Source organism: Emys orbicularis, chromosome 1, assembly GCF_028017835.1.
Source record: "Emys orbicularis isolate rEmyOrb1 chromosome 1, rEmyOrb1.hap1, whole genome shotgun sequence".
NCBI classification, from domain to species: Eukaryota; Metazoa; Chordata; order Testudines; family Emydidae; genus Emys; species Emys orbicularis.
Genome location: NC_088683.1, coordinates 70943556 through 71080030, shown reverse-complemented (window position 1 = coordinate 71080030; position 136475 = coordinate 70943556). Strand labels below are relative to the sequence as shown.

The 136475-nt window shown below is 44.7% G+C and overlaps 1 protein-coding gene across 2 annotated transcripts; it reads right to left on the bottom strand.

Annotated features, from left to right (window-relative positions):
* Positions 1 to 22989: 22989 nt before the first annotated feature.
* On the bottom strand, positions 22990 to 122184 carry TBC1D15 (TBC1 domain family member 15). 2 transcript variants are annotated; one of them, XM_065397586.1, is made up of 18 exons: positions 122098 to 122184; positions 106813 to 106911; positions 106471 to 106545; positions 96370 to 96508; positions 86621 to 86831; positions 79628 to 79730; positions 78896 to 78946; positions 78395 to 78592; positions 76422 to 76550; positions 64987 to 65090; positions 64628 to 64722; positions 62832 to 62948; positions 62251 to 62351; positions 54902 to 55001; positions 54343 to 54440; positions 25894 to 26010; positions 25160 to 25246; positions 22990 to 24357 (listed from the first exon to the last, which is right to left on the bottom strand). In XM_065397586.1, the coding sequence occupies exons 1-18, from the start codon at positions 122119 to 122121 to the stop codon at positions 24139 to 24141; spliced, it is 2067 nt and encodes a 688-aa protein (XP_065253658.1). In that variant the 5' UTR covers positions 122122 to 122184; the 3' UTR covers positions 22990 to 24138. The 2 variants fall into 2 exon arrangements, with proteins under 2 accessions (XP_065253658.1, XP_065253659.1); XM_065397587.1 differs by lacking the exon at positions 78896 to 78946.
* Positions 122185 to 136475: the final 14291 nt, after the last annotated feature.

Sequence of the window (136475 nt, the reverse complement as noted above, 5' to 3'; positions counted from 1 at the left end):
AGACAAACACTTGTCAGGGATGGTCTAGATCGGGGTAGGCAACCTCTGGCACGCGTGCCGAAGGCGGCACGCGAGCTGATTTTCAGTGGCACTCACATTGCCCAGGTCCTGGCCATCGGTCCGGGGGGCTCTGCATTTTAATTTAATTTTAAATGAAGCTTCTTAAACATTTTAAAAACCTTATTTACTTTACATACAACAAGAGTTTAGTTATATATTATAGATTTATAGAAAGAGACCTTCTAAAAACGTTAAAATGTATTACCAGCACGCAAAACTTTAAATCAGAGTGAATAAATGAAGACTCGGCACACCACTTCTGAAAGGTTGACGACCCCTGGTCTAGATAATACTTAGTCCTGCCATGAGTACAGGGGACTGGACTAGATGACCTCTCGAGGTCCCTTCCAGTCCTATGATTCTAATAAGTACCTACATTGAGAGACTATATCTGATTGTAGAAGGCTCATTAATTTAGTGGACAAAAGCATAAGATTCAGTGGACTGGAAGTTGAAACTAGACAAATTCAGACTAGAAATTAATCATTGGAACAACATACCAAGGGTTGCTGTGGATTCAAAACCTTTAAATCAAGATTGGATATCTTTCTGAAAGATATGCTCTAACTCAAACACAAATTAGTTTGATACTGTAATTACTGACTGGGTGTAAGTGTGTGGCCTGTGTTATGGAAAAGGTCAGACTAGATAATCATGATGATCCCATCTAACCTTAAAAATCTATATATCAATCTTTTTCTATGAAGATAACTCTTCTATAAAGACCTCAGAGGTTTTTTTCTGCTTATACATACCATGACTTCATTTCTTGGTTATACACATCCATTTGAAGGGGTGAAACATAAAAGCTTTTAAGCATCCCAAGACGACATAAGTACTAGTACTGAGGATTATTGTAACTTAGACAAATAAAACATGGATAATTTAAGTAAGTAGAATTTAATTACTCAAATTGTAATTTAGTCAGAACACCATGGTTGAATGTCTATGGTTTGGAGGACTACTATTGGAATTGTTTCAGGATTTGTTTTTAATCAACAAAATTAACAATTTTAGACCAAATCAAATATCCCATTTCACATGGCAGTCTTCTCTTGCTTTCTCTTCTTATTCTTGCTCTCTTCTTTCCTTCTTCCCTTTTCTGAAGCTTAGCCATAAAAACACTTCGAATAAAGAAGTTATTTTATATAATGTAAAAGAAACTGAGCTATCAATGCAGTGGGATTTTTAAGTGTCAGAATCTCTGTTTTAAGTCTCATTCAAACATACAATTTCCAGCTTTATAGTGTTCTCTAATGCCATACTGGGGCATTGGTTACTACCATGTCAAATGAAAGAGTGCCCTCTACTGAACCACCAACAGCTTTCTGCAGAAGTCTCCCATCCAGCTACTGACTAGGCCTAACATGGCCGAGAAGGACGTTAACAAGATCAAAGCCTAAAATGGTATAACTATAAAATACATACAAATTGCAAGTGGGCGTCAGTAACTATGGTACTGACTTATTAGTCCAGCTCTATACTAGAAAAGTTTTATGGGAACAGCTATAGTGGCAACCCTCTCTACCATAGATGCAGCTTATACCAGAAAAAAAATGGTATTGCAGTACCAGCAAAACTCACTTTTAGCTGGTGTAATTGTGGTTAGGGCTTATGCCGCTATAGAAATGTTGCAATACATAAATCCCCTAACCAACATTGCTATACTGTCAAAAGTTTCTAGTGTAGGCGTGGCCTTTGTCAATCAAGCCACTTCTCCCCAGAGAGGAAGAATGGTCTTGTGGTTGAGGATCAGGACTGTGAATTCAAGTATCATAGTTTCAATTCCCAGCTCTGCCATAGACTTCTTGTGTGACCGTGGACAAGTCATTTAATCTCTGTGCCTCAATTCCCTATCTGTAAAGTAGAGTAATACTTCCTTTCTCCCACCCTTTGCTTGTCTATTTAGATTAACTCATGAGAGCAGGGACTGTTGCTTGCTATGTATATGTAGATGGTCTAGTTCAATCTCAGTTAGGTCCTGTAGTTGCTACTGTAAAACAACAACAAAAATGGTAACTCACCTTCTCGTTATTAAGTCCGGGAGGAGCGGCAGGGTGATTGAGTTTCCACTGACATTTCCCGGAGTGATGTGTATCAGTGTTGGTGGGACCAGGCTGGAGCTATCAATATGCCTGAAGCCTCTACCCTCCATATTTTGAGGAGCACCTTGTGAACGACAGGGATTTGGCGGGAACGTGTAGAGAAGATGGCCTCCCCATGGGAGGAGAAACACATCCATGATGGAGCCCAGGCTGTGGTTCAGGAAGGAACAATAGTGTTGGCACTTCCTGTTGTGTCGCGTGGCGAACAGGTCCATCTGAGGAAAGCCCCACTGTTGGAAGATGGAGGTCACGACGTTCGGGCGTATGGACCACTCGTGGCCGTGAAAGCACCTGCTGAGACGGTCTGCCAACTTGTTCTGTACTCCCGGGAGGTATGATGCTTGCAAGTGTATCGAATGAGCTACACAAAACTCCCACAGCATGAGGGCTTCCTGGCACAGGGGAGAGGAGCATGCACCCCCCTGTTTGTTGATATAGAACAGCACCGTGGTGTTGTCTGTCATGACTGATACACATCTCCCTATCAAGTGGGCTCGGAAAGTCTGGCATGCCAGGCGCACTGCTCTAAGCTCTCTGACATTGATGTGGGGAGTGAGTTCTGCCTGAGACCAGAGGCCTTGTGTCTTGAGGTCTCCCAGATGTGTTCCCCAGCCCAAGTCAGATGCATCTGTCACTAGTGAGAAGGATGGCTGAGGACTGATGAAGGGGACCCCTGCACAAACTACGTATGGGTCGAGCCACCACTGGAGGGAGTCGAGGACCGGGCAAGGCAGAGTCATGACCCTATCCAAACTGTTCTGAGCTGTCCAATACACCAAGGCTAACCACGATTGGAGAGGCCGGAGTCTGAGCCTGGCGTGTCACAACATAGGTACAAGAGGCCATGTGTCCTAGAAGCTTCAGGCAAATCCTTGCTGTGGTGGTGGGAAACTGCCTGAAACTTCGAATGATGTCACCCAGGGCTTGAAACCTCACTTCCGGGAGGTATGCCCTGGCGTGTGTCAAGTCCAGCACCACCCCTATGAACTCTATCCGCTGAACAGGGCACAGTCTCGATTTCCCCACGTTCAGGATAACGCGCAGTTCATCGAACGTTGTTCTTATGAAGTTGACTTGTGCCTCCACTTGAGCCCTAGAGCGGCCTTTGATCAGCCAGTCATTGAGGTAGGGGAACACCTGTACCTGGCATCTGCGTAGAAATGTGGCCACGACTGCCATGCACTTGGTAAACACATGCATAGGCTTGCGCACGGGGTGTGCCGGGTGTGCCCAGGCACACCCTAATGCAGGGGTGAGCAAATGGCCCCCCTCTCCCGGTGCGGCAAACCGCGGGGTCTGCGCTCCCAGGCCGGAGCGCCCAGCCGAGCGCTGCAAGCCACCGGCCCCTCTCCCGCCTTCCCCCCTACCCTGGAGCCATGCTGCCGCACGCGCAGCACTCTGGGGGCCGGGGCAGCGTTTGGCTCCGCGGTGAGGCAGACATGCTCCCCCCTCCCCTGGAGCCATGCCGCTGCGCGCAGTGCTCTGGGGGCCGGGCCTCCGTGGGGAGGCAGACACGCTCCCCCCACCCCATGCCGCCGGGTGCAGTGCTCTGGGGGCCGGGGCTCCGCGGGGAGGCAGACACGCTCCCCACCACCCTGGAGCCATGCCTCCGCGCGCGCAGTGCTCTGGGGGCCGGGGTTGTGCGCTCCCGCGGGGCAGTGTTTGGCTCTGTGGGGAGGCTAGGAGACTCATCTCATGGTAAGAGGTCCGGGGGGTTGGATAAGGGGTGGAGGCAGTCAGGGGACAAGGAGCAGGGTGGGTTGGATAGGGGGTGGGATTCCAGGGGGGTGGTTAGGGGTGGGGGGGTCTCTGGAGGGGGCAGTCAGGGAGCACGGGTGTTGGATGGGGCATGGGAGTCCCGGGGTCTGTCAGGGGGTGGGGGGTGGATGGGGTCACGGCAGTCAGGGGACAGGGAGCAAGGAGGGTCCTGGGGGGCAGTTGGGGGGGGTCTCTGGAGGGGGTGGTCGGGACAAGGAGCTCGGGGGGTTGGATGAGTCAGGAGTTCTGGGGGGGGGCTGTCAGGAGGCAGGGGTGTGGAGAGGGGTTGGGGGAGGCAGGGAGCAAGGGGGGTTGTATGGGTCGGGAGTTCTGGGGGTCCTGTCAGGGGGCGGGGAGCGGTTGGATAGGCGTGGGAGTCCTGGGGGTCTGTCTGGGGACAGGGGTGTGCACAAGGGTCGGGGCAGTCAGGGGACAGGGAGCAGGGAGGCTTAGATAGGGGGTGGGGTCCTGGGGGGGCAGTTAGGGGCAGGGGTCCCAGGAGGGGGAGTCAGGGGCAGGGGTCCCAGGAGGGGGGAGTCAGGGGACAAGGAGCAGGGGGGGTTGGGGGTTCTGAGGGGGGAAGTCAGGGGGCGGGAAGTAGAAGGGAGTGGATGGGGGCAGAGTGGTGGCGGGGCTAGGGCAGGGCAGGGGCTCCCTGGGTGCACACCCTAATGAAATGGGCTGTGCACGCCTATGAACACATGAGGTGCCGCTGACAGGCTAAACGGGAGGACTGTGAACTGGTACTGCTTGTTGCTCACCACAAACCTGAGGCACCATCTGTGGGATGGTGTAATTGCTATATGAAAGTATGCATCCTTCAAGTCAAGGGCGGCATACCAGTTCCCTGGATCCAAGGAAGGGATGATGGAGGCCAAAGAAACCATGCGGAAATTCAGTTTTCTCAGGAACTTGTTGAGCTCTCGCAGGTCTAGGATGGGCCTGAGCCCGCCTTTGGCTTTTGGTATTAGGAAATACCGGGAATAGAAACCCTTGCCCTTCTGCTCCTGAGGAACCTCTTCCACTGCTCCTAGCGATAGGAGTGCACCTCCTGTATGAGGAGTTGCTCGTGAGAAGGGTCCCTGAAAAGCGACGGGGAAGGGGGCTGGAAAGATGGGAGGGCAGAGAATTGGAAGGAGTATCCCTTCTCTACCGTGTGGAGCACCTAGCGGTCTGATGTGATACGGGCCCACACAGGGTAGAAAGGGGATAGTTGAGACGAGAAGATAAGGCGGGTTGGGATCCAGTCCAAGTTCTGGTGCACCATCCTCATTCGCACCTTCAAAAGGCCTGCTTCTGGCCGGATGAAGGTTGGGACGGGCCAGAGCCCTGGCCTGAGGACAGGTGCAGCCTCTTCCTGCCACTCCTGTTTCTCCTCCATGAGCCGTCCTGCAGTTCTGTGGTTGGTAGATCTGCGAAGGAGATTTTAATGTGGCTCTCGAGTCTTTTAGGCTATGTAGCCTTTTATCCATCTTATTGGAAAACAGGGTCCCACCCTCAAAGGGGAGATCCTGAATGGTCTGCTGGACCTCGTATGGCAGATCTGATATGGGGAGCCAGGAGCCCGTTCTCATGGCAATTCCGGTAGACATCACCCGAGTAGCCACATCAGCCCTGTCCAGAGCGGCCTGCAATGAAGCTCGGGAAATGAGCTGGCCCTCCTCCACCAGGGCCGAGAATTCAGCATGGGAGTCCTGCGGCAGCAGCTCTGCAAACTTTACCATTGCCCCGCATGTATTGTAGCAGTACCTGCTGACAATGGCCTGCTGATTAGAAATGCAGAGCTGCACGTTGCCAGTGGAGTAGACTTCTCTACCAAAAAGGTAGAGTCGTTTCGCCTCCCAATTCTTTGGAGAGGGGCCGTGGTAGCCCTGGCGCTTGCGTTGGTTAGCAACATCCATGACCAAGGAATCTGGTGGAGGATGGGTATACAAGTGCTTGTAGCCCCTGGATGACACAAAATAGCATCTTTCATTGCACTTTGCTGTACAGGGCAATGAAACCGGGGTCTGCCACAATGTTTTTGTGGTGTCAGCAATGGTCTTTATGAGGAGTAGGGCAATACATGTCAGTCCGGAGGGAGCAAGGATATCCACCATTGGATCTGCGTCCTCCGCTACCTCCTCCGCCTGAATGCCGAGGCCCGGGTAACTCTCCTCAGCAATTGCTGTAGGACCCTGTTGTCCTCTAGGGCTGGGGCTACTGAAGTGCCCGCCAGCGCTTCATCTGGAGAGGAGGGAGAAGAGACCCCGCAAGGGGTGGTTGCTCTCTTCCCTCCACGCCCAAGGGGTACCGTGGCGCTTGGGGATCCTGGGCGCAAATGGTGCCGTGGCCCTCAGTGCCTAAGCTGTATATGTCGGTACCGAGGCCGCTGGTGCCAAAGCCGGAACCGATGGTGTTGGGGCTGTCAGTGCCAAGGACGTCAGTGCTGATACCGCTGGGGCTGGCGTAGCCAATGCCGGTGCCACAGGGGTTGGGATGGTGGCGATAGGGAGCGATGGAGCTACCACCAATCCTGCTGATGCTGACGGTGCTGGAGGCAGCATGAAAATGGCCAAGGCCACCCATGGCACCCTGGAATGCGACCCTTTGCTTTGCCCTTGGCCTTGGTGAAAGGCCCAGGGAGTCCAAAAGGGCCTCTGTGCCGGGGCCTGCCACTGCGCAGGCCACAGTGCCGGGTAAGGGTGCCGGTCTTGTGATGACCTGGACCGTCTATTTCTGCTCCTATGAGATCAATAGGCCATCAAAAGACATTAAGAACTGACCCTGGTGAAGAAACAAAAAAATTATACACTGGCAGGAAGAAACTTGTGGGACCCGTTTGGGAATGTGGTATCGATTGGATTTTGGGGTTTATTCTACAGGCTGCGCCCTGTGTTTTTGGATAAGTACATTCAGCATGTATTGCCCTCCCTAACTGGATTTTAAATGACAAATACCAAAGACACCTTGTTGCCCTGCCCCTGCCATCTCCTCCATTACACTATTACCCCTGTAACACATCCAAATACAGACAAAATGCCATATATCTGATAAAACCCAATGGCCAAGGTCTTCACACTTTAGTGATTTATTTAAATATTGTTTGAAAAATTTATTTTTAAGGTTCAGGATATCCCGTATAAGCGAACAATTGAGTGGAAAAAGACTGGTCAGAGGAGATAAAAGTATATGACATCACTACAAATGAGCTTCAAGAATTTGAAATTAAGGTTTTATAATGGGGTTGATATAATGGCCATTCCAGGGGTCTGTAGTATATCAGGGGTCCTTATTGTTTTGGTTACCCAATTAGTAAATAATCAGACTCATAGTCAGAGAATGTGTTCTGCTACTGGACATTTTATTTGTACTGAAATGATCCCAGTACCTAATAATTTAACCTGTACCATATTACAATATACCCCTTCCTATGCTATTAATGTTAAGGCCTCTCGAAAGTACCTGAGAATATTTAAACAATAGATGTGGTATAATGCTATCCCTGAGAGAGATGTACTAGGATATCGAATAACAATAATTAATGCCACATTAGGGATTGTGAAATTCACCCTGCCCTATCCAGTTTTCAAATCACTTCCATGTATCCAAATTGCTCCAAGGGAGCTGCTATTTGGCTAGCACAGCAAAGGGCACAGGTCTCCTCTAGGAAGAAAAGAGGCTTAGCTGGATACTTAGGGGATGGTGCAAATAGTGCAGCAGCAATTTGGAATATTCTTAAGGGCCAACAACATGATGAGACATTAGGGCAACTAGAAAAGGCCACTGGTCTTATTACTGGAGCACAGCTGACCCAGGTGCAAGCTGGAGTTGGTGAATTACATGTTATTTCTGCCCTTAGTTCAGGTTGCCACGCACGCACCTGATTGGAATGGACAAGCACTCGAAGAAAAAACTTTATTGTTGTGGGTAACCGACATTAAGTTAGTTTTTGCTATTGTTTTTATTGTATTATGCCTATTTTCTCATTCAGGGCAAGAGAGAGAGAGAGTGTGTGTATGTGTCTCTCTCTCATATCAGAGGAGTAGCCGTGTTAGTCTGTATCCACAAAAACAACAACGAGTCCGGTGGCACCTTAAAGTGGTTTTTTACCCACGAAAGCTTATGCCCAAATAAATCTGTTAGTCTTTAAGGTGTCACCGGAGAGAGAGAGAGAGAGTGTGTGTGTGTGTGTGTGTGTACACACATACAGTCTACTTATTCCATGGCCTTGCATCTGGATTACATAAAATATATTCCTTCATGTTTATTCAGTATTGTTCAGGGAAAGAAATGTGTGTCATCTTCTCCAGGCCCTGATATACCACAAAGATATATCTGAGGCATCTTGACAAATTTCCTAAGGTTGCCTGACTTACGTGGGCAAGATTGCCTGTCACTATCTGAAATGCTCCACTGACTACAACAAGCACTGCTGTGCAGGTTTTTCTTTTATTGGAATGACAGAGCAGGGCCACCTGTTGTTAGAATCTAATTTTCCAACTAGGACATCACACAAAACTAAGATGACCCTGTTACCCAGACCCAGTAACATTGCTCATCTATCACAGCTGAGTTTGGTAACAAGCGTGTAGTAAAGGTATTCTCTCTTTTTCATTCTTTTAATTCTCTTTAGCACGACTGATGAAGACAAAGTGAATGAAGATGCACTATGACAGTACAAGCTATAGAGCATTCAGGGATGATCAATTAATCAGATTACTCAACTGTTTTAACAATCCTACCCCTGCAATTCATTTCATAAAGACTTTTGGTTCTTTGGTGTGTTCCATTTTAACAGTTGGAGTCTGGCATATTAAGGCTATTGTGAGGGACAAACATTTACTGAAATAAAAGTTTATTTCATATCTCACTACTTTATTACAGTGTACAGATTTCTCTGGGAGTACCCCTGTTTATGCTACAGAAGTCATTCAGAGTTCATTAAACAGAACTACTTACCTTCAGTTCATAGTACTACAGGCAAAAAAGTAGAACACCTGAGTAAATACTCAATACAAATTCACAAACCAAAGACTACATTAAGATGCAGTTAAAACAGAGTGTAAGAAACAAACCATGAAATAAACATATAATTATGATTAACGAGTATTTTAGTGTTTGCGGTCCCAGATTTTGAGAGAGATTTTTCCCAATTTTAGCATCATTATACGGCACAGTGAAATTGTTTGGGTGCCTTAACTGTACATCTCTTAGTCTTACGGTTATCCTAAAACATTTGGATTTCCCTTAACTCTGAATTTCCTGGATTTATAATGGTTGGTTTTGAGATAATTGCAACATCTCTGTAATTTATTTTTACCCTTAATTTATTGATACGAACTCTCAACCTTAATTCCATTTTAACTTTAGTGTTTTTTTCTGGAAGTTCAATGGAAACTCAAAAAATGCTACCATGTGATATTTCTACTGATTTGAAGACATGTAGTATCAACCTTAAATCTTTATTTTATTTTAACATTCAAGGACACATTTCACTGATATACCACAGCAATGTACCCAGAGCACAGCCAGCCCGTCAAAATGCGTTTACAACTGCTTTGCATTGCCAGGTCACCACAAAGCAGATGAAGCATATTGGTGAGTGTCATAACTATAAAGGGAAGGGAAACAGCTCTCCTGTGTACAGTACTAAAATCCCTCCTGGCCAGAGACTCCAAAATCCTTTTACCTGTAAAGGGTTAAGAAGCTCGGGTAACCTGGCTGACACCTGACCCGAAGGACCAATAAGGGGACAAGATACTTTCAAATCTTGGCGGGGGAGGGGGGGAAAGGCTTTTGTGTGTGCTCTTTGTTTTAAGGGGTTGTTCGCTCTTGGGACTGGGAGGGACCAGACATCAATCCAGGTTCTCCCCATCTTTCTAAACAAGTCTCTCATATTTCAAACTTGTAAGTAAAAAAGCCAGGCAAGGCGTCTTAGTTTTACTTTGTTTTCTCAACTTGTAAATGTACCTTTTACTAGAGTGTTTATCTTTGTTTGCTGTACTTTGAACCTAAGACAGAGGGGGGTCCTCTGAGCTCTTTAAGTTTGATTACCCTGTAAAGTTATTTTCCATACTGATTTTACAGAGATGATTTTTACCTTTTTCTTTCAGCTCCATCTCTCTCTTGTGGGCCCCCTCTTTGGCTCTTTCTTCTTTGGTAGTCATTTTCCTGTTTTCTTGTGCTGGGTCACACCCCTCTGCAGTTGACTGAAACTGGGATGTACTCAGCTCTGGCTGCTGCTGAGTTAACAGAGACTTTCTAACTAGCTATTCACGAGGATGTAAAAAGAAAAAAAAAACAATTCAGCTTGTAAATTGCCTTTACCAAAGTTTGCTCGCTTTGAACCCTTCTCTTAACAAAGGACCTTGTTAAAAAAAACTTAACACCTCTGCCTTCAGGCAAGGAGAGATAAGATATGCATCTATCTACCTTCAGCTCTGCTTTCCAAGCAGCTAGAAGGAAAAAAAAAAATCTTACTGGCTTTTGGGTTTAAAACGATCTCCACCGCTGTGCCACCATGTCAAGGCTGTATCCCCACTTTGAACTTTAGGGTACAAATGTAGGGGCCTGCATGAGGACTTCTAAGCTTAACTACCAGCTTAGTTCTGGTCCGCTGCCACCATTCCCTACCCTGGGAAGCTTTTAGAAACCTCTCACCAATTCCCTGGTGAATACAGATCCAAACCCCCTTGGATCTTAAAACAAGGAAAATTTGACCCTTCCCCCCTCCTTCCTTTCACCAACTCCTGGTGAATACAGATCCAAACCCCCTTGGATCTTAAAACAAGGAGAAATCAATCAGGTTCTTAAAAAGAAGGCTTTTAATTAAAGAAAAAGGTAAAAATCATCTCTGTAAAATCAGTATGGAAAATAACTTTACAGGGTAATCAAACTTAAAGAGCTCAGAGGACCCCCCTCTGTCTTAGGTTCAAAGTACAGCAAACAAAGATAAACACTCTAGTAAAAGGTACATTTACAAGTTGAGAAAACAAAGTAAAACTAAGACGCCTTGCCTGGCTTTTTTACTTACAAGTTTGAAATATGAGAGACTTGTTTAGAAAGATGGGGAGAACCTGGATTGATGTCTGGTCCCTCCCAGTCCCAAGAGCGAACAACCCCTTAAAACAAAGAGCACACACAAAAGCCTTTCCCCCCCTCCCCCGCCAAGATTTGAAAGTATCTTGTCCCCTTATTGGTCCTTCGGGTCAGGTGTCAGCCAGGTTACCCGAGCTTCTTAACCCTTTACAGGTAAAAGGATTTTGGAGTCTCTGGCCAGGAGGGATTTTAGTACTGTACACAGGAGAGCTGTTACCCTTCCCTTTATAGTTATGACAGTGAGTTTGACTCTTAATCTGAAATTGACATACTGGCTTAGAGGGGCGCATTACTGAGACTGGAGATGTATGAAGTGGGAGCAAGGAGAGCCTCGTCGTTACGGGTGCTCCTGCACTTCTGCCTCAGGTTTCCCCAACAGTGCTGCTTCAGCGTGCAGTGGACCCAAGGCACCAATGCCATGTGGAATCCTTTAAGCACTGATGCATGCAGACATGAAATCTATAAAAAAAAAATCAGTGACAGTTGGGCCAAGTAATCAATGAGAATGTTTGACATCTCCCTCAAACCACTAACAGAACTCTTGCATGCAAATTACCTGTAGTGGAAAGGTGATGATTAAGTTACTTTTGATGTCTCGGTGAACCTCCTTTCAGCTTTGTCTTGAGAAAAAAGGTGCATTCTTAACTCAAGTTAAAATCCCGTGAAGATGGTAGTTCATATTTTTTACAGAAGTTAGTAGTGGAGGAAAGTTGAGGAAAAAACTAGTCCAACTCAACTTGCTAACATCTGTGAAATCTGTGAAAACTATGAACTGCTTTGTCTTTGCTAGGATTTTACCTCGGGTTAGGAAAGAAAGGTGTCTTCTTAACTAATGAAAACATAGCCTCAGAGTTACCTTAGCTGTTGACCCAAGGCTGTTTAACCTAAACAATCATAGCAATTAGATACATTTGTTAATAACTTAGTTTAATTATAAATTGGTTTCTTCACATGTAGTCTATGCAGAGAAGGTCAATTAATTTAACTACATGGACAGTTTGGAAAGTCTGTTTTATTCCATTGTGAAGATCGCTGTTGAAAAAGAAAACAGACTGACAAGTACTAAATTTCTTAAAAGACCCAATTTTAAATAAAACTCAAACGATAACAAAATTTCCTGTAAATTCTCAGAAAATTCATTCTGTTCCACAGATTAAGTGGTATCTTTTTTGGGAGCAAACACTATTTTTCATACCAAATAAAGAGGTTAAATCCCTGCTTTAATTGCAAAATGGAACTCAAACTTAAGTCTGGAGTTGGGACCAGTGCCTCCACAATACAGCATATCTTAGGGCACTAATCACATTACTACTAAATTCAATAACACAAAACATTGTGAATTATAATTCCTTTTCTTTCTTCAACCCCTGAGTAAAAATTCCTGATGTCTTCATTGAAGGAACAAATGTTTGCACACTCAAGTGCAATGGTTGCACATGTAAATGTCTATTTAAATACTCAGCTGGACATCTGTGCCTGCTCAGTTTGCATGTGCAATCACAGCAATAATTTATCCAAATCCAGGTGCATTGGACAAAGCTTCAGTCTCCTCTTAAAAATGTGTCTTTCAAGGGCCAAGCAGGATTGCCCATTTTAAAATAAAGATGATCTTGTGGATCATCTCCCCCCATGGTTGTATAGCCCAATTTCATCCTATTTTTAACTGCATAGAGAATCTTCCCTCCCATCCATGATCACGTAACACCAATGTGGCAAATAAAGCAATTTTTTTTACACAAGACAATAATGTTATGAAAGCATTTAATGTCTTCTAGCTATTTTAATGTGTATTAGCATCCAGAGCCATGTGAACATCCAGCTCTCCATGAACCACAGAGGACCACATCAGGGGACATTCACTGTTAGAGCTTGTCTATAGAGCCCTGCAAATCTGTGGATATCCGACCATTTTTGTGGATAACGGATCGGATGCAGATACAACCATGCAGGGCTATACTCATCGGTAGTGCCTGGTCCGCAGCATCCAGCTCAGGCAACCCAAGAGGCGCAGCGCACTCTGGGACAGTGGCCAGCAGCCAGTGGCTGGGACTGGGTGGCAGGCCGGAGTTGGGGCTGTCCAGCACTCGCTCACCATGCCGCTTCCTGTCCAGCAGCTTGGGCCCTCAGGCAGTGCCAGCATATCTGGCCTGGCCCAGCAGCACTGGCCACGCTCCCAGTCCTGGGCCCGGCCACAGGCACTGGAGCAGGCAAGGGCCTGGCGCCTCATCCGTCCACCCCACTGTGATGCAACATGCAGTGCTGCTGCCATGTGCCGTCGCTTGCGAGCCCCCGGGAGCAGCATGCAATGCGAAACCCCCTCAGTCCCCCTCCCCACGCTGCCCCTTCTTCTCGAGACCCCCCGCACTGCCCCTTACTTCCAGTCCCCATCCTTGCGCTGCCTCTTCCCTGCAAGAGGCCCCCACTCCCCTTGCTCCTGAGTCACTAGCCGGGTGCAGATATGGATATAGGTAAAAGACGGCTAGCGGATTGTGGATCGGATCATGGGTTGATTCTGGTGGATGCGGATTGTATGCGGATCCACATTTTTGTATCCATGCAGGGCTCTATTGGTCTACATGGGGAAATTGACCAGAATAACTATTGTGGAATAAGACATTCAGCTATAACTATTCAAGGATAGCTCCCCTGTGGATGTTATTCTGAATAAAACTCATGTTATTTGGAAATAACGAGTGCCCTTCTAAGTAGAGTAAGTATTCCAGTATAAAATCATTTTTGTTCTGGAATTGTGTCCATGAGGGGAGCTATTCCAGTCACTATCCCCAGGCAAACAAACCATCAGATAGAATATGACAGTGGTTCTCAACAAGGAGACGGGGCCCCCTGGGGGACCGCAAGCAGGTTTCAGGGGGGTCTGCTAAAATAAACCAGAGAGCAGGGCCAGCATTAGACTCATTGGGGCCCAGAGCAGAAAGCCGAAGCCCGAACTCTGCCACCTGAGGCTGAAGCTGAAGCCAGAGCAACTTAACTTCACGGGGCCCTGAGCAATTGCCCTGTTTGCTACCACCTAACACCGGCCCTGGCTTTTAATCTACTAGATATGCAGAAAAACAGTTGTTGTGGCATAGGTGGGCTGTGGAGTTTTTATAGCATGTTGCAGGGGCAAGGGGGGGTTAAAAAAAAGGTTGAGAACGCCTGCAATATGAGTCTGTAACAAACCACATCATCACTCTCCTTTTTAAAAAAGTGGAATTTAAAAAGCAGGCTGAAAAGGAGAAGGTGGGGGGGGGGGGGAGGAGAAGAGAGAAACTCTCTTTCTTGTAAGTGATATTTCTCTGATCGGCAATGTCAATCTTCAACTAGATAGGGATTCACTTGCATCACACTTGAACAGCCATGAGCAGCCAGTGAAACTGCAGCATTTTAAAATCTGGCTGTCTCAAAGCTCCTGTTAACGTCTCTAGCAGTGAATGCCATAGCACTTAGAATAAAATGTGCTTCCAAGCTGGGGTGCAAGTTATGAAATGGGAAATTAATGTGTACTAGAGACCTTCTAGTGCTCACCAGCAAGGTCCATACTGGCCAGTTGGTGCATGACACACTAATTTACACCCCTTTGGTGCGGACTAAAGCACCACATAGACAAGTCCTAAGAATGTAAAGAGCAATCACTATACAAATACAATTAGACCAGAATAATCAACAATGCAACATTAAGTCACTAATTTGTCCTTGGGGGGGAGGGGGGGGGAACATATGAAAATTAAAAAAAAATTCTCCAAGTGGACAAAATCAGTAACAAGATGGGATCTATTAACATTCTTTCAATGCTCAACTTCACTCTAATTAACTTACAGTTCAATGCAAAAAAGTTGCTAACTACAATAGAAATCAGGGAATTCAAAATTATAGTCCTTAAAGCAACCACAACTCTTGTAGCCCCTATGCTGTTCAGAGGTATCATTTATGCCAAACCAATACATATTCTCTACCATTGAAGAGTGTTTGAGATGCATTCGCTAGCCCCCCTAATGGTGCAAACACAACTGTTTAAAAGCCATGTTTGACACACAAACCATCTTCACATTTATTTCAGTTGAATTGAACTAGATTTCAAATTTCAGATGTGTACAGAAAAGTAACGCTCTTCCTCCCACTAATTCATCCTTTCTTTCTGGCAACATCAAAGGCTACTATAAATCAAACACTTGAGTAGGTTTAAAATGTCAAGGAACCGCTGATGTTTCTGTTTCCCTATAGCTCTCCTCTTGCCCAAAACAAAAAGCGAACAAAAACCCAAGAAAAGGCATTTTCAAAACTAGAATAATTTTTTGTATGAGCAGGCCAATAAGGGCAAATCACCTATTGTGGACAGTCAGATAAGCATAGCTATATATATTTTTATAATGGACATAAAAAATGGAGTTAAGGCTGAGAATATTAGTACTTTAACAGTTTAAAAAAAAACATAGGGATGTTGTAATTATCTCCAAACCAAGCATTACAAAACCCAACATTCAAAGTCAAGTTTACACTTAAAATAAATCCAAGATCATACCACCACCAAATGATTAAGGCAGTCTGTGGTCTCAGATTAGAGTAATGCATCCTTAAAAAATCGGTGGTAGGTTTTGCCCCTTCATTTGTTTTCCTCTACAGCTGCATCACTGAACTGAACTGTCTATAGAAGAAGAGTCTACTACTGAGTGATCTTGCAATGGAGCCATCATTGTCATCAAAACATATCCAACCCGCTCCAAGCCTTCCAGCAGCTCTTTAGCATCAGCTTAATTCAAGTGCAGACCCTTTTTATCTTCAACACACCAAAAGTGGCAAAGATCTATCCGTCAATGATTAGGTCATTACAGCAACTGAAAGGCAGAGTTTAACCGAAGAAAGTTGCAACCTTCTTTTAATGTTAATAACATCTTCTGTGTAATAAAAATAAGCAATTTAAAGAAATGATTGAAACAATTCAATCTGAATATATTCTTCCTAAACTTCTAATATACTTACATTCACCATACTATTCAAATCTTGCTGAGAAAGGAGTAACACCTAGCACAGTTCTAAACCACATTGCAGAAGTTCAACATTTCTTCTGCAACCACCAGCTTCGTCATTGGCGGCTAAAAAAGGAGGACTGATACCCTAGCTTTCCAATGGCATTTAGTGGAACTCTCAAAGATTGCCTTTCTGTATTTTCCATAAATGTGTTGAAATATCCATGGATCACAGGACAGTCTTTGATTTAAAGATAGGATTTGTTTTACACAACAAGGACGGAGACTCAATTTACAAAAGCAATTTGAAGGTGGCTTTTCGCAATTCAAGGGGCTTGACAAATTACAGGCTGAAGATATTGTTGTTGCAATTTCAATATGGCTTGATTTAATTAACAAAACACTGGAACCACACAGACACTTCAAATATATGATTCTGAGCCAGCAGGGCTGAATTAAAAAATAACTGTCAGAGCATGAGCCCATATGAAGATACCTGGCATGAGGAAGAATAAGCTTAATCCTAGCTCATGAAACAAACACGAGTTCCTTCTTTTCTACCATTTAACGTCGAAGATCCAGATTTGTATCCCAAATATATATTTGCAAAGGAGGTTTTTCAACAGTTCATTATATCAAAGTGTTGACAATAAGTTCACAGAAGCCAGGATATGTTGAATTCAGAATTGTATACAATTCTGAACACCTTTGCATTCCTTCTAGCCAGCTCAGCATCAATGGAACATGTTTTAGCACACTCAGATTGTTTTTAAATTTTGTAATAAGGATAGGTATTACAAAAGCTAGTAAGTTGGTAAAAGATACTGGTATCTAAGGGCAGGGTGAAGATTGGTAGGCCTACCTAATTATCAGACTGAGAAACTGTATTCTTACATTTTAATGAACAGAAAGGCAACTATTATAATTTGGAAAACGTGTGCCTCTTTAGGTTTGAGAAATACATACGCATACAAGATGAACCACACAATATGCCTTTTAAAAAAAATAAAATCTTTGTGCATTTGGGAGGGATGGGAACCTGTTGCATTGTGCTTTTTCAGTGGCTTTTTCATGAAAGAAAAAAGTCACAAAAACCCTGCATATTACACTTTGGGGACTTTTTTGGGGGGAGGGGTGTCTCATGATACAGAATACATGAGACAATGGCGAAGAACTGAGCAAAGCTTGCCGTGACAGTCTTCCTACTAAAACTTCACAGCTTGTGTGTGGTTTAGCCATATTCCCTATATAACATTACTTTCACAGGGTTATTCATGCAAATATTATAGAAATATATTGTGCAAGGTTCTCAGTATTTTGCTCTAGAACATACTAAAGCAGAACTCAGTTAAGTAATTTGATACTTTTAACTCATGTAATATACTAGAACAAATAAAGCATTAGATTTTCTATTATGTAAAAATAATTACCCAAAAGGCCAATGCTCAAAAGGGAACAAAGGTATCATGATGCTTCCAAGCAATTTCCTGTAAAACAGGAAATTAAAGACTGTGGAGATGCTGAGTTCTGAATTCTTGACTTTTGTTGAATGAGTTTTTTAGTTATTAACTGATGAGAGATAACACACTGATGATATTAAAAACAAAATCTGTACTGATTCAACTAACCCTTTGCCATGTTTGCTCACAACAGGTGTGAGAAGTTTAAACAGGTCTCAAGTCATTGCAATGATTTGCTTTATCTACTGAAGCCTTTTTATGTCAATTTAAGTATTTGCTTTGGACACAGTACCAGCATCATTTATAATAGTAAGATGCTCCAAAGTAGGAGGGGGAAATACTTCCTTTGCCTACTCACTATCAACAATGGCTTTGAGATGAACAATATGTTCTACTCTGGAGAAATCTGATTTCTCCATTGCCCTTCATTACCCATTCAAAACAAAGGGTATGTCTACACTACAGGATTAATTCGAATTTATATAATTCGAATTTAGGAAACCGATTTTATAAATTCGAATGTATTCGGCCACACTAGGCACCATTAATTCGGTGGTGTGCGTCCAAGCTACCATAGTAGCATCGATTTCCAGAGCGTTGCATTGTGGGTAGCTTTTACATAGCTATCCCATAGTTCCCGCAGTCTCCACCCCCCTTGGAATTCTGGGTTGAGACCCCAGTGCATGATGGGGCAAAAAACATTGTCGCAGGTAGTTCTGGGTACAGCCTCCCCCTCCCTCCCTGAAAGCAACGGCAGACAACCATTTCGCGCCTTTTTTCCTGAGTGAACTCTGCAGACTCCATTCTGCATCAAGCATGGATCCCGTTGTGCTCCAGAACGCAGTCTTGAACATTATAAACACCTCGCGCTTTCTCGTGGAGTTTATGCTTACACAGGACCAGAAAAAAGAGGCGAGGAGGAGGAGGAGGCGGCGATTGCAGCGCAGCGACCAGCGTGATGAGGACATGGACACGGACACAGAATTCTCTGAGACCGCGGGCCCCGGTGCTTTGGAGATTATGATGTTAATGGGCCAGGTTATAGGCTTTGAACGCCGATTCTGGGCCCGGGAAACAAGCACAGACTGGTGGGACCGCATAGTGTTGCAGGTGTGGGACGATTCCCAGTGGCTGAGAAACTTTCGCATGCGTAAGGGCACTTTCATGGAACTTTGTGACTTGCTTTCCCCTGCCCTGAAGCGCCAGAATACCAAGATGAGAGCAGCCCTCACAGTTGAGAAGCGAGTGGCGATAGCCCTGTGGAAGCTTGCAACGCCAGACAGCTACCGGTCAGTCGGTAATCAATTTGGAGTGGGCAAATCTACTGTGGGGGCTGCTGTGATGCAAGTAGCCAAAGCAATCACGGAGGTGCTGCTACGAAAGGTAGTGACTCTGGGAAATGTGCAGGTCATAGTGGATGGCTTTGCTGCAATGGGATTCCCTAACTGTGGTGGGGCAATAGATGGAACCCATATTCCTATCTTGGCACCGGAGCACCAGGGTACCCAGTACATAAACCGCAAGGGGTACTTCTCAATGGTGCTGCAAGCACTTGTGGATCACAAGGGACGTTTCACCAACATCCATGTGGGCTGGCCGGGAAGGGTTCATGACGCTCGCGTCTTCAGGAACACCAATCTGTTTAAACGGCTGCAGCAAGGGACTTACTTTCCGGACCAGAAAATAACCGTGGGGGATGTTGAAATGCCAATTGTTATTCTTGGGGACCCAGCCTACCCCTTAATGCCATGGCTCATGAAGCCATACACAGGCAGCCTGGACAGGAGTCAGGAGTTGTTCAACTACAGGCTGAGCAAGTGCAGAATGGTGGTAGAATGTGCATTTGGCCGTTTAAAAGGTCGCTGGCGATCCTTATTGACTCGCTCAGACCTCAGCCAAACCAATATCCCCATTGTTATTACTGCTTGCTGTGTGCTTCACAATCTCTGTGAGAGCAAGGGGGAGACCTTTATGGCAGGGTGGGAGGCTGAGGCAAATCGCCTGGCTGCTGATTACTCGCAGCCAGACACCAGGGCGATTAGAAGAGCACACGATGAAGCGCTGCGCATTAGGGAAGCTTTGAAAACCAGTTTCATGACTGGCCAGGCTACAGTGTGAAATTTATGTTTGTTTATCCTTCCTGAAAACCCGCCCCCTTTATTGACTCATTCTCTGTAAGGAACCCACCCTCCCCCTTCCCCCAGCTTGCTTTCAAAGGAAATAAAGTCACCATTGTTTAAAAATCATTTATTCTTTATGAATTGATTATAAAAAGAGGGAGAGAACCTGAGTGGGGTTTGGGAGGAGGATCAGCGGGAAGGAAAAGCCCAGTAAAAAAAGGTTAAGAAAATGGCAGCCTTTTGCTTGGGCTGTCCACTGGGGTGGAATGGGAGGGTGTACGGAGCCTCCCCCCCCGTGTTCTTACACATCTGGGTGGGGAGGCTATGGAAAATGGTGAGGAGGTAGGGGGGTTATACAGGGGCTGTAGCGGCACAGAACCTGAGTGGGGTTTGGGAGGAGGATCAGCGGGAAGGAAAAGCCCAGTAAAAAAAGGTTAAAAAAATGGCAGCCTTTTGCTTGGGCTGTCCACTGGGGTGGAATGGGTGGGTGTATGGAGCCTCCCCCCCCGTGTTCTTACACGTCTGGGTGTGGAGGCTATGGAACATGGTGAGGAGGTAGGGGGGTTATACAGGGGCTGTAGCGGCACTCGGTTCTCCAGCAGCCGTTCCTGAAGCTCCACCAGACGCCGGAGCATGTCTGTTTGCTCACGCAGCAGCCCCAGCGTTGCTTCCCGACTCCTCTGATCTTCCTGCCGCCACCTCTCATCTCGAGCGTCTCTCCTCTCCTCACGTTGGTCCCTCATGTCCTCACGTTGGTCCCTCCTGTCCTCACGGTCACTGGCTTCTTTCCTATACTTGCAAACCGTCTCCTTCCACTCATTCAGATGAGCTCTTTCATTCCTGGTGGATTGCATGATTTCGGAAAACATCTCTTCTCTCGTTTTTTTTTTACGACGCCTTATCTGGGATAGCCTTCGGGAAGGAGGAGGGAGGCTTGAAACATTTGCACCTGCTGGAGGGAGTGAAAAAAGGAGAGAATTTTTTTAAAAGATACATTTTTCAGAACAATGCTTATACTCTTTCACGGTGTATACTATTCACATTACATAGCACATGTGATTTCTGTGCAAGGTCGCATTTTGCCTCTTAATATTGAGTGCCTGTGGCTTTGCTGCTAGAGATCACAGACGCAGGTCGGGGCAACAGAATTCACCTTGCATGCTGCCATGGTAAGCCACTGTCTTTAGGCTTCTGCGCCCTGCTTTCCCACATACCAAGCAAAGCCCGTTGTGCTGCAGTTTTCCTGTTAGCTTGTTTTCTGCTGCTGAAGGTTAACACCCCCCCCCCCCCCATCCAATTCTCTGGGATGAGTGCTTTATCCCTCCCCCCACCGCCTGGCTGGTATCAGGGAAGATCCCAGCAGGAACCAAACTAACACCCCCCCCCCATCCAATTCTCTGGGATGAGTGCTTTATCCCTCCCCCCACCGCCTGGCTGGTATCAGGGAAGATCCCAGCAGGAACCAAACTAACACCCCCCCCCCACCCGCCATGAATTCTCTGGGATGAGTGCTTTATCCCTCCCCCCACCGCGTGGCTGGTATCAGGGAAGATCCCTGCAGGAACCAAACTAACACCCCCCCCCCACCCGCCATGAATTCTCTGGGATGAGTGCTTTATCCCTCCCCCCACCGCGTGGCTGGTATCAGGGAACATCCCTGCAGGAACCAAACTAACACCCCCCCCCCCACCCGCCATGAATTCTCTGGGATGAGTGCTTTCTCCCTCCCCCCACCGCGTGGCTGGTATCAGGGAAGATCCCTGCAGGAACCAAACTAACACCCCCCCCCCACCCGCCATGAATTCTCTGGGATGAGTGCTTTATCCCTCCCCCCACCGCCTGGCTGGTATCAGGGAAGATCCCTGCTAGCAAAACGCGAAAAGCTCTGGGCCAATCCTCCCCCCCCCCTTGCACTTGGCTAAATGCAGGGAAGGATTTCTTTTCAGCCACAGGCAAACAGCCCAGTAGGAACGGCCACCTCAGTCCCCTTAATTAAATTCCCTTATTTCAACCAGGTTACCCTAAGCGATATCACTCTCCTGAGGATTACACAGCAAGATAAAGAACGGATGTTGCTTGAATGCCAGCAAACACCGGGACCATACGCTGCCAGGCTCTGTCAGGCAATGATACCAGATTACTTGCTACTAGCATGGCGTGGTCAAGTGTCCTACCATGGAGGACGGAATAAGGCTGCACTGCCCAGAAACCTTGTGGCAAGGCTTTTGGAGTACCTCCAGGAGAGCTTCATGGAGATGTCCCTGGAGGATTTCCGCTCCATCCCCAGACATGTTAACAGACTTTTCCAGTAGCTGTACTGGCTGCGAATGCATCCCAAGTGCTCAGGGCAAATTAATCATTAAAAATGCTTGCTTTTAAACCATGTTTTATATTTTAAAAGGTAAACTCACCTGAGGTCCCTTCCATGGGGTCATGGTCTTGGGTGCTGGCTTGGGAGGCTTGGGAGGGTACTTCAGTCAGGGTGAGAAACAGTTCCTGGCTGTTGGGGAGAACGGAGAGCTGGGTGCTCTCTGCCAGCTCGTCCTCCTCCTCCTCCTCTTCCCCTTCCGCGGAATCATCAGGTGTCCCTGATGAGATTATCCCCAGCTCGGAATCCACAGTCAGAGGTGGGGTAGTGGTGGCGGCCCCCCCTAGAAATGCATTTAGCTCAGCGTAGAAGCGGCATGTCCGCGGCTCTGACCCGGAGCGACCGTTTGCCTCCTTTGCTTTTTGATAGGCTTGTCTGAGCTCCTTGACTTTCACGCGGCACTGATCTGTGTCCCTATTGTGGCCTCTCTCCATCATGCCCTTGGAAATTTTTTCATAAGTTTTGGCATTTCGTCTTTTCGAACGCAGTTCAGCTAGCACTGAATCCTCTCCCCATATAGAGATCAAATCCAGTACCTCCTGTACGGTCCATGCTGGTGCTCTTTTTCGATTATCAGCCTGCATGGTTACCTGTGCTGATGAGCTCTCTGTGGTCACCTGTGCTCTCCACGCTGTGCAAACAGGAAATGAAATTCAAATGTTCCCGGGGCTTTTCCTGTCCACCTGGCCAGTGCATGCGAGTTCAGATTGCTGGCCAGAGCGGTCACAATGGTGCACTGTGGGATAGCTCCTGGAGGCCAATAACATCGAATTGCGGCCACACTAACGCTAATTCGAATTGACAAATTCGATTTTGGCGCTACTCCGCTCGTCGGGGTGGAGTACAGAAATCGAATTAAAGGGCCCTTTAATTCGAATTAAATGGCTTCGTTGTGTGGACGGTTCCAGAGTTAATTCGAATTAAAGCCACTAAATCCGAATTAAAGGTGTAGTGTAGACCAGGCCAAAATTTAAGTGACTTGGAAACTGCCATTACCTAGGTCCGATCTTCTACTTGTTTTCTCATATCAACAACCAGACAACTAAGTTTGTTCTCTAAATATGATTTAATTAAAAAACACTAAATTGATTTTGAGGTTTATTTTATAATATGTACATTAGTTGCGAAATAACAATGAATATATTGAATCAGTTATGTTAAATACCACAAGACTTAAGAAAATCATACAGCATGGCATGGTATAAACTCACACTGCCTTTTTCATATACAAAAAAAATGTTTTATTAAGATCATTGTGATTACTATTTTCCAAGAGTTTTGTACCTGCTTTTAAATGTCCCAAAGAGTCTGACATAGAAACAGTTTAAGTAGGAGTTTACTGATCAGTTAATATACTACTAGCAAATTTAATAAACATTATTGGTAAAGATAAACTTCGCAAGAAATTAATTGTAAAATTACACCAGGTGTAGGACTGATCATACCCACAAGAAATAGTAATTATTTAGAAAATAGTTTTCAAAAAGAGCCCAGGTTGAAATTGTTGTGTATTAATTCGGTCAAATTGACTAATGAACAGTCAAGTTTATTCAAATATTGAAAATATGCCTATTTTTAGTATTCACAAATAATTGCTTATGTAGGTAGTATATATATATATGTGTAAGTGAAGAGATGTTAAATGTAAAAAATATATTGTTTATCCATTCCTGGGATACACATAAGTCATAAGTCAAAACGTCCATTTCAAATGTACATTCAAACAGCAAGAAATATTTCTGTAAACATTTGAGAAGGAAAAACCTCTGTTCATTTACAAAATGTTCCTCTTCTGGAAATCACCATCTTTTCAGCATGGAAATGCTGTACAGGAGCTTCAGTTCACCCATTTTGAATCTGATCAAACCAAAGAATCACCAAAGCTCAGAATAGTAAGTCAAAACTCAGCAGATGCATCATTCCCAAATCACCCACCTTGTAACTATTAGCCATTTCCAGTTCATCACCAGAAAAGAAATGCACTTTGCTACAAAAATAGTAAGGAATGTTATTGAAAACAAAAGGCTATTTTGGTAGAAGTAACTACAAAAATAATTAGGTCAGGTCATGTTGTAAAGCTTTAATGCAAGAGCATTACAGTACAGAATTTCTTTCCAAAACCTTAAAGCTTAATCAAACACCAAATTTTAAACATCCACCTCTCAAGTGCTTGAAAAAAAGAGCTGCAGTAAAGTGTCTCTTCAAGAATTTAACCAAGTGTAATTATGTAGGTGTCAATCTTTGGGCACTATGTGTCACAGCCATCTGTTGTGCGTTCTCTCTTGTTCCGTTGGCAGCAGTTACAGGCATTGAGAGATTTTGATATGTTGATGCAGAACGACTCATCACAGTAACACTTTCATCTTCTCCAGTGTCCGAATCTGGTGTTGTAACAGCACTGGTCTCCATCCCCAGGACCTCACCAACTGCTTGAGGCAATTCCTATGAGGAGGAAACATTTATCATTGTATTTTTTATTCTATTAAATAAATTAAATTGAAGAGTTAATTGAAACACATTAGCAAGCATATTACCCTTAATGACTTCTTGAAAGCACTTCTACAAATAAAGTATAATCTGTAGTGAAAATATGTTTAAATATTAATTTTGCATAGGGGTTGATTATTTTCAAAAAAATTGCCAGCTGCTATCTTTGCTCCCTGAAAAGATCTTTAAAGGTGATAGGGAAACCTTTATCCCACAGTCTAAATTATATTCATGTAATTATTATCAGATTAACATTGCTATTCATATTTGCTCTGAACCCAAAGTATAAGTCAAATCAGCCATTATAAATTTCATAACACTGCCTAAAACTTTTTTCCACCAATCTATCAATACCCAACTTTTCAGCACACACCAAAACTAACTCTACGTGCTTTTAGTCCAGTAGGCAGCAGGGTAACAGACTCCCCTCTCATCCCTCCCCACACATCGAAAGTCAACTCACCTGTATACCAGCTAATCTAACCCGAACAAAGTAAAAACAACCTATCCAAGAGCAAAACTCCAGCTTTTTTCACACAGTAAGACACTTTTGATACCCAATGTACGACTCGTGCCTAGACAGGTGTATGAGGCTTTTGTAAATATCTAATCAAAGGCTGACAGCAGATTCCCATCACATCCAAAACCTGAACTATTTCAAAAGGGACTATTTCAAAAGCTATACGTGTATATGAATATGGACAACTATGTATTTTTTTACTTTCTCGAATACTCATATACTTTAAAATAACTTTACCTTGCAATTCATCATCTGGATAGAAATTGCTTCCGCTTTACAGAGTATATCTTCCACATCAATTTTCATAGACAGTTCATTGATATGCTAAAAATATATTCACAAAAAATAAGAATGGCAAATAATAGACTAGAAAAAATATGCTGTTGCATTAAAATAATAATATTCTCCTCTACTGTAAGTGCCACATTGGAGTTTAAGGGGTCAAACCTGCAAAATGCTCAAAACACTGCACATGCATTGATAAACAGGAGCTGAATGTGCTCAATATCTCACAGCAATTGGTCAGCATTTTATAGGATTCTTAAAATGAGTCCATATCAAAGTTCCTTATTCTAATGTAATATACAATAGCATATCACACATCAGGCAACCCTAATTGCCAGAGCTGAAGAGGTAATAATAAATAAATGTATAGAAGATGAAGTAAAAATGATTTAGATTTATGCAACTTCCTAGGCGGTTTAAAAAGAGTAAGTGCTAATATTCTATCTACTAGAGTGACAATATTATTGACACTTATTAACACAACACTAGAGGTTTAACCTCTTAATATAGGTGAAAAATTACTGATCCATAATTATATTTGTTGGGTTGTCTTGCCCCTTAAAGAGTTTTGGAATGAAGTACTCAGGAGACACACTGTACATCTACATCCTTTTTCAGTGTAGAACCAGAAAAGAATCCATTCAAACGGTTAATTTACACTTAAAATTAAGAACCTCAGCAGATACCTTTAGTATTTCATTAAAACCATAACGCTTGTCCATTATTTGCTGCTTTTCAGATTCCAGGATAGCACAACAGATGAGAAGATGAAAATTCTGGCAAGGCAGCTCTGTCCACATTACCTGTTAAAATATTAAAACTGCTTTTGAAATTGGAAAGGAGAATTTATGCCTTTCTTCTGAATATCAAGAAAGACACTGAAGTATAACAACTTTTCACATTTAATAATAATATAGCTTCAGTATGCCTTCTAAGCCTAATGGTTTAATTAAAAAACAAGCTCCTTTTTTAAACCAATTAAATATTCCTATCACTGGCTGAAAAACAGTTAGTGATAAGTAAGTCTAAGTAGTTACATGCTCAGTTCATCAAGACCATCGGTCCGCTGAGGATGTGTACGATGGATACTATCAAGCCCAATGTGCTTTCATGGTCTTACTGATGCCTGCTGGTTGTCCTAGTTCAAGAAAAAAATCTCTTACTCAAACAAGAGGACAGGTAATTGTGTACAAAACATTTATGAATTCTAATTGTTTTACGTGGCTTGACAGGTCTTGGAATAAAGCCTGGAGAATCCAGCAAATTGGCAGAAACGCTTACTGTGCTTTCAAATCTTTACAAAAGGTTCTTATAAGCCAAACTGCCCCTCCATCCTCACCCCACCACTCCAGAACAACAAGCCTGCAAGTCAAAGAGCAGACATGCAAAATAATGGCTTGCTGCTTTGGGTCAAATACCGATCAAAGAAATAACAGAAAAACCCCTTACTGAGTTCAATGGGACCAAGATTTGACTCTTTGAACACAGTACACTTATAAGTATGATGGCTTCATTTTTACATTAGGATTGGCGACTAAAAGAGTAGATTACAACAATTGTTTGAGGGAAGGGGGAAATCAAAAATGAAAGATCCAAACTTGCAAAATCTACTTGCAAGATTAGTCCTTATTCAAATGAGCAAAACCACCAAAGTTAATGGGACCTACTCCCTTAGCAAAGATTACAAACACGAATAAGAGTTCAGGAAATCAGGCTTTTTTTAGATATGACATGGTGAAGGGGGAGAGGAAGGTTTGCATAAAATAAGGTTCTGAAGTTGCTGCTTTCCAAAAGGCCCGCACAGGTTTATTTCCCCCCCAAAAAGAGTATTTCACTTTTATAAGAGGCATTAGAGTGGGTCATCACTGCAAAACCAAAGAAAGAGGGATGCTTTGAGGAAAAGGAAACTGAATGGCAAGTAAGATCAGGAAGGACATTCCAGGCACAGATGCAGCATGGGGGAAAGTGCAGAGACGGTTTTGTAGAACAGAGTATACAAGTGTATGTGAACAATTATGATCAGATTTTTTAATTTAAGCCAATCTCTTTGGTAGTTTCTGTAGCAATCAAGCATTCAATATTTTTCCATTATATCAGCCATCTTGCATTCTTACATGAATATTTAATAAAAGAGGATATTTTCTAACTAGAAAACTTAACTGAATATCCTTCAGGGAACAGTACAGAAATGGTTAATCAAAGACATCTTCTGTGCCAGGTATTTTTCCCCATATACATACAAGCATGATGGCGATCAATAATACAGTCAAGCAATATTCTTAACATGTTTGAATGAAAGAGTGGCCTTCCTGACAACACCTTACTGCATTTTTACTTTTACTAGTGAAACTTAAAGCATTTTACAAACATTAACTAATCAATCCTCAACACCCCCTTTGCGGAAAAATTGAGGCAGAATGATTAAGTGACTTGGCCCAGGTCACAGTGATTCAGAGGTAGATCCAAGATGACAAACACAGGAGTTCCTGATTCAGAGGTCCAAAATCAACCCACCAGACTATGCTATCCAAAGACTGCTTGGATTCTGTATGTCTAGACTGAGCTCTTCATGTTCTAGAAAGACAACTTTTTAAAAAACTGAAGCAAAAAAACCTGAAAACTACGCTAACCATACAAAGACTACTACCTAAAAATCTAGAGCTGGAGGCTATACAATTATATAGAATTCATTACTTGTATTAAAGTACTGCCTCGTAACCCCAGCTCAGACCAATGTCACATTGTGCCTGTATGTCCAGTGGCGGATTTAGAGTTAGTGGGGCCCTGTGCGCAGATCATTTTTGGGCCCCCCCACTTGGGACCCAGCCAAGAAAAAGAACATTCTCTTATCTACCTCCCCCCCCCCGTTTTTCATTTTTTTTCTTCATCCTCCTATAAGTAATGGGAAGTAAATGAAAATGAAGTGAGGTACCTTGATGGGGCAGGGGATTGGGGTGCAGGAGGGGCCGTGGGGGTCAGGCTCTGGGAGGAAGTTTGGGTGCGGGCTCAGTGGTTTGAGCATTGGCCTGCTAAACTCAGGGTTGTGAGTTCAATCCTTGAGGGGGCCACTTAGGGATCTGGGGCAAAAATCAGTACTTGGTCCTGCTAGTGAAGGCAGGGTGCTGGACTTAATGGCCTCTTGGGGTCCCTTCCAAGGGTGGTGGGGGGAGGGATAGCTCAGTGGTTTGAGCATTGGCCTGCTAAACCCAGGGTTGTGAGTTCAAAAATTTGTCTGGGGATTGGTCCTGCTTTGAGTAGGGGGTTGGACTAGATTACCTCCTGAGGTCCCTTCCAACCCTGATTTTCTATATATTCCAAAAATATCCTTTTGCTGTATTACAGAAAAAACAAGTGATTTTTTACTACAATAACTTAGATGACTAGAGAAAAACACACAAGAGTTCTGTGTCTGAGATTTTCCCAATCTACATTTAGAAAGTAAATGTTTTCATTTAGGTATAAGCAGCAGTACTCTCAGCAACAGTCAGGAGTCCAATTTTGTACAACTCTCAGAGCAAACAAAGGCAGCCTCAAAAGTGTTCATCGTGCTAAGAGTCAGCAGAACAAGCAAAGGATGTGATGTTCTGCTCCTCTGATACCAGCAACTGCTTCATTCTCTGGAGTGCAGTAATTCTGATCTCGCCAAAGAACTCTGCAGCAATCCATTTATATTAAATTTTTTTCTCCATGTCTTTGGAGACCAATTATCCCATTTTCTTTCTTCATGCAGTTTATGGGAACCCACTGGGCCCTAGGAATTGAAGGCTTACAAACTGTCACTTTTCCGGGATCCTCTCCTGAGAAACTGTCAATGGACAAAGGCCATGTTCTACACTGTACACCTTTTGCAGTGGCATGTAGGATATGTGTAGCTACACACTGCAATGAAAAGCAGGTGGCAATGAAAGTCCTCAATTTAAATCATGATTGATTCAGAGCACTCAGATTTGAAGGTAACTATTTCCACCTCGCACTAAAATAGGATCATACGTAGTTCGCTGAAGTCAGTTCTGACCATTCCTAACTCATGTTCCCATTTGGAGTGGGATCAACACTTAGTTTTCACCACCTCTGGCACTAGTAGCCAACCACTTCTAGTGACAGTGTTGTAGGTTTTTTCCTAACTAGATGATTTGTTGTTCAAAGGAAATTCCCCTCAAGGAATGTGTTTAAAATTCTAAGTTAACTGCTCTATTTCAGTGTCTAGGGCAACCAAAATAAATTCATCTTCTAGTCAACAAATAATGTTTACAATAATCACCCTCGAATCCCAGTGTATCAGTCCTTCTGACTTTTCCTGGAGTTCTAGGAAGCAGCCTTGATTGCAAGAAGATTTCAGCTAGAGACAGGTTACTTTTTACTACTTTCTTTATTATTTATTCTTATTTAACAGCCTCATGTACCTCCGTGACTCCCTTTGAAAAGATCAGTACTGGGTGAGCGCATCCTAAATTTATGCACACCCAACACCCTGGGACTATAAGGTACAAGTTGATTTAGTAGTATCTTCCTCACAGGGATGCTAGCCACCCCCAGCTTATAGGAGGACAGGATAAGAAGCCCATCTGGTAAAAACGGGGGGAGGAGGGGGTTGGAAGCTAAAAGAGGGCATTTTGGGTATCAGGTTGCCGCTGCAGAGCTCTCTTCCCATAAACCACAGGAAAAGAGGTCCAAGTTCTCAAAGGCTAGGTCTACACTACCCGCCTGAATCAGCGGGTAGAAATCGATCTCTTGGGGATCGACTTATCGCGTCTCGTCAGGACGCAACCACCAATCCCCGAATCGACGCGCTTACTCCACCAGCGGAGGTGGGAGTAAGCGCCGTCGACTGGGAGCCGCGGCAGTCGATTTTGCCGCCGTCCTCACAACAGGGTAAGTCGGATCCGATACGTCGAATTCAGCTACGCTATTCGCGTAGCTGAATTTGCGTATCTTAAATCGACCCCCCGCTGTAGTGAGGATGTAGCCATAGACAACACAACTACCACATACGTGTTCTCCTTTCCTTTGTCAGGAATTGGAACAATGATACAGAAAAATGGAGCTTCCCTAAGTGGTTTCTGAATTTTATCTGAATGTAATCATGTCTTCCAGTTAGTTTGGGATGTTTGTTTGTTTAATACACAAAGCAGCACAGCAATTCTGAGATACGTTATGCAGAGCACCAAATCCTTTGCATCAAAGAGTATTATGCAAAAACACCAAACCCTTCTGGAAATCATCCTAGTTGGAGGTTTTTGGCAAAAAGTCTAAGGTGAAGCAATTTCTGCCCCAAGATTATTTAAATAATTGAAGTTTTACATTTAAATCAGCACTAGAGACACATGAAGCTCATTCTGCCAGAACAGCAACCACTTCCAAGATTTATCTCTGCAAATGTATTTATCATAGATCTTTGTCAGATTGCTGCTCAACTCACTTTTACTCAATATTACTATTTCATTAACTGAAGCCAAAGTGAATGCTCATTTCAGTGAAGTAATCCTCCACTGTTTAATCAGCTAACCACTTTTCAAGTAGTATTCCTGAGGAATGTTGCCACTTGTTCATCTCTTGTCGTGTAGATCTGCATAGGTAATTTCAGGTTGGGGAAAAATTACTTGCATATGGAATTCTCTAAACATATTTTCTTTGCACAGCCACACTGATCTCCTTTCCTTCCCTACTTCTTCAGATTTGTAGAACTAGTTTAGAAGAGGCAGGGAGGAACCAAAGGTGGTTATGGGCTAGTACCTTTTATAACCATGTTGGAACATCTGAACTGTAGGACAGTGTTTACATTACTTTAAAATGGCTCTGATAATAAAGCCTAGCAAATGACTCTTACAGTGGGAAAGTGAAGAGGCAATATATTTTGAGAGCTCAGTACTGGTAAGTAATCTTTCATTGTTGTTTGAATTTTTTATTATTACAAACAGATTAATATGTTATTTCCAGCAAGACTGTCTCAAATCCCTAAAGTTCCACTTTAGCTAATATCTTGCAAGCTATATTTAATGAGATGGGCATATAGTACTACATTTATCTCTTCTCAGTCTCAAGTGTTATAAGTGCACTCCTGTGAGAAGCAAGCAGTAAACCCTCTTGAAGGCTGTACTGTACATTACAAAAAAATGCTTCCTCTATTTTCCTTCAAACGTTTGAAAATTTCAGTTGATAAGTCATTTAACACGCCTGTCTTTCTACAACTTAAATCAATTTATTACCAATTCCAGAGCTGCAACTGATTGACCTAAATTATCTTTCTGGGAACTTAATTACCTTAGCAAATGTATTTTTCAGAAAAATTCATCTAGTTGGCATTTGGCAGTGTGACTGACTGTTCTTTTCTGATACAGATTTTCATTTAAAGATATAAAATATTTCATTGACATTATGAGTGGCTCTACTCAAACTTTTTTCTACAGGTCACAGCATGTCCATTTTATAGTTATTTTGCTTGTTTTTCTATAAATTAAGTTTCCCTGCCTTTTCTCCCAATTCCAAATTCATGCTTTAATACAAATAATGAAAACAGTTTAGATTTTCTATCCTTACAGGCCTCAGGTCTAGTTTTCATCAGTTGTGCTAATAATTATTAATGAAGCAGAAACTTTAAGGAACCTAGGAGGGAAGCACTTAGAAGTCCTGAGGAAATTCCTCTGCAGAACATCCAGGGCTGAAAAGAACCAGAAGGGAGCTCCATAATAAAATTCCCATCACACCCCTTTTGGACAAACTCAAATAGAGTGAAGAATTCCTAGTTCCAGTCATCTCTGCCCAAGTATCAAAGAGGAACATTGCCCATGTTTTGCAATACCTTTAAATGATGGTGACCTGGAAAAGACCTTGTTTGAAAGGCCATGATCTTGTATTACTGCCACTGGGTGCCAATCTCTATGGCAAATGTTTGCTTGGTGGTGTTCTCAATTATCCCATCACCAATGAGCCAAACCTCACATTAAGAGATGGGTAGATTTCCTTTAGCCTTCATTAGGCAAGACAGATGGCAGTTTGACTGGGCCAGCCTAATGTGCAACTTAGTTTTCCTGGTTTCCCTGGTCCTGACAAATAGCAGAAACAGTTTTGATGCTTTCTGTAACAATGCTTTGCTTTTCAGGACTTTCTTATTGGTTGACATAGACTGTTAGCACTATGCTATTGATAAAGAGACTTAACTGACAAAGAACAGTTTGAGACTTCTCAGGGATAGCACAGGAGTGGCTCATCTATTACAGATCAAGTGCAGCAGCTGCCTCTGCGTCTTCTCTTCTCAGGACTCGTACCATCTTGCCCGACAGTTGGGGCAAGAAGACTCCGCACGTCAGCCGGACTGATCGGAGCTCTTCGACGTTCATATGCAACCGTGCTTTGTCTGGGGATCACATCCCCTGAGTCCAGAGGACACCGATATGCACCCCCAAGCCAAGGTCTAAGGTGTCCAACACCAACTCGATGGAGTGTAGAGGGTTGCCGAATGGAACCGCCTCCAGGATTGTCCTGTGGTCGGTCCACCACTGTAGCGAGGTAAGTATTGCCTGGGGAATGTAACAATCTTTTCCAGGGGGTCTCTGGACTGGGAATAGATCGTCGCTAGCAGCGAGCAGCGGTCGGCAAACAGGGCGGCTAACAGGGGAGTTTAAGTGGGAGTGAGTCTCATTGGAGGAGAAGGTATCTGTACTTGCGTCTGTCTTTGTGGTGCTTGTATGTGTAGAGGCCTGTAGGGGCAGTGTGCTGAGCCCCGAGCCCTGATTAGGGGGCGGAGCCTGGCTGATTAGGGGACCTATAAAAGAGGCCTCCCAGCCAGGCAGCGAGCAGCGGTCGGCAAACAGGGCGGCTAACAGGGGAGTTTAAGTGGGAGTGAGTCTCATTGGAGGAGAAGGTATCTGTACTTGCGTCTGTCTTTGTGGTGCTTGTATGTGTAGAGGCCTGTAGGGGCAGTGTGCTGAGCCCCGAGCCCTGATTAGGGGGCGGAGCCTGGCTGATTAGGGGACCTATAAAAGAGGCCTCCCAGCCAGGCAGCGAGCAGCTAGCAGCGGTCGGCAAACAGGGCGGCTAACAGGGGAGTTTAAGTGGGAGTGAGTCTCATTGGAGGAGAAGGTATCTGTACTTGCGTCTGTCTTTGTGGTGCTTGTATGTGTAGAGGCCTGTAGGGGCAGTGTGCTGAGCCCCGAGCCCTGATTAGGGGGCGGAGCCTGGCTGATTAGGGGACCTATAAAAGAGGCCTCCCAGCCAGGCAGCGAGCAGCTAGCAGCGGTCGGCAAACAGGGCGGCTAACAGGGGAGTTTAAGTGGGAGTGAGTCTCATTGGAGGAGAAGGTATCTGTACTTGCGTCTGTCTTTGTGGTGCTTGTATGTGTAGAGGCCTGTAGGGGCAGTGTGCTGAGCCCCGAGCCCTGATTAGGGGGCGGAGCCTGGCTGATTAGGGGACCTATAAAAGAGGCCTCCCAGCCAGGCAGCGAGCAGCTAGCAGCGAGCAGCGGTCGGCAAACAGGGCGGCTAACAGGGGAGTTTAAGTGGGAGTGAGTCTCATTGGAGGAGAAGGTATCTGTACTTGCGTCTGTCTTTGTGGTGCTTGTATGTGTAGAGGCCTGTAGGGGCAGTGTGCTGAGCCCCGAGCCCTGATTAGGGGACCTATAAAAGAGGCCTCCCAGCCAGGCAGCGAGCAGCTAGCAGCGAGCAGCGGTCGGCAAACAGGGCGGCTAACAGGGGAGTTTAAGTGGGAGTGAGTCTCATTGGAGGAGAAGGTATCTGTACTTGCGTCTGTCTTTGTGGTGCTTGTATGTGTAGAGGCCTGTAGGGGCAGTGTGCTGAGCCCCGAGCCCTGATTAGGGGGCGGAGCCTGGCTGATTAGGGGACCTATAAAAGAGGCCTCCCAGCCAGGCAGCGAGCAGCTAGCAGCGGTCGGCAAACAGGGCGGCTAACAGGGGAGTTTAAGTGGGAGTGAGTCTCATTGGAGGAGAAGGTATCTGTACTTGCGTCTGTCTTTGTGGTGCTTGTATGTGTAGAGGCCTGTAGGGGCAGTGTGCTGAGCCCCGAGCCCTGATTAGGGGGCGGAGCCTGGCTGATTAGGGGACCTATAAAAGAGGCCTCCCAGCCAGGCAGCGAGCAGCTAGCAGCGGTCGGCAAACAGGGCGGCTAACAGGGGAGTTTAAGTGGGAGTGAGTCTCATTGGAGGAGAAGGTATCTGTACTTGCGTCTGTCTTTGTGGTGCTTGTATGTGTAGAGGCCTGTAGGGGCAGTGTGCTGAGCCCCGAGCCCTGATTAGGGGGCGGAGCCTGGCTGATTAGGGGACCTATAAAAGAGGCCTCCCAGCCAGGCAGCGAGCAGCGAGCAGCGGTCGGCAAACAGGGCGGCTAACAGGGGAGTTTAAGTGGGAGTGAGTCTCATTGGAGGAGAAGGTATCTGTACTTGCGTCTGTCTTTGTGGTGCTTGTATGTGTAGAGGCCTGTAGGGGCAGTGTGCTGAGCCCCGAGCCCTGATTAGGGGACCTATAAAAGAGGCCTCCCAGCCAGGCAGCGAGCAGCTAGCAGCGAGCAGCGGTCGGCAAACAGGGCGGCTAACAGGGGAGTTTAAGTGGGAGTGAGTCTCATTGGAGGAGAAGGTATCTGTACTTGCGTCTGTCTTTGTGGTGCTTGTATGTGTAGAGGCCTGTAGGGGCAGTGTGCTGAGCCCCGAGCCCTGATTAGGGGGCGGAGCCTGGCTGATTAGGGGACCTATAAAAGAGGCCTCCCAGCCAGGCAGCGAGCAGCGGTCGGCAAACAGGGCGGCTAACAGGGGAGTTTAAGTGGGAGTGAGTCTCATTGGAGGAGAAGGTATCTGTACTTGCGTCTGTCTTTGTGGTGCTTGTATGTGTAGAGGCCTGTAGGGGCAGTGTGCTGAGCCCCGAGCCCTGATTAGGGGGCGGAGCCTGGCTGATTAGGGGACCTATAAAAGAGGCCTCCCAGCCAGGCAGCGAGCAGCTAGCAGCGAGCAGCGGTCGGCAAACAGGGCGGCTAACAGGGGAGTTTAAGTGGGAGTGAGTCTCATTGGAGGAGAAGGTATCTGTACTTGCGTCTGTCTTTGTGGTGCTTGTATGTGTAGAGGCCTGTAGGGGCAGTGTGCTGAGCCCCGAGCCCTGATTAGGGGGCGGAGCCTGGCTGATTAGGGGACCTATAAAAGAGGCCTCCCAGCCAGGCAGCGAGCAGCTAGCGGCAAACAGGGCGGCTAACAGGGGAGTTTAAGTGGGAGTGAGTCTCATTGGAGGAGAAGGTATCTGTACTTGCGTCTGTCTTTGTGGTGCTTGTATGTGTAGAGGCCTGTAGGGGCAGTGTGCTGAGCCCCGAGCCCTGATTAGGGGGCGGAGCCTGGCTGATTAGGGGACCTATAAAAGAGGCCTCCCAGCCAGGCAGCGAGCAGCTAGCAGCGAGCAGCGGTCGGCAAACAGGGCGGCTAACAGGGGAGTTTAAGTGGGAGTGAGTCTCATTGGAGGAGAAGGTATCTGTACTTGCGTCTGTCTTTGTGGTGCTTGTATGTGTAGAGGCCTGTAGGGGCAGTGTGCTGAGCCCCGAGCCCTGATTAGGGGGCGGAGCCTGGCTGATTAGGGGACCTATAAAAGAGGCCTCCCAGCCAGGCAGCGAGCAGCGGTCGGCAAACAGGGCGGCTAACAGGGGAGTTTAAGTGGGAGTGAGTCTCATTGGAGGAGAAGGTATCTGTACTTGCGTCTGTCTTTGTGGTGCTTGTATGTGTAGAGGCCTGTAGGGGCAGTGTGCTGAGCCCCGAGCCCTGATTAGGGGGCGGAGCCTGGCTGATTAGGGGACCTATAAAAGAGGCCTCCCAGCCAGGCAGCGAGCAGCTAGCAGCGGTCGGCAAACAGGGCGGCTAACAGGGGAGTTTAAGTGGGAGTGAGTCTCATTGGAGGAGAAGGTATCTGTACTTGCGTCTGTCTTTGTGGTGCTTGTATGTGTAGAGGCCTGTAGGGGCAGTGTGCTGAGCCCCGAGCCCTGATTAGGGGGCGGAGCCTGGCTGATTAGGGGACCTATAAAAGAGGCCTCCCAGCCAGGCAGCGAGCAGCGAGCAGCGGTCGGCAAACAGGGCGGCTAACAGGGGAGTTTAAGTGGGAGTGAGTCTCATTGGAGGAGAAGGTATCTGTACTTGCGTCTGTCTTTGTGGTGCTTGTATGTGTAGAGGCCTGTAGGGGCAGTGTGCTGAGCCCCGAGCCCTGATTAGGGGACCTATAAAAGAGGCCTCCCAGCCAGGCAGCGAGCAGCTAGCAGCGAGCAGCGGTCGGCAAACAGGGCGGCTAACAGGGGAGTTTAAGTGGGAGTGAGTCTCATTGGAGGAGAAGGTATCTGTACTTGCGTCTGTCTTTGTGGTGCTTGTATGTGTAGAGGCCTGTAGGGGCAGTGTGCTGAGCCCCGAGCCCTGATTAGGGGACCTATAAAAGAGGCCTCCCAGCCAGGCAGCGAGCAGCTAGCAGCGAGCAGCGGTCGGCAAACAGGGCGGCTAACAGGGGAGTTTAAGTGGGAGTGAGTCTCATTGGAGGAGAAGGTATCTGTACTTGCGTCTGTCTTTGTGGTGCTTGTATGTGTAGAGGCCTGTAGGGGCAGTGTGCTGAGCCCCGAGCCCTGATTAGGGGACCTATAAAAGAGGCCTCCCAGCCAGGCAGCGAGCAGCTAGCAGCGAGCAGCGGTCGGCAAACAGGGCGGCTAACAGGGGAGTTTAAGTGGGAGTGAGTCTCATTGGAGGAGAAGGTATCTGTACTTGCGTCTGTCTTTGTGGTGCTTGTATGTGTAGAGGCCTGTAGGGGCAGTGTGCTGAGCCCCGAGCCCTGATTAGGGGGCGGAGCCTGGCTGATTAGGGGACCTATAAAAGAGGCCTCCCAGCCAGGCAGCGAGCAGCTAGCAGCGAGCAGCGGTCGGCAAACAGGGCGGCTAACAGGGGAGTTTAAGTGGGAGTGAGTCTCATTGGAGGAGAAGGTATCTGTACTTGCGTCTGTCTTTGTGGTGCTTGTATGTGTAGAGGCCTGTAGGGGCAGTGTGCTGAGCCCCGAGCCCTGATTAGGGGGCGGAGCCTGGCTGATTAGGGGACCTATAAAAGAGGCCTCCCAGCCAGGCAGCGAGCAGCTAGCAGCGGTCGGCAAACAGGGCGGCTAACAGGGGAGTTTAAGTGGGAGTGAGTCTCATTGGAGGAGAAGGTATCTGTACTTGCGTCTGTCTTTGTGGTGCTTGTATGTGTAGAGGCCTGTAGGGGCAGTGTGCTGAGCCCCGAGCCCTGATTAGGGGGCGGAGCCTGGCTGATTAGGGGACCTATAAAAGAGGCCTCCCAGCCAGGCAGCGAGCAGCTAGCAGCGAGCAGCGGTCGGCAAACAGGGCGGCTAACAGGGGAGTTTAAGTGGGAGTGAGTCTCATTGGAGGAGAAGGTATCTGTACTTGCGTCTGTCTTTGTGGTGCTTGTATGTGTAGAGGCCTGTAGGGGCAGTGTGCTGAGCCCCGAGCCCTGATTAGGGGGCGGAGCCTGGCTGATTAGGGGACCTATAAAAGAGGCCTCCCAGCCAGGCAGCGAGCAGCGGTCGGCAAACAGGGCGGCTAACAGGGGAGTTTAAGTGGGAGTGAGTCGCATTGGAGGAGAAGGTATCTGTACTTGCGTCTGTCTTTGTGGTGCTTGTATGTGTAGAGGCCTGTAGGGGCAGTGTGCTGAGCCCCGAGCCCTGATTAGGGGGCGGAGCCTGGCTGATTAGGGGACCTATAAAAGAGGCCTCCCAGCCAGGCAGCGAGCAGCGGTCGGCAAACAGGGCGGCTAACAGGGGAGTTTAAGTGGGAGTGAGTCGCATTGGAGGAGAAGGTATCTGTACTTGCGTCTGTCTTTGTGGTGCTTGTATGTGTAGAGGCCTGTAGGGGCAGTGTGCTGAGCCCCGAGCCCTGATTAGGGGGCGGAGCCTGGCTGATTAGGGGACCTATAAAAGAGGCCTCCCAGCCAGGCAGCGAGCAGCGGTCGGCAAACAGGGCGGCTAACAGGGGAGTTTAAGTGGGAGTGAGTCTCATTGGAGGAGAAGGTATCTGTACTTGCGTCTGTCTTTGTGGTGCTTGTATGTGTAGAGGCCTGTAGGGGCAGTGTGCTGAGCCCCGAGCCCTGATTAGGGGGCGGAGCCTGGCTGATTAGGGGACCTATAAAAGAGGCCTCCCAGCCAGGCAGCGAGCAGCTAGCAGCGGTCGGCAAACAGGGCGGCTAACAGGGGAGTTTAAGTGGGAGTGAGTCTCATTGGAGGAGAAGGTATCTGTACTTGCGTCTGTCTTTGTGGTGCTTGTATGTGTAGAGGCCTGTAGGGGCAGTGTGCTGAGCCCCGAGCCCTGATTAGGGGGCGGAGCCTGGCTGATTAGGGGACCTATAAAAGAGGCCTCCCAGCCAGGCAACGAGCAGCGGTCGGCAAACAGGGTGGCTAACAGGGGAGTTTAAGTGGGAGTTTACAGGGGGAGGTGGAAGGGGAGGCAGGAGGGCGCGGTGGTCGGTGTGCTTTGTGTCCCCAGAGGCTGCAGGCAGAGACCATGGCAGCCATGAGCCAGGCAGCAGGGGACGCAATGCAGATGAAAGCATGTAGCAGCTGTGGTATGTATATAGTCCTAGCAGGTGCACCTGATCAGAGGTATGTTTGTATGAAATGCCGCCTACTTGCTCTGTTAGAGGAAAAGGTTCGGGGGTTGGAGATGCAGGTAGAGACCCTGGTAGAGTTTAGAAGGGGGTTTGAACAGCTAATGGAGCAAAGGCAAGGGGTAACTGAAGGGGAATGCTCAAGGGTGCAGGTGGAAGCGGGGGCTATGGTCTGTGAGGGGGGAATGTCGGGGGGAGAACAAGAGCAGTGGAAGCATGTGACCGTGAGAAGCAGGCCAAGGAAAAGGAGGGCTAGTGAGGGGGAAATAGAACTCAGGAACAGGTTTGGGTGTTTGGCTAACGAGGAGGGGACGCAGCAGGTGGTAACTGATGGTGGGAGGCAGAGGAAGAAAAGAAGGGCAGCTAGTCCAATAGACAGGGGGGAGGAGTTGATGGAGACGGCATCAATACTCAGCCCCGGGGGGATACAGGGTGGCAATAGGGGGACTATAAGGGTAAATGGAGACAGACAGGACTTACGGCCGCAGGGAACAGGGGATAGACTGGTAGATTGCGCTGCCCCTAGGCAAAGGCAGGTGTATGTGATTGGGGACTCCTTACTGAGGAGGTTAGACAGGCCTGTGACCAGGGCGGACCCGGAAAACAGAAGGGTGTGCTGTCTGCCGGGAGCTAAGATACGGGATGTGGACCTGCGGTTGAAAAGGATCCTAAAGGGAGCAGGTAAGAACCCCTTGATCGTCCTTCACGTAGGAACGAATGACACGGCTAGGTTCTCGCTAGAGAGAATCAAGGGAGATTATGCCAGGCTGGGGAAGACGCTTAAGGAAGTTGAGGCTCAGATTATCTTCAGTGGGATTCTGCCTGTTCCTAGAGAAGGACAGCAAAGGGCAGACAGAATTGTGAGGATAAATAGCTGGCTGAGGGAGTGGTGCTATAAGGAGGGCTTTGGGATGTATGGCCACTGGGAGGCGTTCGGGGACAGACAGCTGTTCTCGCGGGATGGACTTCACCTGAGTAGGGAAGGAAATAGACTTCTGGGAGGGAGGCTGGCTCATCTCATCAAAAGGGCTTTAAACTAGGAACTTGGGGGAGACGGTTGGGAGATGTCCAGTTAATCTCCACGCCAGATTCCAACACTGAAAATGAGGACGCAGAGATAAGCACAGATATAGATAGGGGTAGGGAATTGGACATTAGAAGGACGGGGCGGATGGACACTAGGGGGTCCGTACCAAAGTGCATAACTAATGGGAGAAAGGACAGACAGCATACGGTAAGATGTTTATACACCAATGCGAGAAGCCTAGGTAACAAAATGGAGGAACTGGAGCTCCTGGTCCAAGAAATGAAACCTGATATCGTAGGAATAACCGAAACATGGTGGAACTGTAGTCATGACTGGAGTACAGGTATCGAAGGGTATGTGCTGTTTAGGAATGACCGGAAAAAAGGTAAAGGTGGGGGTGTGGCACTGTATGTGAATAATGAACTAAAATGTAAAGAAATAATAAGTGATGGAATGGATAAGACAGAGTCTGTCTGGGCAATGATTACACTGGGTAAAAGAACTACTAGAGCCTCCCCTGAGATACTGCTTGGGGTGTGCTATAGACCGCCGGGATCTAGCCTGGATGCGGACAGAGAACTATTTAATGTTTTTAAGGAAGTAAAAACTAATAAGAGCTGTGTGATCATGGGGGACTTTAACTTCCCAGACATAGATTGGGGAACAAATGCTAGTAACAATAATAGGGCTCAGATGTTCCTAGACGTGCTAGCAGATGAATTCCTTCAGCAAGTAGTAGCTGAACCGACGAGGGGGGATGCCATTTTAGATTTGGTGCTGGTGAGTAGTGAGGACCTAGTTGAGGAAATGATAGTAGGGGACAACCTTGGCTCGAGTGACCATGAGCTAATTCGGTTTAAACTAAATGGAAGGATTAACAGAAATAAAACTGTGACTAAGGTTTACGATTTCAAAAAGGCCAACTTTTATAAACTAAGGCAACTACTTAGGGAAATGGATTGGGCTAACATACTTAGAGCTAAAGGCAGATGAGGCCTGGGATTATTTCAAGCTGAAGTTGCACGACCTGTCCGAGGCCTGCATCCCGAGAAAGGGGAAACGGTTAGTAGGCAGGAGAATTAGACCTAACTGGATGAGCGGGCGTCTCAAAGGGGCGATTAAGAAAAAACAGAAAGCGTACAAAGAATGGAAGAGGGGGCAGATCGGTAAGGAAACCTACCTTATTGAGGTCAGAGCATGTAGGGATGCGGTGAGAAAGGCCAAAAGCCGTGTAGAGTTGGACCTCGCGAGGGGAATTAAATCCAATAGTAAGAGGTTTTATAGCCATATAAATAGGAAGAAAACAAAGAAAGAGGAAGTGGGACCGCTGAAGCATGTAAATGGAGTGGAGATTAAGGATAATCTAGGCATGGCACAATATCTAAATGAATATTTTGCATCAGTATTTAATAAGGCTAATGAAGGGTTTAGGAATAGAGGGAGCGGGACAGAGGGGAATAAAGGAGGGGCGATTGACATTACAGTATCAGAGGTGGAAGCCAAGCTTGACCAGCTAAATGGGACTAAATCGGGCGGACCGGATGATCTCCATCCTAGAATATTGAAGGAGCTGGCGCGAGAAATTGCAAGCCCCTTGGCGATAATTTTTAATAAATCTGTAAACTCAGGGGTGGTACCGATGGACTGGAAAATAGCTAATGTGGTTCCTATTTTTAAGAAGGGGAAAAAAAGTGACCCGGGTAACTACAGACCTGTTAGTTTAACTTCTGTAGTATGCAAGGTCTTGGAAAAAATTTTGAAGGAAAAAGTAGTTAAGGACCTTGAGGTGAATGGCAATTGGGACAAATTACAACATGGGTTTACGAAAGGCAGATCGTGCCAAACCAACTTGATCTCCTTCTTTGAGAAAGTAACAGACCTTCTAGATAAAGGAAATGCGGTGGATCTAATTTACCTCGATTTTAGTAAAGCGTTTGATACTGTCCCGCACGAGGAATTATTGGTTAAATTGGAAAAGATGGGGATTGATATTAAATTCCAGAGATGGATAAAAAACTGGTTAAAGGGGAGACTGCAACGGGTAGTACTGAAAGGTGAACTGTCGGGTTGGACGGAGGTCACCAGTGGGGTTCCTCAAGGTTCGGTTTTGGGTCCGATTTTATTCAATCTATTCGTTACTGACCTCGGAACCGAATGTAGGAGTGGGCTGATAAAGTTTGCGGATGACACAAAGTTGGGAGGTATTGCCAATTCGGAGAAGGATAGGGATATTCTGCAGGGAGACTTGGATGACCTTGTAAATTGGAGTAAAAATAATAGGATGAGATTTAATAGTGAGAAGTGTAAGGTGATGCATTTAGGGATGACTAATAAGAATTTTAGTTATAAGTTAGGGACGCATAGGTTGGAAGTGACGGAGGAGGAGAAGGACCTCGGAGTCCTGCTTGATCGTAGGATGACTATGAGTCGGCAATGTGACGTGGCTGTGAAAAAAGCTAATGCGATTTTGGGATGCGTCAGGCGAGGTATTTCTAGTAGGGACAGGGAGGTGCTGCTTCCGTTATACAAGGCGCTGGTGAGACCTCATTTGGAGTACTGTGTGCAGTTCTGGTCTCCTATGTTTAAAAAGGATGAACTCAAACTGGAACGGGTACAGAGAAGGGCCACTAGGATGATCCGAGGAATGGAAAACCTTTCCTATGAAAGGAGACTCGAGGAGCTCGGTTTGTTTAGCCTAACCAAAAGAAGGCTGAGGGGGGATATGATTGCTATCTTTAAATATATCAAAGGGATTAATACCAAGGAGGGAGAGGAATTATTTCAGCTCAGTAGTAATGTGGACACGAGAACGAATGGATATAAACTGGCCGTGGGGAAGTTTAGGCTTGAAATTAGAAGAAGGTTTCTAACAGTCAGAGGGGTGAAATTTTGGAACAGCCTTCCGAGGGAAACGGTGGAGGCGAAAGACCTTTCTGACTTCAAGATTAGGCTTGATAAGTTTATGGAGGGAATGGTTTGAAGGGATAACGTGATTTTAGTCAATTAGGCATTAACGTGCCATCGCGGGTAAAATGAGGGTCCGGCTGTAGAATCTTGCCTGTATGCTCGGGGTTCTACTGATCGCCATATTTGGGGTCGGGAAGGAATTTTCCTCCAGGGTAGATTGGCAGAGGCCCTGGAGGTTTTTCGCCTTCCTCCGCAGCATAGGGCAGGGCTCGCAGGCTGGAATATTCTGTTGTGAGTGGGTCAGCTTTTGTGGCCTGCATCATGCGGGAGGTCAGACTAGATGACCATATTGGTCCCTTCTGACCTTAAAGTCTATGAGTCTATGAGTCTATTGTTGCAGGGGCCGCATCCGGAGCATGGCATGGCGGACCACATAAATGCACGCTGCCATGTGGCCCAGCAGGTGCAGATAGACCCTGGCTGTAGTCAGAGGGAACGAACGTGATGAGGTTCGTCAACATGTGGAACCTTTCCAGCGGCAGGAACGCCCTGGCACAGGTCGAGTCAAGGACCACTCCAATGAACATTATCCTCTGCACCGGCACTAACACTGACTTTTTGTCATTTACCAGTAGGCCCACACAGCGGCACGTAGCTTGAAGCACCACGACATCCCTTTGGACTTGAGACCTGGAGCTGCCCTTGACAAGCCAGTTGTTGAGGTACGGGTAGTTCTGGATACCCCAGTGCCTGAGGTAAGCCGCTACCACTGACATACACTTGGTAAACACTCTCAGTGCTGTCGCCATGCCGAATGGGAGGACTGCAAACTGGTTGCTACCGCTCCTAGCGGTAGCAACCCCTTTACCTCCTGTGGGAGGAGACTCTCGTGAGAGGGGTCCCTGACGAGGGACAGGGAAGGCGGGTGGGAAGGGGGGTAGAAAGGAACTGGAGGGTATAACCCTGTTCCACTGTGCTGAGGACTGATCGGTCCAAGGTTATAGCTGTCCAGGCAGGGAGGAAGGGGGAAAGGCAGGTGGAGAACACAAGGAAGGATGGATCCAGGGAATAGTCTGGTAGGTCGCCCTCAGGGCACCCTCAAAATGACCATTTGACCTCCTGCTTACTCCGGGTCTAGGCCGACTGGACAGAGGGTGGAGGTGGGTGGCTCAGACGGCGCTTGTAGCCCTTGGCTCATTTATGGGGCTGGTCCTGCCGAGGCTGGCTCCCCTGGCCCTTGGGACGTAGAGATCCTGGGTCTTCAGGGTGGTGTGGGAGTCCTTGAGGCCATGCAATTTGCAATCTGTTTGCTCCGCAAATAGGGCCTGGCCGTCGAAGGGCAGGTCCTGCATAGACGGCTGGGCCTCGGTGGACAACCCAGAAAGGAGCAGCCAAGAGGCTTGCCACATGGAGATAGCGGAAGCCATTGTGGGAGCAGCAGCGTCTGATGCCACCTGGAGTGCTGCCCTGGCCGCAGTCGTGCCCTCATCGAGGATCGCTTGGAACTCCTTCTTGGAAGCCTCGGGGAGCGACCCTTCAAACCTGGCCATGGCTTGCCACATGTTGAAGTCATATCAGCCAAGGAGGGCTTGGTGGTTGGCTACTTTTAGCTGAAGGCTGGAAGACAAATAAACCTTATGTCCGAAAAGATCCAGCCTCTTGGAGTCTTATTTTTTTGGGGGTGGCCCCGGGTTGTCTCTGCTTCTCCTTGTGGTTAAGGGTCTTGACCACAAGGGAATTGGGGGTTGGGTAGGAGTATAAGTACTCATGCCCCTTGGTTGGCACGAAGTACTTGCGTTCGTCCCTTTTAGACATAGGGGTCAGGGAAGAGGGGGTCTGCCACAGGGCATTAGTGATCTTGGAAACCCCTTCATGAAGGGACAGCCACCCTGGCAGGAGCAAAGGAGCATAGGACATCAAACAGAGTCCAAGGGATCCTCCAATTCCGCTGCCTTAAGCCCAAGATTAGAAGCGACCCTCTTCAAAAGTCCCTGGTGCACCTTGGTGTCATCCTGAGGAACTGGGTGAGGAGGCCCCGTGATAACCTCGTCTGGCGACGATGAGGACGAGGACAACACCATGGGAGCCTCCACATCAGTGGTGGGTAACCTGTGGCCCATCAGGGTAATCCCCTGGCAGGCCACCAGTTTGTTTACATTTGCACGGCTGCCTGCAGCTCCCAGGGGCCGCGATTCGCCATTCCCAGCCAATGGGAAATGCGGGAAGCGGCAGCCAGCACATCCCTGCGGCCTGCACCACTTCCTGCAGCTCCGATTGACCAGGAACGGCGAACTGCGGCCACTGGGAGCTGTGGGCAACTGTGCAAATGTAAATAAACTATCTGGCGCCCGCCAGCTGATTAGCCTGATGGGCCGCAGGTTGCCCACCACTCTTTCATGTCCATTGGTGGTTCAGCAACTTCCTCCCCAGGTCCTCCTGGACCTGTGGGGTCCTACCCTCTGAAGTCTCAAGCATCTGAGGGGAATGGTATACCGAGGCCTGAGGCTCCCAACACCAATCAGGCAGTGTGGGAAGGTTGGGTGAACCCCCAAGAGTACTATTGCATCAAACGTGAACAGGAGCTACTATGGGCCAGTTGCCGGGAGGATCGTCCTGAGTAGGGCGACCTTCCTTTTGGAGATGGGCGATGACAGCCTGGCGATTGGCAGTCTCTGGTGTCCGATCGGTCCCGGGCCCTTGAAGACGGTTGGGGGCTGGTCCCGGAGTTCTTGACGGGTGGTGCATGCCTCAGAGGTTCTGCGCCAATCTACTGGTGAAGTACGCCTCGCGTCCCTCGATCAGTGCCACCGGTTTGGGGACTGAAGAGGGCTATACTGAGCCTGCCTCTCCAGTCCTGAGGGGTGGCGGCTGCGGGCAGGCGAACGCTGGCAGGATATCCCTCTCGATGGGGAACGATACTGCTGTGGCGAGGACACACGCATAGGTCCCAATGCGGGTTTTCCCCGAGACCGGGGTACTGCGGGAGCCAGTGAGGGCGTCACCAGGAGCATCAGGATTTCCTAAGCTGCTTGAAGGGCTTCAGGCATCAACGGCACCTGAAGCTGGTAGGGGCCTGCACCGCTATCTGGAGTCGCAGGCAAGGCATAGGATGGGCTGCACCACTCAACTTCCTGAGGGGGATATTGAGCTGCCCTACATGGGTCTTGGCTCTCCCTGCCCTTTCCTTTCCCTTGTGGGAGGTAGGAGATCTTCCCCTCAAAATCTTATTTGGCTTCTTGACAGGAGTTGTGGAGGGAGACCAGTGTCGGCTTGTGGATGGCGCCGGGGGAGCACTACCCATGGAGGCCACGGTGCTCGGTGTGGAGTCGGACCGCGCGCCGGTGCGAATGCCGACTCCATTAGGAGTGCTCTTAGATGGATATTGAGCTCCTTCTTTGTCCTAGGTTTGAAGGACTTGAAAATATGGCATTTGTCAGTTATGTACCCTTCGTCTAAGCACCTTAGGCAGCTGGTATGTGGAGCGCTGATGGACATTGGCCGTTTGCAGCGGTCGCAGGGCTTAAAGCCTGGGGACCGGGACATGACCCGACCCCCGTCTGGGTCCCGTCCGGGACTAACCAAGAGTTCAAGAACTACTACTAAGGGTAACTAAGAAAACTACTAACTATATAACTATTTTACAGGATTTCAAAGTTCGCAACAGAGAATGAAACAACGCTAGCCAAAGCAGCAGACGTTGCAGCACCGTGATTGGTGGGAAGAAGGAACTGAGGGTGCGGGGAGCTGGCAGTGCCCCTTATACCGCGCCATGCGGGCGCCACTCCAGAGGGCGCCAGTGCTGGTCCCTTAAGGATACTGCTGAGGGAAAAACTTCCGGCCAGTGCATGTGGTGAGCACACACACCTAATATGGAATGGACATGATCAAGCGCTCGAAGAAGAAATAACACTTCCTTATTCACTTTCTCCACACCATTCATGACTTTATAGGCCTCTATCACATCCCCCCATCTCCTTAGTCATCTCTTTTCCAAACTGAAAGGTTCCAGTCTTTTTAATCTCTCTGCATATGGAAGCTGTTCCATACCCTTGATCATTTTTGTTGCCCTTCTTAGAATCATAGAACTGGAAGGGACCTCGAGGGGTCATCTAGTCCAGTCCCTTGCACTCAAGCCAGGACTAAGTATTATCTACACCATCCCTGACGGATGTTTCTCCAACCCGCTCTTAAAAATCCCCAATGATGGAGATTCCACAACCTCCCTAGGCAATTTATTCCAGTGCTTAACCACTCTGACAGGAAGTTTTGGTACGTCTTCCATTTCTAATATATCTTTTTTGAGATGGGGTGACCAGAACTGCACATAGTATTTAAGGTGTGGATGTACCATGGATTTATATAATGGAATTATGACACTTACTGTTTTATTATCTATCCCTTTCCTAATGGTTCCTACCATTCTGTTAGCTTTTTTGACAGCTGCTGCACATTGAGCACATGTTTTCAGAGACCTATCCACGATGACGCCAAGATCTCTTTCTTGAGTGGTATAAACTACCGTATATACTCGATCATAAGACTGTTCGTTTATAAGATAACTCCCCCCCCCCCCAAAGATGGATAAGTAAAAATGGAAATTTTTTATAACCCATTCATAAGCCAACCCTGTAATTCAGGGGTCAGCAAACTTTGGCTCCCGGGCCATCAGGATAAGCCGCTGGTGGGCCGAGATGGTTTGTTTACCTCAAGCGTCCGCAGGCACGGAGGTAAACCTAAGTAAACAAAGTGTCCCGGCGCGCCAGCTGCTTACCCTGACGGGCTGGGACAGCAACTGGTGGGGAAATTTTTTTTGGGGGGGGGGGGGGGGAGAAGCTGGGAGTCAAGGGAGTAACCCCTGTGACCACCTCCCACATGACCCCACCCCTAGCCCGGGACCCCCACACTCTCCCCATCCCATCCCTTCCCACCTTATCTGGGGAGGATGTCTTGGGCCTGGCTGCAGCCTGCTCCGGCGGGCCAGACCAGGTGGCTCGGCCGCAGCATGTTCCAGCAGGCTGGGCCGTTGTGCTCCGGCGGGCCAGGCAGCACGGCCACAGCCTGCTCTGCAGCCTGCCAGCCCCAGAGCTGCAGCTGCTTTGGAGGCTGGGGGGAGAGCAGCGTGGCCAGAAGTGGAGAGACTCTGGCCCCGCTGGCTGTGCTGCCTCTCCTCGCTCCCTCTGTCCCACCTCTCCCTCTCTATATCCGTTCAGAAGCCGACCCCCTTCTCTGGTGCTTCCCTTTTTTACTAAAAAAATTCGGCTTATGAACGAGTATATATGGTAATTTAAATCCCTCATTTTGTATGGATAATTGGGATTATGTTTTCCATTGTGCATTAATTTGCATTTATCAACACTGAATTTCTTCTGCCATTTTGTTGCCCAGTCACCCAGTTTTGTGAGATCCCTCTGTAACTCTTCACAGTTTGCTTTGGGCTTAACGATCTTGAGTAATTTTGTATCTGCAAATTTTGCGACCTCACTGTTTACCTCTTTTTCCAGATCATTTATGAATATGTTGAACAGCACTGTCCCAGTACAGTTCCCTGGGGGACACCACTATTTACCATTTATTCTTTCTTCCTACAGCACATGAAGCTATTGATTCATGAACTAATGTCCTGCAGCCAGCATTTCTAAGGTAAAATATACTGCTCTCAAAACATAAATCGAACTACTTTCACATTTTTAATCAGAATTTTCTACACATCTTAAACTGATAACATTTAATTTGTATCAAACAAATGCTAATTATAAAGGATGGTGTATACAGGTTTTTTTTTTTATAATTTTTGTGTTTTTTTTAAACAATATTTCCATTTTGTATGCAAATGCAATATGAGAACATTCCAATATTACACTGGTAAACACTGAAATACTGAAATTATGTACTCAGGTGTAACCTAACAAACTTTTCTATAAAAAATGTCACTATACATATATACATGAATGAGTCAATTTGAAAAGACCGCTTGTTAGCTCTATCCCATTCCAAAAGTTATAGAAAGATGTGTAAGCTCTCTTCCAGCTTACTCTGAAGAAGTTGCTTAATTATTACAATTACACAGTAAAAATGGAAAGTAGTAGTACTTTGGTGTTGAATGCCCTTTCACACTATTCTATTACATGTTAACATTTTTTGCACAGTATGCTTTACTTGACTAGTTCAAGTAAGAACTCTTTCACTCAACCTACTGTATTTAGTTATTACAGGAGCATGAAAAAATAGGTTTACTCCACGGTTATAAGGTGATCTTGAAGCATTTAAAGTAAGGAGAGATTGTCAGCCTTAAACTCATAGCCAATTCAGAGTTACAGCAGACCTTTCAAATTGCTGTAAACACCTGTTGCATTTAATTTTACTACCATATAGAACTCACTTATATGCTGTGGCAAGTTTTATGAAGGATATTTAGCTCTATACAGGAACACGGGAATTGTTATAATGGATCATTAGTTTTATGCTGTTGTGTCCAGAAATCAATAAAGTCCTAAAGCAAATGCTGCACAGAAGGCAGACATTCACTAGGCCAGTTAAACAATACTGTATTTTGGTGGGAAGAGAAGACTGGTAGCAGGGAAAAGGCATAAGCAATTCCTTCTTGTAACCGCCTGGTGCTCTGTTTGTGCCTTTGATGCCAGGGGTTTGATATTAGAAGTAATTTCTATCCTAGCTAGCACAATTATAGTTTCTACTCTATTTAAGATTGAGGGTCACTGCTATTGAAGCTAAAAGAATAGTCTATTTTATTCTTGCACAATTGTCATTGCAATGTACACAGCCCTTCACTAGAACTGCATAAATCTGAGTGATATCCAAACCAAAATCAATTAAAAATGTTTAATTACAATGCAATTAATCTTGAAAGTTTCATTTCACTAAGCCATGACAGATTAAGAACCTATTTCAAATATCTGATGCTCCTTTTTGTAATTAACCTCAATCCATTCTTTAAAAAGAAAATGTGAAAGGTGCCTTCCGGCATGTTGTTGACCCCACTGAAATACCCATAAATGAAGCTGCCATTGACTTAGCCATGGATAACAGTACCACCCCTGACACCGGGACAGTTCTGTGGCTAAGGGGGTATGCTGGACGCCCCATTGGGCAGCTCTATGAGGCCCTCGAAAGGGTAAGGTGGCCTTCAGCCCAAGCCCTACCCATTAGTTCCCACCCACCACACACCAGCCCACAGCCCAGATCCCAGCACCCGGAGCGTTCATTCGTAGAACGGAAAATGTTTGGATTCTTGTTGTATAAAGGCCTCACTAAGGAGGTTGTGCGTAAGCTCAACAGTGAGCAGCAAAAAGCCTTGGCCATAGCTCTGGGATGGGAAGAGCGACTAGAACCTTCCCAGCCAAAAAACGGATAACGGCCAGGTGCTTGGCAGTGGCCAGCACCCGGCCAGGGGACCCCTGCCCCTATTATCCGCTAGTTTTTGACAAGGGTCTCATCATCCCCTTTTTGCTGGACACAGGGGCACAGGTGTCCATTATTCCCCCTCACGTCCCCCACACCTCCACAGGACACACTATCTACGTGCAAGGCCTCAATAGCACAGAGCCCCGCCCAGAAGTAAAGGTACATGCATACATAAACCACACACCAGTAACATTTCGGGCCCTAGTGGGGCCCACGCCCCTCCTCGGAGTCAAGGAGTTACGGCGTTTCAAGCTGGCCGAAGCCGTACTCGAGGCACTGCCTGTCACCCTATCTGGTACCAGTGCTCCCCACGAACCCGAACTGCTTAACCCCACACCCTGGAAATACAGACCAATACCCACTGCCCCAGCAGGTCAACCACACATTGCCCAGCTCATTGAGACACTGCTCAATGAGAATAAAATTCGGCAGGTGTCAGCGAGCAAATATCTATCCAGTGCGTGGGGAATCCCAAAACCACACAAGCCCAACGAGTCCGCTAAATGGGATATCCCCACTATTGAGCGCATCCTACTGGATGACACAAACCAATGGGCATGTACAATAGACCTAAAAGATATGTTCTATCAGGTCCCCCCTCTATGATCCCAAGGGACTGTTAAACTTTGCTTACCAGGGAGCCCAGTACCAATGGCAAGCGTGTTCCCAAGGGTACAAAAACTCACCTGCCTGTGCCAGTGAGGCCCTAACCCGCACGTTAGAAAAGGTACCATCCCTCCCCAACGTCTATGTCGTCTACTATGTGGATGACATTCTCATAACTGGTGCCACACCAACCGAAGTACAAAAGGTTGCTAAACAGGTCCAGGCCGCTTTATCCACCAATGGGTGGAACCTAAGTCTGCCTAAAAGTGTCCTCACTGCTGCTTCTACCTTTCAGTTCCTAGGTTTTGCTGTGGAGAAGGGACGGCTGTGCCACTTAACCTATCACCCACTACTGGCTTAGTGCATGTCGTAACAGGCCCTAGACGGGCAACCTCTCTTTTATGTCTTCACAGAAATCACCTGCCATGATTGCCACCCCGCCTCAAGAAAACCCCCTGGTTGCCTGGGTAAAAGCCTACGCCCTGCAGGAGGTCCTCATCGGGAACCTGTCAGATGTCCCCTCATCACATGATTGTGTCACCTGCACAAGATGGGAGGCCTCAGAGGAAGGATCCCCTTTCCTCTGGAAGTTCCTCCCTCTCACTAACCTAACTCCACAGTATCCAGCCTCAGCCTGCAACACCACAAACTGGGTCCATCGACCCCTATTCACGTGCAACACCACCAGTGACGACCGGAAACACAACTCATTCGCCCCTGTTGCGTTTAACTTTACAGCAAATCCGGGGACTGTCGCTTGGTCTGGAGGCCCTCACCAACATCACAGCCGAAGGGCTTCGTCGAACCAGCGACGCTCTCACAATCCTGGCCAACTACGCCGAGCAGAACCGTCTTCTGATCCAGACCATCCTACAGAAGGACTTTTGTGTTGCCTTGGAGGACCTTGATCCTCGCTTTAAGGGACAATGTTGCCTGCGCCTTCAGCCCGGGTGGAACAACATCTCCGCCGTGGCTAACCAACTATCCTCCTTTGCCATCCAAATTCGTAAGGAGCGTGAGCAGTGGGATTGGTGGCAAGCCCAGTGGTCCAGCTGGGGGCTGGGATCCTGGGCCCAGTCCATTAAGCAGTGGCTTATTACTGTGGCTATCATTCTTGTGGCCTTTCTGTTGGGGATAGCAGTGGTCAAGCAGCTGATTCACAGGGTTGTGTCAGCCCTGCCCTTGCAGGCGAGGTACTCCTCCATTCCCCTTAACAGCAGCGAACCATCACCCCTAGATTACTTAGATAGTGAGGACCTGTAACCCCTCTGGCCTTGGTCTTTGCACGGGGCAACCCCCTCACAGCCCGTGAGGGTCGGCCAGGGGGGCATGTCTGTTACAGCTGTCTCCCTGCTGCATTCCTTTTTCCCCTCTCCTTTCTGTTTGTCCTGTGTGGCCGCCCCTCCCGGCCATTGTACTAACTAAAGTCACAGCCCTATTCATAGGAATGGCTTGTACAGACTAACTGGAGCCATTGCTCTGCCAGGGGAGGGGGCTTCTTGCTTCTTATACACACACACACACACTTAATATTTAGATATGATATAGAGATGTTATACAAAACTGACATAAAATGTCAAACCAATAATTAGTATTCAGATTCCTCTATAGACTTTTTAGAAATAGCTGTACGTTTATATAGTTCATTCGGAATCAACAGTGCTCAAAATGGCATTATCCCGAACTAGATTTCTCCCGATTAAATTTTGAGGGTCTGATCTTACAGCCTCTTTGTGCACAGTACAACACACTGAAGGAAAACGATAGCAGCGCTGTACTGTACTCATAGTACACAACTTAATGAAGGATGTTACTGAGGATATAAAAAAAAACACCAAATATGAGAGAGACAAACAATGTAAAACTGCTACATCAGAACAGTCTATTGGTCCACTGTCTGGTAACTTGCCTCAGCAGATGCTTCAAAAATGGTGGGGTGAGGAACCTCAAAAAAACATAAAATTGCCAGCGTACAGTGTTACACCATTGGGAAGGGAAAAGGAAAGGGTGGAAAAAACTACTTCCAAACTCCTCTTTTGTGATCACCTTATGCCATGGAATAATAGGCTAAATTCTTTTGTATTTGTGAATTGTGGTTCATTAGTAAATGTTATTTATAAAGTTATCTAATCATTTGAAATTCTGATGAACTATTTGCCTCAATAACCTCTTAAGGCAGAAAACTCCATAGGCTGACTTTACATTGGCTAAAAATTATTACCTCTTTGCAGTTTTAAATTTACTGCCCTTCCATTTCTTTGAATGACCCCTTTTTCATTTATGGGATAAAGTGAATAAAAAAGTGTCAAATCAGTTTTCATTGTAATAATAATTGTATATACCTCAATCTGGCTGTCTCCATTTTTTTTCTGTTTCAGGCCAATTATTCAGTTTTATGTAATATCTTTCTATTGCCCACCCTTCTGCTTTGTGCGATTAATTGAGCTATTTTATTTATACGGTCTGGACCTTTTCTATTATCTACTATACCCTTTTTGAAGTAAGTTGATTATATATTTGGGGTAAGATCATGCTAACATTTAATGTGGTGTTGTATTTTATTTTGTATTTCTCACTTTTAAAAATTATATTCAAGATTATAATTTGTTTAATTGGCATCATCAGGATAATTCCTAGACCAACTCAGCCCACAATAGTATCCTACTAGCTCAGAGTCCATCAGTATTTCCATTTTTCCAGTAAGCATTGTCTTATATTAATCTACATATTTCTGGCATTGTGCAGCCCAATTACCCAGACTGATTAGATCCCCCAACAGTATTTTACAACCCCCTCCACTTGGATTAACTCAGGGCAGGTCTTCACTACGGGGGGGGGTCGATTTAAGATACGCAAATTCAGCTACGCGAATAGCGTAGCTGAATTCGACGTATCGGAGCCGACTTACCCCGCTGTGAGGACGGCGGCAAAATCGACCTCCGCGGCTCCCAGTCGACGGCGCTTACTCCCACCTCTGCTGGTGGAGTAAGAGCGTCGATTCGGGGATCGATTGTCGCGTCCCGACGAGACGCGATAATCCGATCCCCGGGAGATCGATTTCTACCCGCTGATTCAGGCGGGTAGTGTAGACCTAGCCTCAGTTAGTTTTGTGTTGAAAGCAAGTTTCCTTGTCTCACTATTCACTTCATCAGACATGTCATTTATAAAAATATGGAACACGTTTAACCCCAGTACCAATCCTGGGAATGCCCCAATAGATTTTTCACCTTTCTGAGAAGCAGCCATTTATTTTGGCTGTTTCCTATAACCTAACCAGTTTTTCAACCCTGACCTGAGCATTACCAGAGCATCGGTGGTTATTTTCCTTAAGAGTCTTTTCTGATGGATCTCGTCAAATACTTTTTGAAAAGCCAAGTAAATTATATCCATCATATCACTCCAGTATTACAGTAACTTTAAAAGTCTTCTTATAGGTTAGAGAGGCACAATTTATCTACAAAAGCTGTACTAGTTTGTCCCCATCATGTCAGATTTATCCCATTGTTTTACTACACTGCCTTTGATTTTGCTTTCAATCATCTTCCATAAATATCTAATTATGTTCTTACCTCCCATAATCGAAGAATATCTTGAAAGCTAAATTCTCTTTTAAATCGGATCAGAAGCCATCGGAAGCAAAAATAAAGGTATCCCGAGTCTTGAGATTCTAGGAAAAGAATGTCACATTTTTTATGAATATCAAACAAAGAAAATATGCATCTTATAGGGCTGTTATCCTGCCATCAATTTGTAAAACTAAGTCTCCAATAAAATCAGTGAGAAGTACTGCTTAAATATCAATGGCATAACATAGTTCTGTTATATTTTGCTATCCATGAAAACCAATTAAAAAACCTATTAAATGTTTTTAATTTGAATATTTATTGTTCATTTAGGACAACAGCGTACCTAGTGATACATTAAGGACTCTGCACTCTAGGGCTCAGAGAAATAAAACAGTAAGTTTCTTTTCTTTCAAAGGCATTGTACTAAAGCCAAATTATTAGAATGTGGCAGTCCTGCATTAATAATGTAACAGATTCATGTTGGAAAAGTGTGTAAGGGCCCTTTAGAATGTCTATGCATCTCTCTCTAAAAGTAAAAAGTTGTTTGAGTTATTACACATACCTAAGTAACTGCAAAATCCACTGTCTAGCAAGCGAAGCAAAGTACTCAGTTGAATTAGCTGTGTCTTCATACCCTGCATTTGTTCCTCAAAGTTCTCGTGCTTGATGGGAAATAATTTAGCACTCTGTCAGGTATTGATACTGGTAAATAGTTCACTACGTCAAATACTGTTATAAACCACAACACTACTATTAGTTTACATGCAAGTTAAATTCATTGTCCTGGTAACAGAAGGTTGGACCCTTTAACTGTTTCACATACTAAGCGTTTAAAAGGATGGAGCCAAGTTCTGGTAAATTTTGCCTTCAATTGGAAGCTTAAAGCAATAAACAATGAACTGTGTCTCTGGCTCAGGGATATTTGTACTTAAACTTCCACAGTCATACTTACACTGCAACTTGGATACAAGATTTGGAGTGAATAAATTCATCTGCCTCCAAATTGGAGCTAGAGAGTTGTAGGCAGGAATAGACAGACTAGAGAAAATTATTAAAATGTTATCAGAGGACAACTGAGTATTTTATTCTAAACCATTGTACTTGTGTTTCACAACATCCCATATACAGAGTTGTTCTTGGAAATGAGCACTTGTTTAAATTAATAAAAATTGTAAAAATTATATTACCCTACAAGAGCTGGGGCATGTACAAAATTCATGTTTGCAGTATATCATCTATGCAATAACAGTCATTCTTTATGGACCAGACCCTCAACTCCATCACTGCTGTGCCCAATCCAGCAGGACAGAAGAGGAATTTACTCACCTTGTGCAGTAATGATGGTTCTTCGAGATGGGTGTTCCACACTAGGTACGTTTGCATCCCTGCACTGCTGATCGTTGAACTTTGGTAGCAGTGTCTGTTCGGTCCACACATGGGCTGTGCCCCCCCGTGCTCTGCCATGAGGCTAACCAGCATTGCGCAGGCGAACCCTCCTCAGTTTCTTCTCTACCCACAGAGTCAATAATGAGAACTCCAAAGTAGAGGGGAGGAGAGTGGGTCGTGGAGCACCCATAGGGACACACATCTCAAAGAATCATTGTTACGGCACAAGATGAGTAACTTCCTCTTCTTCTTCTTCAAGTATTGTTCCTAGGGGTGCTTCACTGTAGGTGACTCCCAACCAGTATCCTAAATGGGAAGCTGGGGCTTCGGAGTCGAGTTTGCTATGAATGATAATACTGCAGAGCTGAATTTAGCATCGGCATCAGAGTCCCCCATGATAGCATAATGTTTTGCAAAGGTGTGTGCAGATGCTCATGTAGCTGCCCTGCAGATTTCCAGGATAGGGACATGCTTGAAGAAGGTGACTGAGGAGGAAACCGATCTTGTAGGGTGTGTATGGATTGTAGATGGAGATACTAAATTGCAAGCCTGATAACAGAGTTTGATGCAGTTCGAGACCCATTCAGATAGTCTCTGGGCTGAAATCACGATGCCTTTAGACCTATCCGCAATGGAGAGGAAGAGCTTATGAGATTTCCTAAAGGCCTCTGTCCTGTCCAAATAGAAAGCCAAGGGTCTCCTTACGTCAAGTGTGTGTAGAATGGCTTCTCTATTATCCTGGTGAGGTTTGGGATAAAAGGTAGGGAGATGAATGTGTTGATTCATGTGAAAGGTGGAAGTCACCTTGAGCTGAACTTCGGGTGTGGTTGGAGCATGACTTTGTCAGGAAAGAACACTGTAAAGGGTTGCGCCATAAAGCCACTATCTCCCCTATCCTACTCGTTGTGGTTATGGTGACTAGAAAGGCCGTGTTCATTGAAAGGTGCGTTACTGAACAAGCGGCCATAGGTTTGAAGAGCAATCTGGTCAACCCTTTTAATACTAGTCAGGTCCCATGGTGGGGTAGAATGTCTGAGTTGGAGAAAGAGGTTTGTTATGCCTTTAAGGAACCTCTTTGTAGTTGGGTGTGAGAAAACTGAGTACCCTTCTATCTGTTGATGAAAAGTTGCTACTGCCACCAAGTGTACCTTTAGTGAACTAATAGAGACTCCTGATTTCTTAAGAGTCAGTAAATAGTCTAAGACTAGTGGTAGAGCAGTCGATGTTGGGTAATTCCTCTAGGATGGCACCACATCGGAAATCTGGCCCACTTTTGTAGATAAGTACGACAGGTAGTCACTTTCCTGCTGTGTAGTAACACTTCCTGTAACTCCTCAGAGCAGGATATCTCTATATGCTGGAACCATGAAGAAGCCAGGCTTTGAGCCGTAGTATCCATAGGCTGGGATGGAGACTGCATCCTTTGTTCTGCGAGAGAAGGTAAGGAGTGGGTTGAAGAGTGATCGGACACATTGCCAGTTGTGACCGTTAAGGGCACCACATCTCTCTTGGGTAGGTAGGAGCAATCACTATGACATTTGCTCTTTTTCTCTTTATTTTCAACAGGACTTTCAGCAAGAGAGGAAACAGGGGATGGTGTAAAGAAGGCCTTTGTCCCATGAGAGGAGAAGAGCATCCCCCAAAGAGTGCTGTCCGAGGCCTGCTCTGGAGCAGTACTGCGAGCGTTTCTTGTTCTGGTAAGTGGTGAACAAATCTATTACTGGTATGACCCCATTATTGGAGTATGTTGTGGAGTATCCAGGGCTGGCCTTAGAGGAAATGGCACCCTGAGCGAACTCTTATTTTGGCGCCCCCCATTACTCTTGGCCCCCACGGGCTCGCTGGGCTTCCCCCACCCTCCCATCACCTCTGGGCTCCACTGCCTCCCCCAGTGTTGAAAGATGCCAGAGCTCAGCCCTGGCACAAATTAAGCAATTAAGAAATTAGCTGTTTATTTCACCATACACACACAAACCCCTAAGAATATTTCCATTAGTAATAACTGACATTTACAGATAGGGAAAGCAAGAAAAATGCTGCTTGAGAACTTGTTAGAGTAAAAATTCAGTAATATAAGCTTCTGAATTAGGATTGTTACTAATGTACTATTGAATGAATAGTTAAATCAACAAATTATTTCTGGTTTTAGATTTTGCATATCTTGACATGTGATATTGACACTTAGTGGTTTTTACAGTATTGTTGTAGTCATGTTGGTACCAAGATATGAGAGCCACAAGGCCAGTGAGGTAATATATTTAATTGGCCCAACTTTGAAAGCTTGTCTCTTTCACCAACCAAACCCCACAGAGCTCTTCTCCAGGTCTGTGGAGCTCAAAAACTTGTCTTTTACCAACCAGAGTTGGCCCAAACAAAGATATTACCTCACCCACCTTGTTTCTCTGTTTGTGTTTTAGCAGCTTTAAAGCTTGAACTCTTCGAATCTCAACTTCTACTGACATTAAAAAAATTATCTGACCTTTCCCCATAATTTCCCACAACTGTGGAAAATTAAAAATTAACATATAAAAAAGCTTAAAAATAAACAACTGATATTACGTAAAGTAATAAAATAAAAAATGCATTCTATCAAGCCTATTTGTAAGTCACCAGAGCAGCAGGGTTGAGAAGCGGGGCGGGAGGGAGGCATGGAGGGCAGAGCCTACCCCACTAGAGTTATCTCCCAGTTTAAGGGCCTGAAACTTTAAGTCACAATCACACATTGTCCTCACACTAACAGCAGGAACCCAGCAACTTCCAGAGGATGAAGGAGGCTTGCAGGATATGGGATTAAGTCAGAGATGGGAATAAAGAAAGGAGTTTCTTTATTATTGATGTGGTATAGAAATGTGCAAAGCACTTTCCCCAACAGCTTCGACAAGGCCCTGCTCCAAGGAATTTCAGTATACTGATAAATACAACTAGTGGAAAAAGTTAAAATAAGAGAGCCTGAGGGTGGGGATAGGCAATCCGGATTGAAAGAAAGGGAGATGGGTTTCAAAGAGGTCACAGCAGAAAGGCACCACCTACTTAATTGCTGATCTGCCATTAAAACTAAACTACAGAACCACTGTGTTGGGAACCTCCCTGGGAGAAGGCACAGTGCAGTGAGTCAGCATGCTGCTCCCCTATCCACTGTGGCGCCCATTCCCACTCCTGTTCAGATGGAGGGGGGAGAGGCACATGGGGGAGCTGATCTCTCACCCATTTATCTCCTGTGCACCTGCCTGCCTGCCTTAGGGGAGGCAGCCCGCTCCTGGGACCAAGCAAGTGAAGCTTCTGAGCCAGGGGAGCAGAGATGATCCCTACCTGCTGTTTGTTTGCCTCTCCTGGTCCCAGGCTCCAGCAAGTGGGCAGGGTTGGGGGGCTTGGCAGGCAAACCCCGGTAGAAAACTGGGGGGGGAGGAAGAGAGAGGGGAATGTGACCCTGCACATGCCCCCTCGCATGTGTCACCTCTCTGCAGGGAAGCGATGGGAGCAGGCTGCAGTGTCCTGGTTAGCATGGTGCTCTGCAGCATACTTGTGCACTCCCCTATCTGTGGGAAGTGCTGGGGAAGAGCAAGCCCTTTCCTGGACAAGTGTGGGGCTCTTAGAGGACGATAGTGCATGTCTACCCCCATCACAACCTATATAGCAGGGAGGCTGCTCCAACCCTCCAGCCCGGACACATAGAGGCAAGCTGCTGGGGCACACACCCCTCCTTCTTCCCTCCCCCAACTTCCACCGCTCATCACAGAGATCAGATTGGGAGCCTCTTCCAGCCCAGCCCCACTCCAGGCATGGCTTCTAAGGGGGCCCTCTGTCCCAGAATAGTGGTTAGCCCTAGACACCCATCCCTGCTCTCACCCGCAGAGTTACCTGGCTGTGTGCCTAGCCAAGCTGCAGCTTGGATCTGCCCTCTGCAGTGCTGCGTTTCTCTCCCCTAGTTGGCTGCCTGCCTGCCTCCCTCAGCCCAGCTGGCTCTTGGTCGACAGGGCAGGTCATGGGGAGAGAAGGGGTTATCAAACTCTGCCCTCTTCAGTATGTTGCCCTGGGCCAGCGCCCTGATGAAAGGCTGGCCCTGGGAGTATCACCAAGTCTATCTCCCATTTAAGGTTGTGTGGGACCTTGCGGCCGAGACTGCTGCTGTTGTGTTGTGCACTCCTGGCAGGTAGGCTGCTGATATGGTAACACTGTGGGAGATGCACCAGTTCCACAGCTTTAGTGCTTCCGTAAAAAGGGAGGGCGATCTGGCAGTCCCTTGATGATTTATGTAGTACATGCACGCTATGTTGTCCATTGTGACCTGTGTGTGCATGCCTCTGATCAGTGGCAGGAAACACGTGCATTCCTGACTGCTCTGAGCTCGAGGAGGTAGATGTGAAGACAATCTCTGAGGGTGACCATTTACCCTGTACTGTGAGGTCGTTGAGATGTGCACCCCGCCCTATGAGGGATGCGTTGATGGTGAGAAGTGGTGGAGGAGGAGGCTGCACAAATGGCATCATCATGCAGACATCTGCTGCGTTCTTCCACCAATTCAAAGATTGTTTTATCTTGGTGGGTAGAGATAGTGGTTTGTTTAGGCTATCTTTGTTCAGTCTGTAAACCAAGCTGAACCATGACTGGAGGCATTTCATAAGAAGTCTGGCAGGAGCTATCACAAATGTGTCCATGGCCATGTGTCCCAGAAGCTGAAGGCAATGTCTGGCCAATATCTGAAGGCTGGTTTGCACGGTCTCTATAAGCATGTAGAAACTGAGCAATCTGTGTTATAGAAGGAGCGCTCTCACGTGGACAGAGTCGAGATCGGCTCCTATGAATTCTAAACTCTATACTGGGGTTAATGTCTATTTTTGTACGTTGATTTGTAGGCCTAGTTTTCTGAATAAATCCAAAGTTGTATTGGTAACCTGCTGAGCTTTGTCGAAGGAGTGTGCCCTGAGGAGACAATTGTCCAGGTAAGGGTAGATCATGATCCCCTGGAAGCGTAGGTGGGTTGCCACTACAGAGAGGACCTTGGAGAATACTGAGGGAGCCAACAAGAGGCCAAAAGGGAGTTCTCTGTACTGGTAGTGGTCCTGCCCTAGTGTGAATTTGAGATATCGTCTGTGAGATGGTATGACTGAAATATGGAAATAAGCATCCTGGAGGTAGAGGGCCGAGTACCAGTCTCCCTGTTCCAACGCTGAAATAATTGTTGATAAAGTGTCCTTAGGTAGCCTAACGTGTTCTTCTGGGACGGTACCACGTGAGCTCTGGGTTCCGCATTTGGATGGCTTCGGTACTGTCAGTACCGATGATATCGAACGAACTGGTGGTTTTCGGCTGGTTCAGGGCTCACGGCTCTCTTTTTAAAAGCCTTGTGTGAGTGGCTCATAGGCATCTTCTTAGGCTCACCTTCCTTGGATGTAGAGGGCTGTGGTGAGGATTCCCACCGCCCTGAGTCTTGACATGGGTCTGAAGGCAGTTGGAGAGCTGCTTCCATTAGAAGAAGTTTAAGTCTCAGTTCTCTATCTTTTCGGGACCACAGTTTCAACTGCTGGCATAATCCACACCTCTGGGCAATGTGATTTTCCTCATCCGTCATCAGGATGGATTCTTTGCAGCTGAGACGCTTCTTAAAGCAGACTGAACCAGGCATACCCCATCTCGGGGAACGCAAACACACCTATAGTGGAGCACCCATTGGGACACTATTCAAAGAAGAAGAATGGTAGCTTTATCTTGGTGCCCACCAGGGGCTATTTTGGCCACCAGCCCAACTAAGAATAGCTTCAGGGCTGCAAGCCCTCCCAAAAGGGCTATGTTCTGGTGTACAGAGATCACAGCTGCACTCAGAAAGGAAACAGGGGTCCTTAGAGAAGGCTATGCTGGCTCTGTCACCCAAGACCTCCTCTTACATTAGGAGAATTTCCCCATAGCTGGTAAACTTTCTGGAAGCTTTGTGTTCCCAGAACATCAAAAGCTATCAGAGGCTGTGTCAAGGACCAAACATGTTTATTATACATATAAACAAACAGAAGAAATTATAAGGGAGAAAACAGGAGACTTCCCAATTTTTGTCTGTTGCTAAAGTATATATACACATTGATAAATATATAGAGCACTTTTGGGTAACAGACCACCAGTTAGAAGCTGGCCATATTGTAATAGGACTTGGAAGCTGAAAGGTTATAGTGGTGGTGTACTTTTATCAGTCCACAGATGTTGTAAATCTCTAGTGACTGACTGGCAATGATGGGCATTTGATCCTCCTATCTTTAAAAAGAGAAGATAAACAAGTGCCACCTACTTCACATGGGCATAGTCCATTTATTGGACAAATATGCCTCTGAGCTATTCTGCAGTCATACATATACCAATATTAAACTGTTTCTTTCGGCTTTGCAAATATTAAACACTTCTTTTCACTAAAGATAGAGGAAATAGTGCAAAAATTTCCAGTCTAGTCATGAAGACAGAGATAAAATGACAAAGTTTTACATCTAAATTCAGATAATGAAAGCTGCATGAACACTATGAAATAAACAATCTTGTTTTTACCATTTGATCCATGTATGATACAAAGCACCAAAAGGCATCCACTTCATTTTCCATGACATACAAGACAGGAGAAAGCAAGTCACTCATTCCCTGAACATACCCTTAAAAAAAGAAATAATTAAACTTAATCTTAGACTGTTAACTTGTGATTTACACAATTATGAACTCTAAATTAAATGATTTTTCTCCCTTTCTTCCAAGATGCCGAGCTTCAAATTTGTTTCTGAACAACAATTGTTTGTACAATTGTTCAGTGGTACAGCAGATTGGTAGGTATGTTCCAAATCAGCATAACCAAATAGTTTGAAAATTCCATTTCCTATGTATGACTTAAAAAAATACCTGCATCTGATCATTAAAAGTTTACGTTCTGCAAACATGGGCAAAAAGATGTATACCCTGGATTCGCCAAATCTTTAGAAAATGTACACCCATATTTCTATTTAATTTAACTTTATTAACCTTCATAAAGTATATAATTAGACACTAAAAGATTTTTGAAATGCAATAATACTCTGAAAAGTGATCCTTGCTCACTATTAACTTTTTATAAAAAAAATATTCAGACAAGTCCCACTTACCTAAATCAAAGTCATACATACAATAGGTCATCAAAATGTCATGAAGCAAGATCAATCCTGGATTATCTTGGCCTTCATAGAACTTGTTTGTTCTGTCAGTTCTGTTTACATCTTTTTCTGAGAAATAACCCACAGATACAAAACATTTTCAGAACAATTTTTACTAAGCCTATATCTAACAAATGCACAATGCTCTTTAAGTTATTGATTTCTCAAAACACTATTGCAGAGCTTTGAAGTGTTTAATAACCAACTATATTCACTGAATGTCATTATAAAATGCTTTAAAGGAGCTTTTAAGTACTTAAAAGAAAATTCTTCCTGTCTGGAATAAGATGGATTTACTTACAAGCAGATCTGCATTTTTTTTTTAATTGTTACACACTTTTTACAGAAACCTCATGATTAAATATAAAACATTTTTACTGAATTCAAAGAAACAATGAAGACTACTTTAGATGAGTTAACTGTAAAATGCCACTTGAATGCATATGATATGCAGCATAATTTGAAAACTATAATGGGAAAAAGCTAATATGCAAACAAGCTTAAAGCGATTTTGTTACACTTGTAATTGGTTGGTTCATTATAGCAAGTATTATGAAATTTTAGTTTGTCTTGTTTCTGTAATCATTACTGAGCTGAAACTGCCTGCTTGTTCCTAGCTATAGACTGTACATTTTATGTGTTGTTTCAATGAACAGAGTTCACACTGCCTGAATTTGATGACAAACTGCATTTCTTTCGTATGGCTGGTGTAGAGCAGCAACTACAATTTCGCCTGAAGTTGACTGAGCCAAATGGCTACATCAGGAGTAGCAGAATTTATTGCAGTAATGCCTCCTTCATATTTATAAATTGGGCAGTAGGTAGTGATATGTTCGATGGTCTGTCATGGGGAACCACACTCACACACCAGGGAGTCCTTGATTTTCCATTTGTGCATTAGATGTCCGCATCTAGCATGGCTGGCTTGAATTTGGTTCAGAGATGACCAAGATGACCATGGAAGGTCAATCTTCTTTCCAAGCCTCCTTCTGATCATTGCCTGATTGCATGAGGCTAAACGAATGTTCCCAGAAAGGCTTGTGGGACTTAAGGTGTTGCAGGGGGGGCCTTGTCAAGGTCTTGGTAACAGGAAGACATCTGTTTTCACAGGTTCGCTGAGCTTCACAGAATGTTGCAGCAGTTCGGTGTATTGACGGGGGAGCAATGTTAGACAGGACAGGTAGCCATAGTGCTGGAGTCGACTTAAGGGTTCCCACGATGCACTGCATCACTGTATTTAGCTGGGTATCCACAATTCATGTGTGACTACATCTGCTCCATACTGGTGCAAAATAGTCAGTTACTCAATATACAAGTACTACTGCAGATGTTCGCAACACTGATGCACCCCACGTCGTACCTGCTAGTTTCTGGATTATATTGGATCTCGTTTTTATCTTAAAATGAGATAAAAATGACAAACTGTACTCAATATTGCTTTTATAATTTCAGAGTCACTGAAGACCAGATGGTACTCCTTTGGAGCAAGGCAGTGCCCTTCTTCACTGGGGATGTCTCTAATTAATTGTAGACATGCCCAAGCACTCCAAGAAGCTTTTTAAGAAAGTTAAGTGAAAGCTGAGATTCTGGAGCTTGATTATACAGCAAATTCTCTGGCCACAGAATACTCTGAGCAATGGCTCTAGTATTCTAAATCTCAAGAGCTTCACTTCTCTTTTTTTTAAATCTTGCCATTAATCTAATCCATATCCATACGTTTCACACTAAATCTTTAAAAGGAAAATTACCTATAAGACTCTTATAATCTCTTAATCTTGAATTTCGTTTTTCTTGCTCATCACTGACTGATTTCCACTGAAGTTTCATCCTGAAATATTCATCTCTAAAGAAAAAGAAAGGTCATTTTTAAACTAAATGCAACTAGCTAAGTCATTTCACTTTTCTTTATTTGAATGTCACAATCTCAAAAAATAAAAAAAACGGCGCATACAGGAGTAAGCCGTGGATAACTGCATTCAATAACATTAAACAGTTAGCTTTCTGCAGATTTAGGAAGACTTCCACATCACTACAATAAGCATATGCTTGAAAAAATTCTGAAACTATTTAAGCCTACTTTGTAATATAAAAGTATGTCTGTACTCACGTTTTTCTTTTTTGCAAATTAGTTCTTTCCTCTCTAGTACTGTGCCAAGGAAAATAACCCAAGAGGAATTTCCATACTTCTTTTCTCAAAGCATGGCAGAGTCCCTAAGGGAAAATATGCATATGCAATACATAAGAATCAAAGAATGTAAAATTCTAGCTCTAGTGATGAAACAATGCCACAGTATGTAGACACATCTTAAAGCAATAACCGAAAACAAAAGGTTAAGACGACTTTTCAGGTTAACTGAAGGCAAAGAGTATCCTCCCATAGAGCTTTACAGAACCTACAACCTCACCTTGTTATTAGGTTTCACAGGCTCTCTACATTACAAGCTAGGGATGTGATTCCCCAGTTTGTGTACACATACTCACATTCTCATCATGCTAGCAAAAGTATAAATAGCAGCGTAGCCACGGTAGCACAGGTAGCAGCAGCAGAGACACAGTTGAAATGTGCTGAGTACATACCCACTGGTTTCAGATGGATCTGTACTCAGCACGGTTCAGATGTGCCTCCACTGCCACTGTTGCCCTGGATTTGAGGGGTGTGTATACCCCAGAATGTGATTAAGTTAATTGCAATCATTATGTGCATTCAGCCACCCTGGAGTAATGAAACTGAACGCCACATAGTTAAGGGTTAATTTGGAGACAGGCTTTTAGAGACAAGGTCAAATCTAGCTGGCAGTTTCTACCAATCAGAATGGGAGGAGGGGACAGAACTAAACAACCGAGTCTGAAAACCTTGGTGGTTGGAAAACCTTGAATTTAGACGCCTCTGATATTAAAAGTTTATTGAAAGTTAGAAAAGTGATGATACAGTAGGGGTCATTATGACCTATTCATTTTGTAGAAGTAAGTTATAAAAGATTATTAGCTAATAGAGTGCGCTTTGGAGCAGTCCTCTGAAGCCATCTTGAGAGATGTTTTTCCTGACACACTTTCTCCCTGGTGTACAAGGAACTGGCCACTGCAAACCTGCAGTTACTTACTCACTACTGTTCCAGATGTTAGGTAAATATCTGGGATATTCTAAACCAATTGCTTAAGTTTGAGTGTGCTTAAATCTAATAAACTGCAATTTTAGAGCACGCTTACTTGCATTTTTCATTGATCAGACAGAAGTGCTGAGTTCCTGTTGATTTATTCCTTACACCGCCTGGAGTGAAATAGTTAAGTTGCCCGTTGGGGGTTCCGAAGACCACTACCCATGCTACTGTGGCCTCACTACTATTGATACTCGCACTAGCTTGACGAGTAGGGCCCTACCAAATTCATGGCCGTGAAAAATGTGTCATGGACCATGAAATCAAGCTATTGTAGGGGAGGGGGATTGGCAGGGCTGCAGTTGCCTCACTGGGGGCTCCCGTGCACAGGGCTCCAGCTACAAGTCCCAGCAGGGCTCAGGAGGGACGAGACTTGCTCTGCATGGCCGCTCCTGCAGGAGATCAGACCCACCTCCGGGTAACTCCCCTGGCTGCAGGAAGCTCCAAGGCTGCATTGCCTTCATAGCTGGGCTCTGAAGACAGCAACCACGGAGCTTCCTGAATCTGGGGGAGGTTCCTGGAGATGGGTCTGATCTCCCCCGTGCTGCTGGGAGTGCCCCAGCTGGGGGCTCCTTGCTGTTAGTCCCGGCCAGGCTGGGGAGGGATGGGACTTCCTCTTTCCCTGCATGGCTGCTCTCAGGAGGGAGATCAGACCCACCTCCGGAACCTCCCCCATCTGCAGGAAGTTCTGTGGCTGCTGCCTTCAGAGCCCAGGCCAGCTCTGAAGGCAGCACAGAAATGAGGGTAGCAATCCAATGACCCCACTACAACAGCTTTGCAACCCGCCCACAAACCTCTTTTGGGTCAGGACCCCCCCAGTTACAATACGATGAAATTTCAGATGAAAACATGTGAAACCTTGAAATGGACTATTTTAAAAATATGATTATGAAATTGATCAAAGTGGTCAATTGGTCAATGAATTTGGTATGGGCCCTACTGATGAGGATCTGCACCAGCAGGGGCAATCACACCCCTAAGCTCATAATGCAGACAGTCACAGACTTGGACAGAGAGAATCTGTTTAGCCTTTACCTAGAAACACATTTAAAGAACCAATGCAATTTGTTTGCCAAATAAGTGGAATAAAATCAAATGATTACATAGATGCTGGTGAAAACTACAGAAGCATCAGGCACAATCTTGCAACAGTGAAAGAAAATATCACTAAAAGATTAAGTCACATTTCACCCTACACTTCTCTCCCTCCCCAGAAACATCATCGTTGAACCTTTGTATAAGCATTACAAAAAATAAGATGACAAATGCTAGACTTAAATATTGAAACACTGTACTGTAACTAACAAGTCCAAACTTTAGTTTGCATCCCCAAAACCTGCTCTTCGCTAGACCCAATTACCCAATACTCCAAGGTCTGGTATGCCATTTTTAATATAAAATACCCCTTGTGTCACAACTATAAATAAGAGCATATAACATGCAGATGATACCAACTCAGAACTCATAATATGGGTGTGTACTCAAGAATGTTTATTTCTCAACAACCTTTCATAGTAAATCTGGCACTTCCTACCACATCTCTCTCCTATATCAAGGACTACTCCTGCCCGAACATTACCTGCCCTCAAATAGGACAAGCCCTTGCATCTCCTATGGGCAAGTATCTGCACTGTGCCTGTGAGGATAAAACAAACATACTTCTTGACCTCTGTCCATGCCAATATTAGCCACTATAACAACAGTATTTCTTTACTCCTCACTATATTCCTCTCTTCTACAAGGTTAAAACAGGCTCAATAGTGCAGCAAATATTTGCTGCATCGCTATGCCACCAAGTCAAGTGTAATCAGACTCAATAGATGGGAAGCAAGTTGGGACCTGGGTTCAGAAGGGGGCCTCAAGGAGTCACTTCTCAGGCTGTCAGATGCTTAGGGCATTAAAACATGCTGGCCTTCTACGTTTAGGGTTTGCAGGGTAATGCTGAGAGGGCAAGCAACATGCACATGGGCTGCACTGTGACAACAGGCAGTCAATGAGCCTGCTCTGCAATAGGCTCCTGGACCAACTGCTCTAAGCCATGTTTTCCATCTTCGGGCATGTTAGAAATAGTTAAAAATGGATGTAGGACTATATGTGTGAAAGAAAGTGATGGCCCAAAATAAAAATGGTGGATATAAGGTTATTACTCCATTTTAAGATGTCATGCATTTCTGAGTCCCTGCCTGGCAACACGTCCCTAGCACACTGTAGAGATTAGAAAGTGAGCAAGAGAGCCCATTGGGCACCTGGATCAGCATGAAAACAAAAAAAGCAAACATCACTCATGATAACTGATTAGGAGAGGTGTTCTTGCTACAACTGTTCTGCATAACTTCACTTTTAGTTTGTATTTACTACCAGATTTTCACTAGTGAAGCTGAATTCACATATTACAGGACTCCATAAAACAAGGCTAAAATTAATGAAAATCTTCAGGGTCAGCTTCAGCACAGCCCACAACAATCTCGCTACCAGAACAAACCACGGAGAGCAAGAAACAAGGGCAGGATAGGAGGGGAAAACTACAAATTCAGAAAAAAGGGGACTCGCATCCTAAAGAAAATAGCACTTTCATTAAAGCATTAATAGTTTCGAGGGAGGCACCTTCTCAGGCCTGGTTTACACTGTAGAGTTAGGTTGACCTAAGTAGCTTTGCACCAACCTATTTGCACATAGTTTTCACTCAAATTTATCTCCTGTCAATGTACGCACCACATTACGGCAAAGCAGTAACACCACCTCCTCGAATGATATTGAGCCATGGTTGACATATTGTGGTCAACACTGTGCAAGCGCTTACACTGTGTGACCCATATTGACATTAATAATCCGCCAGCAGCTGCCCCACAATACCCAACAGTGACCGCTCTAGTCACATTTGTGAACTCCATTGCCCCTGGGTCATGGAAGCCATCCCCTTTAAAACTATGTATTTTTGAAATGCTTTTTTCCTGATTGCACTCCTTGGAGAACACACCTAGCAGCTCCCCCCTTGTTGTATGTGACTGCCCAACTGACCTGCTCACTACATGCTCTACACTAGCTCCTGCCTGGAGTGGACAGGAGGTATTGGATCTCCTGGGCCTGCGGGGAAAAGAGGCTGTGCAGGCACAGCTACAGACCAGTCACAGAAACATATAAAATGATTGCACAGGGGGTGCAGGTTAAGGGGTATGACAGGGATCAGCAGCTCTGCCACATGAAAGTGAAGCAACTGTGACAGGCATACCACAAGGCCAGGAAGGCCAACAGTTGATCTGGTGCTGAGCCATAGGCCTGCCACTTTTACAATGAGCTGTACACGATACTTGGCGGAGACCCCACCAAGCACCTCACACAAGATACCTCCAAGGAGCCCAAGACCTCTGCCGTGAACAGCAAGGAAGAGGCAGAGGAGGGAGATGTAGCAGGAGGGTCCAGCTACACTTCGAGACAGGATCTTTTTGAGATTCCACCACAATCTAACCAGTTCTACCAGCTGGGCATGGGTGAGCTCAATGAAGAGAAAGGAATCTCAGGTGTGTGCATGCATTCTTCTTTACAGTGTTTAAATGTGAAGTATCAGGAGGTAGCCGTGTTAGTCTTTATCCACAAAAACGACAAGGAGTCCGGTGGCACCTTAAAGACTAACAGATTGATTTGGGAATAAGCTTTTGTGGGTAAAAAACCTCATTTCTTCAGATGCATGGAGTGAAAGTTACAGATGCAGGCATTATATAATGACAAGAGAAGGGAGTACCTCACAAGTGGAGAACCAGTGTTGACAGGGCCAATTTGATCAGGGTGGATGCAGTCCACTCCCAATAATAGATGAGGTGGTATCAATTCCAGGAGAGGCAAAGCTGCTTTTGTAATGAGCCAGCCACTCCCAGTCCCAATGTGAAGATGGCACTCAGCCCAATCCCAAAATAGCACTACATAGTTATCTACTTTTCACTGTTTTTCTCATATGAAAAGAGATACTACAGAGGTAGAGCTCTTATCTGCTTTTTATTCCACTGTAGGGTTAGGTGGGGAAAGGGGAGCCACGTGGAGCAGTTTGTTTATGTACACTGAGATGGCCCTAGCATCCTCTTGAGAGATCTTGATGAAACTCACGGAGGTAAATCTGCAATCCTCTTTCGAAGGTTTCTAGGGATGGCAACCTTATTTCTTCCTTCACGATAGGACATTCCCATGCCACTCCACAATGACTTCAGCAGGCATAATTGCAGTAAACAGGTCAGCAGTATACAGACCCAAGCAGCTTTGGGACACCAGCAGCAGCTGTGTTCACTGTGCCTTTGTTACCCCCAAGAATGAGGTATCAGCTGAAATCATTACTCCCGCTGGAAAATAGTGCCAGTACTCATTGCCACTACCCTGTGCTCAGATCCATGGAAACAGGGGATGAAGTTTTATTGTTTTATGCAACCAAACAATTGCCTCATTTCCTACCCCACCATCCATCCCTGGCAGGTCAGACTCCATGTGCAGAGGCACTTCAAAGCTGAAGTGTCAATAAGTATGTCTTATTTAAAACTCTTATGAGAGTAAGGGAAGAGAGCTCTGAAACTTATCTTTTGCTTTCCACTGTCACTGTAAATACACCACCACATCTGTCTGTTTTAGCTGTAGCTGCTGCCGTTGTGACCTTGAGGGGTGGCCCTTTCAACACCCAGGGGAACATCTGACTTTGAGGAAGAGGAGAAAGGAACAGACTAGGGAGGACATATTCAATGAGATCCTGCAAGCCAGTGCGGCATCAGACTGTGAACAGAGGGCCTGGAGGATGAATATAGCAGACAGCCTGGAGAAAGCAGACAGGAGAAAGGCACAGGAGTCCCAGGAGGAGAGGGAGATGCTCTAGGACATAATGGAGCTTCTCAGACAGCAAAACACGAATGCTGCAGGCTCTTGCTAACCTACAGATCCAACAGTCACAGGCCCCCCATCGCAGTCACTGGTTACCTCCATTTTAGCACCTCCTATGCCACCCACCCACACACACAAGGTGGCATCAAGGGCTGCATCCCTATCACTCCACACCAGGGAACACTAAGGAAAACCACAACCTCACATACACTGACCTGCCAAAGCTATGGTTGGTGAAGGTTTGGCAAAAATGGACTGTAATAGGTAGGAATGTTTTCTACCATTCTAATTTTAAAGTTCTGTTCCATTAAATTAGTTCAGGGATTCTCAAACTTCATTGCACCGTGACCTGCTTCTGACAACAAAAATTAATACATGACCCCAGGAAGGGGGACTGAAGCCTGAGCCCGCACAAGCCCCACTGTCCTGTGTGACGGGAATCAAAGCAGAAGCCCAAGGGCTTCAGCCCCAGGCAGGAAGCCTGTAACCTGAGTCCCACTGCCGAGGACTAAAGTCCTCGGGCTTTGGCTTCGGCCCCAGGAGGTGGGACTTGGGCTTCAGCCCCGGACCCCAGCAGGTCTAAGCCAACCCTGGCGACCCCATTAAAATGGGGTTGCGACCCACTTTGGGGCCCCCCCCGCAGTTTGAGAACTGCTGATTTTAGTTTATAAGTTTGCACCATCGTTTTTAATTGCACACTATTTTTGCTCTGTAATACATTTTTATTTTTTAGAAATAACTAGGGCCCTACCAATTTCATGGCCATGAAAAACATGTCATGGACCATGAAATAAGCTCTTCCCTGGGAAATCTGATCTCCCTGAAATAGTTGGGCTGGGGAGGGACAGTACTTGTCCTTCCCCTGCACAGCTGTTATCCGAGGGAGATCAGACCCACCTCCACAGACAGCGCAGAAGTGCCGGGGCTCGGGGCTGCCTTCCCAGTGGCTCCTGCCCAGGGTCCGGACTCCTGAGCTCTGGGGTTGCTGCTGCTGCCCCCATCTCCCCCTGCCCGGGCTCAAGCTCTGGGCTTCCACTCCCTCTCCCTCTCCCCTACCATGGCTCCTGCCCGGGCTCTGGGCGGCCACCCCCCCCCCCCACAGCTCCTGCCAGGCTCAGGGTTGCCCCCCCCCCCAGGTTTGGGGCTGCTTACCCCCACCTCATCCCCTGCCCAGACTCAGGGACCTGGACTGGGGGCTACACCCCCTGCGGCTCCAGCGGGACTCGGGCCTTCCACCCTCTGCGGCTCCTGCCCGGACTCAGGGACCTGGGCTGGGGGCTGCCATCCCCTGCAGCTCCAGCCCCCACAGCTCCTGCCAGGCTCCTGCCCCCGACTCCTGTTTGGGCTCGGGGCTGCTGGCCCCCCCTCGGCTCCTGCCCAGGCTTCCACCCCGTGGCTCCTGCCAGGGATGGGGCACCCATTTTTCAAATTGTCCAGGGCCCCTGGCTCTGACTAGCAGCTAGGATCCCCTGGTTGGGGTGTTTCCAGCAGCACTGGGAAAATCAGACCAGCCTCCACCTCCGGGAGCCTCTTCCAGCTGCAGGAAACTCCGCAGCTGCTGCCTTCAGAGATTAGCTCTGAAGGCAGCACAGAAGCGAGTATGGCAATCCTGCAACCCTCTTACAACAGCTTTGAGACCCCCACACAATCCCCTTTTGGATCAGGACCCCCCCAGTTACAACACGGTGAAATTTCAGATGTAAACATTTGAAATTGTGAAATTGACCAATTTTAAGACCCTGTGGCCGTGAAACTGACCAAAATGAACCGTGAATTTGGTAGAGCCCTATTAATAACATGCCTAGCAATACTCAAAGCACATCACTTGTAATAGAACAGGACCATAACTCATAGGTTCAGTGAAAAAGTAGTGTAATGATTATAGATGTAAAGTAGACAGCACATAGTGTACATTTATGAATTACATCTTTTAATGAACCAATGAACTAAGTGCTATGCAATTCCTAGTAACCCTCAAACCTTCAGGACCAGGTAGAGCATAGTCCAGCTAAACAGACTACCGAGGCTGAGCATTAAAGTGCTCTTTCAAGTTCTCCTATCAGCCACATAGCTTCAAGCTGAGCTCTTCTAATGATCTTTCATCTGGTTGTTCAAAGTCAGCAGAAAGCCTCTCCACCTTTGCCCTCCACTCCTGCAGCAACTTTTGCCCCTTTGCCTCACAGACATTAGGCAGGACACAACAGGCAGATATAACCATAGGGATATTTTTCTCACTAAAATCTAATCTAGTGAGTAAACACCACCGGCATCCCTTCAGTCTACTGAAAGCACATTCAATTGTCATTTTGCGCCTGCTGAGCCAGTAGCTGAAACTTTCCTTGGAGCTGTCAAGGTGGCCAGCACACAGCTTCATGAGCCAGAGAAGCAAGGGGTAGGCGGGGTCTCCCGGGATCACTGGCATTTCAACATCACCAAAGACAATCCACTGGTTGGGAAAAAATATTCCTGCTTGCAGCTTCCTGAACAGTTCTGCATTCTTAAAGATGTGAGTGTTATGCATCCCTGACCAGTCCACACTGATATCAGTGAAGAATCCCCATTGATCCACCAACACTTGCATAACCATAAAGAAGTAGCCCTTTCTGTTGGGCTGGTACCGGAGAAACTCCCCAGACTCCATTTTGCATTTCTAATCTCCATTTTCTAACCCTAGCTTCCCACTTGACTAAGCAGGAGTCACTTCACAACTGAGCGTTGTAGGTCACGTGACCACTGCAAGTAAAATGAGGTATGACCACAAAGTGTTTTTAGGCTGAGCATGCCCAGTGCAAAAGTGGGGGAAAGGTCATTGGCAGAAAGCCAAGAGTATCTAAAATGGTGACTTGGCAAAAAGCTAAGTAGGGCAAGGTCTTAACTCTGCGGTAAATAACAGCAGTGAGCATGTGCCGAATGTTGGCATACATCCAAGAATGAGGTAATGTTTAACAGTGAGCATGCTCAGAAAAGACCTGATAGCTGACAGAATAAAAAGATTAAAAAGATGGGCAGTTAAAACAGTGGAGAGCAGAGCAGAGCAACTGCTGAAGGAAGTCAGCAGTGTAGCTGAAAGAACTGAAAAGCCGAGCTAAGGAGAGAGAGAGAGAGAGAACGCATGCCACGCTGATAACTGACGGGAGTTGGCAACAGCAGCAATCAAAGAGTGACATCAACGGATTTTAGAGTGTTTGCGAATTCTCATTATAGTATAGTATAGTGTGGGATTAGCGCGAATGTGTGTGTGTATGTTGATAAAGGTGCATAAAATGTTGTGTTCATTGCAATTTACCTATGTAAAATTTAAAGTCCAATTTAAGAACTGCTGTCAGCACCCTGTACAGACTGGTCATCTGTAATAGAGCACACCCACTTAACATCATTCAAACTGTACTGCAGTTTGAGTTCTCTTTAATTTGCAACAAGGGATGTGTGTTTAATCCATGCTTTTAGATTACACTGTATTAGGGATTATTATAGTAATAAAAAGATAGGCAGTGTTCTTTCCAACACAAAGTGTGTCAATCATTTTAATCAGACGGCTATATCTGTATCCTCCAAGTGTTTCCTTGACTACCTTTGAGACCCATACCCAGGGAAAGACAGATTAAGGGAATGATAGGCAGATTATTGTAGGGGTGCCCCAAACCTATTTTTCAGGTTAACAGGGCTGGGGACAAAATAGGAGCATGCATGCCACCTATCGCTTCACTGTAGATCAGGAACCCAATAGCTGCAAATCTAGCCACGACATCCTGCACACTGCCTAGAGTCACTGTCCTGCATAGCAGGATACAATTAACAGCTCTACACCAGAGGTCTCAAACACACGGGCCACGGCCTGCCAAGCTCCCCGCGTGCCTCCCCCCTTCCCCCCCCCCCCGAGTTATTTCCTGAAGCTACCAAGCTCCCCTCCCCCCCAGCGCGCCGCATCCCCGCTCCTCCGCCTACTTCCAGCTGTTTGGCGGTGCTCAGCGCTTTCCAGGAGGGAGGGGGGAGGAGCGGGGAGCCGCGCGCTCAGGGGAGGAGGCGGAGAAGAGGCGGGGCCGGGGCAGGGATTTGGGGAAGGGGTTGGAATAGGGGCAGGGAGGGGGCGGAGTTGGGGGGACTTTGGGGAAGGGGTGGGAAGAGGCGGGGCCGGGGCGGGGCCTCATGGAAGGGGTGGAGTGGGGGCAGGGGCTTTTGTACCTGTATATAAAAAGGTGTCAGTGATGCGGCCTTCGGGTCAATGTACTAGTCCTCATGTGGCCCTCATGGAGATTTGAGTTTGAGATTCCTGCTCTACACACTTGCATGACAATGGCCGCCATCATGGATTTTTCAACTCCAAAAAGATCTCCCCCTGACCAGTAGCAATTCAGCACTGCAAGCTTCCAGAGTGCAATCACCACTTGCTTCTCAACTGTCAGTGCAGCTCTCATTCTGGTGTCTGTGCGCTGAAGGGCTCGGGTGAGCGCTGTATACAGATCCAGGAATGTAGCCTTTCACATCTGAAAGTTCGGCAGCCACTGCTCATTGTCCCAAACCTGCACTACAATGCAATCCCACTAGCTGTTGCTGTTTCCCAGGCCCCAAAGCTCCGTCACCTGCAGCTACTCCATTAATGCCACCAACAACCTTGAATTGTTTTTCACTATGTACCACAGCCATCTGTCCTCAAAGAAATCAACATGTCCTCTGTTGTTGCAGAACTTCCTGCAGCTCTGAATATACCAGAATATTGTTCATTCTGTGTTTGCAACATTCATGACAATAGCGCAAAGTTCTACAGCTTCTGTGCTTCTCTCAGAGATGGTAGATAGCAAAAACTGCCATGTGGGTTTGTGGGATTTTTTAAAAAAAGGTATAAAAGTTATGGGATGGCATTATGGGATGGGAAAAGTTGCATGATGGGAACTTGACCCCTTGCTCACAGCCCCCCCTACACAACTTGTGTGCGCTCCACAGCGCACTGCAAAAATTCTGCAAAAGGCACTGCACCACTGGGTGGTGTGTGGCACACTGTAATACCTACCCATGATGTACCACACTTTACATCAATACAAGCACTCCTGGTGAATAGTCAAAGACCGACGCAAGCAGCCAAGTACGAATTCACAAGTGATACATTAACCACAAAGGCTTTACACCGATGTAACTTGTGTCAACCGAAGTCTGTAGCATAGACATGGCCGTAGTTTAGAACACTTTCCCTCCCTAAGTAGTTTTGCCTCTTCTACTGTATTGGCCAAGGCCCAGTCACCTATCTCCACCTTTTTACTTCCAAATTCTCTTTCCAGCCAATAAAAGTCCTCTGTGTCTTAGGACAGCATTTCTTTGTGTTGCTGCATACTTGCCTTAACATTGTTTGAACAACTCAACAGACTTTGTTTACCCTGTCCAACAACACTGACAAGTTCAAAGTCTTCTGGAAATTGCAAGCATAATAAGATCAGCTCAATGGCAGAGTTTGCAGAGAAGGGGAAAGAACTAAAATCTGACCGTAAGGGGTTGGTTGACTCAGTTCCTAGCAACAGCTTCATTAATGAACATAAATTACCCCTTTGAATATCATTTGCTTTATGGAGTCAGCATCTAAGATTCTTCCTTCTGAATCCATGTTCTTAGTCCATTCTTCAGCAGACACTGGCTCTCTTCTGATAACATCAGGTCGTTTACCTAGATCAATCTAAAATATTAAAAAACCCAATGTTACATGAATGTCATTGCATTGATCCATTAATTTTCTTAAAAAAAACCCCCACACAATAGTATTAAATCCAGCTCTCTCCTCCATATGCACTTGGGGCTACGGCCACAGCACATGGCACTGTGTATAGGGAGTTAAAAAGGAAGGGGAAACGGACAGATTTGAGGAGCATGCCACAGTTCCACAGGGGTTTCTTGCACATCATAGCATAGTAGGGATTTGGGGATGAGACTAGCAGATCAATTGCTGTGTACATACACTGGCCTTTCTCCCCTCAACTCCAGAGAGAGGGCAGTTTTGAAAGTGCAGCAAAGCTCCATGACCAGGAAATTACTTTCCCCTCAGTCCTCAACCCAAATATGTGAGCACTGAGTAGGGCTCAGGCTTCAGACATAGTTTCTACTTTAGCCCTGATGCCCAAAATATTTTGCACATGGCAGCAACAAAGTCTACTTCAGCTCAAGTTGTTTTTAACTACTTAGAAGCCACACAAGTTTAGCATATCAAGGCACACAGGTCAATGTTATCTCAAATAAATCATATCTTTTCTGTTACATCCATGGTTAACTGAACAACTGCTGGGTAGTAAATCCAGGAATCTACAGATTACGTAGTTGAACTTGCCTACAATTTTCATTTTCAGCTATTGAGGAAACCTGAATTATTTGAGTTTTAAAAAGTTTTATAAACACTGCTTCTGAAATATTTAATGTCACGTCAAAGCATTGGGCTGCTTAACTAATCTCACTGCCATGAATCACTTATATAAATAAAACACAATTATTTTATTAACTGTAAAAGAGATCCACAGAGTTCACAATAAGTGATTCATGGTCGAATTACAAGTGCATGGAATTACTTGCTATCCCCAAGTCTTTATAATACAACTACAACTGAGCATTCAATTTAGTATTTTGTTTTAATACAATTAAACCTGTTTAAGTATAAATGGATATTCTAAACTATTTAAATTAACCATGCAAAAATAAAGTTAATTGCACATATATATTAAGAGAGATTGAAGATATAAGTACATAATATAGATCTAAAGCCAAACACAGGAAATAAGCCAAGCAAGAACTGAACCAGTTTAGTTTCTATGGGGATGGTCTTGTAAAATGAGCAACTGGTGTCAATGGGAGATAAATTGGACACTAATGTTAAGCAACAACACTTCATTTTTCTCTGAATGCATGAAAGGAAGAATTTTTATGTACATTCTCAAGCTATTAATGTTGATCTTATGCTATGTCATGGTTTATAGTAGTGCCCTGCAACTCGATGGGATGCAACTACAAGTGTCTGGTCTGGATCAGATGGAAAAACAACTGAACCCTCTTGGGCTCTCCTCCTCCAGCCTGTGGGGTTGGCATGGCAGTGACTGTGTGCCCTGCTCTCGCTGGCCACTGCCACTTTGCGGCGTTGTGCCTTTCACTCTGCAGCACACACATTGCATAGCAGGGGCCAGCATTCAACAGTAGCAGAGAACGCAGCTGCCAACCCCACAGGCAAGAAGAGAGCCGACCTCATGGGTAGGAGGTGGCAGTGTTGACTCAGGTTCAAGGAGAAGGGTCAAGGTCTGGTTGGGTTGTAAAATTTGCTGACCTTCTCAGGCTCAGATTAAGTTAGGTGGGCTTGGATTCAGCCTAAAAGTTAGGCCTGAGCAGACCTCTACTTTATAGACAAGACAAACCAAAGCTTCAAGAGCAAACACAACATGCATCAACAATTTTAAAATCAGTGACCGTAGTGGTGAAGATAGTCAGTATGTAAGAAAGGTGCTTTATGTCTATATTATGCTAATATGCTATCTACACACTCACGCGTGTAATAACTTCAAATCCTGGTTCTTCCTGTTGATTTATCTTTAGTCCTGGAATAGCATCACTGAGGAAGTCTGCCATTTCAGATGGTGGTCGTTGTTGAGTTGAAGGGTCACTTCCTCGCAAACTATCAAAAATATAGTTTGTCACTTTGGAAAATCCTCCCATAGTTGCTGTATATGGATCCTTCTTCAATTTCTATATAGTAGTAGGAGAGGAAAACAAGTTAACAGTAACAGCCTCACATTTCAGACAGCTATTCTAACAAAAATATAAAATTATAACCAAGGGTAATTTCTCAAAAATTATTCTGAAAGTTAAAGTTTTTGTAATAGCAAGTTTGCATAGTATAATTGTAATGTGCTAAAAAAGGTTTAAAAATGAGAAATCACAACAGGTATTAGTCTAACACTAATGATTTCATTTGAGAGATTGGCCAATGATGTGCTAGCTAAATCTAGCCTATTTATATTAGAATAATAAGTCATGTCCAGTGCTTACTTTCCAATGGTGAATGGCCCAAAATGTCTTTCTTCTGTTTAGTAGTTCTCCCTTCACAGAGAAAATACATCTTGAAGCAAGAAGCATCCTGCTAGAAATCTTACAGAAAAACTATCTTTGATCACTAAATCTGAAAACTAATACAATTTAGTCAATATTACCTCCTTTGTAAATCAAATCAATGGGGTGAGATCCTGGTCCCAAAGAGTCAATGGGAATTTTGCCACAGCCTTCAGTGAGGCCAGGATTTCACCCAGTAATTGGCAGTTATAAAACAGAATAGTTTACATTTGTGCAATATTGTGCACTGAGCAGCACATATATTAGGTGAAAAAACATTATTGGTGGAAATAATTCTTTGAGTAATTACCTAACACATTTGGGCAAGACTTGCCTTGTGTTTCTTTTTTCCCCCCCGCTATGAAAAAAATTATCGAGTATATTTAGGTAAAGCTGAAGTAAACAAGGTTTTGCCTATTGAAATAAAATCTGTACAACATGGAGGAGCAGCACTTGGACCTTAAGGAATGGCTGATCATGTGAAAAATAATGAAATTTTATGAACATGTAGTTACAGTATACAAGTAGAACATAAGTTCTTTTCTTTCTACAGAAAGCTTAATTGTTTGGGAAGTTTTTTTGGCAGTGGAAGGGCAGAGGTGTTTTTAGATGACTTAGTTTTAAAATCAAAGGAATACTGATGAGTAGGTAGGTTTTATACATAGTACATACCTGTATTAGACCATATGTTGGTTCATCAAAGAGATTTTCAAAAGATTGTGAAAGACTCTTGTTCTGACAATTGACAAGAAGAATTCTTTTATCCTGTGGAGATCTGTAATAAAATACAATTTGTATCACAAGTTTTCCTACAAATGTTTTTAAAAATTTAGGTTGTGTAAGTTACAATTGGTGCTTTATGTGAGAAAAGCTGATGCTGAACAAAATCATTCTTAGCCCCTTTAACAATACACTTACTAAAATATTTACTATGCATTTTTTCCATAGTTCTCAATCTATTTAATTGCCAGAGTCTGATTAACAAAATACATTGATAATTAACAGGCTAGCATTCTCTAAAATAATGGGACATAGTGCCTTATGACTTAAGTGCCACAATTCTCCTTTGAAATTACTTTCTGCACTTTATGATTCGTTGTAAATTTTGTAACAAAAACATCAGTTGATGAATGAGGAAATGTATGGATGTTTGATTGTGTCTCCCTAGAAGTTTATGCTGAAACATCCTTGAATAAAATAAAGTATAACAGCAAAGGAGCATAACAGACCCTGTATATTCCTTATACATTCCAGGGGTTGTTCTCAGCACCTGGTGGATTTCATGCTAAGGTACCCAACAAAAAGTTTTAAATGGTATAAGAAATTTAGCATATAAATGCATAAGTAATCTAGAAATAAACTGCATTTTCCCACAACAATGCAAGTCTTCCTAATTTTATTTTGTGAGTTCTTCAATCAACAATATTACAATCATGATATCTACTTTCAGCCATATAAGCATATAAAATTAATGCAGCTTGTAAATAGCATAGTCATTATATTCTGAAACTGAACTGTCATATTACAGCCCTGCAAAAGGTATTCTAGTTTGGAATCCAAATGCTAAATCCACTCTGAAACCTGATCATCAGATGGCTGAATTCAACATATTTGAGCAATCTAGTATTTCAGTGAAGCATCTAAAAAATTATGGCAAACCCCTCCCGCCACTGCCCTTCACCTGAGGCTCACTATTCAGGAAATCAATTGGTTAAATTCACTATTTCTAGTCTTTGAAACAAAAATTACTTTTTATTTCATTGCTACATAGAACACATGCCTTGCTATTAAAGTCTAAGATAAGAACTTTAATAACTGTTATCTCTTTTCAGTTCCAACATGACAGGATACAATGTTAATGCAGGAGGATATGAAATTTAACAAGAGATCTCATTTCAAATCTGCCAGACCACAGTCATAGGTCTCTGGCAATGGCAGTTAATAAACCTCAACTGGGTTTTGCTAAAAGCAGCAGAGGGGGAAAAGGTTGAGTCATGTATTATGCTTTGCCAAGCCAGGAGGATGAAAACCCTTGAAAGAAATTTCCATTTTCATTAAACATTCTCTCTCTGGACAGATACTTGTTCAAAACAAAATGTGGAGTTACACACATTCACAAAAGCATTTATTCACAAAATTCCAGCTTTGACAATGTGGCATCAGAACAGGATTGTATTCAATAAAATCAGAGATACAAAGCCAAATTAAATAGCACAGAATGTTCAAAGTGACAAATCCAATAAATATATTTGTTCCATCTCCGCCACTTCAGACATACTGACTTAAGCAGTGACTGAATACTTTCATAACAGAATATTATTAGATGGAAGGCAAAAAGGTTATCAAAGTCCAGGAGGAGGGGGAAATGCCAGCCTGTCCTATTATTATATTATTTTAGAAAGCAGTTATGCTATCCCTGTATGAATATCAAGGGCACAATATGTATGAATAATGGAAACAGCAAGAAAGCAAAACATTAAATAACTGATTATGTAACATTTGTATATAATATCACAGGTGTCTATGACACATCACAGAGAGAATAAAGAGAATATATTGTAACTGAGGTTATGTATGTCAGGAAATTAAGCAAGGAGAGAGGATACTAGCAAGAGGAGGGAAGGGGATTTACACATAATAAGGTTTGAAGTTGGTTGTTATCACAAGGAACATATGATCTTATTTTTATTTTTATTATGTTGATCATATTAAGCAGACACAGAAGTTCAAATATTTGTTGGAGAAACTATGGAAAGGAGTTGGTTTAGAAGAGAGGGAAGATGTGGGGTACAGAATGAGAAAACATTGATTAAAATTAAGATTTTAAAAAGCAGATGAGTCAATGACACTTGTAGATAGTGTGGTCCTATCTCCAGGCAGTTCTACAAACAACCTCAATTTTTGTTAGCTGCCACAACCATGCATAACTCTCAAGCACTCAAGGCACCCTATTCCTCACCATATTAAAATAAAAATCATTATTAGTCAAAAAAATCTTTAGAAAGCACTTTTAGTGTTTTTATATCAATGTACTATGCACAGTAACAAGCTGAGGAGCAAATGATGGGCAGGACAAGGAAACATCTATAATGATGCAACAATAAAAATGTAATTTAAGAACGGCCATGCTGGGTCAAACCAATGGCCCATCTAGCCCAGTCTCTTGTCTTCTGACAGCAGAAAATGCCAGGTGCTTCAGAGGGAATGAACAGAACAGGGCAATTTACTGAGTGATCCATCCCCTGTCATCCACTCCCAGCTTCCTGCAGTCAGAGGCTAGGGACACCCAGAGCATGGGGTTGCATCCCTGACCATCTTGACTAATAGCCATTGATGGACCAAGCCTCCATGAACTTATCCAATTCTTTTTTGAACCCCGCTATAGTTTTGGCCTTCACATCATCACCTGGCAATGAGTTCCACAGATCGACTGTGCATTGTGTGAAGAAGTACTTCCTTTTGTTTGTTTTACACCTGCCGCCTATTAATTTAATTGAGTGATCCCTTGTTCTTGTGTTATGTGAAGTAGTAAATAATACTTCCTTATTCATTGTCGCCACACCATTCATGATTTTATAGACCTCTATCATATTCCCCTTAGTTGTCTCTTTACCGAGCTGAAAAGCCCCAGTCTTTTTAATCTCTCTGCATATGGAAGCTGTTCCATGCTCCTGATAATTTTTGTTGCCCTTCTCTGTACCTTTCCCATTTCTAATGCATCTTTTTCTGAGATGGGGCGACCAGAACTGCATGCAGTATTCAAGGTGTAGGTGTACCATGGATTTATATAGTCACATTATGATATTTTCTGTCTTATCTATCCTTTCCCTAATGGTTCCTAACATCGTTAGCTTTTTTGATTGTTGCTGCACATTGAGCAGATGTTTTCAGAGAACAATCCACGACTCCTAATCTCTTTCTTGAGAGGTAACAGCTAATTTAGATCACATCAAAAATAAAAGTTCTATTATCATAGGATGTATAAGTCCTGACCAAGACAAGTTGCTAAAAATTTTAAAGAATGGACACACTGAAGATAAATCAGAATAAACAAGTAGAAAAGACTTCTCCGTAAACTGTATTAAGTAATTATTCTTTTTGGGAATTCTACTCCTTCTTCTGAAGCATTTGGTACTGGGTACTAGATCTGGATAGAGAAAACTGATTATGTTTAGCAGAGGATTTCAAAATTTGGTTTCATTCCAATTTGCAATGAAAACCAAAAATTTCAGAACTCTCAATGACCCAGATCCGACTGATGGACTGAACCAGACCTAGGGACACTTGAAACCAGGGGGAGCAAGCTGGCAGGAAACCAGGCAGGTTTCCAATGGAATCCTGCCTGGTTTGGTCAGAACTTTGTCAAAATTAAATTGTCTCTGTGAAATGTTTAGATCTCAACTAATAGTCAAATTCCAATGAAAAAATGTTTCAGTGTGTTTCTGACCAGTGCTAGTGGCCACTACCAGAAAGAGAATACCATCCTAGGAAGACCATTAGTCTGATCCAACATGGTAGTTCACATGCTCCTAATCAATGCTACTTTGTGGCCAGGTTGCAGCTTGTGCTGCATACCAGCACAAGGGAGCAGAGGCAGAGGTGGACATGGGGACACCCTATCACTCCCTTTTGCTCCCTTGTACTACCCTGTACCACTGGTTCCTGTGTGCAAAGGGAATTAGGCTTTGCAGAACTGCTAGGTTTCCCCTCCCAGACAGGTGTGCAAGAAGGAAGGGAGTCATCACGGCACCCCTCCAACGGGCCTGGCAGCATAGATACACCAGTGCATCATGAAGTGTAAACTCCTCCCAGTGCTCTAGAAAAATCTGGAGGGAAACTGACTTCCTAAGTCACAATCTCTCTCCCAGTCTGCTCCAGGAGCAGCCCTTTACTAAGGACTGGACCACAAACTGACAATCCAGTCTTTGGTAGAAGTATACTTTAAGCAGCAGTTATATATTTGGGCCTGGTTTACACTTAAAAGTTTTGCTAGTATAGCTAGGTTGCTTAGGGGTATGATTTTTTGCTGACATAATTATGCAGGCAAAAGCCCTAATATATATGCAGTTATACCAGCAAAAATATCCTTTTGCCGATATAGCTTACTTCATTTGGGGAACAGGTTATAACGTATCCCAGCAAAAGGACTTACAAACTATGTCTACACTAGGAGGGTTTGCCAGTGTATCTATACCAGCAAACCTTTTAAACAAGTTCTAATAATCCTGCCTTATTTCTTTTTGTGATACTGCTATTATCATGTTTATAGGCAAACAAAGAAGGATGTTTGTTTTGGTTCAGAGCACACTTAACGTCTCAAGAATAGTACTGAATGAATGTTGTGAGAAGGTATCGACTTTACTGTCAAAAGAGTGCCACTTCAAAGGAGAGTTGCCAAGAAAATGAGAGACCATACATTCATCTTTGGCTAAAGTAATGCAACAACAGATCATGCTGGAAAGGAAGTAGTACCAAGTAAAATATGGGCCAAATGGGATAGGTGGCGATAAGGATAAATTATTCTTGGCTTATTCTCCAAATGCATCAGATTTATACTTGGCTACAAAAAAGAAAAAAGCATAAAACTTTTGTGCTAAACTAAAGTGAATATTACAATTACTGTATTTACAGATTCACAATTTATCTTGCTATTTGCCATAAATTACTTTTCTAATGTAACAAGAAAAATAAATTAAATATGTTGCTACCTTAATGTTATTTCTAGAAAACATCTGGAATATTGTTTTAAAAAAGAATTAACTCACAAATATAGCTAACATGCTTCGAGTCACAAAGTACGTGAACATGAAGCACTCGTTCCAATCCCCAAAACATATTTTAAACACTAGATAGATCTGTAAGAAAATACAAAGCATTAGACAGCTTTTCAAATTAGAGGGGGGTTGCATAGCGAAAGGATATTTTTCAGTTAGAAATGACGACTGTCTACAGTAACTACGTTAACACTGTGAAGCTTGTCACACAGTGAACTGGTCAAAATATTTATTACAAAATTTCATAATCACTATTTCCTTTTTCGACAAGGTGGTATGTTGTGGCCTAATGTAAAACCATCAGATTTGTACTGAGAAAAATTGTTGGGTCAAATAGAAGTCTCAAGTAAAACTGTGCATTTCCCTGCTTCTACTTCGCAGAGTAGTACAGAAAATCTCCTGGTTTGGCTTCAGTAGCCTCCAGGAGATAGGGCCTGATTCCAGGAGACTCCCGGTGAAACTGGAAGGGTTGGCAACCCTAGCCCCGCCTCCCATGCTGCTCTTCTCGCATTGGAGGAAGAGCTCCCCATAAAAATTTACAAAGCAATCTCATTATCGCCCTTCTAATCCGTTCTTTCCCATGATGCTTACAAAAAACTTGACAATGGTTAGACAGCTGGTGTGTCATATTTAGATTCTACGCTCTTTGGGGACAGTCTTTACATGTTTGTATACAGTGCCTAGAACAACAGGCTCCTGGTCCATGACTGGGGCTCCTATGGGCTACCACAATACAAATAATAATTAAAAGACACCAAACAACTACTTCTGGAGCTCAATACAGTGGGAGGTATGATGAAACGTAAGCTATGCATCTGATCAGAAAACAAATTCTACTAGCCAGAGGCCAACACAAAAGAAGTTCCTGCAAGGCAGAACCCCAGTGAAAAAACCAGCCCCTCTGGTTCTGTACATAAAGCTAGTCTAATAGTGACATAATATGCTATCAGGAGGGTATCAGAGGTCAAGATTTGTATTTAGTCCTTCATTTCTGGGTGAGCAGGAGCAGATAATGCTCCAATAACAGGAACAACTTTATCAGAAACTGGAAGGATCCATGGTCAGGTTTCTTGGCCAGTTTTTTTTTTTTTTCCTTCAAATCCTTAAGAAGAGAACGTGAAGTTGTTAAAAATAAACAGCAATAAATGGAGTTCTGAAGACCACTTTGGAGGAAACATTTATATATAGATTTGGATGACAGGGTGGTACTTTTTTTTTTTTTAAACAAAGTTTATCTTCTAGACTCATTTACCCTGACAATGACACCTACAATAGAAATCATCATAATCAATAATAATTATCTTGCTTATATACGACACACACAAAGTGGGTGAGATAACATCTTTTTTGTACCAACTTATGTTGGTAGAAGGGACAAGCTTTTGAGCTTCACAGAGATTTTCAGGTCTGGAGAAGAAAGCTGACGATCCAAAGTGATTTACATAGGTTGACTATTATCACCCCCATTTTTAGATGAGGAAACTGGAAGAGAGAATAAACTCACAGTCACAAACTCGGACAATAGTGAAGTGAGCAATAGAACACAAGTCTCCTTATTCCCATTCTGTACCCACTGGAGGGTGCTAATACCATGAAACATTATAGCTTTTTGCAGAGGTTGTTTGATTTTCAATAGATTGATGAAGCTTGTTTAAACATATCAAAACATTTGAAATGAAAACATGAACTATTAAATCAATTGTTAGAAATTAGATAAATTATTAAAGTAGTGAGAAATAAGATTAAAGGGAAGGGATTTTATTAACTTGTCCCTGTTAAATTTTCAGAACCTACTTTCATACTGGCAAATTTATTACTAGAATTTACAATTATTGCCATTGTTTATATTTATATTATATATTAACATAATTAAAAACTGTTTGATACTTACTCACACAATACCACATATTTTTCAAGGGACACAATCAATAATTTGCTATCACCATGATGGAAGTGAAGAGCTGGGAGGATGACATCATCCTTTAGACAGAATACCAAATAAGACCATCCCATGCCTTCTTTGTTTTGTTTGATTGACTTCAGATCTGCCAAACTGAACTGGAATGACCACTTGCTTTCTCCATTTGCATGAGTTGTAGCATCTTTAAAGACAAAATTGTGACAATTACAGTTTGGTTTCCAAAACTGGTTTCTATTAGCATCTACATATACCCAGGAGAGGATTTACCATGAAACAAACTGTGCAGTGGCACTGGGCCTTCAACAACAGGGGGGGCCCCAAAATGCAGGACAAATCTCATCTGACAATCTGCCCCCAAGTCCTGGCCAGCGGCACAGCAGGGCTGAGGCAGGCAGGCTGCCTGCATGCCATGGCCAGTGGCCCCACACCGCTCCCAAAAGCTGCCGGTTGCTGGCACATCTCTGCACACCCCTGGTGGGGAGAGGGGGCGCCGCGTGCTGCCCAAGCCCTGCTGCCCTCCCTCCCCTCAAGGGCCGCACAGAGATGTGCCAACAGCCTAGAAGCCACTGCCAGAGGGGTGTGTGTGTGCTGGTCGCTCTGGGAGCCGCGCCACCCAAGGTAAGCGCCGCCCCCCAGCCTTCTCCTGCACCCCTGCTCCAGCCCAGAGCTCCCACACAAACTTCCTCCCAGAGCCCGACCCCTCACCCCCCCACAACCCAACCCCCTGTCCCATCCCAGAGCCAACACCCCTCACCCCCTCCTGAACCCCAATCAAGGTACCTCACTTTATTTTCATTTACTTCCCATTACTTATAATATAGGAGGAGGAGGAGGAAGAAAAAAAGAATGAAAAACGGGGTGGGGGGGGGAGAGGGGGAGAGATAAGAGAATGTTCTTTTTCTTGGCTGAATCCCAAGGGGGGGGCAAAAATGAAGCTGCACACAGAGCCCCACTAACTCTAAATCCACCACTGAATATACCCCATATCAATACTGCCAACTTTTCAGAAATGTAACACTAGCTCTGGGAATGGAGTGTGCACTGCAGGATTCTTCAGTTCACACTATATCTGTCCACATCCCAGAGGTTTCTAAACAGTTAATATAGCTATCAGACTTCATTTTCCTGCTTATTTTCTACCCAGTTTGTCTAGCATCTGTAAATTCACTGGCTGTATGAAATCCCAGTTACAAGTGCCATGTCCCATGATTTACCTAATGGCTCCAATAAGATTGGGGCTCTGTTGTGCTAGGCACTGTGCAAACACATGGGTAGGCAGAATCCTTGCCTCAAAGGGATCACTATCTAAAGCCCTGATGCTGCAATCATATACATGTGAGTAGACCCCTCACCCCAGTCAGAAAGAAAAGTTATTCACTTGTAAAGTAACTGGAGTTCTTTGAGATGTGGTGTCCGTATGTGTATTCCACTCTGGGTACGTGTCACAAATCCTAGCAAAGTACCGCCTCCTGGCCACCCACTAGGACTGTTGTGAGGGGAATCCATGCCTCTCCTGCACTGGATTACTATGGTGTTTCAAGCTCCTGGAGTCTCAGCTGGTTAAAGCATTGGTTCCTCCTTTGGCCTCTCTGGCACATTTCCTGGGCACTGACTCTCAGTCTGCTAGTTACCACTTCTTAGAAATGGAGCTCCTCAGCCCACCTGCCCTAGGCCCCCAAGATCAGCACTGATCCTCAAGATTCTCAAGTTACTTAAGCACACCCTATCCCAGAATTCCACCACAGATGTGTGAAGCTTTTGCTTTACCGGTTCATTCTCTCAGGGGCACACAAGCAGTTGTGAAGCATATAACAACACATCAATACTTTTACTTAATCATACAGAGCACAGGAAGGTACAAATCATACAAAACAACAAACATCTTAAACATACGGAGTCCTTCAGAAAGGAAGGCGAGCTAGTGAGTCCTACTTGGGCAACCATCTAGGTCCAGGAAAGTAGGCAAGGTGTCCCCCGCCTCACGCAAACTGTTACACGGTGAGTCATCTCTCCCTCATGGAGCGCCTTTCCCAGCTTGTGGCCCTGCTCTCTCATACCCCACATTTCCTTTTCCTGTCAGGCTCATTGCTCTTGTGAATTCCCTGATTTCAACTCCTCCTGGTCCCCTGGGCTGCCTCGCTTCTGCTCCTGGTAACTTTGCATTGCTCTTACCTTCCCCCGCTCCCTGCAGAAGGGTTACGCTAAAACCAGATTTCTAAGGATACAACTGCTTTTCAGCATAACCTTTGTGAGGTCTAAATACTATTGTTAACCTTGAGTATTTCCCATTATCCCTGTCTAGTGTGTACCTGTTACAAGACCTGTCAGCAATAGCTGATCCCTGTACACATAGGCACTCATGATACAGCAGGTTTTCCTAATACACCTGTGAGAGTGTACCCCATAAGGCTTTATGGGGGGGGGTGCTTATAAATGTATGTATGATATAACTGGAATAGGGTTTTGCTACATATGCCATGTAACATATCTATGTAAAGGTTATGATCTACTGGTTATGTTCATCCTAGTTGTATGCAGGCACCATTCATGTGTTCAAAGTTATGTATACTTGCTTGATTTCTAAGTAAGCTTTGTGAGGCATTTGGTCAGCTTCTTTAGGAAGGAATTCGCAAGGTTAAGTACCCGATCAGGAAGCATTTGGGGAACAATGCATCTTGGAATGCTCCAATCCACATAAGATGTCTTCCTGGAGACATACAAGATACCATGTGGACAATGGCTTCTGTCTGTAAAGACTGAGTCATGGACATGTGACTTGCCCAGGTGACTCCAGAACTCCATCTTGGAGCTGGTCTTTGCATAGAAGTGAGGAGGGGGTCTCCACCCACAAGAGAAAGTCTATTTAAACCCATGGGAGACCCCTCCATTTTGTCTTCAGCTGGCTAAAGGAGCCGCCTCTCCACCCCCCCAGGATACTTGAAGGAAACTGGAACAAAGGACAGTAACTACAGGGGGTGTGAGTGATTGCTGGACCCAGGCTAAAAGGAGATTAGCCTGTAAAAGGGAGCATTCTGGAACTGGTGAGGATCTTATCTGTATTTAGTTTGATTAGACATAGATTTGCGCATTTTATTTTATTTTGCTTGGTGACTTACTTTGTTCTGTCTGTTACTACTTGGAACCACTTAAATCCTACTTTCTGTATTTAATAAAATCACTTTTTACTTATTAATTAACTCAGAGTATGTATTAATACCTGAGGGAGCAAACAACTGTGCATATCTCTTATCAGTGTTATAGAGGGTGAACAATTTATGAGTTTACCCTGTATAAGCTTTATACAGGGTAAAACGGATTTATTTGGGTTTAGACCCCATTGGGAGTTGGGCATCTGAGTGCTATAGACAAGCACACTGTGAGCCTTTTTCAGGTAAACCTGCAGCTTTGGGGCAAGTAATTCAGACCCTGGGTCTGTGTTGGAGCCGACGGGAGTGTCTGGCTCAGCAAGACAGGGTGCTGGAGTCCTGAGCTGGCAGGGAAAACAGGAGCAGGGGTAGTCTTGGTACATCGGGTGGCAGCTCCCAAGGGGGTTTCTGTGATCCAACCCATCACAACACCTTCACAATATCAACCAGAATTCATGAACTGGGACAATGTCTGTACAACTTGTAGTACGCCTGCACTCCATGTGCTTGAGATAGGAGATTTTAGCTAGCAGTGTCCATTTGTTTTGCTCATGCATGCTGAGTAATGTGCCTCATACCAAGGGTATACAGGGCAGTGCAGAACTAACTGCCACTCTAGTTTCTTTGCCATCTTGGAGCCTGAAAGTATAGCATGACTCCAAAGCAGAGGGGAAGGAGTGTGGGCTATGGAAAATACATATGAAAACATCTCAAAGAACTCCAGTTACTGTACAGGTAAGTAACGTTTCTTCTTCAGATGCTTCTCCATATGTGCTTTCCATTCTAGGTCACCCCCAAGCAGAGATCTAAATTAAGGTGTTGGATGCTCAGTGTCTTATCTAAAAAGAGATAGAAGGAATGCTCTACCAAAAGAAATGCCTGCTTTAGATCCTTCTGTCACAGTATAGTGGTTACTAAGATGTGTATGGAACCGCAGGTGGAAGCGTTACAAATATTAATTATGGGGGTTTTTTTCCCCAAAGTAGCAGCTGATGCCACCTATGTCCTAGGGGAATGGGCCCTGACAATACTCAGTAGACCTAGTTTAGTCAATTCATGACGCCCTGAAACCCACCTTAACAGCTTCTGAGTAGAAATACGATGGCTTTCATCCTTTCAGCAAAGGAAACAAAGAGTCTTGATGAAGATCTAAAGGGTTTTGTCCTCTGAAGGTAAAAGACAAGGACCCTTCAAATATCCAGGGTCTATAATCTCACTTCAGCATGTTTACGAACAGGGCTTTGGAAAAAATATGGGTAAATGAATGACCTGATTTAAAGGAAACTCATGAACTTTGGACATGTCTAAGGGATACCTTACCAAATTTAAAAAAACTGTGGGGGCAGCGGTATCAGTCATAAGGGCCCCTATTTCTCCCACTCTCTTTACTGATGTGATAGCTATAAGGAAGGAAATCTTCATAGACAAGTGCAAGACAGAGCATAAAACCACAGGTTCGAATGGAGGTCTCGGGAGATCTGTCAAATTACATTTAGATCCCATATAGAAGATTCCATTCCCTTATAGGCGGAAATATCCTCACTAAGCCTTTAAGGAATCTGATCACAGGTAGGTAGAAAAACACCAAAAACCCATGTAAGTGGGTAGTATGCCCTTATAGCACCAAGATGTACCCTGAGAGAGCTGAGTGATAGACCCAAGGTTGTTGATGACAGCAGATAGTCTAAGATAGTGGGAATTTGCAACTGAAGAGGCGAAAGTCTACATGCTTACACCAGGTGATGAAACGTCTCCATTTTGCATCATAGTTTTTTTCTAGTGGAGATATTTTCTGCTGTTGATCAGAATATTTTGAATGCTAGTAGAATATGCTCTTTCTACTTCTGACATGCATCCAAAATTCACAGAGATGAAGTGTGGATAGGTTGGGAAGATAGGTTTGACTCCCATCCTTAGATAAGAGATCTCGTACTAGCAAAAAGAAATGTTGGAGGGCTGCTGGAGAAACATATGAGCTCCAGAAACCAAAATTGTCTTGGCTACCAATACAGAAGTTATGAGGGAAAGTGTGACTACATCTTGCCTGGCCTTTCTGAGCACTCTTGGAAGTAACGGAATTAGTGAATATGTATATGTCAGAAGACAAGACCATAGAATGAGGAACACATGCACTACAGGTTCTGACCACCTCTGGAACAGAAAGTTGGGCATTTCTTGTTCTTGTGTGTCACAAATAAGTTCACTGAGGTGTGACCCCACTTCTGGAAGACTGACTGAATTACAGAGTTGTGTATCTCCTATTCATGATCTGCTGAACGGTGTCTGCTCAGCTTGTCTGTCAATGGGTTCTGCAGACCCGGTAAGTGAACTGCTCTGAATGTAATGCAATGTTGTATGAACCAATTCCACAGCTGCTCTGCTCTCTACACAGGGGAGATGACGTGCCCCTCCCTGCGTGTGTATATAAAATATGACAGTTGTATTGTCCGTCATAATCTGAATGCAGGCATTTTGGACTGCTCTTAGCTCCAGAATATTTGATGTTCTGTGTGGGTTTCCCAACCCAATATAGATGCATTTGTAACTATCACCTTTGTTGGAAGAGGTGGGGAGAAGGAAACTCCCATGCACAGTGTGGGTTCTTCCACCAATTAAGGGAGACAAACCTCAAGGGACCACTAGTGGCAGGTACAAACTGAGCTTGCTCAGCATATGAACAAACTTCATCCAACCTTGCAGGCAGCGTAAGTGCTACCTGGCATGCAACATTATGAAAGTGCAAGAGGTCATATGGCCTAGTAAGCTGAGAAAAGTCCATGCCAATGTCTGAGGCACTGTCTAAAAAGTAATGTGGTAAGTCCGGCCATAGTCTCAAACCTGTGCTTGAGGTAGATAGGCCCTTGCTGTTTTGGAGGCCAGTACAGCCCCGATAAATTCTATTCATTGTATTGGAATGAAACAGCGCAAGCGTTGACTCGCAGACAGAGATCGAAACAGATGGAGAATGGTCTGAGCGGAGGTCTAACGTTCTTGGTAAGAGTTCTCTTGACCAACCGGTTGTCTAGGTCAGTGGTCTCCAAACATTTTTGATCGCGCACCCCTATCAGTAAAAAAAATTTGAGCACGCACCCCCTGCTGCGCCAGCTCTACCATTTTTGCCAAAGCAAAAAAAGAAAAAGAAAAAGAAAAAAAGTGCTCCTCCTGCCGTGCACCTCCAAGGATCCTCTTGCACACCCCACTCTGGAGACCACTGGTCTAGGAATGGAAATACTGATATCCCCTGTTTTCTTAAGTGAGCAGCCATTACTGCTATGTCCTTTGTAAATACTCCTGGAACTGTGGATAAACCAAAGGGTAAGATACTGTTTTGGCCTACCACAAACTACAGGAATTTTCTGTGGTGCAACATGAAAATAAGCATCCTGCAGGTTGAAAGCTGCAAACTTATCTTTCATATTTAGCAATGGTAACGCAGATATTAAGGTAATCATCCTGAACCTTATTTGCTGAATGAAGGTATTGAGCATTCTGAGGTCCAGAACAGATCTCTAACTTTCCTTCTTCTTGGGTATGAGGAAATATTTGGAACAGAAACCTGGAATAGGACTGAGCAGGGCATGAGGTTGAGCGATTACAGGGATGATGCTCTCTATGCAAGGAGGCAGCTTCTTAGGTTAATACTTTAGGCCTGGTCTACACTCGGGGGAGGGGGGGGAGGAGAGGAGAAATCGATCTAAGTTACGCCACTTCAGTTACGTGAATAACGTAGCTGAAGTCGGCGTATTTAGATGTACTCACCGCGATCTCTTCAGTGCAGTGAGTCGATGGCTGACGCTCCCCCGTCAACTCTGCCTGCGCCTCTCGGCCTGGTGGAGTACAGGAGTCGAAAGGAGAGCGCTCGGGGGTTGATTTACCGCTTCTAGACCAAACACGATAAATCGACCCCCGCTGGATCAATCGCTGCCCGCCGATCCAGCGGGTAGTATAGACATGCCCTTGGATGCCTATGTATGAGAGCAGGCACTGCCTCTGCTGCAGGTGATAAACTTTTGATACACAAGAGGTGTGTATATGTCTAATGATTTCAGGCTTACTTTAGAGTTTTTGAGCAAGTGTAACATGCTGTTTTCTCGCCAAACAGCTCTGACCCTTCATACAGCAGGTCTTTTGTAGAGGCCCAGTACTTCACACACTAAAACTTCTCTGAGAGGAAGTCTAGAGAGCAAGTTCTGTGAAAAAATGTGGGAAAAATCTTCTCCACTATGCTAGGAGTGAATAAAATATATCCAACGCAAAGAGAGAAGCTGCACAGGCAGGGGTGGTAGAAGGTAGGGCCAGCTTTGGGGTAAGTACAGGAGAGGAAGTTGATACCATTGAAGTATTAACCTCCCAAATCAAAGAGATATGCAGCCTTCCTGATAGTAACAGAGTCAGGCTCCTCAGTACAACATCCCTGTGCTGATGTTACAGCACCCTAATAGGCACTGATGTCCTGGATATCAGAACCAGACAAGTGGTACACTACATTCCACAAGAGATCCACCACTATCCATTCTAGGCCATGGAGTCTTGGGAGGCAATTTAGACCTCTTCTTAGAGGATTTATGGAGAGATCTGCCTCTAGATTGAGGGAGGTGGATATCCTTCAGCCCTTTCCCCAACATTTCCCTATAGGATTGTTTAGTAGAAGGAGACTTATCTTGTCCCACGTTCTTGCATTACTGGGAGCAGAGCTTGAGGGGCACGCTTTGAACTAGCTGACCAATGAACTGGGGGTGGGGGCTGGGCTGTTGATGGGTCTGGCTCCCTGGTTGGTCCCAAGGAGTAGTCATACATTTTCAGTCTTGTCCCTGGTTTCAATACCCTTTTTGAAAAGGACTTATACACACTGCTTTTTGAGGGGATGAGTGATTCCCATAAACAAAAGACAACACTGAGTGCGTCCATGACTAAGAGGAAATGCTACCTTGCAAGAAGAGCAATATTTGAAGCTAGGTGATTTAGGCTGAGGCATTATCACCCCAAAAGACAAAAAAAACCTAAATGGGCGGCAGGGGGAGTGAAAGCTTCCTCAAAGCGAATGAAACCTATCAAAAATTATAAACAGCTATAAAATGATAATCATCAACAGGCAAATCACTAGTCTAACATTAAATAACCACTATGTGCAGCAATAAAATAATAAGAGCTAACTATAGGAGTGCAGGACACTGAGCACTCCATCACAGTCGTGGGCAGTGAGAAGGAATTGCAATGGTGGTTAGTCCTGCATTGTCCTTTATACCCTTGGTTTGGGATACAGTGGTAGCCAAAGGTGCATGAATAGACGGAACAGTCACCGCTAACTAAATATCTCCAATATCCAGCACAAGCGGCTCATGTGCACCTGGAGCGAAATACACATGGACATGCATTCTAAGAACCACCATCATTGATGGGGTGCCACATGAACATAAGGGTCCCTTGTGGTCTTTTGCGGGGTCTCTGCTGCCCCTGACTGGCGCTCCTTAGTTTGCCCCTGAGCAGGGCAGTTCTTGGACCCTCAGCTCTAATTAAATCTAGAAGTATGTTTCAGTCTCTTGGCTGTGTTCGTGGAGGCAGCCTGGTGCAAGGGTGTTACCCATTTGCTGTCTCAGGCTGTTCTGCCTACCTTTCCTTCTCTGTACTCTCCCCTTTATAGCAGGCTTTGTTTCCTCTACTGGATGAAGTTGTTGGAGCCTGCCTCCATGATTGGCAGCTCTGGCAGCTGCGTGAGGGTGTGGTCAAGCTGTTTGCCTACAAACAGGAGAGGCTCTCCTCCCCCTTCTGTCTATGCTTAGTATGGGATTTGTAGGCCCCATTACAGTACCCAGTTACGGGACTGGGGTCTAATATAGGGCAAGACCATGAATATAAAAAGATGGAGAGGGAGTACAGAGGGAGGACAAATGTAACTGTAATAAGATCACACAATTACAAGCAAAACAATAATGGGAAACATAGGAACGGTGCACATTCTAGCTATGAAAACTTGATGGTTACCAATTCTTTAATTCTTTTAATTTTCCTGTATTTATTTTCTTATTTTACCAAAACTTGAGTGCTAGGTGTGAAATAGAGTACAATTCTCCAGATATTTGTCTTTTTTTCTGATGTGCAAGCTCTCACTGCACAGTAGTATACTCAATCTCCCTCTGGTGTTCCAGCAGTGAAGTAGCATCTGCTTAATACAGCATTAATCTTCTCATTCTCTCTCCTAACTATTGTATACATTTGTTCAAGTTACACTTGCTTAAGAGAGATGTGAAGGTCGTATGCATATTAAGACAGGTATAGCAATGCTTTATGACACAGTAGGATGAGCTCTTAAAATGCTGGTTAGACGTAAGCTTCAACCACAGAATCCCCCCTAGTGATTTAGCGGGGAAATCAGATTGAAGAAGCAGACAGCTTTGTGGGTGCCAAGATCAATTCATCTGGGAAAATAGAAGTAATTCAAGCCACAAGTCACCTCAGCATTTCACTTCCTGAGGGAATACAGTCTAGAGTATTTTTTATAACTAATGGATCCTTCAAAACTAAGTTAATATCAAAGGAAATATTTAAAATTTCAGAATTTATTTTTGCATGTACCTCCATTAGAACGTGGCTTCTTTTTAAACGAGACTGTGTTGACCATGTCCCATTCTGCTTCATAATTATTCTGGTGGTCTAACCCTCGTGGAGATTTTTCTTTAGGGGTTTGTGTCCACTCTACAACTGAACTGGAATCCTAAACAAAATTAAAAAAAAGAAGTCATAAAAACGAAAACTGAATTTTATCAGTAGCTAATTTCAAGGTTTAAAAAACACAAACACCTTTGGTAAATTGGAATTAAGGTTGAAAGTACACAGACTTGAGTGTTAAAATCCTCAGAACATAGTTATCAAACACATATTAGGGGGGAAAAACAAGAAATTCCATGTTAAGTTTAAATTCAACAGAAACCCAAACATTTGAAATTCATCGAAAAAGATAGTGAAGATCACCCAAATAATCTTCAATCTGCCCAACTAGAGATGCACTAAGAACAAGTAGAAATTTTAAAACAACCTTACCTATTCATAATTGACAAATTGATTTCATCCCAGTAATGACATATGCATCATTTATTACTCTAAATTGTACAATGCTTGAGCCACTTCCACCGTTCTTTACAACCACAGATAACAGAAAAGGATGCATTTTAACAACTCCAGGTTAAATAAATAGTCTTTTAAAAGCAATCATTCCCAACTCCCCGCAAAGATTCCATGTGTCAATTACACAACAGTAAGAAACAGAATTGGCCTTTGTTCTAAATCAAGATCACAGCACTAAGGCAGCAACACAGAAAGAGTAAAAGTTATTAAGATGGCAAAGCATTACACTTTGCATTGGAGACAGCTATGTATGAAGCCAATTATAAAATCAAATGCTTTCATAGGTGCTGGAACTTGAAGTGATTTTCATCATATACAGGGTTTGCAGTCTGATTCAATGGCTCTCAGCAACCCCACAAGAAAAATGGTTCCAGCACTCCTGAATGCTTTGTGATTCTGTTTCAGAATTCCACTTTCAAAAGTATACACATACAGAGTTTTCTCCAAATGTAAAGCGTGGTTCGATCCTGTAAAGTGACTTTGTAACAAGGGCCCTGGGGGGAACCAGATTAATTATTCTTCATAATCTCCATATCAAATCTGATCATTCTGAAAGTAAATAGACATTTTTCTAGCTGTGAGCCCAACAAACTTACCAGAGGCTCTGAGACAAGTTGAGTTCTACCCACCGTGTTTATCACCACCAATAAAAAAGGCTCTGCAAGCTGAATTAGGCCTTCTGGTATCCTATGCCATACCACTGTCTGCAGATTATGTCATCAATGACAATATGCACAAACCCACTGGTGATGTATAAAATGAGAAGAACTCATGCTGTCAAAAGTCCATGGTTAGTTTGCTGGACCAGCAACTTGCAAGTTTGTTTGCTTAATCTGAGCAAGTTTGATACAGAAATCTGTAAAACACAGTGAATATGGAATCCCACAATGCCCTTCTTTTAATGTCACATTTTTAGGATCGAACCACAGTTTAAGATGTCCACAGTTTTAGACCTCTTTATCCCTATTAAAACAAAAAACGTTATGCTTGTGACACAGTCACTGTTTCATTGTTTTGGCTTTTTCAAATGTAAAACCTTAAAAAAAGTCCCAACAACAATATATTCTACACAGTAGGTATGAACTGGTCTTAAAATTTTTTGCCAGAGGCCAGTATGAAAGAGGAGCCTCCTCCTACATCTCCTGAGGCCCAGGAGCAACACTGTGGTGAGAATCCAGAACAAATTTCCAATGGCAAGTTGAAATTTTCAACTGCTTAGGAAGGAGAGAGTGCAATGGTTTCAAAAAGAGCAGCACTCTCACTTTCTTCTCCACGCTCTAGTTGCCTGGCTGCAAGGAAAGAATCTAATACTCTATACCTAACCCCAACTCTCCTGGTTATTCCAAAGGGGAAGACTGCCTCTACTACTTTGCTCTCTACTCAACCCTCTGGCTGTGCAAGGGTTGGACATAAGAAGGAGGGGGCGGATGGATAGTACGGGGTCCGTACCAAATTGCATAACTAAAGGGAGAAAGGATAGACAGCATACGGTAAGATGTTTATACACCAATGCGAGAAGCCTAGGTAACAAAATGGAGGAATTGGAGCTCCTGGTCCAAAAAATGAAACCTGATATCGTAGGGATAACCGAAACATGGTGGAACGGTAGTCATGACTGGAGTACAGGTATGGAAGGGTATGTGCTGTTTAGGAATGACCGGAAAAAAGGTAAAGGTGGGGGAGTGGCATTGTATGTCAATAATGAGGTAAAATGTAAAGAAATAATAAGTGATGGAATGGATAAGACGGAGTCTGTCTGGGCAATAATTACACTGGGTGAAAGTACTAGAGCCTCCCCTGAGATAGTGCTTGGGGTGTGCTATAGACCGCCGGGATCTAGCCTGGATGCGGACAGAGAACTATTTAATGTTTTTAGGGAAGTAAAAACAAATAAGAGCTGTGTAATCATGGGGGACTTTAACTTCCCAGATATAGATTGGGGAACAAATGCTAGTAACAATAATAGGGCTCAGATGTTCCTAGACGTGCTAGCAGATGAATTCCTTCATCAAGTAGTAACTGATCCGACAAGGGGGGATGCAATTTTAGATTTGGTGCTGGTGAGTAGTGAGGACCTCGTTGAGGAAATGATTGTAGGGGACAACCTTGGCTCGAGTGACCATGAGCTAATTCGGTTTAAACTAAATGGAAGGATTAACAGAAATAAAACTGTGACTAAGGTTTACGATTTCAAAAAGGCCAACTTTAATAAATTAAGGCAACTACTTAGGGAAGTGGATTGGGCTAACATACTTAGGGATCTAAAGGCAGATGACGCCTGGGATTATTTCAAGTTGAAGTTGCACGAGCTGTCCGAGGCCTGTATCCCGAGAAAGGGAAAACGATTAGTAGGCAGGAGATTTAGACCTAGCTGGATGAGCGGGCGTCTCAAAGGGGCGATTAGGAATAAACAGAAAGCGTACAAAGAATGGAAGAGGGGAGGGATCAGCAAGGAAACCTACCTTATTGAGGTTAGAGCATGTAGGGATGCAGTGAGAAAGGCCAAAAGCCGAGCAGAGTTGGACCTTGCGAGGGGAATTAAATCCAATAGTAAGAGGTTTTATAGCCATATAAACAGGAAGAAAACAAAGAAAGAGGAAGTGGGACCACTGAAGAATGTAGATGGAGTGGAGATTAAGGATAATCTAGGCATGGCACAATATCTAAATGAATATTTTGCATCGGTCTTTAATAAGGCTAATGAAGGGTTTAGGAATAGAGGGAGCAGGACAGAGGGGAATAAAGGAGGGGGGGTTGACATTACAGTATCAGAGGTGGAAGCCAAACTTGACCAGCTAAACGGGACTAAATCGGGCGGACCGGATGATCTTCATCCTAGAATATTGAAGGAACTGGCGCGAGAAATTGCAAGCCCCTTGGCGATAATTTTTAATGAATCTGTAAACTCGGGGGTGGTACCGTTGGACTGGAAAATAGCTAATGTGGTTCCTATTTTCAAGAAGGGGAAAAAAAGTGACCCGGGTAACTACAGGCCTGTTAGTTTAACTTCTGTAGTATGCAAGGTCTTGGAAAAAATTTTGAAGGAGAAAGTAGTTAAGGACCTTGAGGTGAATGGCAATTGGGACAAATTACAACATGGGTTTACGAAAGGCAGATCGTGCCAAACCAACCTGATCTCCTTCTTTGAGAAAGTAACAGACCTTCTAGATAAAGGAAATGCGGTGGATCTAATATACCTCGATTTCAGTAAAGCGTTTGATACTGTACCGCATGAGGAATTATTGGTTAAATTGGAAAAGATGGGGATTGATATGAAAATCCAGAGGTGGATAAAGAACTGGTTAAAGGGGAGACTGCAGTGGGTAGTACTGAAAGGTGAACTGTCAGGTTGGAAGGAGGTCACCAGTGGAGTTCCTCAAGGTTCGGTTTTGGGTCCGATTTTATTTAATCTATTTATTACTGACCTCGGAACCGAATGTAGGAGTGGGCTGATAAAGTTTGCGGATGACACAAAGTTGGGAGGTATTGCCAATTCGGAGAAGGATCGGGATATTCTGCAGGGAGACTTGGATGACCTTGTAAATTGGAGTAATAATAATAGGATGAGATTTAATAGTGAGAAGTGTAAGGTGATGCATTTAGGGATGACTAATAAGAATTTTAGTTATAAGCTGGGGACGCATCGGTTGGAAGTGACGGAAGAGGAGAAGGACCTCGGAGTCCTGGTTGATCGCAGGATGACTATGAGTCGGCAATGTGACGTGGCTGTGAAAAAAGCTAATGCGATCTTGGGATGCGTTAGGCGAGGTATTTCTAGTAGGGACAAGGAGGTGCTGCTTCCGTTATACAAGGCGCTGGTGAGACCTCATTTGGAGTACTGTGTGCAGTTCTGGTCTCCTATGTTTAAAAAGGATGAACTCAAACTGGAACGGGTACAGAGAAGGGCCACTAGGATGATCCGAGGAATGGAAAACCTTTCCTATGAAAGGAGACTCGAGGAGCTCGGTTTGTTTAGCCTAACCAAAAGAAGGCTGAGGGGGGATATGATTGCTCTCTTTAAATATATCAAAGGGATAAATACCAGGGAGGGAGAGGAATTATTTCAGCTCAGTACTAATGTGGACACGAGAACAAATGGATATAAACTGGCCGTGGGGAAGTTTAGGCTTGAAATTAGACGAAGGTTTCTAACCGTCAGAGGGGTGAAATTTTGGAACAGCCTTCCGAGGGAAACGGTGGGGGCGAAAGACCTCTCTGACTTCAAGATTAGGCTAGATAAGTTTATGGAGGGAATGGTTTGATGGGATAAGTGGTTTTAGTCAATTAGGCAATAACGTGCCATCGCTGGTAAAATGAGGGTCTGGCTGGAGAATCTTGCCTGTATGCTCGGGGTTCTACTGATCGCCATATTTGGGGTCGGGAAGGAATTTTCCTCCAGGGTAGATTGGCAGAGGCCCTGGAGGTTTTTCGCCTTCCTCCGCAGCATGGGGCAGGGGTCGCAAGCTGGGGCATTCTCTGCAACTTGAAGTCTTTAAATCACGATCTGGAGACTTCAACAGCTGAGTTAAGGGAATGTGGGGGGGGTCAGCTTTTGTGGCCTGCATCATGCGGGAGGTCAGACTAGATGACCATAATGGTCCCTTCTGACCTTAAAGTCTATGAGTCTATGAGATATGGTTTCTTTCCATGAATAGCTCCCCTGTTTGTCTCTGCTGCTGCTTATAACTTTCTTTAAGTAGTAACAGAGTGAGACTGGCATTTTTGCTAGTTCCACTGCTGTCCATAAAGCAGAAGGAGGCCAGGGGGAAAAAAAACCTACTATCTGCTGCTGCTTAGGAAAGTTATTAGAAGCAAAGGAGACACTGGAGTAGTCTGTCAGCAGACTCCGGAAGACAAGACTAAATTAGTATACATTTAGTACAGGGGTAGGCAACCTATGGCACGCGTGCCAAAGGCGGCACACGAGCTGATTTTCAGTGGCACTCACACTGTCCGGGTCCTGGCCACCGGTCTCGGGGGGCTCTGCATTTTAGTTTAATTTTAAATTAAGCTTCTTAAACATTTTAAAAACCTTATTTACTTTACATACAACAATAGTTTAGTTATATATTATAGACTTATAGAAAGAGACCTTCTAAAAACGTTTAAATGTTTTACTGGCACGCGAAATCTTAAATTAGAGTGAATAAATGAAGACTCAGCACACCACTTCTGAAAGGTTGCCAACCCCTGATTTAGTATGTTATCTTCACAACTAAGGGGATAGCAACAATTTTTTTCATTTTAAAATTTAATTTTTTTAAATAGTTCTATAGAAATTGGTGGCTTAGTTCTCCTCCTAACAGGGAAAGCTTCCTAGCAGCGTATAAGGCTTTGTCTACACTACACAATTTTGTCAACAAAAGTCAGCTTTCATCAACAAAATAGTGAGGTGTACACACTACAATGCTCCTACCGCTGATTTAACTCTCCTGCTACGCCGACAAAATAAAACCAGTTTGACGAGCAGCATAGACCTTTTTGCAGCAAAGTTAGATTGATGCAGTGTCAGTGCACACACTGCACTTGGTTATGTCGCCATAAATGGCCTCCAGGTGGTGCACCATCCTGACTGCTCTGGTCAGCAGTTCAAACTCTGCTGCCAGGTACACAGGCATCTGCCCTTCACCCTTAAAAGGACCAGGAAATTTTGAAATTCCACTTCCTGTTTGCTCAGCCTGGACAGCTCACATGGCATCTTTCCAGCTCACCATGGCAGCTTCATGCACTAAATGATCTCCCGCATGGAGTACATCAGAGTTGTTGGTTCTACTGGAGAGGAAGCTGTGCAATCCAGCTGTAGGAACTTCGATACATACAGAAGATTTCTCACGGCATGTTGGAGAAGGGCTACAAATGGAACACAAATCAGTGCCATGCAAAGATCAATGAGCTGAGGAAGGCATACCAGAAGGCAAGGGAGTCAAATCATTGCTCTAGTGCTACACCGAAGACCTGCCGCTTCTATAAAGAGCTGGACGCCATCCTCAACGGCAACCCCATCTCCATGAGCCCGTGGATACTTCAGGGGAACTGAAGACAGTGGCCAGCGACCTCAACCCCGAGGACTAAGTGATGGACGAGGAAGTGGAGTTGGAGGATGAGAGGGGACAGATGACAAGGTTGTCTGGGATCATGGCAAGTCAGGACCTCTTCTTGACCCCAGAGGGTTCAGGCCAGTTTTAGCACTCTGTGGTGTGCATGATGCAGGAGAGGGGAGTTCTAATAAGTGCTCATTTTGATTCGATACTGCTCGGTTACATGAGGTAGAGCTGTCCTCTGCTTCGTTATATGCTAGAAGTTGCTTAAGGGATAGAAATGTACAAGACTAGTTGTGTTTGCATCTGCTTCCCATTCCCCTTTGCAGGTATGCAATGGGGGCTCTGAGGAACAGTGTGTTAATGCACACAGATTTCATGGGAATCCTCCAGAGAGATTTCTAGGAAACTTTCCTGGAGGTACTTGCCAATCCTCTGCTGAAGGTTCCTTGGCAGAGCTGCTTTGTCCCTTCCCCCCGCTGTAGGAAGCTTTTCCGTGGCCACTGGCAATCACTTTTCCAGGGACCAAAGTGGCACACAGGCAAGCAGCACAGGAACCAAGTCTGAAGCCGCACGCATGCAAGAGATGCACCCTTGCATCCTTTCTTACCCTCAGGAGTGAGATATTGGCTTCAATGACTCCCGTCTGTGGAAAATGGTGGCAGAATTTACAATATTGTCCCTAGTCACCTGCAGTGATCCCCTTAAAAAACCACCTAGACCCTTCACCAATCTTGGAAGACTGCCCCCACCCCCCAGGCCAAACTCACCATGTTTAGGGCAGTTGCCGAGCTGTGTGCTTGCCAAGGGACAGTGAAAAAAAGATTTATTATGATTCAATGCTCCGAGTGCACTCACAATTAGAGCCCTGTGCGAATACAAAAATGTGGATTCGCATCCGCAAGAATCAACTTGTACCCGAACTGTGATTCGCACTCTGTCTTTAATCTATATACACATCTGCACCAGCACGCTACCTCACAGTGCCTCTTAGGAGGAGCATTGTGTGAGTGTATGTGTACTGTATACAAAAAGCTATATGGCTTAAAAATGTGTACACTATTATTATTTTAAACAATCTTATTATATAACAGGCATCAAAACAAATAGCCTTTTACATTAAAAATAATAAATTTCTCAAGTCAATAATGCTCAAAACCACAAACTGAACTATAAAATAAAGAAGTCTCCCCCCCCAATTTAGCTTGTGATTTATAAATTCATCACACTTAGAGCTCAGCAATCCCAGTTTCTTTGTACCACCCACTGTGGAAGCATGCAGGGGAATACTATCACAGGCTACAGTGCTCAATTTTTGCGGGGCTCGTGGGCAACCCCGGCACCTCTTGGCTTGGCAAGTCATCCTCCTAGGGGGGCTGCGAGGAGCAATGACAGGTCAATTTCCCCACATTGGCACAGGAGGGGGGTGCAGGAATGAGGAACACAGGAGGGGGGTGAAGATGCTTTCCGGCTGCCTAGCAATGTTTAATTTTTACCAGGGCTGAGCCCCAGAACCTCTTAACTTGGCAAGTCATCCTCTGCACCCTCCTCGGAGGCTGTGAGCGAGGGAGAGGAGCAACGACAGCAGGCACTCTGGGACTCCAGGTCAGTTTCCCCAGGTGGGTGCAGCGGGGGGGGTGCAAGGATTAGGGGCGAAGAGGGTGAGGGGCACAGGAGTGGGGTGGAAGTGCTCTCCAGTTGCCCAGACAGTGATTAATTTGTGCTGTATCAGGTCAGTTAGAGAAGGAGGCTGCTGCTTCTGCAAAGTAAATCAGTATGGATTCCTGACTTACTTTGCAGAAGCAGCTGCCTCCATCTCCAAGGTTTCCTAAACTGCTTGACTGCGTAAACTGAGGCGATAGGAGCATGGGGAATTTCACTGCCTGTCTTGATCTATCACCTCCCCTTTCTCTTCATGGGGGGTGGGGAGGAAGGGAATATAGGCTCTGGAAGGCGGGGAAGTAGCCTCATAGGCTATGAGCTGCAGACAGCTGCTTCCCTGCCTCTGAAATCCTATATTTAGAGCCCTAAAATACATACAAAATTTGTATGTGTATCCAATCCGGCATCCGCAAAAATGGTCCGCAGATATCCGCATCCGTGGATGCGGACATCCATGGATATAAAGCTGATATCCGCAGATTTGCAGGACTCTACTCACGATCATGCCTCTGTTTATTGTTTCTTGAGCTTCTGCAGTTGTGACCTTGAGGGCAATCCCCTACACACCAGCAGAGTGCCTCCGCCAGATAAGGAAGCAACCCAGGAAGAGTAAGAACATGTTTCGAGAGATGCTCCAATTGTCTGACGCCAGAGATCAAGATCACAGGATATGAAGAGAGACCATCAATTAAAAATTAAGAGTAGATGGCCAGGAGTGAATCATAAAAGTGATGGAGGACCAAGAGAGATGCTGAAGTCCCTAATCGCACTCAGGCAGAACACATGCATGCTCACCCCCCCGCCCCGCAGCCCATACAGAACTGCCTGCCATGCCCTCCCCAAACTCCACCCACACATTTCTTGCATCTTTCCAGCCCCTCACAGTACCCTGTTCACTCCACCCCTTCAGACAGGTTCCATCCAATGATAGCTGGACTTACACACAGCTATGAGAGCCTCCATCAAGAGAGTTACGTCCCTACCAAGAAAGCATTTTTGTGTATTGGTTATTGCTGTTTAATAAAAAGGTACTCTCTGGAAATAAAATCAATCTTTATTTGTCTCCTACACACGGTGGTTGCTGCTAGAATTAATACACAGTGGCAACTGGCACATTTGCAGACTACAAATCACAGTCAGGAAGGAATCATCAAAATTTTCATTCCACGCAGCAAGTAAACAAAGCATGGCAGAATGCTTTACAAAAAGAGACATTACTGGGGCAAATTGTCAAAATTCGAATAGCTCTCCAGTGAGCACCTCTAATAGCCCTGTATCTGGCTGCTCAAAATCAGCAGCCAGGTGATCCGCCACCACACTCCACCCCGGGAAAATTTTTCACCTTTAGCTTCACACATTATGCAGCATACAGCAGGCTGCTATGAGCATGGGAATATTTTCCTCATTGAGCTTTGTTTTAGTACATACCAAGCTAGTACAGTTAAAGCCTAGAGGCTTTAATCAAGATATTTTCTTTCCTAGACTTAAATCATTTTAGTTAGGATGTGTGAACTAACATCCTAACACAACATCTTTAAACCCTTGTCTAGGCAGAGCCATAAAGGTAGCACTCCCCTCTTTCATATTCTGAAGACCAGGTTTCATTGGATCATAGCACCCTCCACTCAGACGGCAAAACATAACTGTCTTTTTGTTCTGTTTTTACAGAGCATTGCATAATGAGGTCCAGGACTAGGGCTCCTAAACACTACAATAACAAAAAAATAACTACCACCCTGAATAAATAAACTTCTAGTTTTAGGATCATCTAACTAAATTTAACAGATGAACAATACATACAAAACCTGCAGAGAGAGATGAAAAGGTGAATGCCAGTAATTAATAAGCATACCTTTCCAGCACAGAGGATATTGGAAGAGTCCAAAGTATCATCCGATGGTCTCCAGTCTACTATTACTTCAGCTTCCTACAATACAAGTTACACTTATGCATCAAACACAAACTCAGTAAGATTATAATTAAGAAAATGCAGATCTACCTATTTATGCAAAGAATTACATATGTTTACTTTATACATACATTATTTTAGGTAACATCATTTGTGTTTGTGTTCATTAACAAAAACAAACATTGAGTATTTCTCTTTTAATATTTTAAACTTGCGAAGGTATGTTAGATGCATTGAAGGTAAATGTAAGAAAAAAAAAATCTAACAACTGTATCAAATGATTACCTTTTCTATGACACGTAGTACTCCTGATATTATACTGTCCTGGTCATCATTTTTTGCACAGGATGAATGAATGAAAACCCCTTCTTGTTCATACACAACCTGTAAAAACGAAAAACAAAAATGGATCAACTTCTTATTTTAATGGCAGAGCAACATTTAGACCAGTGATTTCCTAACTTTTTTGATCGCGCACCCCTATCAGTAAAAAATTTTTGAGCACGCACCCCCTGCCGCGCCAGCTCTACCATTTTTGCCGAAGCAAAAAAAAAAAAAAAAAAAAAAGCGCTCCTCCTGCCACGCACCCCGAAGGATCCTCTTGCGCACCCCACTTTGGAGACCACTGATTTAGACAACACAAGTACCTAGATAGATAATAAAGGGGAAACTATACTCACAGTATTACTGTCATGTCCTAAAAATCACGTTTACAGCACCAAAATGGTACTATACAATTAATTTGATCTATAATTTTGATTTGCCCTGCAATTCAAAATTAATCCTGCTGCACAGACACAAAACGTGAGTTTCCACAGTCTTATTCTGGACAAAGAAATGGTTGTTGCACAAAATGCTTGATTTCAAAACTTCAGTATATTGAAAGATTAATCTATAGGCTCAATGAAATACTGTAGTACAGAGTTACTTTGGAAGAATTTTAGATCATTAAAATTGATCTGAATGGTGATCTTTGAATGTATCTTATTATTTGACTACTAGGATGTAAATTTAAGCGCACCAAAAGTTAAAGACTTACTTACTGTGTAAACTGTTTCTGATGAATGAGATTATATTTTCCCATATATACAAATTATTTGCAAAAATCTAAACACAGTGTTCTCCTCTGCCAAGATTCAGCATGATCTCCTGTGCTGCTTGATATAAATAACCTTAATCAAAAGTCTACCAAAGGAAATGAAAATCAGGGTTGTTGTGAACCTGAACAAACCCACTCATTTGGCTGAGGAACCGAGTGAAAAAACCCCAAACGCTCAATACTAAGGTTTTGAGAAGTGAAACATACAACATTATGTGATTCATTTTGTGGACATATTTGTTCCTCAGATATAAAACAGCATGCATTGTTCAAAATGGAGAAATGTACACTTCTGGAAATAAAATGCAATAATCCTCTCTTCTAACTAGCTCAGCCTTTTGTATCTGTGCTAAAATACCAATACCCTTTTACAAACTTAATTGCTTTTGAAAAGTTGTTGCCAACTTAGCTACTTTGTCACTAGATTTAGTGACCTTTTGGTTTCCCTAGTGAGAAAATAAGTGTCAAAGTGACCAGTGACAAATCTAGCAACTTTCACTGCCAATTACAGTGACATTCAGAGAAAGAAGTCACCAGTATGTATAGTCAAAAAATCATTCACAAGCAGCTCAGTAGTGTTAATAAAATCCATTCCATGCTCTTTGCACACCAAGTCAATGTCATTACATCTCAATTGAGCATGTCCTCAGAAGGAATCACATTCCAGGGCTTCTGGGGCTGAGATCACTATAATCTGCAGGCAAGGAAAAGAAGTCTGCGGAGGCTAATTAAATACTTTGCTAAAGCCAAGCGTACTTTGTAGAGAGCAGCACATTAGCCAGGGCTTATTTTACCCAAATGTGTTCTTTCTTGCTGCTCCATAATAGGTAGCACACCCTGTGATGCAAGGAAAAATGGCTAATGAAGTGGGCATGGTGTGGGAGGCAGGTTAGCTAGGGAAGAGAGCTGCACGGATGGAAGTTGGGGTGGTATGAGACAGGGCCATGTGTAGTAAGGGATGAAGCCCTTACTGCAGGATCAAAGGTAGAACTAGCTTGATTTCAGCTCCCCTTTACTCTTTCCCATGGCTTGACCTTGGGTTAGCTGCCCAGCTGTTTTCAGAAATCAAATCCTAGAAGTGGGGGGAGGGGTCCGGCTAGCTATTTTTGTTTTAAAACTTACTTTCTTAGCTCCCTGCAACACCAAGCTCAGGTTAGGTGCATGCCCCCGCCCCCTTCCCTCTGACTCTGGGCTCTCCATTTCACTAACCTGTCTGCTCAAATCGAGGCTGGCAAGAAAGCGAGGCTCAGCTGAAATTAACCAACCCCAGCCAACCTAGGCAGCAGTGTACAGAGCCTTCCCAATGAGCAGAGAGCTGCAGTTTCCTTCCCAATGAGTGGAGGGCACCCTCCTGATGAGGACAGTGTACTGTGGTAGTTGCTTCTGGTGTGCTACAGTAGTAAAAAGAGCATGGAATGGATTTTTAACAACACTATTGAGCTGCTTGTGAATGATTTTGTGACTATACTTGCCTGGACGCGCACATGCATGTATGTAATTCTTTGGAAATTTCGTTGGTGACATTTTTTACTCCTTTTGAGTGCTTAAACAGCTACATCTAGCGACTTTTCAGAGTTTGACTGTGGTCAAATAATAGGCAGTCAGTTGATTGGCTTGCCAAACCTGGCTTTCTGGATTCAGTGGCACCTGATCATGAAAGCTAGATAGAATTTGTGCAGGATTCTAAAACACCACCACTCTTTACTTAGTTAGCATGAGAAATATACACATCTATACAAAATAATCAACACCCCTATATGCATTTCCCTGCCTCGGGTTCCTCACCACTCTGAAGAGTTCTTTGGGCTTGGGCTAAATCCTCTGGAGTGTCTGGAATCCTTCTGTGTATTGCAGCATGGATGGTGTAGCCAGGCTTTGGGGCCTGGGGCCAGAAATTCTAAATCTAGAGTGTCACCAATAAGTGTGGATGCTCAAGCCCTGGCATTACAAATACAGAGTGCGTGGACTCAAGTCCTGATAATCCTGGGTTTAACACTGCAGTGTAGACATACCTTTCATCTACTTTGCCGTCTTTTAAAAGTAGAGCTCTGAAGTCAATATATCATCAAAAGTCTCATTATTAATTTGTAGTGCAGCGTCTTCTAGATCACAGGATCGGGGCTTCACTGTACTAGGTACTCCACACTCACTGTATTAAATATCATCTTGAACTACTACAAAAAGATTGTAATACTCTGTTTTACATATATGCTTTCTGAAAATGGACAGACTTTTTCTCTCAGGTTAATAGGATTTTATGTCCTACTTCTTTTATGACTAGCATGGTACACACTTCCTCTGCAGTCCATTTTACCTTTAGAAAAAACGTTTTTATTCTGTTTTCATTTCAGTTCTGTACTGAATAAAAGCGGAGATGAAAAGGCAGATGAAGTAACAGAACTGTTTTCTTTTTGAGCGTGACTCTTGAATAGCAAAGACAAGTCTGGAAGAAGGTGATATCTGTCGGGAGAAAATAAATGAAAGCAAACGGAAATACTACTTGAAAATGAAGCAGAAAGAAAGAGAAGCTTGTCTGGAGGTGAAGAAGATGACAAAAGATGCCTATCAATATCCAGTAGATTCAGAAGGAGGATCTCACAAGCAAGAAATTCTTATTTGGAATACTGAGAACAAAGATATCAGTCCTGAATTAATTTTGGATAAAGAACTGAAGAGTGAAACTACCAAAGAGCTGGCTAGTAGTGATCCAGATACATGGATACAGCTAAGAAACGCAGACAAAGATTTGATTCTACTGAATAAGGTTCCTAAGAACTCAGCCTCTTTTCCATGAGATTCCTGTTGCATATTTTTCCAGTAAACATTTTTGAAGACCTTGCTGAAACAAAAAAAAGTGTCCAGAAATTGGCTTGTGTGGAGTCAGCATGCTCAACAACTGTTCCGCTTTCCTTGTTGTCTTTTGATGGATGCAGTAAACAGCTGCAACAAAAGTATCAATGCTTGGCATGTCTGATGAACTCAAAAGTAACTATGATCGGGTTGAAAGCCACGAGCACAATTCTGTCCATTTTTCACTCTACTTTGACTGGAAAAAAGTTTGAAGAACCACACTGGAATTAATGGTGTTCTTCAAAAACAAGCTGAGGAAAATGGAACGAAATTTTGAAATGCATCTCAGATGTCATATTGGTTTTAGATGGTTTCATTTTGCAGATCTAACAGCAAAACAGGGGACCACGGGAACAGCCTTTTCTTTTGTACTTTACAGTTGCTTGAGGTATCAGAATGGAGTTCACAGAAGACAGCTAAAACCAAGTCCTAAACGCTTATCCAAAATGTACAGAAAGCATTCTACAATGATATGACTGTTAACAGAAAACCAGATGCTTCCTATAGAGAGCAAATTATTTTTTGTTTTGTGATACGTTCAAACTCAAGATAATGTATGGGAAATTAAAGAGTGCTTTTTGATGTCTGAGGACTCCCCGGGGGGAAAAAAGGACATTGCAGAGCCAATATGCAGAATACTTGAAAAGAGTGGTATCAGCCTTCAAAATTGTAGAGGTCAAGGACAGGACAATGGGTCAAACATGGCTGGAATTTCTGAAGGAGGAATTTACAGAAGAATCTTCAGGTAAACTACTCACCACATAGTGCACACAGTCTGAGTCTTTGTGGTGTGCATGCAGCAGACCTAAGTGTGGACATAAAGAGTTTGTCTGGAAACACTCAAACTCCGCAACTTGTTCAATTTCAGCCCTGCCTGATTAAAAGTTCTGCAGAAAGCTGCAAACATTTTGTTGCACACTAAGTGGTATTCAAGAACTGAAGCAGTGAAACCACTATCAAAGCGATCCAGTGAAATTCTACACGTTTTGGTGAATCCAAAGAACGAAGTTGATTTGTCTGCAGACTTATACAATAAAGTAGAATATTTATCTGGTTAAAATATTTTGAATTCATTTTACTGGCTTAAAACCCTTCAAGCCATCCACAATGTAAGATGTTTACGTCAAGACTCAGAGCTTACATTTGGTGAAGAATCAAGGCTGATGAAATCACCTGCAAGTGAAACGGAGCACCTTCAAAAATCTTGGCCTCTGATTCTTGATGAGTCCAAACTTGTAGCAGCTGGCCTGGGTCAGAAGAACAGGGGCAGAAAGAGGAAGACATTCTACAACAAAGACAGGATCACTACATATTACCAAGAAAACCAAGAAACCAAGTTCAAGGTTGACTTTATGCTGCTATAGACATTCTTATCAGGGAAATCACAAGAAAATCTGAAACAGCTAAACAAAATCAAAAGCATTGTTTCATTTATTTGGAACCTGACTACAAACAATGCTAATGCTAATATCAGCTCAAGAACAATTAAAATGTTACCCAAGAGATTTGATAGAGGATTTTGTTGAAGAAATTCACCTTTTAAACAAACTGACACACACAGAGTTTGGAAAAGTTACTTCAATTAAGCTGTTATACGAGATTTATGAACAAGGACTACAGAATGTTTTCCTGCAGACCAGGACTTTGATCTAAGGACTTTGATCTTGATACCTATTTCAGTTTCCAAAAGGAAATGCTCCTTTAGCAAGTTAGCCCTGATAAAAAAAAAAAAAACTGCTCCCAATCTACCATGGATAAGGTTAAGATTTCGTCATTGTTATTTTTAGTAAAAATCAGGGACAAGTCCCGGGCAATAAACAAAATTTCATAGACACCTATGACCTGTCCCTGACTTTTACTAAAAATAACGGGCAGGCAGGGGAAAGGGCTGAAGCACAAACCCCGCAGGAGTGGAGAGGGACTGACAGCCCAAGTTCTGGCCCCTGCCTCTGCTGCGGGGGCTGATGCCAAAGAAGTCACAGAGTTTCCTTAAAGTCACAGAAGCCATGACCTCCGTGACTAAATTGTATCCTTAATCATGGGCTGAGACCACATATCAGCCTTAGTGATGCTGTCAACAGAGGACAATCTTGCAAAGCGTATAAATTATAATAGTGTGTTATAAAAAAAGATAAACGTGACGTGATTTGCCTTTGATGATAATAAATCAGTTTTAAAGTTTTCAACAGCATTCTTCAAACACTTTCTTCTCTACTTTGTCCTGGGCCCCCAAAAACTTCTGAGTAGTCCTAAGCCTTAGCCAAATCTAAACTCCCTTACATAGCAAAAGTATAAAATGTGGTGCATGTAGATAGGCTGTTGCCATATATAAGTGTGGTCTCCTCACCTTCACAAACACCTTCCTAGTCCTCTGAGATTTTTCCTTCAGTTGCTGGAAGTACAAATTGTTCATTGGACTGGGTCAGAATCTTTACCAGATTATCTAATTTTAGACCATTTCATAGTTTCCAAGAAAAAATAAAAAGAAGGCCATCAGCCGTTATCTTAACTATTGCAAATTATCAGAATGTTAATATGTTGGTGTGAAAGTCACATACATTAATGTAATACGGTTGCTATCCAACTAAGATGCTGGAACACACAGGTCACTTTCTGAACAGCAAATTAAGACCTTTGAAAAGGCCTAAGAAAAATATGAATTTATTCTTTGACTATATATCAGCATATGATGATTAGTAACTTTAAAAGTTATGCTACATTGTACTGAAACAGAAGCAGAACAATTGATTGTAATAAGGCTAAGTTACATAACTAGTTCCAAGCACAACAGGCCAGAGAGGAAAATGTTTCCCTCATTAATATTCCAAGAATGGAAACTATCCACTAACTGTCAATGTTTTTCCCATATCTGGTGCTCTTCTCCTTTAATTCCTTGGATGGGTCACATTGTAAATATGAGTATGCTAAGAAAAGAAGCCACCATGTAAGCACCAGCTTTCCTTCCTTTTATGTCTGAACCATGAAGCTTATCACAAAAAAACATGCCACTATGGTAATTTCATTTTATTTATTTTTTTAATTATGGGAAAGGAGGAGACAGAAAGGTAGTTATACGGATCATGATAAAAGTGCAGGCTTTTAAAGATTCTGAAGTTTACAGTTTGGAATAACATGCACACACATCATAAGTTAGTTTAGCAAAACACTGTGAATGGTAACTGTCTTTGCCCTGAAAATGTACCTATATACTGAAAATACTTAGGATATGTGTACACTAAAAACTTAAATCGGCCTGTATTAGGTCAACTTGCAGCCACCACAGTAATTACTGCGGTGGTGCATGTCCATACTACCCTCCTTGGGTCGTTGGTGCGCGTCCTGACCAGGAGCACTTCCACCGACCTGAGAGGCAGTGTGGGGAGCGGAGAGCCCCGTCTCTCAGCTCTGCTGGCAGCTCCCTGCCAGGAGCCTGGCTGCCCCACAGGCTACTGGGCTTCTGGCGGGGCTTCTCACCTCCCAGTTCCCCTGGGCTTCCCGCCCCTGGGGAGCAGAGTCCAGCTGCTCGGTGTTCTCGTCCACCTCAGCTCCCACCTGCTCCCAACCATGAGCTAGGCAACCTTGTCAATTTCACAGCTCCAGCATGGAGCTGTGAAAATGAGGAGACAGCCAATGTTCCCAGCTGGGAGCATGGGGAGAGAAAGTAGCAGGGAGTGAGGTCCATTCTCACCCCAGCTCCCTGCTGGGAGCGGGGTCCATTCTCACCCCAGCTCTAAAGGCAAGCAGGGGGAGCTGGGCTTTAGCTACCCGGCTTTCTTGTCAATTTCATGGCTCCCCTGGAGAAAGCTAACAGCTGATATAAGTAATGCAGTGCACAGACACTGCATCACGCTAACTACAGGCAAGTCTCATCTTACTCGGGGGTTCCGTTCCGCGGTTAGTGCGTAAAGCGAAAACCGCGTATAGTGAAACGCTCATTGAGTTCAATGGCGGGCAGAATCGCCCGCACTACAGATGTAGTTTTTATATTATTGTTTTTCCTTTTTTTCCCCGTTTTTGCCGATCGTGCAAAGCTGAATTCGCGCATGTTAAATGCGCCTAAGATGCGACTTGCCTGTACACTTACATAATCCCTACGCCTCTCATGGAGGTGGAGTTATTATGTCCGTGTAGTACAGCACTTACATTGGCAGGACAAGGCTATAGTGTAGACAGTGACATAATTAGGTCAACGTAAGCTGCCTTACATAGACATAACTGTGTAGTGTAGACCAGGCCATAGGAATGTTTAAGTACTAACAAAACAGTTACTTATTTTATATTTCAACTAGCTGGAATAGTTGCAACTTTAACCATGGGTCCATCACACAAATCTGTTCAGTTCTAATGACAGCTTTTGTGATGCCAAACCAAACCATGCAAAAGAATGCCCATATTTGACTTAAACAAACCAAAAAAACCCAACTCAATAAGAAGTCACACATGGATAATACAAGTCTGGAAAGGAATAGAGACAAGGTACTCCTGTTTTATCAACTGTAATGGATATAAAGGTCACACAATCAATCCTAGCTAGGTATTCCATGGTACAATAACCTAGTAAATGATGAAGCAGTGCTAGTAGTCATCAAAATCTCACTATTGCAAGGTTTTTCCTAGGAGTTATGGGCTCAGGAAGAACTGAGGCTGAAGAATCAAGATAAAAGCAGTGCAACAGCTCATATTTGGAAGCTTATCTTTCAAATAGCATTTTTAAATTAAAGCTTAAATTCTGCAGAAATTGAGGGTTTTGGATTCTGGCACTGCCAAACAACCGTAAGCATTCAAAAAACATGAATTGGGCCCCTAAAAGATCATGAGATGGCTTAGAGTTCAGAAGCTTTTAAAAAAATAAATAAATTGAGTCTTTATGTGCATTCTGCTTTTGGAGCATTTAAGGCTCACATCGTCGAGCTCTTTCACGACAATGATGAAGACTAGAAAAATCAGCTTTTTTTTAAGTAGAATTCTCATTTCATTCCAGGAGTTGGGGCTTTAAGTAAAAATCCACCAAATACTGACAGGCTTGCCAGCATTGGAAACAATGGGAACCACACACACAGGAAAGGTTTCCTACCTGATGGTAATAAGCAAATTTTTCAAGTCCTGCCATAGGTTCATTGAAAATGTCTTGAGCTATTAGAATAAGTGTTACAGCTACTTAATTATACAGTAACAGTGGTATTTAAACTAAGATACAAGTCTCTTAAGCACAGACAGGATAAGAGCCTCAGGTAGTAAATAAGCAACTTTTACTGTGAGCATTTATGCAAGAGAAGTTCACATAACTGATATAAAATGCAATTAAGAATATATAGAAAGGACAATTATACTTTATCTCTTCAGCACAGTGAAACCATAACTGAGGCCTTATCTATACTTAAAAGGGTTTACCAGTACAGATATATGATATAGCTTTAACCAGCTCCCTGAATGTAATATACTATACCAACAAAAAGACTTTTTGCCTGCATAGCTTTTGCTGGCATAGCTATGTCAGCTAGAAATGTGAAAGAGGAAAAAAAAAAAAAAAAAGTCACACTCTTAACAGACATAGCTACACTGGTAAAACATTCTAATTTAAACAAGGCCTAACATTCAGAAGAATCCCAGGCAGGCACAGGTCTCTGCTCACAGCACACTATGAGGCTTGGTCTACACTAGCAACTTATCTCCGTATAACTACATCAGTCATGGGTGTGGAAAATCTACACCCCTGAGCGACGCAGTTATGCCAACCTAACTCTTAGGTTAGACAGCACTATATCAACGGGAGGGCTTCTCCCATTGACATAGCTACTGCCTCTCCGGGAGGTAAAGTGCCTATGCTAACGGGAGAAGTCCTCCAATTGATGTAGGTAGCGTCTTCAGTGCAGTGCTACAGTGGCGCAGCTGTGCTGCTGCAGCATTTTAAGTGTAGAGAAGGCCTATATGAATCCTTCTGTTAAGTGATGCCTTAGATTTAGGAGATATACAGAAAGGTGTCTGATTCCACGAAGGTTACAGAGATTCCTTTGAAGCAGCATATATCAAATAACTAGAGATGGCTGAAATCAAATATTGAATAAACTCACATAATGGAAAAAGTATATTGGTCTTAAATGGCCAATATATTTAATTAGAGGGCTATGCTAAAACACAGAATATTTCCACCTATACTGGGTAACAGAATGTTCGCACCATGTAAAGAAGCACACAAGAGAAAATAATCTCCTTGAGGACAAGTGTACCAATGAGCTTGGAGGGAAAGATCTAACAGCCAAGATACTGAAAATACACACACTCCAAGAATGTAAAAACTGTATCTGTCCATAAACAGACTAGTTATAAAGTATCCTATCTAGTGAGGTTGCTTTTCAGACTTTAAAATAAGGTTTTATGCCACCATTTTTTATTTTTACTTTATTTTCTAACAAACCTTGCTTTCTTTTATAAGGAAAAACCCTTGGGGCTGGTCTACACTAACGCTGTAAGTCGATCTAAGATACACTAGTTCAGTTACATAACGGAAGTCGACGTAACTTAGGATGACTTACAGTGGTGTCCACACCACGCTATGTCAACGGGAAACGCTCTCCCATTGACTCAGCATGTCTTCACCAGACCCACTAAATCAGTGGCTCTCAAACTTTTTTATTGGTGACTCCTTTCACATAGCAAGCCTCTGAGTGTGACCCCCCTTAAATATATTTAAAAGTGTTTTTAATTTATAACATCATTATAAATGCTGGACGCAAAGTGGGGATTGGGGTGGAGGTTGACAGCTCGTGACCCCCGCCCCCATGTAATGGGGTCCCAACCCCCAGTTTGAAAACCCCTGCACTAAATCGACATCGCTGAATATATCGCAGCAGTGTTGATTTAGCCGGTAGTGTAGACATGGCCTTGGAGACCATTCCCAAAGTCAAAGACAACAAACTGGCTTCTGGTAAGCAGCAGAAAGAGGTAAAGGGTACCCATGCTGAGGCATATAATTAAAAGCATCAGGGAAGAAGGTCCTTACTCCCAGAAAACACTAGCTGTAGTTACTTGCAGGCACAGAAAAACATGGTGACTGCAATAAAGGGCAGAGAACTGAAGCTCACAAGTGTTTTAATGTAGACGGTCACTATTTGAAAAAGAATCTGAATCATGAACCATAATTCAATGAAAACAAATTAAGTTAATACTACAAATTGGCCATATAGAGAACAGTAAAATCATTATAAAAAGAGAAAAATAAGGCTGTTCAAAGGTATTATGGGAGGTGTGGCAACAGCAAAGAAAACAACCAAAGAGTGCAGGAACAAACTATGACAGCTAGGATTTTGCCATGTAACATCTTAGGAACATGACTTATATAACAGAGGCAACATTTGAAGCAGAAAACAGAGCTACAATAGAATAAATACAGCTAAGATGTTGCCCTTACGACTGGTAACAACACACAGCCAAGCAGAAAGGGGGAGAAGAGCAGAAAAACAAGGATCATGTACTGTCCTCGACTGGCAGCAAAACTCCAATGAGTATCAAGAAACATTTTGCATATTGATCAGAAGCAATGTATAGTCAAAAGGCAGGACCATTACAAATAGGACCCAGAAAGTAAACCTGACTTGGACATGTTGCGAAAGTTGAATACCCAGTGAGGCAAAAGTGAGTGACTGAGGCCCTCAAGAAGGGACTGCAATAGGACAGAGATAAAAATTAAAGTAAAGAAGTGAAAGAATTAGGATCTAGGGCAGTGGTTCTCAAGTTATTACATATTGTGGGCCGCATATGCGGCCTACAATGTGTTACCTGGGCTGTAGGGACTGGGCGGCAGGGCAGTGGCAGCCCAGACCCTGACCCTGGACCCCCACCATGCGGGGCCGGTGCACCAGGACCCCCGCCACGCGGCTGCCCAGGCCCTTGGAGCTCACGGGGCCAGACGGCTGCCCCAGACTCCAGAGCTCTCAGAGCCAGCCAGCTGCCCCAGGACCCCGCAGGCCCAGCCGGCTGCCCGCCCAGGGACCCTGCCGTGCAGCTGTCCCGGACCCTGGAGCTCACGGGACGGGATGGCTGCTGCGGACCCCGGGACCCATGCGATGTGGGGCAGGCTGGCTGCCCACCCCAGTCCCCCGCCATGCAGCTGCTCAGGCCCCCGGAGCTCACGGGGCCGGCCGGCTGCCTCGGACCGCAGGCCCCCGACCCTCCAGGGCCAGACGGTAGCCTCGGACCCCCGACCCCACAGGGCCAGCGGGAGCCTGACCCTGCCGCCCTAGGCGGCAGGGCAGCCTGAACCTGTACCCCCAGGAAGCTGGGAACCTGAGACCCCCAGGCACACCCATGGCCTTTAGCACACACCTGAGCTGGGCCGCAGCTTTGTGCTAATTGGGCCGCATGCGGGCCATGGGTTGAGAACCACTGATCTTGGGTAACTCAGAAAGCAAAGGGGGAGAATTAATGGAATTTTAGTTTAGTTATTAAGAATTGGCTGTAAGCATGTATTGGGGTAAGATCTGAGACATTCATTAACCTGGTGGGTAATGTGTCCAATCCTTTGGGATTGGTAGAACTTTTTATATGAACAAGATTTTCAGTAATCTTCATCATATTTGACTTGGCTGTCCGGGTGGGAGCTCAAGAGTGGGCTACTTTAAGGGAACTGTATTTCTGGCTTCAGGGTAACCAGTAAGGTATTGTAGACATAGGCGGGTGCTCCAGGGCTGAAGCACTCACAGAAAAAAATTAGCAGGTGCTTAGCACCCACCGGCAGCCAAGCTCCCCTCTCGCCCCAGTGCCTCCCACCCGCTGGTGGCCCCACTGATCAACTCCTCCCCCTCCTTCCCAGCACCTCCTACATGCTGAGCACCCCACGGGTAGGGAGAAAGTCAGCGCCTATGATTGTAGAAGCTGTTTTGTTGCTAGCTTGGTGAATCTAAATATTCGAATACTCCCCAAAACTGGTGGTTATCTGCCCCATTCTTTGCAAGTCCTTGGCAGGGGGAGAGAGTTTTCTCCAAGCCCACGTGTCAACTTGGGAGTTTGTATTTACTTGGAAAGATCAACACTCGGCATGTTTTAGCTTGTATCCATGACATTTATGAGCTAGAATGTGAAAAATGAGTTATGCAAAGAATGTATGCATTTTATCTAGCCTTGCGAAACAAAGTTCCCTTCAGTATTCAAAATAAATGAAAGAAGTTAGTAAAAAAAATAGCAGTTAAGCCTATAGACTGTCCTTTTAAGATAAAAATTACTTATGAGATCCACAAGTAGGTTTTAGTCTGTCATTATGGCTTCGGGTTATGAAAAGGAAACACTTGTGTGTTGTATAACACCAGTGTCTACTTTTCTCATTATTACAGAAGCCTACACTAACACTGTTCCAATTTCCATTTCAACTTCTCATTGCTGAAGTTTTCAGAATAAAGTATCAAGTCCCTGATTAAGGAAAGAAGAGTGATGGGGATTTCAAGGGAACAGGCGCAGACACCTAGTAATGAAGAGTGACTCTAATGTAGATCATCCAATAAATTGCTGGCCTGAAATGGACACAATTTAAAATTTCACCCAAAATTTAATGTTTGTAAAAACAACCCAATACATTTTTCAACGAATATAGCTCCTTCAAAGCAAATATTACCTGCAGCCTTTGAAACAAACATTGCAGCACTAGGAATCTGAAAGTTATACTGATTAAAAACAAAAACGACTTATTTGATTTTTGTTCACTTATGAAAAATGCAAAGTAAACAAAACTCAGTAACAAGTAAACAGGCTTTTTAAAAAATTCAAGTCTAAAGTGCCTAGCATTAAAAAAACTTGTTTGCAACATATTTTTAAATTGATAGTTTAACAATTCTGGGTGAACTGACAGTTCACCTCAGCCAACTTGCAACAAACAATGAAAAATAGTCTCCCACATTAGTTTCCTTGCAGTCTCTATCTAACATCAGGACAGCAATCTATTACCTAGCTCTCTTTGCTAAATTCTTCCTCTAATTCCACTCAGCTAGATGCACTACTCAATGCCCTCTGAGAAGAGTACACTTCGGAATTATATGTGTTCTCTTGTGTTAAGAGCAATACCATTGAAACTGCCATGTTTTGACATTTACAAGGAGACTGAAGTAGGATACCATTCTTTATTTTCAGACTTTGGTGACGTGCACCAGTGAGCCAACATACCCAGGATTTTCAGGTACACACCCCAGTAGCTGGTTCTCAAGGGTGGAACATACGAATGTAACTTGTTTTTTAAAAAGCATTCTGAACACAAAGAATTGTGATAAGCAGAATTTTTTGTTGGACAATAAAAAACTTGTTGAAGGACAACTTGGATCCAATTTTTTTTAATCCCCTCAAATGAATACAAACCAAGATTCACATTAGAGTTAAATTCCAGAATGTCTACACTCAAAGACCACCAAGGAATTAGAGCCCTGCAATGGGACTTGGATCCTGTGGGTTCTACAGGACCCACTGCCATAATAGCAATAGCAGGTAAAAGGTACTTTGTTGTGGGTGTGATCAGGTGAGCAAAAAAAAAAAAAAAAAACAGACTGGTAATTTGCTGGAAAATGCTAAATCTCTCATCAGTTTAGCACATAAAAACTGTGTCTGTATTCTAATTGTGTATATAATATATTAATTGACCATGGGTTTTTTTGTTTGTTTGTTTTTTCGTAGCATGAGGGTATCAGTCTCTCTTGCGGGATTCGCAGGATCTAAGGTATTTGAAGGTGGAAGTGGGATAAAAATGCAAGAAACAACGCAGGAGCAGGTGAAAGTTGGAATTGCGGACTAAAAAAATAGTCCCGTGCACGGCTCGACCATGAATCAAAGGCTCAATGAACACACAGATATTTATGTTAACACAATTATTAGATTTATGTTAAAATACCTTCTATTTACAGACCATACATCCCAAAGTATCAAAAGGTAGACACAGTCACTCCACTGAAACCCAACCCATCCTGGCAAAGAGGGTGGCTGCTAAACACCAGGACACCATGGCCAAGGACAATGGGACAACTCCACTTCTTCACAAAAGCGCTACGATTTTAAACAGCCACCAACTGACCAGCAGCCTGGTGTTCTCCACGGAAACACACACCGCAGAGTGAGTGGAGCTGAGCTGCCTCCGCCAAACGAAGGGCCGAGCAACAACTCGCCGCCCCCAGCACTGGGGAAACGCTGGGGCTGCAGCACGACAGGCTGGTGGGCCCGGGCAAGACAGACACCGCTTGTCGGGGCCAGGCACCCGATGTCACCAGCTCCTCGGGAGGGGCGAAGACGGTCGCTGTCTGTCACCAAGCACCTCCCTTCCCCCACTAAGGAGTCCCCCGAGAACCAGCGCAGGGTGCCCGGCCTCTCCCCGCTCTACAGGAACCATCCCCCCCACCCACTGGGCGCCACGGCCTGGGGAGACACACACCCCCGCAGCCGCAAAAGGGATCTCCCCTGCCCACCGCCCCGCCAGGGCTAAGGAGCAATACAGCCCAGCAGTACGAGGGGCCGGGCCTCGCTCCCCCACCCCCAGCCTAGAACAGACAGACACGCGGCAGCACCAGGGCCGGGCCGGGCCGGGCGCTGCAGTCAGCACAGGCCGCGCCCCCCACTCCAGCCGGCGGGCAGCAGGCGTCCCCTTCCCCCGTTACCTTGCTGCTCGCAGGAGCCGCCATTTTCCCTACTAGTGTTTATGATGACGTTGCGCGCTTCACGTGCTTCCAACAGCTCCACAACAACCTCAGGCCCCCGCCTCTCGCGAGCCCCAGGGCCAAGCGGCCGGCGCATGCGCCCCAGACAGCTCGCCTCGTGGCGGCGGAGAAACACGAATATGGCGAACGAGGGGCGGGGTTGCGTTCCGGTGGGAGAGGTTGTCCTGACCTCGCGCTCTCCCCGCCGGAGCCTCTCTCCCAGCCGCTGCCGGCGCACCGCTAAGCCGCCTGCGGGTGGGGACGCGGACGAGGCCGCCGCCGCTGGAGATGTACCCGGGGGTGAAGAGCTCCCCCTACCCAATCCCACATGCGGGGGCATTGACTTTCTCGTACACACCACCACTAACCCCGCATAAGCGTGTCTCTGCCTCCCTACCTCACATACCAGAGTTTTACCCCCTCTGGGGTATGGGGGCCGTGCAGAGTGATGCTGCTCCGGTTCCTTTCTAGTGCTGCATGGCCTGAGTGGGAATCCTCTGTGTCTGAAGCGATCTCTGTGTTTATTCTTCAGGACCTATATATTCTAAATTGTTTCTTTTATTATTAGTAGTAATGAGGTTTAGTCTAGTTAGTGTAATTTAGTTCTCCCACCCTCAGAGAGCCTTTCTCTGCAAAGACCATGCCCAGAGCCAGGGTTTAAGAACTGAATTTCCTGCCTTCATTCTTTCTTCACGGGTGATGAGCTCCAGTGTTGCCTTTATTGCCTTGGGGAGGGTCACATCTCTATCAGGTACAGCATTTGTCAGTCCTTCCCTCCCTGAACCCATGAGGGACGATGGCTCCGACTAAAGAAGCATCTCATGGAGAAGGCCATAAGAGCTCAGTTGGACCTGGGCTAGAGAGGTGCCCTCCAGACAACAGCCTCAGTCAGCGGGCAGTGCCCCTCCAAGCACAAGCTCAGGAGCCAAGGCCAAAGCAGCTAAGTCTAAACAACTGTTACTTAGGGCTTCTCACAAGAGTAAGGGGCACTCTTGCAAACACAAGGACAGATATCCTTCCAAATCTGCACCTAGAGTAACAGATTTCTTCCTGACTCCATCCAAGTCAGTTAAGTCCTAACATGCAGGTCCTAAGGACTTAGGTCCACTCAAATCTCCTGAACATGAAGGTATGGCACAAAGGAATAAGGATCTGTCAGTACCAACTTCTGTTCTAATCCATAAGCTCAAGGATCAGCACCTACCACCATCTAGAAGTTCCAGACAAGACTGCTCTGGCACTGCCCCACAAGGAACCGCTATCCACTACAACTTGGGATGTGCTGGATCCATCTGTCCTGACCACTAAAAAACCCTGCACTCTAGGATGGACTGAAACCTACAGCTCCCCAGAGGATATCTTTACCCTATCTTATCCACAGTTTCCTCTCCTGTCAAGTATGACCCTATTTAGGGACATTACAACACTGGAGAAAGAAGCCAATGTGAAAATATAGGAATGCTCCCCCACCCATCCAGCCAGAGTATTTGTTCACCAGTACCAATGGCTCTGCCGGTTGAACTGGAACGTACCTTCTCGTTGGCCAAGTCAGAGGCTTCAGACAAAACATCATCTCCGCACCGGGATGCTAGCCCGGACAAAAACTCTCAAAGGTCTGGGATCCATCCTTCACCCAGGCATGCCTATCCACGGGGACTGATGGTACCTAATGTCATAGGGTCCACCCAACCAGTCAACCCTTCATACTGGCATTATTGGGGTCCCTGGAATCTCTATGCTAGACACCCTGGACCTATGTATGAATCTCACCTACCATCTCCTAGCCAAAATCAACCAGCTTTGTTAGAGTACAAGAGAAAAGAAATCAAGCCAGATCCACTGGGGATAACAGTTCCAGTGGAAGTATCCTCCTCACCAGATGAGGTGATTGTCCCTCCATAATCATCATCCCCTCCTGATGACCACAGGCAGTATCAAGAACTCCTGCAGAGGGTGGTGGCTGAGCTCTAGATCCAACTCAAGGAAGTCCTGGATATTCAGCATAGGCTCCTAGACATTCTGCAGCCTTCTGGTCCTAGGTGGATGGCCCTTCCAGTGAATGAGGCTATTATGGAACCAGCCAGAGTAGTCTGGCGTATTCCTGCTTCCTGCACCCCCACCCCCAAAAGGGCTGAGAAGCATTATTTTGTACCAACCAAGGGAGTGGAGTTCCAGTTTACACCCCAGCACCCAACTCCCTGGTAGTGTTAGCAGACACTAAGAGGTCTAGGCTACAGCATCCCAAGGCAACACCCATGGACAAGGGTACTAAATGCCTTGACTGCGTAGGGAGGAAGGTATTTTCTTCCACCAGCCTTCAGTTTTGAATTGTTAACTACCCGGTCCTGTTAGCAAAGTATGATTTCACCAACTACTCCAAATTCTTGGACTTTAAGGACAAACTCCTTCAAGAGGACAGTGCCCATTTCGAAGCCCTCATTGATGAGGGCAGACTGATAGCTAAAACTTCTCTTCAGGCTGCAGTGGATGCTACTGATGCCATTTTGAGAGGGATAGCTACAGCAATTGTCATGAGGCGCAAGTCTTGGCTCCACTCCTGGGGGTTCCCCAGGGAGGTACAAAATACCATTGAGGGCCTACCCTTTGACGAGGCTAACTTATTCAGTAAAAAAAATTGATGAGTCCCTTCACTCACTCACTCACTCACTTACTCAAAGACTCCTGAACAACCCTCATTGCCTGTGTAATTCATGCCCCATCTCCAAAGAGGAAACACCACAAACAGATGTATAGGCCAAGATTGCCCCCTCAACCATTCTGTCACCAGCACTCTTACAAATGGCTGTTCATACTCAAGAAGGTACAGAGACCTAGGTATACGACTTCTTCTATGTGATGGGATGTTCACCCCACACCACTCCTGAAGGGGTTAACATGGCTCAGAAGGAACTAATTAACCTGCTAAAACTACACAGTTTTGTCGACAAAAGTCAGCTTCCATCAACAAAACAGTGGAGGTGTACACACAACAATGCTCCTCCCACCAATTTAACTCTCCTGCTACACCAACAAAATAAGACCACCTTGAGAGGCATAGAGGTTTTTGTAACAAAGTTAGATCGATGCAGTGTCAGTATAGACACTGCGCTTGCTTATGTCACCCTAATTGGCCTCCAGGAGGTGTCCCACAATGCCCATCATGACTGCCCTGGTCAGCAGTTTGGATTCTCTTGCCCTGCAGCCAGGTACACAGGCATCCGCCCCTCCCTCGTTTAAAGGCCCAGGAATTTTTGAAATTCCTCTTCCTGTTTGCTTGGCATGGACAGTTCACTCAGCATCTTCCCAGCTGACCATGCCAGCTTTCTGCAGTAGACGTGCTCCAACCTGGAGTACACTGGAGCTGTTGGATCTGCTGGCTCTCTGGGGAGAGGAGGCTGTGCAGTCGCAGCTTTGTTCCAACCTTAGGAACTTTGGGCTGATTGCTAGTGGGATGCAGGAGAAGGGGCATGAAAGGGACACACAGCAGTGCTGTGCTAATATCAAGGAGCTGAGGCAGGGGTACTAGATAGCAAGGGTGGCCAACTGACACACTGGTGCAGCGCCGAAGACATGCTGCTTCTGTATGGAGTTGAATGCCAACCTTGGTGGTGACCCCACCTCAACCACCAAGAGCCCCATGGATACTTTGGGGGGACTGGAGGCAGCAGCCAGCACAGTCAGCTCCGAGGACAAAGTGGAGTTGGAGGCAGATGTGGAACACTTGACAGGGTCGTCTGGTGGTGCAGCGAGTCAGGATCTGTTTTTGACTCTGGAGGGGACTAGCAAATCCCAGCATGCTCTGGCTCTCTAGCTCTAGCTCTGGCATGCCTGAAGCAGGGGAAGCGAGCTCTGGTATGCACACTGTGATGTTGCACTCTATACGATTTTATGAAAATATGCTAATGAGTGTGAATATAATGTAACTGGAATATGCTTCATGCAAAAGGTCTTTTGTAAGGTATCATTACAAAGCTTATTATCTACTGAGTGTATTCATCCTATTTGTATGAATGTATTATTCTTGTATCTGAAACTAGAAATATGAAATACACCTCTACCCCGATAGAACGCTGTCCTCGGGAGCCAAAAAATCTTACCGCGTTATAGGTGAAACCGTGTTATATCAAACTTGCTTTGTTCCGCCGGAGTGCGCAGCCTCGCCCCCCCCGGAGCACTGCTTTACTGCGTTATATCCGAATTCGTGTTATATCGGGTCGTGTTATATTGGGGTAGAGGTGTATAACTCTGAGAGCCTATTGTAATTATGCAAAGTGTGGGCCATTAATGGTGGTTTGGAATCTTGATGGCTCCCATTAACCAGGACAATTGTCTGTAGATGGCTCTGTTTTACTTGTAAGTCTTCCTGTACACGTGTGTGCTGGCAAGTGGGTAATGAAGTCTTACAGTGACGTGATCATGTCACCTGAACTGGAATTCATCTTTAACCTGGTGCTTTTCCATTTAGAAGGGGGGCAGGGGGGACCCAGAGAGACAAAAGATTCCCGCCTTGTGCCAAAGCTATATAAGGGGGTGGAACAGAACAAAGGAGGCTGCAGTAATGAGAAATCCCCTAGCTACCACCTGAGCTGGAACAAGGGCTGTACCAGGGGAAAGGATTGTGCCCAGACTAGGAAGGCATCCAGTCTGTGAAAGAAACTTATTGAAACATCTCTGAGGGTGAGATTTTATCTGTATTCAGTTTTATTACTGTATTACGCTTAGACTTGCATGTTTTATTTTATTTTACTTGGTAATTCACTTTGTTCTGTTTGTTACTACTTGGAACCACTTAAATCCTACTTTCTTTATTTAATCAAATCACTTTTTATTTATTAATTAACCCAGAATATGTATTATGGGGGGGGGCAAGCAGCTATGCATACCTCTCTATCAGTGTTATAGAGGGCAAACAATTTATGAGTTTACCTTGTATAAGCTTTATACAGGGTAAAACGGATTTATTTGGGGTTTGGACCCCATTGGGAGTTGGGCATCTGAGTGTTAAAGACAGGAACACTTCTTAAGCTGCTTTCAGTTTAAGCCTACAGCTGTTAGGGGATGTGATTCAGACCTGGGTCTGGGTTTGCAGCAGGCTAGCGGGTCTGGCTCAAACCAGGCAGGGCACTGAAGTCCCAAGCTGCCAGGGCAAGAAAGCAGGGGCAGAAGTAATCTTGGCACATCAGTTGGCAGCCCCAAGGGGATTTCTGTGATCCAACCCGTCACACACACATTTTGCTTTGATACTGCACAGTGAGAGGAGATTGAGCTGTCATGTATTTGGTTATATGGTAGAGGAGGGAGAAGAGACAGAAATTAACAGATGAGCCTATGCAGCTACTCAGTGGGGGCCTAGTGGAAAAGTTTGTTAATGTACACCAGGATGTCCCAGGAATCCACCATAGTCATTTCTAGGAAAGTTTCCTGTAGGTATTCTGCAATCCTCTGCTAAAGGTTCCTTGGCAGAGCTGCCTTGTTTCTCCCCACACTGTAGGAAACTTTACCGCACCAACCGGCAATTATTTCTTCAGGAACCAGAGCAGCATATGAACCCACTCTGAAGCCACACGCATGCAGGAGGTGCACCCTTGCATCCTGGGTTACCCTCAGGAGTGAGATACTGGGTTTGATTACCCCAGTCTGTGGAAAAGGGTGCCAATATTCAGAACACTCTCCTTAGGTGCATGTAGTGACCCTCTTCGCAAAACCCAGACCCTTTGTTCCTTCTTGCCCGTTCCCACTTCAGAAACCACCACCTCCTACCAAACTCACCATATTTCAGGCTCTCGCTGAGCTGTGTGCTAGCAAAGGGACAGTGAGAAAGAGGTGTGTGTAACTTTTGTGATCATGGCTGTGAGCGAACTCACAGTATTGTCTCTGTTCATTGTTTCTTTGGCTTCTGCAGATGTGCCCTACAGATGTGAGGACCTACTCCTCCACACTGGCAGAGTGCCTTCATCAGATAAGATGGCAAAACAGGAAGAGTAAGGAGGATACATTTCACAAAGTGCTAAAGTCAACAGTTGTAGCACATAGTGAAACAAGAGTGTGGAGGAAGACTATAAATTAAAAACTCAGGCTGGATAGCCTGGAAAGGACACAGGGGCAGGAGTGGATGATAAAGCTGCTGGAAGACCAGACAGATGCTCAGGTCCCTCATTTCGCTGCAGTCTGAGCACATCCATGCATGACTCACCCTGTAGGCAATACAGAACTTCGTTCCATGCCCTCCCCAAACTCCTGCACCACATTCCTCGCATGTTCCTGCTCCCTTCGTTCCATGCCCTCCCCGTGCACTCTATCCCTAGGAACTAGTTTCACAATGAAAGCTGGAGTTACAGTCAGCTGTGAGAGTCGTAACCGAGAGATTGTACCTCATTTCCAGGTCCCCTGTTTGACAAAAATTGTGTTTTGTCCTGTTATTACATTTTAGTCTTTGAAATAAAATGGGTCTTTATTTGTGTCATATACATGTTAGTTGGTGCTAACATTCAAACACAGTGACTATAGGCAGGAATATTTGCTCAGTACCATTAACACTCAGGAAGCAAGTACTACAGGGGTCATTTAAGGTGGCAAGTAAATATTGCCTGGCTAAATGCATCACATAAAGACACATTCCTGGGAATCATTGTCAAAATGCTCCTTCAAAGCCTCCCTCAGTTGATCTACCTCAGTGCTCCTTTTCCCCCTTTGCTTCACAAATGTTATGCAGAGTTAGTACAGCAGGCTGCAATGACCCTTGGAATATTTTCCTCACTGAGGTCTAACCTGCCAAATGGGCAGTGCCAACAACCTTCTTTGGGGTCGTAAGCTGGAGGATTCTCTGCAACTTGAAGTCTTTAAATCACGATCTGGAGACTTCAACAGCTGAGTTAAGGGAAAGTGGGTGGGTCAGCTTTTGTGGCCTGCATCATGCGGGAGGTCAGACTAGATGACCATATTGGTCCCTTCTGACCTTAAAGTCTATGAGTCTATGAGTCTATGAATTAGCCAAAGTCACATTCATCGGTCATTCAGCACCTGCTGAAGCACTCCTTGCTGCTGTCTAAATTCCCGGTGTCAGGCTTCATGAGCCACAGGAGCAAGGGGTAGGCAGGGTCTCCCAGGATCACTGTGGTCATTTCCACATCCCCCATTTGAATCTTTTGGTCTGGAAAGAAAGTCGCAGCACGCAGCTTGCTATCAGTCCAGTGTTCCGAAAAATGCACCTTCCCTGACCCTCCCACACTGATCTCAGTGACACAGCCCCAGTGATCCACCAGCACCTGCAACACCACAGAGAAGTAGCCCTTTTGGTTGAGGTACTCCATCGCAAGATGGTCTTGGGCCAAAATTGGGATATGCATATTCCATCTATTGCCCCACCACAGTTAAGGAATCCCATTGCCTCAAAGCCATCAAGTATTTCCTGCACATTACCGAGAGTTGCAGTCCTTCGTAGCAGAAGGCAATTAATGGCTCTGCGCACTTGCATCATCGCAGCCCCCAGGGTGGATTTTCCAACTCGAAACTGATTCGCGACTGACCAGTAGCAGTCTGGAGTTGCCAGCGATTTCCACTCGCTTTTCCACAGTGAGGGCAGCTCTCATTTTGGTATCCTTGCACCACTGTGCTGGTGTGAGCTCTGCACACAGTTCCAGGAAGATGGATTTGTGCATCCAAAAGTTCTGCAGCCACTGCTTGTCATCCCATACATGCATCACAATGTGATCCCACCACTCAGTGCTTAATTCCTGAGCCCAGTACCGATGGGGTACTCCGGGCAGCTACTCCTTGAATGCCAGCAGCAATCTTGAATTATTTCTTTCCATGGCACACAGCAGGGCAGGCACCATCAATTCACTTTCTGATTCGCAGCTCATGAAATACTGCAGGACCAGCCATGTTGCATTCATAACACTCATCACCAGACTGGTGAACAGTTCAGGATCCATGTTTTCAGGCAGAGATGGCGGGCACACAGTTAACAAGGGCTGTTGAAAAATGGTGCGAAATATAGTCGGAAGCCTATGGAATGATGGGATGGAAAGAACAGCATCACGGGATGGTGAGCACTCCCTTATGATGCACCATGATCTGTTCCCAGAGCTCCCAGAGGCAGAGGGTAACGAGTTGCACAATGGAATAGCAACCCATGATGCAACGCTCTCTCTGTCAATGCAAGAGCACCGACTGTGGTGTTGTGTGGATGTGCACAACCGATGTAATTAAAGCGGCTTATGATCATCAACATAACTTACGAAGTGGGTATTCACCCACGAAAGCTTATGCTCCAATACGTCTGTTAGTCTATAAGGTGCCACAGGACTCTTTGTCACTTTTAACATAACTTAAGTCAGCTTAGCTCTGTAGTGTAGACATGGCCTTAGGCTTGACTGACAAGCACTAATTTAAGATGGAGCTCATCTGGGCAGGAGTAAACAAATATGTGTAAAGCCCGGAAGGGAGAGCAGAACAGGCTGTAATGTGGAAGTCTACAATCAGTCTCTGGGCTAGAGAGGAGAGAAGGAGGAAACCGAGGAGGAGAACAGAAGGCTTGGGATCCTGATGCTGAAGGAAGGGGTTTATTGAGTAATAGAGAAGAAAGCCAGCAAATGGCAGAGAAGGAAGAAGGTCAGGGAAATGTGAGCAAGGGTGAGAGTTGCAGACCTTGACCGCTGATTGTACGGACTCTGGGATGGAACCCAAAGTAGCTGGAGGGTGCAGGTTCCCCGACCAGCCACTGGAAAATGGCACAGTCTTGAATGGGAAGACTGCCTGGAATGGCACCCAGACATCAGGTCTGGTGAGATTTTGTTACCCCAGAAGGGGAAGACCATATATTGACTTGGCTGGAGGGATAAGCCACAAAGAGGAAGTACTGCAACTTCTAGAGACCAAGAGGGGCTGTGGCATGAGCGACTGAAGGAAGGGGGCATCAGACCAAGCAGAAGTAATCCCCATGTAACCCATCTGCCAGGTGGAGTTGGCAGCAAAAGGGCTGGGTTCAATATCTAGGGGTTCCTCTTAACAATACAAAACAGAACAGGCTTGAGCACCACCCAGTAATCTGGGAAAACGTAGTCTTGCAAGAAGAAGTGTCAGTTTTTCACACTCCCACATGTTATCATGAAATAGCTTGAGAAAATTAAAGATGTCCTAAATATTGACTAAGGCTCCAGGCTACTATTTACTGCATGTCATCTCTTATTGAAAAGAGCAGGTGTGTGGGGAAAGCACATTTGTCCCCCCCCCCTTCAGCTGCATTTTTTGAGAGACTCTATGCCCAGCCATGCACAGAAATGGGAAGAGAAAATTAAATTAGAGACAGAACATGCAACTTTGTGTTGACATGTAGGTGCATACCCTAAAATGCTGTAAATACAATCAAGTTGGACACGATAACAATGATGGTGGCTTTGTTGGAATTTAATAGGACTAGAGTAGAATATTTTAGGGATCCCATTGAAAATTATACACATTGAGTGGTGCATCACTGCAAAATATAAATGCCAATAAACACACTTTGAGGGTTAAAAGCTTCTTGACTGCTCTCCTCCTATTGCCCCTCCACTTGCCCCAGTGACTGCATTCCAACCTATAGCCTCATCTCCCTTGCATCCACTTTCATGCCTTCCTTACACTTCTCCTTAATCTTTCACACTGTCTCTTTCCTCTCACAATACAAGCACTTCAAGTCTCTTCAAAACAAAACAAAACAAAACGCACACTCTTGGTCGCACTTACCTTTCCTACTACCACTCCATCGCTCATCTCCCTTTCATTCCTAAACTCCTTAGATGCCATGTTTACAGTTAGTATCTGCACTTCCTCTCCTCCAGATCCATCCTAGACTCTCTCCGGTCTGGACCACTCTTGCCAAAGTCTCTAATGACCTCTTCCTAGCCAAAGCTCAGAACCAGTACTCCATCCTTATCCTCCTTGATCTGTCACTTTGACTCCGTTGACTATACTCTTCTTGAAATCTTGTCCTCCCTAAGCTTCTGTGACTGTCCTCTCCTGGTTCTCCTCCTACCATTCTGATTGCTCCCTCAGTGTGTCCTTTGAAGTCTATGTATAGGCATAACTGATTGTTTTATGTCTCTGTGGTTGCCATTGAAACACAAGTAAAATACTACCATCATCAGCACTTATGCTCCCACTGTGACAAATGCCGATGATGAGAAAGAGACATTCTGTAGTGACTTAGACAAACTCATCCTGTCTGCACCAGCATCAGATACACTGATCATCCTGGGGGACTTTAATGCAAGGGTTGGAAGTAATGTGATAACCTGGCAGCATGCCATAAAACAGCATGGGATTGGGGGAAAGAATAGCAGTGGGACTCTGCAACTCAGTGAATATGTGAAGTGACAACTAGTGATCATGAATACCTTTTTCCACCTACCAGACAAAAAAAAAATGACATGGATGCACCTAAGATCCAAACAATGGCATCTTATTGACTACATCCTCAGGCAGCAAGATCAACAGGACATCCAAATCACTGCAGCCAGGCATGTGGCAGACTGTTAGATTATTGCATTATCCACTCCAAACTGTTATTGGTAATATGGCCAATGCATTGCAAGTCATCATCTAAACCAATTGGATGTAGAGTGATTACAAGATGAAACTATATGAGCACAGCTCTGCTACAATATCGCAGCAGTTCTGTCTGGCCATGCTAGTTTGATCTCTAGTGCTAATGTTCATAGTGAATGGGTGGCTTTTCATGATACTATTTATCAAGTTGCTCTGACCACCTTGGATATAGTAAAAGAACATCACCAAGATTGGTTCGACAAGAGTGACCCAGAAATCCAACAGCTACTCACTAAAACACATGAGATGCACTGCTAAATTCTTGCAACCCATGTCTCTGTAGGCACAGTAGCAACATACAGGAATCCGTGTCATGACTTCCAATTTAAGCGTAGAGACATGCAGGATCAATGGTAGAATGCCTCGGCAGATGAAATCCAGAGGTATGCCGACTGTCATGAGACCGAAGACTTCTATGCTGCTTTGAAAGACATTTATGGTCCTACCCCCACCATTACAGTGCCTTTGAAGTGTGAAGACTGCCTAACATTGATCACTGATAAAGAAGAAATCCTTCAGAGGTGGCAGCAGCATTTCAGTGATCTTCTGAACACACCAGCCAACATCATAGATGAGGCACTAATAAGAATAATGGATCAGCCAACGTGTAATGACAAAGTGGACACAGTTCCTTCCCTTGACAGAAGTCATGTGCAATGAAGAACTGCAGGGTCCCCAGATCTGATAGCATTCCTGCAGAAATATTAACATATGGAGGTGAGACCTTGCTGAGGCAACTCCATGGACTCTTTCTCTAAAGATGTACCACAAAACTTCGAAGGTAACACCATTATCACCATATCCAAGAAGAAAGGTGAAAAGTCTTACTGTGGCAGCTATAGTGGTTACTCTCCATCACTGGAAAGATTTTGGCCAGAGTACTTTTGATGGTCTGCTACACAACATCACTAATCATGTGCTATCGGAGTTGCAGTGCTGTTTCAGGCCAACGTGAGGAATGGCAGACATGATATTTGTAGTTCATCAGTTGCAGGAGAAATGCAGAGGACAGCAACAGGACCTTTACACTGTCTTCACTGACCTCGCTAAAGCATTTGACACCATCAGCAGAATTGAACTTTGGCAACTATTAAGTTTGGTTGTCCAGAAAAATTCATCAACATTTTGAGGCTATTTCATGATGGAATGCTTGGACAAGTGTGTAGATGTTCTGTCTGACCCATTTCCTATCACTAATGGTATTAAGCAGGGCTATGTAACTGGTCCAATATTGTTAAATCTCTCCTCTGCGGCAATGACTCTACAAGAATGCCCATGTCAGAATACCTTTCCCACCCTCTGAAAAATTATTCAACCTGAACAGGCTGCAATCTTCCATGACGGTCTTTGAGGCAATTGTCCATGAGCTGTTGTATGCCGATGACTGTGCTATGGAGACACATACTCTAGAACAGTGGTTCCCAAACTTTAACAACCTGTGAACCCCTTTCACTAAAATGACAAGTCTTGCGAACCCTCTCCTAAAAATGAATATTTCCAGGGATTTTCTCCTTTACCTGAGTATAAATTATAAAAAGCAGTGATCTTGGAAATATAAAATTTGTTTTTATGACATGCTTATTACACGCTATTTATTATTATTATTTATCATTACAGTATTTTTATTACATTATGAAAACGGCAACACTGTTCCAAGATCTCACTTTCGTAGCTTGTATCACTTTGAATAAGCCTGTTATAAGACAAGGCTCCTATGTTTCATCAAGGAGTATCAGATGTGAAACAGCATAAAGGTATTTAAGAAGCCAACTCAAAGAGTTCCTCCTACACAAGCACTCAGGTCTTGAGCAGTCCACGCAAACAACGCACGATACAACAAAGCTTAAACTTGCTTTTCATAATAATTTTAAAAACAATACTAGCTGCCTATTGAATTTTAATAACAGCAAAAAATATCCACTTCCCTTTCCATTTCTTATAAGGAGTCTTGAAGTTTAAATCTCCTCAATGTGATAGATATGCTTGCTTTGATCTGCTTAGCTCTTGGAAGTCCAGTGGCTGCTGGCCCCATGCTGCCCGGGGTCCCTAGGGATAGCTCTGTCCGCCATTAGGGAACTTTTTCCCGAGAACCCTCTGTAACATTTCGTGAACCCCAGTTTGGGAACCACTGCTCTAGAAAATATATATTTGATTACGACAGATCTTCAGTGTGTGCAAAACAGTATGGGCCGACAATCAGTCTGAAAGAGACAGAAGTCATGTTTCAACCTGCATCAGGGAAACCCTATACAAAACCAAAAGTCACCGTCAGCAATACACAGCTGAAAGCTGTTACAGGCTTCTTCTATCTTGGCAGCATACTGTTGAATGATGCTACTATAGACAAGGAGCTGATAAGTCGCATCAACAAAGCCAATTCATCATTTGGCAGACTATCAGGCAGAGTCTAGCAGTAACAAGGTATTAAACTTCAAACAAAATTAAAAGTCTATAAAGCAGTTGTGCTGTCCAACTTGTTCTATGGGTGCAGGACCTGGACCTGCTATGAGCATCACATCAAGCTTTTAGAGAAGTTCCATGTAGAACATCTGCATGCCATATTCCACATCAAATGGCAGGATACAGTTACCAATAACGAGGTTCTGGAATGCAGCCATTCCATAGGGATTGAAATCATGTTCTTCGCATCACTCATAGACTCATAGACTTTAAGGTCAGAAGGGACCATTATGATCATCTAGTCTGACCTCCTGCATGATGCAGGCCACAAAAGCTGACCCACCCACTCTTGGAATAATTCTCTCCCTTGACTCAGCTGTTGAAGTCCCCAAATCATGATTTAAAGACTTCAAGTCGCAGAGAATCCTCCAGCAAGCGACCCCTGCCCCATGCTGCGGAGGAAGGCGAAAAACCTCCAGGGCCTCTGCCAATCTACCCTGGAGGAAAATTTCTTCCCGACCCCAAATATGGCGATCAGCTGAACCCCGAGCATGCGAGCAAGATTCTCCAGCCAGACCCTCCGGAAAAAAGTTCTCTGTAGTAACTTTTAATATCCCATCATTGATCATTGTTACTAATTACCAGCGATGGTGCGTTATTGACCTATTGACTAAAATCACGTTATCCCATCAAACCATCCCCTCCATAAACTTATCAAGCTTAATCTTAAAGCCAGAGAGGTCTTTTGCCCCCACTATTTCCCTCGGAAGGCTGTTCCAGAACTTCACCCCTCTGATGGTTAGAAACCTTCGTCTAATTTCAAGCCTAAACTTCCCGATGGCCAGTTTATATCCATTTGTTCTCGTGTCCACATTAGTACTGAGCTGAAATAATTCCTCTCCCTCCCTAGTATTTACCTCTCTGATATATTTAAAGAGAGCACTGGGCTGGTCATGTGCTGAGGATGGATGACACCAGAATGCCAAAGCAGTTACTTGTGATGAACTGAAAGTGGGTAACTGCATATGAGGCGACCAGAAGAAACACCCCCAGGATACACTGAAGCATAACTTAAAGCAGTGCAATATTGATGTCGACAGCTGAGAGTTATCAGCAAAAGATAAGTCAAGCTGGCAAACAGCAGTCAGTGATGGGCAGGGCCAGCACTAGACCAAATGGCACCCCAGGAAAGGACCGTCTTTGGTGTTCCCCCCTCCATTTGTTAAACTTTTGAAGATCTTATTTTTTATTGCCTTTGTAGCCCATTTCACGACTTTGATGCATGATTTACATGCATGATATATCCCTGTCATATAAGACGATATATTTGCATGCTATGATCTGTAAATCTG

Bases quoted from the DNA above. Each gene is read 5' to 3' on its own strand.
- TBC1D15 (XM_065397586.1), bottom strand. From the start codon at position 122,121: ATGGCGGCTCCTGCGAGCAGCAAG. The intron at 26,011-54,342 runs GTAAGAACATAA...ATATTTTAACAG, and splicing joins ATATTCTTCGATTATGGGAG to GTAATGTGGACAGAGCTGCC. The intron at 25,247-25,893 runs GTATCTGCTGAG...ATATATTTTTAG, and splicing joins GTTTTAATGAAATACTAAAG to CATATCAATGAACTGTCTAT.